Raw genomic sequence first — 144,179 nt, forward strand, 5'->3', positions numbered from 1 at the left:
TTCCTGTCCAGGTTCCCTTTAAAGGACCAAACAAATGCAGGCACTGTCATCACCTGCTCCAACGTGTGAATGAAGTACTTAACCAATGTGCTTGCATTTGCACGTGAATGCACAATCAGCCAAGGACCCCAATAAACCTCAGCACAGCATATGCATGTTCCTACGTGAACTTGCACCCGCCTGGAGCCTGTGCTCTCTTGGACTTCCATTTAAAATTAAAATGCACAGTGCCACAAACCTCTCTCATCACACAATTATAAACTTAATCATTACTTGCTTTGGATTTACCACTACACCTCTTTGTATTTATTATGGACACCACCATTTTGTATGTGATAGATAAGAACATGGTTGCTAGGTGACATCACCTGGAGGTCACAATGAGTGGCATCATTGACTCAACTGCACTTTATTCCATCCCAGGAAAGAGAGAGAGATAGATAGATAGATAGATAGATAGATAGATAGATAGATAGATAGATAGATAGATAGATAGATAGATAGATAGATAGATAGATAGATAGATAGATAGATAGATAGATACTTTATTAATCCCAAGGGGAAATTCACATACAGCAGCAGCATACTGATACAAAAACAATATTAAATTAAAGAGTAATAAAAATGCAGGTATAACAGACAATAACTTTGAATAATGTTAATGAGTAAAACAAGGGAGAACTTGCAGTATGTAGTAAATTAAATAAAAACAAAACTCTTCAGCATTTCTCACTCTTATCGACCCTAGCCTCTTTAACCGCCATTGCCATCCTGGTCTCAACTTGTTTTCCAGCATTAACTTCAGTGAACCCTCTGACTCAAGTCCAATATAAATATGGAGACACTTCTGAAGTAGGGGTCGGGGTCCATCTTTGTAAAACATCAGGCAAGAACTACTTGCATGCTCCTTATTGTCTTTGTTAAAAGGAAAAATGTTTCTTCTCTTTGCATTCAGAGACCTGTTCAATAATATGATTTTTATTAATGTTAAAAATTTGTTTTATAGTTCTCTACCTATCCAGGTTATATGGTGTGATTTTGCCAAATTTATTTACCTTTTTATTTTGCTTCCATTATTGCCATATTAAAAATGGTAAACCTATAGTTTCTTGCCCCCCTTGCTTGCATTTAGTGCAATAAAAAAGTGCAAAGTATCTGCACAGGTAATTATAGATAGATACGCTAGCTGAGTCAGATATACAAAAAGATGTGCCAGCTGCGTCCTAATTCATTTCCTACATACCTGTACAGATCCTTCTCACTTTAATCTACCATTAGAATGATAGAAACGTCTTGTAAATAGTAATAAATCAATGTTATTATTATTTCACAGGGTCACTCTAATGTGTTTTCTCATGGCTAATTGCATATGCATTTGGCCCGTGTCCCTTGATATGGACCAGGTGCATGGTGAATTGGCTGTGGCACTGGCCACTGGAGCTCAAAAACTGGTTTATACTGCTTCTTATTAGCACGTCCTGTTTGAGCTTTGGAGTACTGGCAGATAATATATGAATAGCGGTACCTATGCACCTACACACCCACAGAGCCTACAATGTCAGTATTTCATGGCCCTATTTTGTCCTTTAAGGATTGGCTTTCTTACTACCATTTGCCTTGTCAAACCTGCAGCACAAAGTCTTCTCTTCACAAAAAGAAACTGAGACTTGCTTTTTTGACCACTGTTAATCTGTGCTTGAAGTTGTTGTACTGTGAGGCACCCATCATGCAAGCTGATTATCCTCAGATACTTGTTTTCTGATTGGGGTTTGACTTTGGGTCTGCCAGATCTCTTCCTATCAGAGTTTCTTCCAGTTTCCAATTGCTTTTGGAATGTGTAGGACACCATACTCAGTGACACTGATTTTTTTTCGCAATTTCTCTAAATGAAAGGCCTACACATCTGTGTTATTTAATTTGTTAACTGCCATTTTCTAGCCATTATACAGTGCAATGTTCCCTGATGAAGGCCCATTTATAATCTGAAATTTCCTTTTTTTTTCTCTAACCTAAACTTTAAACTTAAAACTCTGGCAGTTTACTGCTTACCTTTTCACCATTTTAGATAATTCATTGCATTTCAACTGATTAAATCTAAAGATATACTGGAAAATCTGAAATACATATCAAAAACACATGCACAAAAATAATAAGATAAAAAGAAATGCTTACTGGAAGAGGTTACAGTCATGGTGAGACAAACAGTTGTGGCCCCTGGGTAAATGGACTGACAATTCAGATTTTTTCTTTACTTTAAGTGAGAAGAAAATAATGATTTAATGATGGGAGAAAATAACTTAATTAGAAATTTTCCAGAAAGAGTATTTTAGCCAAACAGTGAAATGGCCATAATAGTAAATTAAGACTAGAATGAACGGCGGCACGGTGGTGCAGTGGTAGCGCTGCTGCCTCGCAGTTAGGAGACCCGGGTTCGCTTCCCGGGTCCACCCTGCGTGGCATGTTCTCCCCGTGTCTGCGTGGGTTTCCTCCCACAGTCCAAAGACATGCAGGTTAGGTGTATTGGTGATTCTAAATTGGCCCTAGTGTGTGCTTGGTGTGTTTGTGTGTGTGTGTCCTGCGGTGGGTTGGCACCCTGCCCAGGATTGGTTCCCTGCCTTGTGCCCTGTGTTGGCTGGGATTGGCTCCAGCAGACCCCCGTGACCCTGTGTTCGGATTCAGCGGGTTGGTAAATGGATGGATGGATGGATGGATGGATGGACTAGAATGAAAGAAGACAAGTAGACATTTGCTAAATCAAGCAATGTTCTATGGAGAGAAATGCAGGGCAAATACAAGAACAAACACTCTTTCAAACACAGAGAAAAACATGGTGATGGATGTACAGACTGTTCAACATACATAGTAGAAGTATGGTAGTCTATTAAGGAAGTCAAAGATGTACTCATAGAGTGGAGACTTTCAATCATTTGTCCCCCTGCTGTCATCAGACTTGAGTAAAAGTTTCATGTCTGGATTTTTGACAGTCCACTTAGTTCAGCTGCAGAATTTTCTCTTTGTGATTTTTATATGTGTTGTGTAAACCATACATTGCTCAAGGTGCAACCAAATGATGTTTAAATTTTACAAAACTGATTGTGTTATTTAGATAGTATAAAGGCCATGCCAAGAGTGGTATGAAATACTTAAGTCATCATGCCCAGCACATCTTCTGTAAAAAACCTTTGATCGCCTAAGATATTTTTCAACCTTAATGACCCAAAGTTTACAAAATGTATTTGTTTATGCATGTGTTCCATGGGCGGCACGGTGGCGCAGTGGGTAGCACTGCTGCCTTGCAGTTGGGAGATCTGGGGACCTGGGTTCGCTTCCCGGGTCCTCCCTGCGTGGAGTTTGCGTGTTCTCCCTGTGTCTGTGTGGGTTTCCTCCGGGCGCTCCGGTTTCCTCCCACAGTCCAAAGACATGCAGGTTAGGTGGACTGGCAATTCTAAATTGGCCCTAGTGTGTGCTTGGTGTGTGGGTGTGTTTGTGTGTGTCCTGCAGTGGGTTGGCACCCTGCCCGGGATTGTTTCCTGCCTTGTTCCCTGTGTTGGCTGGGATTGGCTCCAGCAGACCCCCGTGAGCCTGTGTTCGGATTCAGCGGGTTGGAAGATGGATGGATGTGTTCCATTATATTGAATTGTGCTGCATTTATGGTATTCAGAGTAAACAATATATTCCTGTAATCAGTTATTTTTATCACAGCAGTATTTAAATTAAAACAGAAATGCTTACATGGGTTTAGATGCAGAACCAACACTTGCCATAGTACTGTAATGCGTTAATATCCAAACATTTCTGGTCATTTTACATTTTGTGTAGCATTTTAATAATTTAAATAGAATATATCATAAACAGAACTTTGTTCTATGAGTCAAGATAGTTTTTCTTCATTTATTTCTTCAGATGCCAGTACAGGAGCAAAGGGGGTAGTGCTTGGTAACACTGAATTAACACTGGACAGGATGTCTGTTCTTTGAAGTGAAAACTCACACATATACTTACACCATTAAAATGCAGAGTCACCAATTAACCTAATATGCATACCTTTGGGATGTTGGAGGGAATCAGGACAATTGCAGGGAATCCTCTCAGACATGAAAAAAACTGTGAAAATAATACATAGACATTTCCTCGGATTCTGGAGCCATCAGGTAACATAACTGGCCACTGCACTAAGGTACTGATCCTTTGGTGAGAGTTATCCGTCACATTACTCTAGCATGTAATGTTAACACAGTTACTGCTAGCCCCCAAAATCATTTAGTTATGTGTAACTGTCTACATTATTTAACATTACTTAACATTACATAAATGTGTGACACAATTCACCTAACAGATTTCTCATTCCTCTAAAGTTTGGATGCATGAGTCTTGACAAATGCCTATTCCATTTTCACAACATTTATGCTCTAGAATTCTTACTGTAAATCTCAACCGATTTAATGTGCTAATTTAAGATGAATATTAAGCATTCTTTACTGCACAGTACAATTATTTAGGCTTGCAGTTTTGGAGCCTGCTCGCTTCATTACAATGTTACCAGGAGACAAAGCCATTCCTGGCAACTTTGGGAACCATGCAGCAAACAACCCTGAATGTGATGCCCATCCTCGGAAAGGCAATGGCCCTGCAACACCCAGAAGAAGGCAAATAGGACTTGAAAATCAACATAACACGTGTCTTTGAGATATGAAGGGAAACTACCAACAAAGTGTAACTCATTAGGACACAGGAAAAATTATGTAATTTTCACATAGCAAGTGTCCAGACGGTAAACCCAACCCAACCATCAGGGGCCTCATGCAAAACGGCGTGCGTAGAATTCGCACTATAACATGACATGAGCACAAAAGTGTAAATGTGCTTACACACAAAAAAATCCAGATGCATAAATCTGTGCGAACACCAAGTTCCACGTTCTTCTGCTCCATAAATCCCGGTCAGCGTGAAAAGTAACGTATGTGCACGTGCCTGCTGTCCCGCCCCAACTCCTCCCAGAATTACGCCTCTTTGAATATGCAAATCAATATAAATAGCCCTTAAGCTCAGCCTTCTGTGAAAAGACAATGGCAAAAGCAAGAGGGAAAATAGAAGAATTTCAGCGAATACCAAGTGGAGGCAAGGAAAAACATGCTATTTGTTGGTTTAAACAGTGGTATAAACAACAAAAGGAATTTGATCGAGTGACATAGCGTGTTGGAGAAACTCGAAAGATCAAGTTCACAAAGTCACACAGTGCTCGAAATAAAAAAGAAGTTCTCACATATCAAAGTCACCGTTAAAAAGCGAGTCGTAGCCCACTGTCTGAGTGTCATATAAAAGCTTATTAGGGTACAGAGAAAAAAAAGGCACACAGTGGGAAAAAAGCACAAAATGTCAACTTTAATCTCTAAATTTCCACTTTAATCACATAGTTTATTTTGTCATTAAAGTAAAACATCATAAACTTCATCTTAAAATCATTTAATTTACTAGTTTCTCAATCCCATCGTAACTAAAGTAGCACGTTAAATGGTTTGTTTTGTATTTGATCTTCTATGTGCTCTATGTGTGTGAATCACTACATGCTTCCGGGCTTTCTCTTCCTCCGACAGGACACAGAATCCATTACATTCGTGATATTACAGCTCTCTGAATAATTAAAATACTGAGATGTATATGTGATATCATTTTCATGACGATAGGAGTTAAAGCATGTTATTAAACATGGGAACACAGTGGCACAGTGATTGTTCATGTCTCACTCAAGATGCTTGCTGCGCCATGCGTGACCTTCAATGAAATACTTTATTGTAGCAGTACTGTCTCTTTCAAACATACTAACCTCCAATTCCTGTCCTTACTTTTCTTTCTCCAAATACCCAATCGCCACACAATCAGCTCTGTAATAGACATTAAGCCATCTGTAAGCTTAGAATGCTGATTCTTCAAAACTTTTAAGGAACATTGAAATATCTTCGTAGTACGTGTTTAATTATTCTATCCATCTATCCTTCCAGTGTAGCGTCAGCACCAGCAAGAATGCAGCGCGAGGCAGGAACAATCTGTGAACGGAGCGCAAGCAGCTCACTAGCGCTGTGCCACCATGTCTTCACATGTTTAATTATTAACAATATTTAAATTATTTAAATGAAGTTAAAGTTTTAGCTGTATAATAAATGAGTTTCTGATGAGTGAGTGGGCAGGAGGAGGAGTATAGGAACCTCATCAAGGACTTTGTTAAATGGTGTGACGCAAACCACCTACACCTGAACACCAGCAAAAACAAGGAGCTGGTGGTGGATTTTAGGAGACCCAGGCCCCTCATGAACCCTGTGATCATTGGAGGTGACTGTGTGCAGAGGGTGCAGACCTATAAATACCTGGGAGTGCAGCTGGATGATAAATTGGACTGGATTGCCAATACTGATTCTCTGTGCAAGAGAGGACAGAGCCGACTATACTTCCTTAGAAGACTGGCGTCCTTCAACATCTGCAATAAGATACTGCAGATGTTCTATCAGACGGTTGTGGCGAGCGCCCTCTTCTATGCGGTGGTGTGCTGGGGTGGCAGCATTAAGAAGAAAGATGCCTCACGCCTGGACAAACTGGTGAGGAAGGCAGGCTCTATTGTTGGCATGGAGCTGGACAGCTTGACATCTGTGGCAGAGCAACAGGCGCTGAGCAGGCTCCTATCAATTATGGAGAATCCACTGCATCCACTAAACAGTGTCATCTCCAGACAGAGGAGCAGCTTCAGCGACAGACTGCTGTCACTGTCCTCCACTGACAGACTGAGGAGATCGTTACTCCCCCAAACTATGTGACTCTTTAATTCCACCCTGGGGGTTAAACGTTAACATTATTCAAAGTTATTGTCTATTTTTACCTACATTTTTATTACTCTTTAATTTAATATTGTTTTTTTATCAGTATACTGCTCCTGGAGTATGAAAATTTCCCCTTGGGATTAATAAAGTATCTATCTATCTATCTATCTATCTATCTATCTATCTATCTATCTATCTATCTATCTATCTATCTATCTATCTATCTATCTATCTATCTATCTATCTCTCTATCTATCTATCTATCTATCTAATATAATAAACATATTTTGCTGCATTTCATCTTAAAAATGATATCGTCATCATATGTAAATACGCGCTTTATAAAGTGGCTCAGGTTGTGCAATATTATAACTGTATTGCAAGTTTACAGTGAGGTAATTGTACTTATAAGTACAAACAGTTCTACAAGGAGCACTTGATGGACTGATTGAGTGTGTTTAGAGTTCTTGGGATGAAGCTGTTTCTGAATAGCGAGGTCAATACAGGAAAGGCTCTGAAGCGTTTGCCGTATGAGAGTAGTTCAATAGACAGAATGGCTGAGGCAACATGTGCTTGATGCTGTAAACCGATAATTCCCTTTCCGATCAGCTGCTGTACAGCTGTGATTCACACTCAGATACAGTGATATAAATACTTCGAGTGGTGCAGTGAGAGTAATATGGAAAAAGATGATCCGATGTGGCAACACCTAATAGGAGCAGCTGAAAGAAGAAGGAGAAGGCGCAGTGAGAGTAACAACGCTAAAGTATTTATGGTATTTGGAATAGTTTGACCATTCTGTGGACCATTATATTGTTACAGGTTAATTAAAATCAGATGCATTAAATTAATAAACAATATGAGGTTAATTTCAGTATATTTATAAAGCCACGTCAGGGATGTGGATCTAAAAAAGAAAGGGAAACCACACAGGAACAGTAGCACTGCTTTGATGCTGGGTGCCGCCAGTCTGCAAAACCGAACTTGCCTTACGACAGGGTATGAGCTACCGTGGAAATGTGCGTGGGTTTACGCCAACTTTAGGTTTTATACATCGCGATTTGAACGTGGAAACATTCTTACGCAACATTTTTATGCGTACGCACCGTTTATACATGAGGCCCCTAGAGATTTGAGACAGCAGCATTCATTACTGTATCATTAATCTTCCCCTGTGCATTATACAATAACAGAACTGATATAACATATTTACACAGATTGAGCTTGAACATTAATGTATAATGTTGAAGTGACATTCTACATGTGTTTGTGTTTTTGGTAAATACTTTATTAGTGCCATTGTTGTATCAGAAAAAGCAGTTCACACACATGCAATGCTTAACTATCTTTTCTTTATTAACATCCACACCAACAACCAATACGTCCATTTTCCTCCTACAACCCCCCACATCCGCTTCTGCACAGACATCACAGCCATCTCTAAATATTATGTATTTTCAAGATTTGTATACTGAATGCTATAAATGTTTATTGCCCTACAACGGACATGCTTAAAAAAACAGTATATTTTGTAGTTATGTAGTATATAGTGTAAAGGATTGGAATGATGGAGATATGCTAGTGTTAACCAGTAAGAAAGAGCTTTCTTTCTTTTGTAATTCAAACATTCTCTCAATTATAATTAAAACTAGAAGTCCTAAGAAACTTCTGCTTGAAGAAGCCTGTAGTTTTTTAGTCTTTTTTATTGTGTATTATTCAGTAACGGAATTAGAATGTAATGCCGTTATTAACAAAAAAAATGAAGAATTAATTCATGGTTGAAAAGATATTCATGCTGTCAAACTCTCACATTTTCAGAGTGACCTCTGACTTTATAGCAGGGTTATCCAACTCCAGTCCTGGAGGGCCCCATTGGCCGCAGGTTTTCATTCTAACCCTTTTCTTAATTAGTGACCTGTTTTTGCTGCTAATTAACTTCTTTTCAATTAATTTTATCTGACTTGCTCTTGAAGACTCAGATGTCTTAATTGTTTCTTTTTCCTTAATTAGCAGCCAAACAATAATGAGATTCAAAATGAACCAAAACATGACCAACATTGTCGATCATACAATATCTGAAAATAAAGAAAGGTGAAGGTCTCAGGATTGCTGATCTGCTCAGGTCCCCAAAACATTTTAACAATGCACTTAGAAAAGAGAAAATCAAATATTTTGGAAATGTAAGGCTATTGCATAATGACAGCAGCAACAAGCCATGGAATTAAAGAACAGCTTTAATTAACAACAAGAATCTGCTGTTAATTAAGCAACTGGTTGGAGTGAAATTGGTAGGAGTTTGAGGCCCTGACTTAGTTGGTCTTCTGTTGGCTCACTCACTTCACATTTCATTTCTATTTGGGTGCCATTTAAGGAAAGAAAAGAAGCAATTCAGAGGAATAAATCTTAAAAAAGCAAGTCAATTAAAATTAATTCAAAAGAAGTTAATTAGTAGCAAAAACAGTGCACTAATTAAGAAAAAGTTTAGAATGAAAACCTGCAGCTACTGGGGCCCTCCAGGACCGGAGTTGGGGACCCCTGCTTTAAAGTATCACCTACCAGAAATGACAAAGGCAATCTTCACGTCTCCTTCAAATGGTCGAGACATTATACTTCTTTCAATACCATCTAAAGTCTTTACTGTAATTGACACAGCTATTAATACCAAGATGAGGTAAAAACAAGCAGGTTTTGGGAAAGGATATGGAACAGATCTTGGCTCAAAGCAACATCAGTAAACAGTGCCTGGAAAGGAACAGCATGTGCATCAATTTGGTCGACTTCTGGAAAGCATTTGACAGCCTGCATTATAACACTCTATGGAAGATCCTAAGGTCGGATGGAGTTCCTACAAAAATTATTATTTTCATAGAGTTGTGTTCCTGGGTGGGATATGTATATGACAAGGCTGTGTTACTTCTTCTGTCCCCTTCTTAGCTGCCATGGACATGCAAAATGCCACATCAGGCAAATCCAGAAGAGCCCAACGGATCATTTTCTCCCAGCTAGAAGACTTGAACTTTGACAATGACTTTGCAGTACTCTTCTCTAAACATGTCCATCTATAGAAGAACACCAATAAACTGAATGTACACAACAAACAAATTGGCCTTTCCCATGCTTCAGTCTATCTGGAGGTTAAAGCGATACAGCCTACAGACTAAGACAGACTGTATAATAGCAATGTGAAGTTATTTTTTTGCTATATGGCACACAGTGCCGGAGAGTAACTCAAAGCGACATCTCTCAATGTTTTCTGAAATGGATATCTGAGAAGGATCTGTGGGATATTTCAAAGGTTTCAAAGGATCAGTTCTACAGCAAGACAAAATGCTTGAATGTAGGAGGAAACAAGGACATCCAAAAACAAAATGGAGGAGGACAATAACATCTGAACTAAAGTAGATGAACATCACCTGTGAGGCTCAACATGCTGCTAAAGACTAGATCAGATGGAAGCGGGTCATCTCAACCCTATGTTCCGTTTGGGACAAAGAGTACTTGTAGCAGTAGTCATAGCAAATATCACCAGGGGTAGCTGAACTAGCAAGAGTACTCTATCAGCAAAATGCAAATGACTACAGCAATGCAGGAAACCTGACTACCTCCAGCTGTTTTCTTTGATCAAACTTTGACCTTTTGAATCACCTTTGGACATTTTTCTGACATCAAAAAATTGAATATATTAATCCAGCATTGACCCCACTCCATCCAGTTTTGTGGCACAGGGGTGAAAGTCTATTCCAGCAACACCAGGCACAATTCAGAAACCATCCCTGGACTGCGTGCCAATCCATCAGAGGGTACACTCATGCAAAAACTTACAGTCACTCATACAGGATAAATATGAAGTAGCCCAGCGTTTCTCAACTTTTAAGTATTTGTGACCCAAGTTTTCATAACAGTTTTAATCTCGCCCCCCTAACGTTTTTTTGAAAGGAGCCCACTAATACAAAGTAGTTCTTTTTTAATTAATGATATATCACAGATGCATGTTTTATTATACCTACTTAACTTTTATCGGCATTTATCTAACTCTATATTTATTTTTCTAGTATCAGAATGTAGTTTAAGTTAATTTGTTTTGGTTTCAATAGATGTATTTTTCATATTTTCAATTCTTGTTTTCTTTTTTTCACATCTTTGTGCCCCCCTTTTTGTTACTTTGCACCCCCCTAGTGGGGCCCGCCCCATAGTTTGAGAACCACTAAAGTAGCCAAACATGTAACATGGCTTTGAGATGTAGGAAACAAACTAGTGTTGTGAAGAAAAACTTACTCAGTCATAAGGAAAATGTGCAGATTATACACAGACTTGAATCCAGAACTTTGCTGCTGAAACAGCAGTGCCAACTGGTACACTACTGGGCCACCATGTAAAAAAATAACCCTGTGATAATGTAATATATAAAATATCATGTGTCCACATTAATATTTTAAAACAGTTTTATTTAAAAAAATGTTTTTGTAAGGCAAGATACAAGCTAGAAAAGCTTAGAGACAGCAATTGTATGTTATATAAGTGTCTTTGAAATAGTTAAAATTCTGTGCAGCCTACTCCATGACAAAACAATCTACCACAGACTTAAAAAAATTCTTGTTTCAGCTTCTAAATTATTTAGATAGCCAAACTCAGATTTTGAGATAATTTTCCTTAAATTGTTAGTGTTGGCAGAAGTGTGAGAAGTTTAAGTGATTCCCCCCTGGAATTACTATAGCATTTTGTCTGTGTGGGAATTAAATCTTTTTGCTGTTACACATGCTTGGCAGAAGCAGCGTCTCTGCATTCCTCTGTGCTGTAAAGCAGGAAATGCTTGAAGCCGTGTTCATTTTGTGCACTCGCCACTGCAGACATCCGTCTTTAATCTCTCAGGATCTGTCAGTCGACAGTAATCAATAGTATTGCCAGATATCCATACACTCATTTACGCATAAAAAAAAGAAGAAACAATAAAAATATATATATGTGTGTGTGTGTGTGTATATATATAATACATATATATATATATATATATATATATATATATATATATATATATCAAATTCATATTCCCCAAATCAAGCCATGCTCAATACCCCAAAATGATAGTAATAACTGGATTTCAGGATTTTTTTTTAATACAATTTTTTATTAAAAATAAAAAACGGAAATACCTTATTGACACAAGTATTCAGACCCTATGCTATGACATTTGAAATTTGACTCAGTTGCATCCCATTCTATTGATCATCATTGAGACAGGGCTTTATAAAGAGTGGCCAGACAGAAGCCTCTTCTCATTAAAAGACACATAGAAGCCCGCTTGGATTTTGAAAAAATGCAATTAAAGGATTTACATACTGTGAGAAACAAGACACTCTGTTCTGATAAGATCAAGATTAGCGTTATGTCTGGAGGAAACCAGTCGTCACCTGCGTTATACCTTTCCAGTGGTGAAGCATAATAGTGACAACATCATGCTGTGGGGGTTGTTTTGTAGTGGCAGGAACTGTGAGACGAGGCAGGGCTGATGGAAAGCTAAATGGAGCAAAGTGCAGAGATATCCTTAATCAAATCCTGCTCCACCTCAGACTTGGCCAAAGGTACAGTATACCTTCCAATAGGACTATTTGTATAAGGAAACATATTTTTTCATTAAGTATACCAAAATACAAGATTTCAGATCACATTCACCCAGTCAAGTCAAAAAACTCCAATTCATGTCATTAATTTTTTTAAAAGAAGAAAAGAACTCACATAGCACAGCATAATGTAACACAATATAACATAGTCATGCAGAAGTATTATTGAAATTACCAAATGCAATTTAGGGTCATGTGGCAGTCATATCTACTTTGTGTATGTGTATGTGCGTGTGTGTTTTTCATTTTATTCAATTTATTAAAAGCAAGTGACATTCCATACAAGCAAGTCAAACTTGACAAAACTAAATTCAATTCAACCCCCTTCCCCCATGAGAAAGAGAGGAAGGCCAGCAGCCAGAGAAAAACGTTAAGAGTAGAAAAAAGGAGGAGAGAATCCTTTTCCCCAATATGAATGCTTATTGTAAATGTCATTAATTTGATCCTGCCAGGTTTTAAAAATGTTTTGAACAGATCCGCTAAGTGAGAATTTGAGTTTTTCCAATTTCAGATAGTAAATAACATCAGTTACCCACTGACAGAATAGGTTAGTTAGGATTCTTCCATTTGAGCAAGATAAATCTACGTGCTAATATTGAAGTAAAGGCAATTACAGTTTGTTTGTCCTTCTTGACTTCAAGCCTATCTGGGAGTACACCAAACACAGTTTGTTAGTGGATTAGGAGGGATTGTGACACCAAGGCTGTCTGAAAAGCATTTAAAAAGATTTGTCTAGAATTATGTTAATTTTGTGCACACCCAAAACACATGGCCCAATGAGGCTAGAGCTCAATTGTATGTTTTCAGGTTGGATCTTACCCTGGAAACATTTTGGACAAATTTAAGTGAAACATATCTACTTTGGCTTTATTATGTGTGAGCAGAGGCTCAGCTATAGGCAGTGCTGTCAGAGCTATTGCACCAGGGCCCATAGGACAGAGCGGGGGGGGGACGGGGGTACATGGCTGTTGTGGTTTCCCAAGAATGTATTATTAACATGAGTCTATTTCCAGAAGCTCTCTTTCTCTCTCTCTCTCTCTTGTTTAGAATTAGTAATGTTAATATATTTAATTATTGTTATAAATTTGCAAAGTTAAGATTTAGCCTCTGTTACCATACATATTAATAATATTCTTAACTAAACTGAAAGGTGCTGCTGTTAACACAAACCTGTTTATCGGCCAATGTCAACTGCCTTTCAGACAAGTTATGAACTTGAGAATTGTAACATGGTGAGCATAAAAGATTTGATGACTGATTACATCTGTAACATCTGATAATATAAGAGAGTCTGAGGAATGTAATGTGGAATCTATTAAACATTCCCGTATTCAACTTGTACCACAATGATTACTGCTACCTAAACAGCCCTGCTATGCCCTACTGGATGAAAAGGATGAAAGGATGAATATCCGGAGCAAGGATAAAAGTTGTAAGCTTGTCTGGCGATGGAAGAGACAAAGATCTGGAGCAAGGATTAAAGTATGGTGGGATGGATTTAGACCTGGCCTGACTTCATATAATGAGAAATGTTCTATTTCTTCATGTACGTTGTTTGAACTGTTTTATCTCATAGTGAGTTATGGCAAGTTCAGGTACTATGATATTTTGGGTAGAGCATAGAACCTGCTTACACCTTTTATTTCAGATGCTATTTTAATTCTGGATGGGTTTTATCAGACTGAGTGGAGATTTTTGTGATTGTGCAATGGTGAAAAGAATGAGCATAGCACTATAAAACCTTATATATATGACATTGAAATGCAGATTGAATTTGTCTATGTCACTGCCCAGAAAAATAAGTTACAATATCCTGGCTGACTCAGCAACAGAAATGATTTTCTTTGTGCCAATATATTTTTGATGAATCATTCTGAATAATTCTGACTTCAAACAAGGAATCAAATGCCTATTAGACATGTTGCATTCATAGATAATGCAAGCTGGACCTGTTTTATGCAAATATTAATGACTTTAAATATAAACTTGTGGTACGATCAGAGCAAGTTTGACCTACTGTAATCTTGCTGCCATCTACAAGCCTGTTATTTACAGCAAGTATTATCTATCTATCTATCTATCTATCTATCTATCTATCTATCTATCTATCTATCTATCTATCTATCTATCTATCTATCTATCTATCTATCTATCTATCTGTACTTGAAATTGAAAGAAAAGGTTAGTGGAGCTATCATTCCAAAAATTCCATATCTCATTGATGGCAGTTATTATTTTAACTTGATTTACTTTACAGTAATTTCACTTGAGGTTGGACTTATTTTTTTTTTTGCTCTATAGCTCATCACATTCTAGTTACATCATTGGGTGCAAGTCATGTACCAGTCTAGAGAAGGTGCCAGTTCATGGCAGGGCTAATTCTTTCTAAGCATTCATAATCACAATGAGGCTAAATCACTTACCAATTATGCTAACTTGCATGACTTTAGGGGTTTTGGAGAAAAAACTACAATACCTTACGATGCTGCAAACTTGTTACCATTAGAACAAAAATCACAGTCTAGTCTGTTATATTTATACTTTGAACTTGAATCTAAATGTCAGGATTGGGTGTGGATCTCTCCTTTTATTTTCCTTGCCCCTCCCATCATGTGATTACTCATAACTAGAGTTGCCTAGCAACAGACGTAAATAGGAGGGGCCAGGACAAAACACCAGCCCAGATCAATAGAAAAGTAGAATGCCAGTCATTTATGGCACAATCCTAAATTTGAGCATAGGATGAGGCTATGTGCAAATGTAAAGTATCACTTATCATGTCTCTGATATTTGAGTAATAAATAATATTTGATCAAGGGTAACCTGCATGCATGCATTTTTGCTAACTTAACAGAAAGCATGTGATGAAAGGCTTACAAATGGTATGAACGCTCCTTTAAACTGCCCCCTTTTTTAGGAAAAGTTCCTCATGAGACATGATGAAGAGTAAAGTGGAAAAGTAAGCAATTTACAGCAATTTTCATCAGCACTGAGGTGAGCTAGAAGGCAGGCAGATGCAAGTTAAATAGCAGTATGGCAACAAGTGTATGTTGTTTTGCTCACAGTTTCTTATTTAAACTTTGACTCAGCTCATTCAAATCCTATTCCAAGCACCAACTGTGGAGACTACATTTTCTCCACATGTCTGCATTGGTTGGTTAGGCTATACTGGCCCAGCATTAGGGAGTGTCAGTATGTGCACAAGTGAGCTCTGCAGTAGACCTTATAATCTTGGATAAATTGCAGTTTCTGATGATGCATAAATCCATTTTAGAAAAAATTATTTGTATGCAACAGGAACAGTTTGAGAGACATATCACACAATTATTTAACCAAACTAATCTACAGCAACTGACATATAACAATGATTAAGAAAAAAAGAAGAATCAAAATGTGTAGTAACTCTTACAGTATATGATACAGTATTATAGATTTAAAATTGGCCTGAGACATATTAACACTTGAAGCTGGGCAGTGGAGAGCAATGAAGTGCATCAAAGGTCTAAAGGGCACATTTTGATCTGAAGGCTCTTTACTCTCAAGTAGATGAGAGTATGTGGTGACCAAATTCAGGTCTTTAAAATTCTAAGAGGCATAGATAAAGTGGATCCAGCAAAATTCTTTGATCTAAATAATGAATCAGGCACTCAAGGACATCAATAGAAATTAAGAGAAAATAAACTTAAGACTGAAGCCAGGAACTACTTCTGAGCACAAGAAATGTTGGAATTGTGGGAATCTAATATATAAAGCTCAAAATCTGTGTGTGTGTTTATACTGTACACCTCCATCATTTGATTGGGGAGGACTGTAGACTAAGTCCCATTCCAAAATTTTGATGCTTGGGTTTCCTTTTGGGTTTCATTTTTCCTTTGTACTCCTTTTTGAATGACAGTGCTACCTGGTGGCTCATAACAAGTGAAACACCAGAACAGACTGAAGTCAGACCACCAGACAAACAGAGCAGATGTTAAAATTAGTAACCGGTTGCAACACCGCATGCAGCTTCTAGTTTGCAATAAACTACAGAGCCATGTAGTTGAAGCAGAAACCTTGGCCACCTTCATAAAATATCTAGATGACATTTCAGGGAAATTTAGTGAACTAAACGAGCTTAAAGGACTGAAAGGTTTCCTCTTGTTAAACCTCTTATATTCTTATGTCTTTGTTAATTTGATCATTTTCACAATAAACCAACTGAAAAATACCACAGTATAATATGCAATTAAATGTTCAATCATAAAAAACAGAGGTTTCTATTTTGCAAATATTAATATGGAATATCTGAATATAGTTAAAAGCACTTATTACTGGGGTGATTCAAAGTGTACTGACCAAACTGGACAGCTAAATAAACAGATTTGTGTACATATCACAAAATTCCTAATACCTGTCTAAAGATTGACATAAACAGGACATACTCTATATATTTATAATTTAAAACATTTAGCTGTATCTGCATCAGAAGTGGAATAACTTAGTGGCTAAGGAGTTAGGTGAGTCCATATCTATGAAGTTCTATGTAAGCAAATTACTTCTCCGACTTGTTCTGTAGTTATAGTGAATCGTAGTACTTTGGTAAAACTTTAAGGCACCAAGGCATGCTGCTATATAAAATATAAACTGTTACTATAAAGTGCACAATCTATAGTACTTTTTGTAAGTGAACAATTCACATTGCCAAATATTTCTTCTTAGTAACCTTCAGGTGTTTACATTTAATTTCTCTCATACTGTATATCCATAATGAAGATATTTTCAGATTGCTGCAAAACTCAGATGAGTCTGCTTTGGAGACAGTGAGAGTAGAGGTACTGTGTCTCTCTCAAGTGCTCTACTGACTGATATATCATCTGAGCTTTGTTAGACCTACAGTATATGCATAGGCCTTTCTAAAGGTGCTTTTTGCAAATTTTTTTGCTAACGTTAGCATGCGCATGTGTAATTTTGTATTTATGCATTTATTTATTCATTGTTTATTGTTATTAAAACCTTTTTCTGATTTCTGTTTAATATACAGATTTTTTGTTCATTATTCTTTAGTCCATTTCACTGGGGATACACCGTACCTAAAAAGAAAAAAAGCACCCTGACAGCGATCGACTAGCAGTGTTTGGAATATTGTCCAAGCCGTTGTGATCGGCTGGTTGGTGACAAGATGTGCTTATAAAGAATTGGGCCCTCTTGAAAAAATGTTAACTTCAGCAGAGAATTCTGAGTGTTTGTCTTGTAGTATTCATTATAGTATTTTTTTTGACACAGAGCATGGAGTAGACGCCTATATAAAATAAACCTTGCATCCAGGGGTTACTCCTCCTCAACAAAACAAGCTTTTAGTTTATCATATTCTGATATCTTCGTAGTATTGCTGGTAGTTTCATACTATTAGCATTGACATTTTCATCAAAATATATGTGAGAATTATTGTGGAAAAAAATATGCTCAGAGACTTGACACATAATTTAATGTTTTTCATCTGGCATGGAGAATACCAGTCACTGAGAAAGGTAGGTCTGTCTGCTGATGCCAGTTATTTTATACAGTGCATTAAGGTAAGTGTGGGGGGATCAGCTGATGCTGAGGCTTTTCTCTATGATTTCTTCATGAGAGTGAAGATCTGTGAGGATTTACAAAAGCAGAAGGCACCTAGAAGATATTCCTTATATGGCATAAAATTATTATTATTTTTTTTTATATGGCATAAAATTAAAAAAAATACTTTTGCTATACATAAATAAGCTGTAACTTACACTACACTAATATCATTTAGTATGCTACATATCCCATGTGTGCAGAGGCGGCAGTGGCGTGTGTGAAGCTGACCTGCCAATTCCTTCATGAGACTGTCAAAACTTGGCCATCAGGCTAAAACACTAAAGTTCTACACTTGTTAACTTTAAGTTTTTCATGTTCGGTCATTAGGCACAGCCTGTTCCCATCCCATTCTATTTCCATGTTGGGAGCTGTGCTGTGCTATATTGTACACTTAAATGCAGTTGACCACTAAGCCCCAAATTGCTGTGCATATGTGGGGAGTTCATCTGATTTCTATTTGAACATGATGTGAAACCAGAGATTCATTTTAATACCACCTGTAAATGTAGTTCATCTAAACTATATTAATACACAATATATGTATAAAACACTTAATAAAGGGTGTCTTTGAGGAAACTAACAGTCATTGCAGGCCATATGTAGCATGATTTGAACATTGATGAAATGTGCTACCTAATAAAGAACCCAGAGATGGATTGAGACCTGCAGGACTTAAATTTGACACCTCAGCTATACTTTGATTTTTAGTGACTTACGTGTTTTACTACTATTTTATATCTATTTTTTAGTAATTTTGAGGCTCCTCTACAGAATTACTGGGGCCTCCTAGTGCATCAATAAAGAAGAAGACCAGGAACCAGAGACCACTCCTGAGAGGCCATATCAAAAGATGAAGTGTTTAATGTATTTGTGCTCAAGGTTTCCGGGTTTGTCCGAGGCTAAACTGAAAGAGGGCATTTATGATGGACCTGATATTAGGAAACTGATTTCTAATGTAGAATTTGATGGCACAATGACTGACCCTGAGTGAGAGGCTTGGGTATTATTCAAATAAGCAATTTCTAAGCAATTTCTTCTTCAAGTAAGAATGAAGATCCAAGTTATAAAGTAGCTGTGAAAAAATAAACTCACTGGCAGCATGAGCCTCAAAATTTACTTTTTAAATTTGTATTTGGAATATTTCCCTGTAAATCTCAAAGTGAGTGAAGAGCAGAGTGAAATATTCCATCAGAATAAGAAATTTCCAGGATGCCAATATAATGACAGACTACTACTGGATAATGCATAGGGATGCACCAGAAAAAGTATACAAGAATGGGCTACCAAACCAAGTTTCGGATCAAAAAAACTAGAAAGTGACAAAAACTAGAAAAGTTACATGTAAGTCACTGAATATGTAGTTTTCTTTCCATATATGTTTAAAATCTTACATTTTTGACTCAATTAATGTAAGATTTATATAAAATTAATTTATAACAATGGATAGCGCTTTGAGTATTGAGAAAAGCGCTATATAAATGTAATGAATTATTATTATTATTATTATTATTATGCTTGAGTAAATTGAGAAATTTGTCAAATTTTCAGATTTCTTTTAAATTTTGTACACCGATGTTTTGTGATGGAAATATTCTAATTATATGTTTACTGTGTTTACAAAGTGAATAAAATTAAAACAATTTTTATGAGTTTAATTTTGCAGGTCTGTGCAATTGAAATGATCATAATACTGTACATGCCATACTGTAATAGATGAGCTGGCAAATTAAATCAAAGGTTAAGGTGACTGGATGGTTCCTTGTCCTTCAGTCATACCATTTTGCACTGTCCTTCTGAATGGTCTCACATTGCAGCAGCAATAATGGTCTCTGTTACATTCAGAACCTTCAAGGTATGGTCTGCTTTTGCCAATACATAGAATCTATTGGAAAAGCCATGCTATAAATGTGATCATCAATCATCTACTACAGAGACTTGTTTAGGAAATGCATGAGAGGATGGAGCCTCTAATCTGAAGTGCGATGTAGCGGTCTGTTCTCTCCATAGCAAAAATGACAATACATACTGTATATAGTATACAGTACGTAAACAAATACTTGCCAATATATATTACATGCCACTTATACTTTTTGTGTGTGAGTGTGTCATTTATTTCTGTTATATTGTCAACTCCTTCTGAGGAGACAAGCAAATAAGAATTTCATTGTGCTGTGGACACACAACAATAAACATGAACTTTATTATAACTCTTATAATGAAGACTTCCTAACCCTGTGGAAAATTTAATTGTCTTATACAGTATTTAATGTTTATTCAACCACTTGAAAAACAAGCTAGCTTTTAACCTGGTCAGAAGAGAGTATAAAGCCAAGAGAGAAGTGTGAAAGAAGACAGAATAGGAATTTTCATAGAAGACTGGAATGAGTGCTCCACAAAACAAATTGTTCTTTTGGGTTGTACCAAAGCTCTTTGTACAGTAATTGTTTCTAGATTTTCTTTTCTAAAATATTGACTACCCATTTTATCATCACAATCCACAAGCTGAATGAGATTAAAATATTGAAGTAGTGGATATATGGGGACAGGTATATGGCTAACATGCAACTTCTTCATGGCATGGAATATGAAGACTGCCATGAGAATGGAAACTCAGTCTTTATTTTTAAAAAGAGAACAAGGTACAATTACAGTGAAATCACACTCTGCCTCCCTGTGAAAGACTATGCTGGGATTCTGGTTATTGAGTCTCAATCTGACAGATGAACTTCAGATCCAGGAACAGTAACACAGCTATTGCCTTACATACAATATGTAAGAGAACCAATCAGAGGTTGGCAATCATATCTGCACGTTTTAGTAGAGTTGCTTATATGTGTCCCATGGAAGGCACTCTAAGAGTATATGTTTTAAGTATGCTGCGTTGTGTCATTAAAACCCTATATTTGTAGAGAAAGAGTGGTGTTTGCACATATGGTCAAGTCCATTAGATGGACTCCTCGAAGGTTGTGTGTTGTCTTCTGTTGTGTGTGTGTGTGAGTGATCTTCATAGGCTGGGTATCAAGGTATAGCTTAGTCTTAAAGAGAATCAGAAGCACAGGAAAGGTTAGCAGCTGTGTGTGTTGTGGTTGGAATGAGAATTACCACCACTAAAAATTAGGTTACAGTCCTTTCTCAGAAAAGAGTGGTTTTCACAAACCAGGTGAGAAGAGACTTAGCAAAGAACCTGTGCAGAGAGCAGTTTTATGGATTTTGCACCTGAATGTGGTTTTCTAGCAGGAGTTCGATTCTCAGAAGAAACCTTTGCTTTGTGGGTTAATAATATTTTCATGAGCTCTGGGTAGTCACCAAAAGAATGAGATCAAGAGTATAAGCAGCAGGAATTAGGTTCCCTCACAGGGTTCCTGGGCTCTATGATAAGGCAAAGAGCTTGTCAATATTGTAGGAACTTGGAGAAGAACTCCTCTTTCTCTGGATCAAGAAATGCCAATTGTAGTGTTTTGGGCATGTAGTTAGAATGTTCCCTGGGCACCATGTACAAAAAGTATTCTAAAAATGATCCACAGGAAGAATATCCATAGGTGGCCACAGGTCACATTGGAGGAGTTATATGTGGTGGATAGAATAAGAAGACCTGGTGGTCTGATCAGACAATTTGTAGTTTTACTAATCACCAGGGGCCTCATGTATAACGCCGTGCGTAGAACTCACACCATAACATGGCGTAAGCACAAAAGCGGGAATGTGCGTACGCACAGAAAAATCCAGATGCAGGAATCTGTGCGCACGCAAACTTTCACGTTCTTCCACTACATAAATCCCGATCAGCGTGAAAAGTAACGCACGTGCACGCGCTTGCTGCCCCACCCCAACTCCTCCCAGAATTACGCCTCTTTGAATATGCAAATCAATATAAATAGCCCCTTACCTTCAGCGCTTCAGGAAGACAACGGCTAAAGCATGGAAAAAAAAAAAAAAAAACTTAGCGAATGCGAAATGGAGGTCCTGCTAAGTGAAGTAGAGGCCAGGAAAAATGTTTTATTTGGTAGCTTAGGAAGTGGAATTAGTAACAAAAGGAAATTGATGGAGTGGCATAGCGTGGTGGATGCACTCAAAAGTTGCCGTGAAAAGGAGAGTTGCAGCTCATCGTCTGCATGTCAGCACGACTGGAGAAGGTAGTGAACTCCCGGAGCTCACAGCATTTGAGCAGTGAGTTGATGCAATTATTGGCAACACACTCATTGCCGGCATTGTACCAGCTGGGGAGGATGATTCTGACATCACAGCAGGTGATGGTAAGTTACCATTTCTTTTTTGATTACCATTATCCATACTCGTGTAAATAATTTGTATGTGAAATAAGACAATCAGGCTGCAGATGCTGTATTAATTACTGTTTAATTAACTCCAGACAACAGTACAAAAGCTGACACCAATGCTGAGGACGTGGCTCCAGGCGATGATGGTGCTGCGTCTGTGCCGACCACATCTTTGGGCGCTGGCTGCTCACACACCCCTGCCTCGGAAACCACTGTTCGATCATCTGGCCATGTGCTGACTGATGCAGTTCTGGAATCCCAAAATGCATTGGTGGATGCGGTGAGAGATGTAGCCAATGAACTACGAAATATAAAGGCAGTGTTGTGTGATATTAATCAAAAATTAAATGACTTTGTGAATAAATAAATGATGCATCTGCTTACCTGTTTTTACATTCTGTTAATTACATTCATTCGACCTTGTAATGCTGTCCGGTGTGGCTGCTCATTTGGTGGACCAGGGTCCGGTTCATCATACCGCATCTCTTCAGGTATGGGCAAGCTACGAATGAGTGCCATATTATGTAGAATGCTACATGCTTGCACGATGCGACACACTTTCTGTGGACTATAGAGCAGCACTCCACCAGTCTTATCCAGGCAGCGCCAATGGCCCTTAAGCTGCCATATAGTACATACTACCACCGCCCGAGCCCGAGAGTGGAGGTCATTATAACGTCGCTCTTGTTCAGTCAGTGGTTGGCGAGAGGGGTGAGGAGCCACGTCTTCAGCGGGTACCCACTGTCACCTAAGTAATCGTGTTATATGGTTACATCGTACAGATAACGTACGGCTGTGATTAAAAGGTAATAAAAGTCTTATCTTACTGAGAAGCCAGCCATCACGCACCACAACATTTTCAAGTTTGTTCCCCATACTATTTCTCAGGATGAATGAATCATGAATTGAGCCAGGCCATCTCGCAACAACATTAGTGAGGCGCATTTTCACATCACTGATGATTTGGACATTAATTGAGTGAAAATGCTTTCTATTTACATAAACAAATTCATTCTGTGAAGATGCCTTTATAGCAATGTGTGTGCAGTCGATCGCTCCGATGACATTTGGAAAACCGGACATTGCTGCAAATTGCGCTTTGATGTTTGCCTGTTCAACCGGAGTGTACGGAAACCTGATATATCTGCTTGACAAGCGGATAATACCATCACATACAGCTGGCATGGCACGACTCAGTGACGACTGAGAAATACCGGATCGGTCAGCCAATTCACGCTGAAAAGCTCCTGTGGCTAAAAATCCGAGAGTGGACAGAACTTGCAAAGGAGCAGGTAGAGCACAATTCCTGAAAGTCTGCCTTTGTAAAGCAGGTGCCAGTTCAGCACACAGCTCCAAGAGGATCGCTCTTGGAAATCTAAACCGACTTAGTAGCCAGTCATCATCATGTGCCAAGAAATCCGTATGATCTCTGAATACGCGTTCTCTCCTAATCCTTCAATTTGCGATGTCCTCTAACAACGCTAAAGCAGCCATGACAGTGGAATAGTTTGGCCATTCTGTGCACAATTATATTGTTACAAATTGATTACAATCAGGTGCCTTAAATTTATCAATGATATGCAGTTAGTTTCAGTGTATATGATACAGCTGCGTCAGGGATGTCGATCTAAAAATGAAAGGAAACCACACAGGAACAGTAGCACTGCTTTGACGCTGGGTGCCGCCAGTCTGCAAAACCGAGCGGAGAACTTGCGTACGCCAGGGTTTGAGTTACCGTGGAAATGTGCGTGGCTTTACGCCAAGTTTAGGTTTTATACATCACGATTTGCGTGCGTACGCAGCGCTTATACATGAGGCCCCAGGAAACCGGTTTGAAGTCAGAGTTTTGTGAGATTTTTTGTGATCTGGGAAAGAGGCAGTGTCTACTTATAATGTGAGATTTTTGTTGTGATTATTGAGCAACTGTTCATTTAATGCATCTCTCATGAATAAATAGGCATTGTGCAGTAACACAAAAAGAAAGAATCATAAAATTATAACAAAAAGAAGACTAAGTTATAGGATTGCTGTGATCATATATCAGAAGTACCATTTGTATGTTAAGTTATGAATTCAACTTTGCAAATCCTTTACTGAGTGACTGGTCTGATTTTTCCTTGTACTCAAGTAAACATCTAATATTTTGCAATACCACATCCACTTAAAAAAGGACCATGGTCTGTTCATACACATTATTGTACCATACATATATTTTCATTGCTTTCAGCTTTTTGAAGCATGTTAACTAATCATACTTAAGTTGTCATCAAATTCTATGAAAATCGTGTTTTTCTGACATCTTAAATGTTTCTCCAGAGGTAATGAAACATGACCTCTGTAAGTCCATAAACCAACAGCTTTCTTTTCTGCATCTAATGTAATATGTTTTCTTACATCCGCCTGCAGTACTCTGGTAGAGATTAACTGTCTTCTGCTACTGTAAGTGATGCTCAGTGTCATACTGTATATATGTCAGAGGTCCTAAACACTTGATCATATATTGAGAAACCTCAATGAACCATTTTCATGGTTATATAGTCTGCAAAGTTCAGTTTATTTTGAAAACACATTATACAGTTATAATTATACTCATATATTTATACTGTTTGTATGTTGCATTTTTGAATATATAATGTCAATTTATAGTGTATAGTGTATTTATACTGTTTGTATGTTGCATTTTTGAATATATAATGTCAATTTATAGTGTATAGTGTGGCATATAGTGTAATATAAATATAAATAAAAATATATAAATTATATATACAGGGTTTCCCAAAAACACATATATACACATTTAGAATGATTATAAATACAATGTTTATTAAGACAACACTGCAACTGGCGCCTTTTATTTATTTATCTGTGGAGTCCCACAAGGATCAGTCCTTGGGCCGACCCTCTTTAATATCTATATGCTACCCCTGGGTCACATCAACCGCAAGCATGGAGTTTCATTCCATTGCTATGCCGATGATACGCAGCTCTATGTGAGACTGGATTCGACTTCTCTTACACCTCCATCAACTTTTTCCTCTTGTTTGGATGAGATTGAGGCCTGGATGTCCAAGAACTTCCTCAAGCTGAACAGCACCAAAACTGAAGCTCTTTTAATTGGCACCCCCAAATCAACTTCATTCCTCTGTAAATTGTATTTCCTTTTTTGAACGTACCATTACCCTCTACCCTTCTGTTACAAATCTGGGTGTCAAGTTAGACTCCCATCTGTCATTTGATATACATATCCATCACTTTTGTAAAATTGCATTCCTTCATCTCCGAAACACAGCCAAACTCCGTCTCTACCTCTCCCTCTGTGATGCTGAAAAGCTGGTTCATGCCTTCATTGGCTCTCTATCCATCTCCGTATCGAATACAAACTGTTTGTTTACTCACCAGTGTTTCCATGGAAATGCTCCACAATATCTTAAAGAACTCCTTTTTTTACAATCCACTACAAGAAACCTCCATTTTACAAATACCTACTGCCTCCGCCCCCCTGTGACCAAACTTCATACAATGGGAGACCGAGCCTTTGCAGCCGCTGCTCCATGGCTCTGGAATGCCCTACCAGAGAGCCTAAGAACACAGCAGATTGTGGGCTGTTTTAAAAAACAGCTTATTAACAAGAATGCAATAATTATTGCTGTTTTATCTCTGTTTTTATCTTGCCTTGCCTTTGTTTAAACTTTTTATGATGCACTTTAGTACTAGGGTGTTGTACCGTGTTAGCCATTATGTATGTAGAGAAAAGCCAAGCAAAATGACACCTTTTATTGGCTAACTAAAAAGATTACAATATGCAAGCTTTCGAGGCAACTCAGGCCCCTTCATCAGGCAAGATGTAATACAGAAACTGAAGTTTCCTATGTTTATATTCACACTCTAGGACAAGAAACAACATTGGTAAATATTTAAATGAGAAATTTTAAATGTAAAAAATTAATAGATTCATTCAGGCTAGGGTTAATTTAACAAGAGAGAAAAGAACAATGTATTGTCAAGATCTCTGGATAAGATAACTGTCCAACAAAGTCTTTTGAAGTTTGTGATGAGTTTTTTCAAAACAATGTGGGTCTGTAGACAGGTTGTCTGTCATTCTGAGAGATGTAAACAATCCTCATATCTGGCCATAAAACTCTTGTCTTTATTCAATCCATGTTGTAAAGTATTAAATTTTAGCATGAGTTTAACTTCCCATTCTTTTCTCTCTTGCTGTGTTTTGAAGTTGCCCATAAGCACTGTGACTTTAAAGTCCTTCTCACAGTGTCCATGGCTGTTGAAGTGGGCCGCCACAGGAACATCTGTGTGGCCATGTTTAATGTGGAACCTGTGTAAATTCATTCTCTGGCGGAGTGTTTGTCCAGTTTCTCCCACATAGAGTGCAGTGTCAGGACATTTCATGCAGAAAATTAGGTAGACTACATTAGATGATCTGCAGGAAAATGATCCCTTGATGTGATGTTCAAGTCGGCAGTGTGGTATAAGTATACGGTCTGTATCATAGATATGGGCACATGTTTTGCATCCTTTCTGTAGGCATGGAGATGTGCCATTTTCTGTTGGTTCACTTAGGGAGCCTCGGACAATTAATTGTTGAAGGTTTGGTGGTTGTCTGTATGCCAGGAGGGGAGGTTCAGGAAATACATATTTCAGTGTTTGGTCATTGTTTAGTATTGGCTGAAGTTCTTTTATAATTTTTCGAAGTGTTTCAAGATGTGGGTTGTAGGTGACAACAAGGGGGATGCAACAACAAGGGGGACACTGCACTCTATGTGGGAGAAACTGGACAAACACTCCGCCAGAGAATGAATTTACACAGGTTCCACATTAAACATGGACACTGTGAGAAGGACTTTAAACTCACAGTGCTTATGGGCAACTTCAAAACACAGCAAGAGAGAAAAGAATGGGAAGTTAAACTCATGCTAAAATTTAATACTTTACAACATGGATTGAATAAAGACAAGAGTTTTATGGCCAGATTTGAGGATTGTTTACATCTCTCAAAATGACAGACAACCTGTCTACAGACCCACATTATTTTGAAAAAACTCATTACAAACTTCAAAAGACTTTGTTGGACAGTTATCTTATCCAGAGATCTTGACAATACATTGTTCTTTTCTCTCTTGTTAAATTAACCCTAGCCTGAATGAATCTATTAATTTTTTACATTTAAAATTTCTCATTTAAATATTTACCAATGTTGTTTCTTGTCCTAGAGTGTGTATATAAACATAGGAAACTCCAGTTTCTGTATTACATCTTGCCTGAAGAAGGGGCCTGAGTTGCCTCGAAAGCTTGCATATTGTAATCTTTTCAGTTAGCCAATAAAAGGTGTCATTTTGATTATGTTGCACTTTGAGATTTACTGCTAATTTAAAGTGCCCCTATACATAAAATGCATTATTATTATTATTATTTATTTGAACTTGTTGCAAGAATCCATCATACCACACATTCGAGAGGAGTTTGAGTATGAGAACAGTTTTATTTCCAGCAGGATGGAGCACCTCCCCACTACCATCATGATGTGAGGGCCTGTCTTGATGAAAATCTCTCAAACAAATGGATTGGGCATAGAGGTAGCCTTCACAATGGACTTTTTTTTAAATGGGATCATGTTACAGATAAGGCTTATCTCATAAAACCACAACAATCGATAAATTGAAAACAGTTAATGAAAGAGAATGTGCCCAAATACTAAATGAAACCATTTGTGATGTTTGTAAATCTATTATCAGCAGTGCCTGGACCAGAGCTGGCAGTAATTTCAACTCTTGTTATGATTGATTCTACATTTGTCTTATTTAATTTGAATTTTAAAACTTAGATATATCTTAATAAACCTTTTATTTATAATTATTCAAAGCGTGTATGCATTTTCTGGACACCTGGTATATATATATATATTCTTATGTCTGAAACACAATCTAATTAATTAGGTGGTTACCTACCAGGTAACATTTGTGGTTGGTCAGCCAGTCAGCAAACATCCACCACATCCTCTCAGTTGCAAGAAGCAGATCATAGATATGTTATATAGTATCTGCCAAGTAATACAAAGAGTAGATGACATGTCTTTCACCCTTATTGGGGCTCATCAGGTGTACACACTTTTGCATCTCCTTACGGGTATCGAACCTTGGGTGACGGGGTGAAGATCGGAGTATTATATTCTTATGCAAATAGGCAGTGACACTCATGGACTGATGTCCAGTTTTCTTTGTATTATTTGGCAGATACTGTATAATATATATATATATACATACAGTATATATATATACAGTATATATATATATATATATATATATATATATATATATATAGTGCAATATAGTATATATACTATACTATATACTATATATACTATACTATATAGTATAGTATATATACTATAAATATATATACAGTATATATACTGTATATATATTGTTCACGTTAGCATGCTTCGGACCTAGACACAAACAAGGAAGACACAGAATGTCTCAAAACACAAGTGTTTATTTACAACCTCTCTCGCTCTCTCTTCTGCCGCCTCCAACTCCTCCCTCACAATCTCCGTCCTCTTCCACCCGACTCCGGCTTCCGAGTGGAGTGAGGCAGCCTCTTTTATACAGTGCTCCAGGAGCTTCCCAATTAACATCCGGCAGCACTTCCGGGTGTGGCGGAATTGCTGCAAGCGAGTTCAGCTCCTCTTCTGGCGGCACTTCCAGGTGTGGCGGAAGTGCTGCATACCCCAGTTCCAGAGCTGCTCAGGCATCCCCTGGCGGTGGCCACATCGCTACACAGGGTTGAGCTCTCCATGTCCGTGGCCCCCATACATCCCAGGATGGCTGCTTTCTTCCATTCCAGGGAAGACACTGCCCTTCTCCCGGTCCTTCCCTTCTAGCAGTGTCCCAGTGGGGCAAGGTCTCTGGATGTCTGTCACAATATATATATATATATATATATATATATACTGTATATATATATATATATATATATATATATATATATATATATATATATATATATATATATATATATGTATATATATATAGAGGTGCTGGTCATAAAATTAGAATATCATGACAAAGTTGATTTATTTCAGTAATTCCATTCAAAAAGTGAAACTTGTATATTAGATTCATTCATTACACACAGACTGATGTATTTCAAATGTTTATTTCTTTTAATGTATCAGTATCTCGGAAAATTAGAATATCAATTAAGACCAATGCAAAAAAAGGATTTTTAGAAATGTTGGCCAACTGAAAGGTATGAACATGAAAAGTATGAGCATGTACAGCACTCAATATTTAGTTGGGGTTCCTTTGGCCTGGATTACTGCAGCAATGCGGCGTGGCATGGAGTCGATTAGTCTGTGGCACTGCTCAGGTGTTATGAGAGCCCATGTTGCTCTGATAGTGGCCTTCAGCTCTTCTGAATTGTTGGGTCTGGCGTATTGCATCTTCCTCTTCACAATACCCCATAGATTTTCTATGGGGTTAAGGTCAGGCGAGTTTGCTGATCAAGAACAGGGATACCATGGTCCTTAAACCAGGTACTGGTAGCTTTGGCACTGTGTGCAGGTGCCAGGTCCTGTTGGAAAATGAAATCTGCATCTCCATAAAGTTCGTCAGCAGCAGGAAGCATGAAGTGCTCTAAAACTTCCTGGTAGATGGCTGCGTTGACCTTGGACCTCAGAAAACATAATGGACCAACACCAGCAGATGACATGGCATCCCAAACCATCACTGACCATGGAAACTTTACACTGGACCTCAAGCAACGTGGATTCTGTGCCTCTCCTCTCTTCCTCCAGACTCTGGGACCTTGATTTCCAAAGGAAATGCAAAATTTACTTTCATCAGAGAACATAACTTTGGACCACTCAGCAGCAGTTCTGTCCTTTTTGTCTTTAGCCCAGGCGAGACGCTTCGGACGCTGTCTCTTATTCAAGAGTGGCTTGACATAAGGAATGCGACAGCTGAAACCCACGTCTTGCATACGTCTGTGCGTGGTGGTTCTTGAAGCACTGACTCCAGCTGCAGTCCACTCTTTGTGAATCTCCCCCACATTTTTGAATGGGTTTTGTTTCACAATCCTCTCCAGGGTGCGGTTATCCCTATTGCTTGTACAATTTTTTCTACCACATCTTGTCCTTCCCTTCACCTCTCTATTAATGTGCTTGGACACAGAGCTCTGTGAACAGCCAGCCTCTTTAGCAATGACCTTTTGTGTCTTGCCCTCCTTGTGCAAGGTGTCAATGGTCGTCTTTTGGACAACTGTCAAGTCAGCAGTCTTCCCCATGATCGTGTAGCCTATAGAACTAGACTGAGAGACCATTTAAAGGCTTTTGCAGGTGTTTTGAGTTAATTAGCTGATTAGAGTGTGGCACCAGGTGTCTTCAATATTGAACCTTTTCACAATATTCTAATTTTCCGAGATACTGAATTTGGGATTTTCATTAGTTGTCAGTTATAGTCATCAACATTAAAAGAAATAAACATTTGAAATACATCAGTCTGTGTGTAATGAATGAATCTAATATACAAGTTTCACTTTTTGAATGGAATTACTGAAATAAATCAACTTTGTCATGATATTCTAATTTTATGACCAGCACCTGTATATATATATATTAGAAAACCTTTAGGGAAAGGCTGTACTATTGGTCTCTAACAGAGCAGTGAACTAAGCTTTTCATAAGTGAGCTGTCCTAAATAAGGCCAATGTGGGATGTTCACCAGAAGATCACGAAAGTTCTGTTTTTTTGCTAGGAAGAAATGTTTCTGTTGGTGGTTCTGGGGGGATTTCCATATATCTGCTTTTGTAGTCCTATATAGTAGGTGGTTTAAGAAGTACAAATGCAATCTCTGTAGCATTTTGATGACTAAAACCACTGTATGTGCAGAACACATACAGGTAATGAATTAATTGAATTAGTGTAAGAAATGATTCAGGATTTAATAGTCACAAAAAAATTAGTGGACAATCATGACCATATTTTGCTCCAAGGAAAGGTATACTTTACAGTAAGTTACAGTCAAAATTATATTTGTAAATATACATGATAATTTGTCTCATTATCTTAGAGGTAAGATGCTCAGAATTATTCTATGCCAAGCCCTGGATGTTTTTCTTTGTCTCATGTTTTCATCTGTTTTGCTTAGAAGAATCTCATTATTAGGAGTAGATAAGGGGTTTACAGGAATAAGCATGTACTTCCTTACTTAATGAACAACAAAGGTCTTGGTCTTTGCTGCATTTGGACATAGCCCAAATTCCTTAGCTGTAAAATAATATAAGAACAAAAACCACAAATGGAATTTAACCGAGGCTGTTTCCATTACAGAAGCAGTTATTACTTGTAATATACTTTTTTTTTCACTTTAATACCAAAAGAACTGAAAACATATTGGAAAAAAACAGTAAGGTAAAAAAATGATTGACTTTTTCCAGGATAGCAAGTCTTCTGAAGATGAGATCTTACAAAACTCTGTATTGCTGCTTGTTTTGAATTCAGAAGTAAATGAATTGTAACATAAAGACCCGGCAGCTCTTCGAGTTCATCTTGTTTTTAGAATCTCTTGCCTGGGAATATAGAATTAATTTTTGACTTTTATTGTTCATTTAACAGTTTACTTTATTAACTATATACTTTTTTGTCATTTGGACTGTGTTTGTATTTTAATAATCACCAGTTTGTACACCTGTCATCAGGACAGCTTCCCATGTTGACAGAGGCGTGTCCCCAGAGGTCATGACCCACATGTAAACTACATAAAGGATCGAAACGTTGGCTACAAATTGAATTCCTCATTCAAGCTGCGGACTGAAAGCTGCTTTTGCTATTGTCCTTTTGCTTAAAACTTTGATTGTCTGATATTTGTGGTTCTGACCTTTCACAAAAAATACTTTTGACGTTTAATTTTTGTCTAATGTCTCAGCTTGATATATCTTTTAATCTCACAGTTTTTGACCAATTTTTTGTTCCTTGTCCATCTCCTGGTTCTCACAAAAAATTCATTGTCATTTCACCAACAGAATAATGAGTTGATTTGATCATCTGTGTGTCCAAGTATTAAGGTTGGGGTCCTAAGGAATGGTAGGAAAAAACTTACTCAATTGAACACTGTATTATTATGATCCATGAAAGGTTGGAATGGGAGTGCCTATTTTAGAGATATACAATTTACTCTCCAGCCAATCGGTTAGTCTTTTGCATAAATCCACCAGCTAAGTTTCTCAATGAACTTATTTGGTATATCCAACAGTCCTGTTCTATAATGGATTACTCTTAAATTTAGGAAAAATTTGATTGCAAAAAAAACCAAAAAAACAAAAACTTCTCTTTTGACTATTATAAAACATCCTTCTTGCAGGTTCCCCTGCTGTACCAAGAAAGGAGAAAGAGCTAAGACTGACACTATGGAGTATACATCCATCCATTTTCCAACCCGCTGAATCTGAACACAGGGTCACAGGGGTCTGCTGGAGCCAATCCCAGCCAACACAGGGCACAAGGCAGGAACCAATCCCGGGCAGGGTGCCAACCCACCGCAGTGGAGTATACATGCATCCTTAAATAGAGCTTTTAAGAAAAATTCCTTATGTGCCTATGTAGAAACACGGTATATGTAACCCAAGGAAGAGTGAAAGAGTACTGCCCTCATATTTCACTAATACTATATTTAATATGTTATATTCATAGCTATGTATATGTTTCCTTCATCCATAACAAAAAACTCCATTAACCTACAGTTCAACTGAAAGCTGATACATTAAAGATTTTGAATATGCTTTAAAAGTCCAGGTACTTTTACTGAGTAAAGCAGCATGTCAAAACCGTTGTGAAGTGCAAAGATGAAAAAAGAACAAAAGTAATAAAGTGGACAAAAAACAAAAACTATTTTATAAAAAAAATGTCAAGCTATGCAATTCACTACAAAAGAAAACAACCTTTTATAGAAATTCATTTATAGAAACTTATTTTACATCTATCATGCCAACATAAGGCCTTGATTTCCTTTTTAAAAGAACTGATTACCTTACATTATTAAAAAGAGTCTAGTTAATAAAATCGTTAAAAAATATACCATTATTGACTCAATGGTGTTGGTTTGCTTGGCATATTTCATTTATAATACATCACTGAGCATGAAAAGATTTATGTTATACCTTTGGGGAAAATGAGTCATTTGTTTAACTGTTAATACGTTTAAAAAAGAAACACAAAACATTTTCACTGCATATTAATGCTTGCAATGTTTTGTTTTTCTTTGTGCTGATTTTACTTTATCATTACTTACAGGTAAAAATATTTGCAGTTATCTGTGAGATTGGCTCACAATAGACACTGGAATTGCATTTTTTTTTTTGCATATTATATTGTATATTGAATATATGTGGTGCAATCAGTGCATAATCCAGAAGGTACCTGAAGAAAGTCCTCATTGAGAAATTGTAAATGAGCAAACACCACAGATACAGTACAATATTTTGTCATCATTTAACTCAGTTGGAATCACCATAAATTTTACTGCATCAGCCTGCAATCTAGGAGTTATCTTTGACTCTAGCATGTCATTTAAAATGCACATTACAAAGTTGTCCAAATCATGTTTCTTCCATCTTAAAAATGTTGGGAAAGTAAGACATTTTCTAAATAAGAAGGATTCTAAGAAATTAATTCATGCATTTATTTCTAGTAGGATTGACTACTGCAATGCGGTGTTCACTGAATGTTCAATCTGTTCTTTATACAGCCTCCAGTTAATCCATAATGCTGCTGCAGGGATTATTACAAGAACAAGAAAATACGAACACATAACTCCAGTTCTTAAATCCTTACACTGGCTCCCTGTTAAGTTTAGGGCAGATTTCAAAATCCTCCTTTTAACATATTAAATGGCAAGGTCCGGCTTACTTGTTGGAATTTATCATGACTTTACAAACCAGACAGCACATTAAGATCTCAAGATGCCGGTCTGCTAATAATTCCAAGAATTAATAAAATTTAGCATATCCTGACTAGAGCTGCTGATTAACTGTACAGACTGCATCTCTGTTTTTAGTCATTGGCACTAAAACATAAGTAACATGATAGTTATCATTTTTTACTAACCCTCACCTATTCTGTTTCTCTTCTCGGTACTCAAATGTGGCACTTGGTGCCACGGTCCACCTGCCAAGTTGTTTTGCCTGCCTAAGGTAAAGTCATCCCTGATGGAGGATCACATGAATCATGGGGTAGAGTGGTCCTTTCATTGGATTGGCTGGCACAGCACTGTTTCAGCTGGGGGAGTCAGCTTGATGGCTGAGGTCTCCAGGACTCTAAACAAATCCAAATCATATTATGTGATATCATCTACTATTAAATTCTGCTCTGTACTTGTAAATTTTTTATACTGTATTGAGGATTTGTTCTGTTCTGTGTATTGTATTGTATTGACACCCTTCTTTTTGACACCCACTGCACGCCTACCTACCTGGAAAGGAGTCTCTTTTGAGCTGTCTTTCCCAAGGTTTCTTCCATTTTTTCCCTACAAGGGTTTTTTGGGAGTTTTTCCTTAGAGAGTCAAGGCTGGGGGGCTGTTAAGAGGCAGGGCCTGTTAAAGCCCATTGCGGCACTTCCTGTGTGATTTTGGGCTATACAAAAATAAATTGTATTGTATTGTATTGGACAGTGTTTAGACTAGGAAATGAACACAAACATTTATAAAGTTTGATTTATAATCGTACTCTAACATGAGCAGTTCATTATGATCAAAAATGTTCACCAGTCTGTTCTTCCTTAAAAATTTCCCACAGTCATTAAAAGCAAAGGTCCTTTTCCTCACATCCATTATTGAAAGTGCTTTGGCTGTCTCTACTTATCTATATCTCCTATCACCAATCAATCATAGGATGCCATCTCCCTTCTATAAATGCACTCTTCTCTTCATTCCATGTTACATTGCGATCCTCCGTCTTGTGACATCCAGGCTGGGAGCACAGGAAAACCCTAAGGTTTAAGTCGAAGAGCTCCAGATGCCTCAAAGTGTGCTTACTCTTTTTTCATGGTAGGACCAGAAGTTGTTATGAACTGTCTACTACAAGGAGGTTCAATGGGACTTCTGGAGAAAAAAGATGCACAGTGCCATGTACAACAGGACGTTGGGGGTCCACCTCTTATGGCCACATTACCAGATAAAGTCAGTTCACTTCCTACTACAGAAAAAGAAGGAACTCTGCCCTGGAGTAACTAGATTCAGTGGGAGAAGGTGGCATTTGGAGACATACAAAAAGTAATTTGTAAAATTGTTACAGAACTTTATTGTTTCTGAAGTAGAAAAATACCTTCTTTTATGAAAATTTTATGGAAATTTTGTAGTGTGAGATCTCTTTCCCTGGTTTGAGGGACCTTCATAGGCCATAGTCACTGCCACAGTCTGTGACATGCATTAACTTAACATCTTGACAGTAAAGCCTTCTGTTGAATAAGTTTAAGTTTAAGCATGTCATTAAAGATTTCCTGTACTTACTTATTCAGTTCAGGATAACAAGGATAGATTATAGTGTTTTGTTAAATACACTCTGTGTAGAATAATCAGAAATGATTATTATTGTTAACCACTTTTTACTGATGTTTTATTTTTATTAGCTTCACCAAATTAAATTGTTGCCCAGTAAAGTGATATGCCTGTAGCATAGACGACTTACAGTAAATGCATTGTCACACACGTGCGCATGGGAAACAGCTGAAGGGTCTAAACACTAGTAATTCTACGCCAGGCCAGGGGGTGGCGGAGTGTACTGACTATCTCTCTCAGTCCCTTCCAGACCTTTCCCGGGAAATCCCACCTGTTGCCGGCCCCAAGGATGATGTCACTTCCGGGCCCAAGGATGCCACTCCCAGTTCCTGCACCGATGACGTCATTTCCCTTCCAGGCCTTTAAAACTGCCATCTTGCCTCAGTACAGGCAGTTCTGTTCTGGACTCTGACCTAAGCACATTGTGCTACAAAAAAGCAATTTTGCAGCCGAGAATATATTATACGGGTGGCTGCCCCAACTCTTTATGATGTCTCTGACTCATTCTTCTTACAGCATATAACAACTGTCAATAGTAAAAATGCAACCAAAAAATATTAAGGATACATAGAGAACTAAAATACGATAAAAAGAGAATACAATATTGTAAGTTATGATTCAGTAAATGATAAATGCAATGAAGCAAAATATTAACATACAAAGTCAGCCAAAACAATAAATACTTATACATAAAAGTAATCGAAAATAAATCAGTGGTGGAATCTGCAAGGATGTGTACATCAGAAACAAAAATGTATTGATAGGAGGAAATCTAAAAATGAGTATCAACATGAATATTGAACTTAAAATATATTGTATTAGCCATTAACACAGATATTGGATATAAAATAAAAATATGGCATGACGGGGTACTCAAAGCAGATTTTAAAGACACATATAGTAACTATCAAAATATACAGTAAATATATACATAGATATTGAAAATTAAATTCCAGTCAACACAAACTATAAACGATCAAAAGAAGGATCAAGAGAAAAATTGTACCAAAGACCAGTGGAATTACAGAGGGAAAAAAGTATTTAAAAAATCAAAAAGACAAGAAAGGTTTGTCTGCAAGTAACAATTAGATGACATATATATCTCTACTGCCCAAGGAAAAGTCATCTCAGAATCATGGAGCATTGGAATCATATGATGCAAAGATTCTTTCATCAGACTGGGAGACCCAGCACAGACAGTAGAATGTCCAGGATGGGGTAGGCGGCTAGTTGGACGAGGTCTTCATGACTGGCACTATGTCTGACTTTGTCTTTGATTTTCTCTCTTAGAATTGACAGCAATGCTGCTGACAGGAGTTTTTGTTTTCCTCTCCTCTGTTGTGAACTGGCTGACATTTAATTAATGGACAGATATTGTTGGTTTCATTTATGTTAATCAGTTTCTGCTTTGTTTTCTGTGTATTACGTGTACTAATTCTGTATTGTGTAATTTTGTTAATTCTATACTTGCTTTTTAATTGAGAACTTTTCACAGTGCTCTGGCCTGCAATCACTGAAGAGCACAATACAGAAACAAATTGGATTGAATTGAATATGTAAAGCACCATCCAGAGGTGGACTATATCTTGACAGTGATTCATTTCAGGGAGGAAACCTCTTCTTCTGGCCATCATTATCATAAAACTTAACAATACATAAACTTGAAAAAAATCTAGTGATCAACTATGATCAACTGTAGAAACACATGAACTATAAAAATAAGTAAAATAAAAGGTAGAGTAGCTTCTGCAAATTTGTAAGTTCCCTTCTTAGACTGGAAATTATTCACTTTACATATTCATATTCCTATTGACTTCATAAAATCCATAGCATGACATAGTGTTGACACATATTAAAAGGAAAGATAAAACAGTTTGTACTGCACAGGGTGACAGCATTTTTAAGAGAGAGAATGGAATCATGATTCAAGCAGGACACATAACTGGGAGGCTTAAGTTTAAATAAAGAAAGATCAGGACATTCAGCCAGAAGTGTTGTCAAAGGACACATCTAGCCAGAGTCAAAACAAAAAATAAGATGTAATTCGTACTTGTAGGGCAGAAAAAGTGATCATAACCAGTAACTCAGAAACTAAGAATAAGAAAGACACTAAAGGTTTTTCTGTTTATGAATCCAAACCTTTAACAATGGGGAAGTGTAAGATACTGATCTGTTGTAGTAATGACATTGCATGACATATGCTCCTAGTCATCAAACCTAGTAGCCACTGGTACCCAAAGAGGGTGCTCCAGAGCACAAGTGCACATATACAGTCAAGGGTTCAAATCAAGTGAAATTTTATTAAATTAATTACCTTTCAGAGGCTCTCTCATCCAGCACACATGTAACCACAATGCAATAAAGAATCTCCTCCAATCGTCTCCAGGCAAGCCTTGTCCTCTACCTCCCGACTCCAACTCCTTGGCTGAGGTGGAGTGGCCTCCTTTATTCCAGACCCAGGAGTCCTTTCAATGCTACAACACTGCACCTAAAAAACACTTCCCGGCCAGGTGGAAGTCTCAAAAAGTACGGACATCCATTCCCTGCAGCACCCTCAGGTGGCACTCATACATACTGTGGTTGTGGATCTGAGTACACCAGCCCGGGCATTGTTACCATCCAGAGCCCCAGAGGTTCATGAAGTCTTGGTATGCTACCTACCCAAGTCCATCTACTATATTGGCCTCACAGCCGGGCAAAGATCTTCTGTTGTATCTCACCGAAATGCCAGGCTGACCATGCTAGAATGGTGTGTTCAGCTCCTGGCTGATATAGGGCACACCCTGCTTCTGAATATTCACTGCTCTGGCCAAGGGAACAGGGTCCATGCTGGCTGAGACATCAGTCCATCCCAACCACCCACTACAATATAGACAAGGTGTGAGAATTTAATTTTCAGAATGTACCTGTAGAAAAAATGTGTGCGTGTCTGTGCACTAGCAGCTATTGTCACCTTGGAAGTAATTTCCTATCGCAGCCATAAATTTAGTTAGATGATGCTGCCATTGCTGGTAACATACCAGGAAGTGGGGCTTAGTCAGGTGAATATGGTGGATGATCCAATTTGGCAATAGATTTCTTAGCCACACTAAGCGCATCATGGCTTGGGGCACTGTCATGATGGCTGATCCACTTCTGGTGTCATTGTTCACATCTTCTCAGCCTTCTTTGAACCTCTTATACCATTCAAAGATATTTGACTTTTTCACAACATCCTCACCATACACGATTTTTCACATCTCCAACATTTCAGTAGCAATTTGTAGCACAGCCAACACTACACAGTCTTTCCAGAAATTAAATTGTCACATCTTGTAAATAGTTTTCAATATATTATATAAAAGAGGATGTAGGACTTCTTTCTATGTACTACCTTAAAGTACATCTGTGTGATCACAGTTGATAGGTTAATAATTCATAATTAATATAACTTATTATTTTTGTCAATGAAATGTTAAAATATTTCTGCTGTTAAATTTCTGAACCTGCTTCTTGGGAACTACAGCATATTACAACAGCTCTGACTGTAGAGCCGAAACAAATTTTAAATTGAAAGATTTAAATTGTAGAGAAAGGGAGAGAAAGAGAGAGCTCAAGTAACTAAGGGACATAATTAGACCATAAGCTCCCTCCTTACATTCCATTCTTTTACCTTTTGATTGCCTCTTGAATTTCATATTACAGTTGTTGTATAAATAATTTATCATACCTTCCTACCATATGCTGCATAATAGAACACCTACGGCCTGCATGAAAAACACACCTACTATATCTTCAGTCTTGCTAGAAAAAAACCTAATTGATGCTCTTCAGCTGTTGCCTTATTCTGAAGGAAAATCTATTTAGGTTTTGACATGTTAACCACAAATTGATATTTTTTCATCATTGTTATCAGAAACCAATTTTTGATTCAGACTCTCAATCAATCACATACCTTCACCCTGAAATACATGAAACAGAAAATAAATCTGGTAAAATATGAGGGAAGTGAAAGTTTTGAGGTGGCATGTGTAACATGCAAGGGTCAGCAAGTTAAAGAGGTAGCATACCTAAATCAGAACCAGTCAGAATTCCATTCATTGACCAAGTACACTAATGTGTACTAGGAATTTGTCTTGGTAGTATTGAGGCAACATACAAGGAGATAAATACAAAGAGATAAAACAGAATTAAATTTGATAGAATCTGAAGAAAAGAAGTTCAAGGTGTGCAGGTATACATACATCCTGAGTAGGAGCTCAGACCTGACTACCAAGAATAACTGCACATGGAAAAAAAACTGTTTAGGTGACATGTTATTTTAGCTTTCACTGCAGGACAGAATTTGCCAGATGGAACAGGTGATACTTAGTGTGAATCAGATCAGCAATGATCTCTGCAACACGTTTCTTTACCAGGACTCCTAAGGGACTTGAATAAGGTCTTTTCTAAGGCTCTGATTTTGCATTGGCCTTGGCCTGAGCAGTGGCAGCACCAAACCAGACAGATACATATGTGGTCAGATTGGACTCGATGGTGGCTGTATAGAACTAAACTGATATTGTTTGGTAGAGGTTGAATTTCCTCAGCTGACACAAAAACTGTATTTTCTGATAGGCTTTCTTGATCATTTTTGTGATGTTTTAGTCCCAGTTAAAGTTTTGTGACAGCACAGTGCCCAGAAACTTAAATGACTCTTATAGCAAGTTACAGGTGAGCAGGTGGCTGTTCCCTGAAATCTATGATTATCTCTTCAGTTTTTTTTAATTCTAAGTTCCAAACTATTATGGCTGCATCACACTGTCAGGTGTTCCTCCTCTCGTCTGTATATGGGCTCATCATTGTTTGAAATGAGGCCTATTAGTGTGACGTCTTCCGTAAATTTAAGAAGTTTGACAGGAGAATCACCAGAGGTACAGTTATTTTTATAAAGTGAGAAGAGTAGTGGGGAAAGGGCACAGACTTGTGGCACCACATTAGTAAGAATTAAAGGGTCAGACAAGCGTTTGCCCAACCACACATATTGTTTCCTAACTGTAAAAAGTCTGTAATCCAATGGCCGATTGCACAGGGCAGGTTGAACAGGTAAGTTTCTTATGTAGGAGCTTTGAGATGACTGTATTGAAAGCAGAGCTAAAGCCCACAAACAAGATCCTTACATATTAACCTGGCTTATCAAGATGTTGGTAAATAAAGCTGGGACCCAAATTCACTGCATAATCCACAGACTGGTTGACACTAAACGCAAACTGAAATGGGCCCAGTAAGTCTTTTGTAGCATTCTTGAGATAAATTAAAATAAGGTGGTAAAAGGTCTTCATTATCACAAAGGTTAAAGCTTCTGGTCTGTAGTTGCTCAGGACTGAAACCTTTGATTTTTTTGGTAGTGAAGGCAACATTGTGCAAAATTCCTGGTACAAAAATCCTAGGAAAGTTAGAATAACACTCTTCTTATCAAATTTTTTTTTTTATTAAAAAGCTTAGTTAAAATTCTTAAATTAAATCATATGCATAGTAGCTTGCATTTTTCTCTGGGTGGGCTGTTTTTCTTCACAAGTCTCAAGAGGATGTATCTCAGATAATCTGGTTATTCTTCATTGATGTCCTGTCTTGGGTTCATTTCTGCATTGCCCCAGATGCAGTCAGAGCCTGCTGATGATGGCGATGGTGACCCTGTGTATAACTAACACAGAGTCTATACTTCTGGTACAAGGCTGCATAAAACGTCGAACTTAGCACGGTGGGTGAAACTCCTGTTAGTGTGTTAGGAATTGTACAAAATGCAAGGGACAAAGAGAAGTCCTACTGCAGTATATGTGGACTCCCATAAATCACTGGGGAGGATAACCTGTGTGGATTTTTTTTTAACTTTCTAGTATTGAAGTTGCACTCTCTGAACCCCATTTAGGCACCTAAATGGGGTTCAGAGAGTGCTACCCACAGACCCTTGATACACAGTTTGTTGCCCATGAGGTAGTTCACTGGGGCTTCCACTGGGGCTTCCATTGCTCAAACCTGGAGGGTCTGCCTCTGGATCTTTCTTTCTACTAGTTATGATAGTTACAGAAGAAACTGCTTATATACAAGCTCAATTTCCAAAAAAGTTGGGACACTTTCTAAAAATGCAATAAAAACTTAAATCTGTAATTTGGCAATTCACCTGAACCTTTACTTAACAGGCAAAAGGACAAAGAAAAGATTTTCAGTGTTTTCACTGAAAAATGTAATTCTATTTGTTAAACATAAAAAAGTTTAGAATTTGATGCCTGCAACACTGGGTCACATCCCCTTTTCTTTTAATTAAACTTCTTAATCATTTGGGAACTAAAGAAACTAATTGTTGCAGTTTTTCAAGTGGAATTTTTTTCCCATTCCTGTTGTATACAAGACTTGAGCTGCTCAACAGTCTGTGGTCGCCATTGTCTGATTCACCTCTTTATGATGCACCAGACATTAGAAACTAAAGAGGTCCTCATTTATTAACCGGTCTGGAATATCAGTTTGTGCAGTTAATTCTTATCAAGCATATTACCAATTCTGAGCCCAATGTGTTATACAATAATTAAAAAACAGTTCCATCACAAAATGAGATAAATGTAATAACTGAATTTATAGAATGACTGGTATAGAAAGATTTTTGATCCAGTGTCTCATGCTGGAAAATATAACTTATACTAGCAAAATACCCACGTTTCACGGCAGAGAAGTGGTGTGTTAAAGAAGTTATGAAAAAGAAAAGGAAACATTTTAAAAATAATGTAACATGGTTGTCAATGTAATTGTTTTATCCCTGTTTCCAGTGTTGCTGTCATCAAGGATTTGATTATCATTATTTCTTTCAATCAGGTTCGTATTTGGAGGATGGGTTGTGTTCAAGTTACACTCTGCTTTTGTCAACCATTGTAAAGATACAACAGGTTTCATTGATAACTTTGTGTTCACGTTGTCAGAGTTGAAACATTCACAAACATTGAAGTGTCCACTATTCAGATCGCTACCTGTGAATCTAAAATGTTTAAGAGGCATTCCCAGGTGTCCAAAGGTGTAAAATATTTCCCCATTTCTATACACTTGAAAGTGACAACGAAACAATTCCGCGGCAGCTATCAGTTCACATGCAGAACCATAGGTTGAGAGCTTAAGCATTTCACTGCTATAGTGGTCCTGTGTAGTATAATTCTCTTCTGTACCGTCATTAATCCACACCATGAACCTGTCCCAGTCATTCAGTACATAAGAAACAATGTCTCTGCGGATATCAAGGCTGAGACTGATATGGCCATGCAATAAGTAAGAGAGAGAATGGAAGAGGCAGGCATAATCTCGGGGCATGGAAACCACTGGGTACAGGTCGGTGAAATTGTGATCGATGGTGATCACTGGAATAGACATGTTATTCGGGGTAAACTTGCGCCCGTTGAGAAAGAAAGTACAAAGGAAGGCGAGAAGCAGTGGAGCAGGGAATGAAAATCAGAAATCAGCACCAGGAAGACGTACGTGAGCAAGTAAGGAAGCCCAACAATGACAGCCTTAAAGCAGTGGAGTAAAAGAAAAGGCAACAGTCATGAGGAGGGAGACATGAGGAAGTAAGGAAACCCAACAATGTTAGCCTTGAAGTGGTGGAGTAAATGAAAAGGCAGGAGTCACCAGCAGGAAGACGTGAAGGAAGGTGAAAAATAATAGGCTTGAAGCAGTGGAGTAAAGAAGAAGAGAGCAGTGAGTAGGACAAACAACTGAGGAAAGTAAGGAAGCGAGTGAGGAGGCACATGAGCGCAGGATGTCATTAGTGTATATAGGCAGGGAGCCAACCACGTGGTAGGTACATGGACAGCAGCTGTGCGGAAAAAGGAAGGGGGACCAGAGGCGGCTGTTGTGTGTCTCTGCTGTATATTGGAAGTCACAGAAATAGTGAGGAGGGGTTTCCCCTATCTATATATACAGTTTAGGGGTACACCCGTTTCCCCCCCTTGGTTGTTGCAATAGGGCATGAAACATACCTAACTTTTGTAAGTACACTGCAAGGAATGAGCATGTGAAATTTCAGCTTCCCACCTATATGGAAAGTGGGAGAATTAGTAATGAGTCAGTGAGGGCTTTGCCTTTTATATGTATAGATTACTGTCAGGCTGATTAAGGTATACACTTTTCAGTTAAGAATGCCATAAACTCCACTTCGCATTTAGCAGTGGTAGAAAGTACTTTTGTTACTGCACAATTCCTTTTTTTATTGAATTTATTAAAAGTAAGTAGCTTTCTATACAAACAAGTCAAACTTAACAAAACAATTCAAACCCCACCCAAGAGAGAGACAGGAAGGTCAACAGCCAGAGTAAAACTTTAATAATAGAAAATAGGGAGGAGAATCTTTTTCCCCAATATAAAAGCTTATTCTAAAATGTTATTTATTTAGATCCTGACAGGTTTTAAAAAAAGTTTCAAACAGATCCACAAAGTGAGAATTTTATTTTTTCCAATTTCAAATAGTATATAACATCAGTTACCCACTGACTTAAAAGAGGTGGGCTAGGATTCTTCCATTTGAGCAAGATAAGTCTCCATGCTAGTAGTGTAGCAAAGGCAATTATAATTTGTTTGTCCTTCTCCACTTTAAGCCCAACTGGGAGTACACCAAACACAGCTGTTAATGAATTAGGAGAGATTGTGACACGAAGGCTGTCTGATAGGCATTTAAAAATTTTGATACAGAATGAGGGTAATTTGGTGTACACCCAAAACACATGGCCCAATGAGACTGGAGCTTGATTTCAATGTTCGCAATTTGAATATTGCCCTGGAAACATTTTGGACAACTTTAAATGAGATAGATGTGTTCGATAAAAGATTTTAAGTTGAATAATTGTATGCTTAGTGCATATTGAGCTAGAGTGAATTCTGTACATGGCTGCCTTCGACTCCTTTTCTGAAATTTTGAGTAAGAGATCCTTTTCCCACTGTGCTCTAGGATCTTTGAAAGGAAGAGATTTTAAAATATTTTTATATATTACAGAAATACAGACTGAAACACTAGCATGGAGAATTTCTCGTGTAGTAAAATGACTATAGCTGCAGGTGGATTCCCATTTTACTTTATGGTGCCAAGCAGAGTTGCATTGCATTTCAGCAGTTTATTAGCCAGTGAAAGTTGTCTGTTGTTACGGTCCTGCCTTTGTCCAGTCTGATTGCCGGTACAACAAATAGTTCTGAGCACAGCGCTATAGCCTTACAATCCAATCGTTGTATAAAACACTTTTTTTTTTTTTAAATGAGTTTTAAGCACAGGGGGAAAAAACAGGAACATTTGAACAAATCCGAACTTTATTTAAAAGCCAACCAAGACAGTAACATTGCTGGAGTTCACACTAATAGCATTACAGCCCGATCGCTGTAAACACTCTTTTTAAATGAGTTTTAAGCACATGGAAAAAAATAAACATTTGAAAAAAAGAGAAAAGTAACATTGCAACACTTTCTTCTCACCACTCTTCACTTGCTTAGAAGCCATGGTTAACTGCAAAAGCACACGAAATACTGTAGAGCACAAAGAGTTCACAGGTAAAGCACGCACGTCTGACTGAGAACAACGGACAGGGAGAGGCTGAACACATGCTTAAATACAGTAATTGGCGCACACGAACCGGAAGGGAAATGAAATAGAGCATAAAGAGTTCACAGCGAAAGCACGCACGTCTGACCGAGAACAATGCAACAAGTGCGGAAATCATCAGCGCGCACAACCCGAAAGGGAAACTGGCTTGTTCGTATACCGAGTGTGTGGTTGTGAATCGAGGCAAATGTATGGCGAACGTTTTGGTCATAAACTGAGTTGTACGTGTACCGAGACGTTCGTGAACCGAGATTCAACTGTAAAATGAACCAAGGGTTTGATGTTAAACAGTCCCCTTTGAGAAGAAAAAATTATAATATAATTAAAATGTAAAACTAGGCGTGAAGAAAACAGAATGTATAATTATGGCTAAAGTCTCATTATGAAATAACAGGTAAAATCTTCTTTGCCTTGTCAGGACACTATGTGACTCATGATCATATTTCAAAAAGTGTTGAGATCAGTTTTCTTAATTCTTTTTCTGCTTCATCCGGAAAACAAAAAATGTAGAACTTGCCTTGAATATACACTCTCAACTTAGCAGGATACAAAAGGCTGTATCTGATTTCAGCTTAGCATAAGCACTGTTTAATGCTGTAAAATGTGGCACGTTTAGCAGCTGTTGAAGGTGAGAAATCAGGGAAAATATGAATGTAGTTATTTTCAAATAAAATCTCGTTTCATTCTGTGAAGTGACATCATATTTAGATTGTTATTTGTCAAACCCTACAATAAGGCTTCTAGATTTTGAGGCATTCAATCCAAATATGCGTTAAGCTGCTGATATCTCTGTGTCTGATTTAAAGTCTTCTCCAATAATTTTAGAGAATAGTTCAGCTATGAATTTCACTGGAATTGGACTTTCATGGTTTTCAGGGAGACCTTCGATTCTAATATTATTCCTTCTGTATCCATCTTCCAGTGTGGCAAGTTTGTCTATAAGCACTCTGTTTTCGGAATTTGCAGCTGTTGCTTTCTTGTCAGTGGTAGATGCCAATCATTCAATTAGTTCAGTACGAGTCATGAACACTTCCTTGACATCTTCAAAGGTGAGCACCAAGTGCTCAAATTTTATTCTCAAATGTACTCGCAATTTCCTGTATTCTTTCCTTAATTTTTTCTAGCATGCCTTTAAAGGTTGCCTCAAAGCGATTACTTAAACGTTTATCCTGCTCTTTAATATCCTGGAGCAGCTTCTCATTTGCTTTGTTTATGTTTGTTATATCTTTCCTCATATGCTTTATGCCTCACCCAAGAGCAGCAGTTACTGCGGTAATCATTACAGTGATTGTTAACTTGGACTGTTCATTTCGGTTTCCTCTGTGCTCCATGGACAGAGTAGCAAGCCTAATTGGAGTTGGTGCCGCTGACTCACTGGGGGCTAGTTGAGAGATTGTAAGGCCACGCTCTGTTCCAATGAACCTTCTGGAATCGATGAATTTTCTTGGCACGACTCACTTGCAGTTTCACTCCCACTTTCACTCTCAACTGAAGTTACCAAATATGGTTATTCACCCAAAATCTAGTCAGCAGTGACTTTATGTTTCTGCTGCACATGGAGATTCCTGTGCATTGGAAGATGCAGTGGAAAGCTCTCGATGCAGAGGTAGCAGCAACACTCTTCATAAGAAATAAAACGTATAATACTATATATCACTTGCCACACTCAGAAGAGCTGTTCAGTCTCAAGGACATATGATACAACAGCTTCATTATGTGGTGTTTACTGTACCTCAAAAACTATAGAGTTATTTGCATACAAAAAGTCTTCTACAGATTTACAAAAAACCCATGAAGTAAGTTGATTTTTAAACAAGCTGTTAGCATGGTATTTAAAATACAGCATAAATGGTAAAATTCTTAGTTAATTGTTCAGTAAAATACAAAAATAAGCTTTTGGTAACCACTTATTGTTGTGAACAAAACAGTGCTCAGGTGTCCAAAGGGATAAGCTAGGATAACAGGTGGCACCATTTCTAAAACGATATTCCCCTTCAGTGTGTAGTACATGTGTGAGGTGCATTTACCATATACCTCATTTTCTTAACTTCCATAGTATACATTGGTACAGCAAGTTTGTAAGATTTAGCAGTAATTTTCAATATAAGAATACAGGCATCTGTAAAATATTTGGTGCTTTAGAAAAATGCAACCCAAATAAAGATCATTGTGATTATGGGTTCATAACACCTGCCTTTCGAGATGCATGCGACAGCCAAGAAGGAGGAGCTCAGCAAAAAAAAAAAATTAAAAATTAAAAAACATCAACATTATATTGACAATACATATGCTGTATTTGTGTAAGCACATATTTCAAATGAGCAACAACAGACACAATGAGAGTATTTCTGCTTATCTCCCAAAAACTGTCTGCAGCATGTATTTAAGGGTGTGAGGCACAGACACAAGAATTTTATTGTAGCTTGTTCAATCTGTGTTCAATTTTGCTAATGACAGATAACATATTAACTGTGGTTTGAGGTTTTGAAACTTGCTACTATATGCTGTTCCAATGCAGATTGTACTTGCTGAATGTCAACAGGATTCAAAATCGTTTTCTTTTCTTTAGTTGTCATAATTGCTTCAGTAATGTGCACTCTTAGTGTGAAAAACAGAGATGTTGCCAGCAATTTTGTAATAACAATCTAAACAGTATATCAGCCTTATTATTGATTCAAATTATAATTAGTATAGTGCATATTTAGTAATTCAAATATGTTGACTTTATTTTTTAATAAATTTTAATTTCATTTCAGAGCAGTAGAGTTCAAAGCACTTTGTACTTGATGAAGAGCCCACTTTGCCAAAAGTATACTATAATAATTATAGTTTGAAAGTACTGCAGCTGCTGTGCTAGCTATTTGGATTTTGGCTTGAAACAAAAATTTTTATATCTTGAAATTCATTAGAAAGCCACAAACAAAGTGATGTGAGTGGATCCCTTCATCATACTAGTTTTATGTTTGGAATTTTGGCATTTAATCAGACACTTTTTAACATTTAATGGGAAAACTGACAGTTGCAGTTTTGAAAATAAGATTTTCTATTCAGTATATGCAAAAAAAAAATCAAACAAAACCTAAAAAAGAACATAGCAGTCTTATTTTATTAATATTTTAATCATCATAAAAAGATGTGGTCTGCTCCCATAATTTTAAAACACATTCCAATGGAGGGGCGTACAATGTGCTTTGCAATTGATGATGGGCTCCTTTTGTTGAATTGTACGATAATAATTACAACTTGCACTCAATGAGGCTGCTTGTGCTTTGTTTAAATTTTGTTACAAATCTTGTTTTGTATTTCATGAATGTTTGAAATTTGTTTGGAACTGAATTTCCATGTAAAGTACAGTACGCTGTTTGTAAGTCTACATTTATTTATATCATTAATATGTGTTTTGATAAATAAAATCTGTTTTATTGCTATGTATGTTTAGCTGATACTTCCCAATGCACAGCATGGATATTTGAGGTTATTTACCAAGTTTAATTTATTTTTTTTGTTAGTTTTTTTTTTGCATTTTAAAGCAATTAAATTATGCTTAAGTAAATTTTTCACTAGGTAGCAGTTTTTTTAGTACTTTTTTCAACTTCTGTCTTAATTTAGGAAAATGTGAGATTTCTTAGTTTACTGTTTAAAGTTATTTATGTACACAATTTTTTTTTGTGATTAACTTTTTACTAAAAAAAGATGAAATGACAGGACATAAACAATAAACAAACATACAATGCAAAAAACCTAAACCTCCCTATCCCATCCTCTCCTGCCCAGCCTGAGCCAAGGATTAAAATATATATATATATATATATATATATATATATATATATATATATATATACAGTCAGGTCCATAAATATTTGGACAGAGACAACTTTTTTCTAATTTTTGTTCTGTACAATACCACAATGAATTTTAAATGAAACAACTCTGATGCAGTTGAAGTGCAGGCTTTCAGCTTTAATTCAGTGGGATGAACAAAATGATTGCATAAAAATGTGAGGCAACTAAAGCATTTTTTTAACACAATCCCTTCATTTCAGGGGCTCAAAAGTAATTGGACAATTGAACTGCTAGTGACTCCTATTACCAAGAGCGTGATACCGGGGGCTTGAAAACGCCACACTTTCTAGAAAAAGACGGTTGTCTTTTCAGAGTGATTTCAGACCATTTAATGGGGGAATTTATTGAGCAGCTAGTTGTACTTGAGGTGCATAGGGAAATTCTTTTGCAGCTGGCCCACTCTCACATCTTGGGAGGGCACCTGGGGGCTGATAAGACCAGGGAGCGGTTATCAAAACGATTATATTGGCTGAATATGGGAAAAGATGTTGAACGGTTCTGTACTTCATGTCCTGACTGTCAGATCGTCTCCGCTTATAAGCCTCCTCGGGCTCCCCTTTGTCCTATGCCTATTTTGGAAGTCCCCTTTCAGAGGGTGGGATTAGATATTGTAGGCCCTTTGCCTAAGACTAAGAATGGGTACCAATATATGCTGGTGTTGGTTGACTATGCAACACGATATCCAGAGGTAGCTCCTTTGAAAAAAGCCAACTCCTCCGCTGTAGCCAAAGCTCTGTGCGTGATTTTTACTCGTATTGGCATTCCTAGGGAAATTTTGACTGACCAAGGCACACCTTTTACTTCTCGTGTGATGAAACAATTGTGTGATTGATTTGCTATTAAGAAATTGGACACCACTGTTTACCATCCACAGACTAGTGGTTTGACTGAACGGTTTAACAAGACTTTAAAACAAATGATCAGACGAGTTGCTCATAATGATCCTACATCTTGGGACTCTGTCCTGCCTTTTGTTATGTTCGCGGTGCGGGAATCGCCACAAGCGTCCACTGGCTTGAGTCCGTTCGAACTATTATTTGGCAGGCGCCCAAGAGGCGTCCTGGATGAATGGATAGGAGGAATGGATAGGAAACGAGTCAACATCTCTTGGGCTGAGCTTTGCAGAGCGGGTAGTTTCGTTACATGATAGAATTTCTAAACTTTCTTTTATTGCTGTGGAGCATCAACAATGCGAGCAGGAAACACAGAAGCGTCTTTACGATAGGCGCAGTAAGGTTAGCGAATTCAAACCCGGTGATCATGTTTTAGTACTGGTTCCGTCTGACCCGCACAAATTCCTAGCTAAATGGCAGGGCCCGGCAATTATCAAGGAGCGTATGGGACCTGTTAATTACAAAGTTAGAATACCAAGACGGCGAAAACCATTCCAAATTTTACGCATTAATCTCTTGAAGAAATGGCACGACCGACAAGGGGTTTACACTTCCTTGGCTGCTGTTTCTCAGACTGATGTTGTCATTGGTAACGATTTGACTGGCTCACAAAAGACAGAATTATTAACCTTGATTGAACAGAACACTGATGTTTTTTCAGACTTGCCAGGCGTCACTAATTTAGCAAAACATAAAATCACTACTGAACCTGGTGTCCGGGTACAGATGCGGCCGTTTCGAATCCCGGAAGCATGAAGAAATATTTTGCGTGAAGAAGTCAAGAAGATGCTGGAGCTAGGTGTAATTCGAGAAAGTAAAAGTGACTGGTGTAGTCCGGTCGTGTTAGTTCCCAAGCAAGACGGTTCGGTTTGTTTCTGTATCGATTTTAGGCGCTTGAACAAGGTCTCTAAATTTGATGCTTACCCAATGCCCCAAGTAGACGAGCTGTTGGAAAAACTGGGTCAGGCGACCTATATCTCCACGCTAGACCTCACAAAGGGTTATTGGCAGGTGCCTCTAGAGGCTGACAGTTGTGAGAAAACCGCATTTGCGACTCCTGATGGACTTTATGAATTTACAAGACTCCCGTTTGGTCTTCATGGGGCCCCTCTAATGTTCCAGCGTATGATGGATCAGATATTGCGTCCACATTCTGAATATTCTGGGGCGTATCTTGATGATGTGGTGATTTTCAGCAATGATTGGCATTCGCATTTAGAATGTCTTCAGGCTGTCCTTGATAGCCTGAAACAAGCTGGGTTGACTGCTAACCCTAAGAAATGTAAACTAGGTATGTCTGAGACTCATTATCTAGGTTACTCCATGGGCAGGGGTTTACTTTGTCCACAATTAAGAAAAATAGAAGAGGTGCTTGCTTACCCACGTCCTAAAACGCAGAAACAGGTACACGCTTTTCTGGGGCTAGCGGGTTATTACAGAAGATTCATACCTGACTTTGCAAATAGGGCTGCTCCTCTCTCAGAGCTTACTAAGGGAAGAAAAAACCGCCCTATTTTATGGACAAAACCTTGCGAACGTTCCTTTTCAGATTTAAAAACCACTTTGTCTTCTTATCCAGCGTTGCGAAATCCCGATTTCTTGTAAGATTTTGTACTACAGACGGACGCAAGTGCATTCGGAGTAGGCGCAGTCCTGTCCCAGGTTTTCGATGGGGAAGAACACCCTATCACATACTTGAGTAGGAAATTACTCCCCAGAGAACGCAATTATTCAACTATTGAAAAAGAATGTTTGGCGGTAAAATGGGCTGTAGAAGCGCTACGGTATTACTTATGGGGACAAAATTTCACATTAGTAACTGATCATGCTCCACTTCAATGGCTATACCGTCAAAAAGATACAAACTCCCATCTCATGAGATGGTTCTTGGGCTTACAACCTTACAGTTTTATAGTCAGGCATCGACCTGGCTCTGAGCATGTTAATGCTGATGTCCTGTCACGTCTGTTTGAACCTGGCTTGGAGGATCACTTGATTCACGGAAACGTGAATAAAGCTGAGGGAGGGGGTGTGAGCTGCGGAGCTGATCGCACCTCCAGAGAATACAGACGCCCCTGGGAAAACCCCTGAAAAACATTGACAGACTACCTTCACATTCCTCCTTACCTTTCTGGCGTAATATGCCTCTCGTGCGGTGCTCTGCCTCCTTAAAAAGACTGTACGGGCTTCTTTCAGTTTGTTAAATTGATTGTTTGCTTCTCCTGCTCCTGGCGGAACTGTCATCTCTGACTTGTCATGGAGCACGTTTAAACTTTTGAAAAGAGATAAATGTTTGTTTGCAGAGTTTGAATAAAATTCCAGTCTCTTCAACCTCCTCTGTTTTTTGTGCAATTCTGTGACCCAAACGTGACACTAGTTATTATTTCTGCATTTTTAAAATTTTAGTTTTTATTTAGTCTTTTAGTTTTTGAAACATTTCCTTGATTTTATATTACTCCCAAAAAAGTCCACACTGACACACAGTTTTTGCAAGTGTAAATACAGTTTTCTTGATAGTTGTCAAACTGTATATCTTTCATGTTGTCAACTTAATACAGTATATACAATTTTACTGTCTGTACTTAGTTATAATAGTAGTACAGATAACCTTATTAAAACTCAATGTATGTGTAACGTTGTCTTGATTGATCACATTGATTGCATGCTACGTATCTGCTTAATTTGTTACAAGCAATATATATGTAAAATATGGCTGAAACTGCTACCTTCCTTAATCCTTCTTTGATGTATCCAGATAATTTTTTTTTCCAATCTAAATACTGACTTCATTTAAAGCATGAGAGTAGCATTTCAAGCTCGGCAAATCTTCAATGACTGTAATTTTCACATTATTTATCCGTATCTTCCTAAGTAACATATGGCATGTTTAAAGCAGCTTCTCACGTAAGTTTGATGAAAGTTGCCCGCCTTTCACTAGCAGTGTGCCACCTGTGACTGACAGTCAATTATAGCCAATGAAATCTACAGAATAAGTCATTAACAAGTGATGAGGCTTTGGTATTCACTCTCAGTTCTAGAAGTGGAATGCTAACTGAGTAGGATACTTGCATATGCACACAGATCTTCTCTAAATTAATATTACGACTGCACAGTTTTAAATAATTTTTAATAAATATTGCATGCTCGCATGTACATTATGCACAAGACTAGTATGGTGAAAATGAGAATTACAAAAACTAGTTTTGTTTTTGTGTTTACTTTCTCCTTTTTGTTATGTCTTAGACATCAGATATTTTTTTTATTTTAGTTTTAGTTAATGAAATGATTAATTTTTCGGTAAGGACATGTTTCTTCATCAGCACACATAATAATTTGTTCTATACCAGCCAAAGCGTAATCTTAAACACCACAGGTACATATTCTATTTTCATTCAAACTAATCTGGATAATAGTCTCCTTGTTTTGCTGTATAACAGCTTTTGTCTAAAAGAATGTCTATTTAAATCATTGTGGGTTGCGCTCAGTCATGTTGAATTTCCAAAAGAAAGTTTTTTATTGTTTATTTATACCAGTAACATCTGGTACTTTGGCTAGTCTACTCTATATATATAAAAAGATTAGCGAAATCGTGCAAAGTATTCATGTGACATTTTCATGCAACATTTTTCTCCAAAACCGTATGTCATATAGTATACATCATTATATAAATCATTTTTTTGTCTTAATTAGGAGAATACAACAAGATACTCCCATGTCAATACAACTAATTTAATGTGCACACGTCAGACAAAACACCTTATATACACATGCTCTGTTAAGACCAGTAGTAGTTCAGTTGTGTGTTAGCAGTTGACAAATAAAGCCTATGTAATGGCACATGCTTACAAATTATAAAACTGCATAAACATTGAATTGTCGACAAAATTAAGGCTGGTGATAATGCAGGAGAAGTCATACTCCTTCTGTGAATTAAATTAGATACTGATGATACTTCAGCAAGTAGATTACCATTCTGTTTACATAGACAAAAAATTTCCAAAAGTTTTAGCATTTGCTATAACTATAAATAAATCTCAGAGCCAGAGTTTTGACCGTGTTGGAATATATACCTGTGGACTGATTGCAAGCTATCAAGGTGGGTTCGGGCTGCCATAGCCAGCCAAAGGTCAGACCCCACTAGTATTTCAGTACACTTGCAAACTTAATATTCTCAGCATTCTCTATTACATTTGGCCACTACAAATATAAGTCATGTTTGTCAGTTGGGCAAATATGGATATATAGCACTTTGTGGTGAAACTCTTAAAATATACATGTAGAATATAGAAAATAAGAAATGCACAACAAACATAAACATTTATTTATATAGCACATTTGCAAACAAACAATGTAGCTCAAAGTGCTTTACAAGATGTCAAAGAAAAAATTACAAGAAAAGATTAGATTAGGCAAGAATATTAATAAATAAAAAAATATCTCTATGATCTAATACAACAGATATTTAACTAGTAGAAGAGTAGCATCCTTATATATCATATCATGATGTAAGTAGTGATGTAAAAGATAATCCTTAAAAATATAAAAGAAACATCATGCAAAATATCTACATATTATACTGCATATATTTATAAGCTGTGTATTCCAAAAGGAGGGTGGAACGGTGGCGCAGTATTAGCCCTGCTGCCTCGCAGTTAGGAGACCTGGTTTCGCTTCCCAGGTCCTCCCTGCGTGGAGTTTGCATGTTCTCCCCGTGTCTGTATGGGTTTCCTCCGGGTGTTCCGGTTTCCTCCCACAGTCCAAAGACATGCAGGTTAGGTGGATTGACGATCCTAAATTGTCCCTAGTGTGTGCTTGGTGTGTGGGTGTGTGTGTGCCCTGCGGTGGGCTGGCGCCCTGCCCAGGGTTTGTTTCCTGCCTTGTGCCCTGTGTTGGCTGGGATTGGCTCCAGCAGACCCCCGTTAGGATATAGCAGGTTGGATAATGGATGGATGGATACAGTGATCCCTCGCTATATCGTGCTTCGTCTTTCGCGGCTTCACTCCATCGCGGATTTTAAATGTAAGCATATGTGAATATATATCGCAGATTTTTCACTGCTTCGCGGGTGTCTGCGGTCTACAGTACGTGTGCTTCCTCAGTTGATTTTCCCATTTGAATTCAAACAAGGGACGCATTTTGAATTCAAACAAGGGACGCTATTGGCGGATGGCTGAGAAGCTACCCAATCAGAGCATGCGGTTAAGCTCCTGGGTGCTGTGCTAACTCTCGAGCATCTTGCGACCATTCTACGAATGGCAAAAGATCTCCAGACATCAGTTGAAGAATGGGACCCGCAAATGATTCATTCTTTGCAATTTAAAAATGCTCTTGACGGCGCCACGGAAGTGTATAGGAACCTCTTTACACAAATGAAAAAGCAGCACCAGCAACTGCCCATCATGATGTTCCTTACACGCAAAACACTGCCTAGTACGCCTTCAGTGGAAGAAGACGACGGCGGTGCTACACAGTCGCCTGAAGAGGCTCCTTTAGAACAGCTGTGACAGTGCAGTAAATGTCATCATTATCTGACAAGTTGGTGAGTACCCAAAACTATTTTTCTACGTACTTAGTACATGTATGTACGTTTATTGTAACTGTGCACACATTTTATACAATTTTTTCCTTGCATTGTTGGTATTTATTGCCTGTAACAATATGTGATATCGGAGACGCTCTACAGTATCTTTAAAATAACATTTTGGTTTTATGTACAGCATTTACATGTTATAGATTTTTCACGTATTTTTATATTACCTACTCAATTACAATATGTTTAAAACTGTATTACGAATTAAATAAAACTCCTCAATGATATACGATACCTATGTTTGTGAGTAGTATATAAACTGTGTTTACATACATAATTTCAACGAATCTTACCTAATAACTAAGAGAATATAAAGGGTTTATACTGTATAACTCTACGGGGAATGTTTATAAACCATGTGGGAGAATTTATAAAATAACCATATAAACATATGGTTTCTACTTCGCGGATTTTCTTATTTCGCGGGTGGCTCTGGAATGCAAACTTCCGCGATGGAGGAGGGATTACTGTATTCCAAAAGGGGAAAAACAATAGTTTCATTTGGGTAGAAGATATTTAAAAATAAGTTGAATTATGTGTTGACACATCCACTCCTCAGCAGACCAAATGCTACCATGAATGCCAAGAAGAGACAGAAGAAGGGAAAGACTTAGTAATAGCAAATCAAAGCAATTAATACCATTTATGAAAATGTAAGAGAGGAATATTAAATAACCTCAGCAGTACCTCTAACAAGTGCATGCCAAGCTAAAATAAGGAATCTTGCAGCATTGATTTAAATAGTGAGGCAAACTGGTAATAAAGAGACCAAACAAAACATTTCTGTAGCAGGAAAGTCGCATGACTATATATATCACATCTTTCTTTCTTTTTCTTTCTTTCTTTCTTTCTTTCTTTCTTTCTTTCTTTCTTTCTTTCTTTCTTTCTTTCTTTCTTTCTTTCTTTTGTCAAGCAAAGTCTAACCCACCTACCTACTAGGTCATCATACTGCCATTATTCTCTGGAGGAAACTCTTCACAACTGGATTTCTGGGGTGAAGGTGTAGTGAACAAAATCCAAGTCAGTGCAAATCCTGTACATGTGTGTGAAATATATATCTCCTTTCAATCAGTCATTTTCTAAGCCGCATGTTCCTCAACAGGGTTGTAGGGGATGCTGAAGCCTATCCCAGCTAAGACTGAGTACAAGGCAGGAGCAATCCCCTGGAAAGGGTCCCAGTCCATCGCAGTGCAAACACACACATACACACAAACAGACACATCAATCACAATTGTTGCAGCTAAAGCTGCATCTGTAAACTAGTGAATCATGAGACATACCTAGTTTTTCACATTGCTTCTGGATATTGGCTTATTTCGTGCTGAATGAATAAGACATAGTACAGTTCAAGTAAAATCAATATTTTTTGCTTGTCTTTTGAAGTTAGATTTATTTTTTTAAATTAGGAAGTGTTGATTGCAGTCATGATTTTTAGTTTTATCCTGCTAGGTAAGACCACAGAATTGAAAGTGAGTTTACTTTACTTTTCACATCACAATATATCAGTGCCTTGCAAAGACATAAAGACCCTTATAAAGATTTGAAATGTTGCTTACACTACTAATGACACTTAAACATCTTGTTACAATTTTATTTTTAATACTAAATCTCGTGATAAAAATAAAACAATAATAAAGACAAAAGTCAGTAAGCAACTGATGAAATAGGTTTATTTTATTTCTACTTATCTGATGTGGAAACTGTATGTTTTCACGTACGAAGCACATTGCCCTAATGTGTATACCCAGTAATTCTTAAATTCCACACCACCCAGCCCCCAAACACCCCCCCCCCCCAAAATGGTCATCTATCAACACTCAAGAAAAGAATTAGACAAGTGACAGAAGACATTCTAAAACCATTGAAAGGGTTCTTCAGTAAAAGTATTTGAAGAACTTTGCATTAGAGTAGCCTGTATTAGAGGGTGGTAAGACTGAATGCATTGCTTAAAAGGAATAATTTTAGCCCTTATCTCCATTTTGAAAAAAGTTTTAGGGTAAGAAGAGACCAAGACGCTCTTTGTTGGCTAAAATTCAAAGCACATTACAATGCACCCACTCCAAGTGACAACATCTGCATATTGAAGTATGTTTGTTGGTGGTCCGTCATTCTTAAGAGCTGAAATAAACATGAATGGAGATAAGTACTGGAGTATATGACAAGGGGGTTTGCTTTATTCTGCAAAAAAACTGAACCATGGGAAAAGATTTACCTATCAGCAGGAAAACAATTCCAAGCCGAATGGTCAAGAAGTACAGGATTGGATGAAGAGTTATAAGGTGAACATCCTTTAAGTGGTACAGTCAAATCAACATATTCCAGTGTTTGCTTTGCTTTAAGATGAAAAATAACACACTGGAAATTTGTGTTTTAAACGAAAATCAACTACAACCATGATATTTAAAACTTTGTATTTGAAAACTTTTGGAATGTCTGAATACCTTGGCGGTTTCCTGCAATGTATAATTTAATATGCCAAATATTGATAATGAGTACAAATAAGGCTACATCAGCTTGAAACCTGTCCCCATATGTGGCAAGCCATTGTTTGTTCATTTTTATATGGACCCACCCTTTTTGTAGAGATCTGTATGATTCCTGTATTTTGGGCATTTACCATCATAGTGATGCCAGTCCTTGCATTATGTAAGTGTCAAATCTCTTTAAATGTGTTACTTGTATTATGAGGTCACCATAAATCCTCTTAATTGTCAAAGTCATTCATCACATGGTGGAATCAAAGACATGATCTGACACAGAGAGTATTAGTTTTTTGTTTATACTTCTTCTGGAGAGGTAAGCAATTCTTTTGTTTCCATAAAAGAGTAATTGTTAAATTTCATTGCATAAGAATATCCACTGTGCTTTTTATTCTTCCCTGACAGCTTGCAAACCATTCAGGCAGGTGACAGACAAAGATTAGTTACAATCTGCCAGGCTACCATAAACCTGAGAAATGCTTTTTTCCACTGATATCATTCCTTGGGGCAGTCTTGTCACATGCTGGTATGTCTAGTGTGTATTTGTCTAATTCTTTCTATCTCTGCTATGGTTCTGGCTTTAAACATCTGGCCAATCAGCAACCAATCAGTAGCATTTTTACTGTCCTCCTATTGCTTTTTTCATTTTATTTCTTTCATTTTCTTATTCCACCATCTCAAAAATATCACAGTCATTAAGGAATAAGCTGTCAACTATTAATATGATTCTCACACTTCTTGGAAATTTCCTATTTATAATATTGTGTTGGTACCAACTAAACAAGTAGCAACCCAGGCACTGACACTGCTGTAAACATCCCTACACAAATACACTTGTGTCCTTTTTCAGTTTTTAGTCTTTGTAGGACAAAATGGTCATTGCCCATTCTGCCAGGCTTTAGTGGCCCACCAGGCCTGCTAAGAAAGCAAATTTAACAGAGATGATATAGATATATGTATATGTGCATGTTTACATGCATGTTTTTGTTGGTTTTATGATTTTATTATCTGTACAGTGTCCTTAGGTGTTTAGAAAGGAGCCTTGAAATAAAATGTATCTTTATTATTATTATTATTACTACTACACCTTCCTCCACTTGCATTCCAAACTAAGTGACTGAACTCAGGCTTATACCAGGATCTGACTGGACTTCATCTGATAACAAAGGTGTAAATCAGAGGTGACCCGTTATCTCTCCAGAGGCCCCTCTGCAGACCTCTTGATGCAGAAGGCATGAAATGGACTCAAGCAAGAACAAAGCCCTATAATTCAAGGGCTAACAAATAGAAGGGACAGAATAACTCACCAATTAGGAGACACTGATTTTGTAACTAGAAATTTGTTATGCCAGAAATGCTTTTTCCTAAGTTGCAGATGGCGCAGCAAATGGCCTAACAGCAGACATCCAATGAAGAATCCTCCACTTGAATCTGGAGCAGCAACAAATCAACAACTCCACATAAAAACTATTTATCTGTGCCACGGTCAAGTAGATACCAGTAAACAGCCAGCCTGTTATATGTTATATGTCTGTCTCTGCCCAGTCTTATATGCTAAAATATGCACTACTGGTCAAAGGTTTTAGAACGCCTCGGTTTTTCTTCAAAGTTAATCAGTTGAAATGCAAGGAATGGTGGAAAGGTAAACAGTAAAGTACAAGAGGTTTAAAATTATAGTTTATGTTAGTAAAAACTGAAAAAAACAAAATATACAGTAAGTGTTACAATTGGGTGTCCTTCAGAGAACAACTAGTAGGTTACAACCTACAGATACTCTGCAGCAATTAAAGTAAATTAAGCCTTGCAAGCTGAAGAGAACTATTTGCACAGGAGTCCCAACTTTTGTTGATTACTTAAAAACCTTCTGTTTATCTTAAATCAGAGTTGGAACAGACTGTGTTACTACTTCCCTTCCATAATCATTGTGTTTATTAATAAATTATATTATTCTATTCCTTAAAACAACTATGCCTCAGTTAACTTGATATAAGTCTAGAGGCCAGGGACCTCCTCTTACAAAAGAGAAAGGTAAGGTAAATAAAGTAGAAGCTTTGCCGAATTTTTTGAGTAATTACAGGTATTCCTGGAGGCAAAATTGATAATTAATTAAGCAACTTAAAATTCACTCAGTCCTTATATTTTGTTGTCTGTTCCTGGATGGGCAAGTTAACATTTCTGAAGCGAAGTGAGGAACATGAGGAAAAATTAATTACCCTTTGTTTTTCTTCCAGTCTATACTTATATTAATAATATTGTTCTTTATGTAAGAGTTTTATTTGCGGACGTATGTGAAAGATGTGTAATTCTGCAGGCAATAAAGAAATAATTAGATTTTACATGAGTGTCTGACACTGTCCACTACTACTTAACCTACAGCTTTCAGGAGTAATTGGTAAAATGCAGATTTTTCATTTATTTTTACTTATTCTGATGTTAGTGGTATATATTCTGTGGCCTGTACGTTATGCATAGTCACAAAAAGAACCAATTGAACTACTTGATCACATTTGGTTACATAAAATTTACACAAGACGCGCAATGATTAATTTTACTCGCACAGCATCTCAACATGTTCATGACAAAAGAAGTCTAATTTATCTATAGCATCATGAGCACCAAAATACATAAATCACTTGCTGCACTCCCACATCCTTCATCTATTCTGAACAGTAAGTTTTTTTAGTAAAGTAGAAAGAGCTCTCATACTGACCCTTCTGAGCCAGAATGATTCCAACAAGATCAGAGCGACCACTTTCCTCACTTACCTCTTCATTTATGTTAGGCAGAATGCCCAGAGGGGACTGGATGGTCTCTTGGCCTGGAACCCCTGCAGATTTTATTTTTTTCTCCAGCTTTCTGGAGTTTTTTTTTTTTTTGTTTTTTCTGTCCACCCTGCCCATCGGACCTTACTCCTTTTCTATGTTAACTAATGTTGTCTTATTTTAATTTCTTATTTTTCTTTTCTTCATTATGTAAAGCACTTTGAGCTACTTTTTGTATGAAAATGTGCTATATAAATAAATGTTGTTGTTCAGTTTGGACCCACAGTGGTAGATTTATTTTGTTTCTTTCATATAAAAAATCACATCTGTCTGAAAGAGAGGTTGTTCTAGTGTCAGAGACTTTGGAAAGAGATCAATCAAACCTTAATAGGTTTCTTAACACAACAATCTAAACAAAAGAGCAATTCTAACTACTAGGTTTGTCAATTTCTGGAAACCACACATGTACCACACTCCCTTGCACAGGGATAATTTAGAATTGCCAGTCAACCTGCTATGCTGATGTATGAGATATGGGAGTAAAAACCGAGTCTCCAGTGGTGACCTACATAGACTCGGAGAGAACTACTGGCCTATCACCTCTGGGTGAGCATCAGGTTAGCCAGTCAATTTTATTTGCACCCCTACATACTATAAGCATGCTGGCAAAGACTACTGATAATTAATCTCTGATCTAGAATATTTATTACACTGTTTAATGAGTCAAATATTTTAATTAATGTATCCAGTTTTCTGAAACAATTTACACTGTGCTTATTGCTCACACTCTTGGGTTAGGTTTTAGTCTTATTAAGCTTTTATCTTTAGCCACTGATGTGATCTGAACTACAACAGTAATTGGAGAGTACAGATTTTCAGAAAACACAGATCACTAAGGTCTGTTTTTCTAATTGCATATCCTCATATGCAAAGCTATTTTAAATTACACACCCTCTATAAAACCAATCTTTAAAGGGCAACAGTTTTCTTTTACATTATGATGTTACTTCATTTCTAAGGTTTCCATTTTCAATGTTATTTTTTGTTTTTTTTTAACACACTCTCCTTGAGTGACTTTATGAATCAACTGATGGCTCGTTGTACACAAGGTTTCAGCTAATATAGCAATTTTGAATGTGGTGACCTTGACAAAATTATTTTTGGTAAAATTAGCAATTGGCTTAAAAAATTGTCACATCACCAGCCGCTGGACTGTAGCATTAGTGGATGATGGTTAGTGAAGTTACATATGTATTAAATGTATAATGTATGTATTAAAAAAAATTTTTTATCTTGTTTGTAGAATGAAATGGAACAGAGCTGGTAAGTTTTCAGCTGCACAAAAACCAAATTAACTATACACTCCACACTGCTGTGACTTGGATGGGGACTCCAATGGTTAGTTGTCGATGTGGTGTTTACATGTTTTTCCTCATATACCTATGAGATTTTCATCCTTTATCCTCAAGAGTGTGTGTGTTCGGTTAATTAGCAGTTTTAAACTGGTCCAGTGTGAGTTTGACTGGGCCTTACAATGGACTGCTGTTCTGTTCAGGACTGGTTTCTTTATGGATAGACTTCAGCACCTGTGACCACTGAGTTAGACTAATCAGGAAGGGTTCCTTGGCCTCTAAAAATATTTCAAACATTGTTTAGGGAATTTCTGGAGGTGAAGAAATCCAGTGGCTAAGTTTATTATTTGTTTCAACATGTTTTTAACAATATTAAATATAATTTTTTTTTTGTCACTATCTTTTTTTTATTGTCAAAGCAATTTTGAGAAATTTCTATTTACAGTTGCCATACTGTTGCTAGGTAAAGTCAATGAGTGTACAGCAGGTTTACAGTTCAGCGTTGTACACTTCCTGATTGTCCAAGTTTGTAGATAGATTTATAATCAATCAATTTCTGGTTACATATTTATTCTGAATTTTGACTACATCTTTTGGTTTATGTCTTTGCTCTGTTCTCTAAATACTTTACTGATTTTTGACTCTCTTCCTATGCCGCCTAAATACAATTTTTGTTTTACATTCAGACATTTACCCTTTGAGTGTTGATATTCCACTTTTGAACTTGGCTTTTTTTTATTACCATTTCTCATCTCCTGATTCCATTTTTATTTCAGGCTGCTGCTATTTAGTGCATTCAGTGCAGTATGAGAATATTTTATTAAATTGGACTACATTTAGGTAAAATTGATTTTAATTGTCTTGTTGTGGACAACTATTTGGTTATACTTGAGTGTACTGTTATAATATATATAATTTTGGTTTGCTTATGTAGAAGAAATAGTTTCCTTACTAAATTTCTCAGGTATCTTAGTCAACAGCCAAATGTCATATACTGGTAAAATGGCAACTAATCTAGAATCATTACAGGGGGACTTGGACAGATAGCAGGCTTGGACCGATTTGTGGCAGATTAAATTAAGTAAATGTAGGGTATTATACATGGAGAACTATTTTGAACAAAATTAAAAAGGCAAATACAAATAATAAAAAGTGAGAGTGGGAGTGACTGAGTGAGTTAAAGGGAGAAGGCTCGAGAGAGAGAGAAAGGAGGCAGCTGGGAGAAGAGCCCCTGAGGAGGAGTTCCGAGGAGCGGGAGTGACCTGAAAGGTGAACAGCTCGCCGGGAAGGCAGCGGGAGACGAGGAGGCTTAGGAGGTGACTCCCAGTGTGAGTACCCTGGCTACTAGGGACCTAAGTCTCACTCTGGTATAGGAGCCTGTATGTAGCCATATGACGGAAGGCAACCGGACATCAGCTGTGTCTGCTGATAGGGTGACTCCTCTGCTGCGAGGCCCGTGAGGGATAAGCAGAGGAGCTGCCAGATAAAAGAAGAAGGCACCAGTTTTTTTTTAAATGATTGTTCCTGCCAGTTGATTTTAACCTCATTTTAAAGATTTATTTATTGGGATTTTTAACCTCTACTGGACACTGTTTTTATGGAAGGCTCACTGCACTGTTTTGAACAACTGCTTTTGATTTGTTTTAATATAAACACTTAACACTTGTTTTGTCCCCACCTGCCAGCTCATCTGGTTACGTTATCAATGGTGTTGGGTTCAAGAGGCTCCCAAATCTGGAAGCAGGATTATCTGTTTTGTTTACATGAGGCAATCTCGTACAATGGTGAGTGTAGTAAGTAGTGCTGGTGTTAACCTTGTTAATACGACTTTTTACATGTTTACATTTAAATGTACTGTACAATTACTTTATCGCTATATTAAGCAACAGTGGAGTAAGAATGAACTATGGAGGTCGCTGCTACATCAAACACCCTGACAAGACTGGGTCAAACCTCTAGTTGGTGGGACAACTTTGGGTACGATGTGGTTGTTACTGAAGAATGGTGAGATAATTTTCATTCGTCAAGGATATCACTGTTGTCTTTGAGTGAGCTACTTCATCCACACATCAAAGGAACAACAACTGTAATGAGATTGCCTGTGACTGCTGTCAAAAAAGTTACCTGCACACTCTACTACTTAGCAGATGAGGGGAGATTACGCAAGATGGCAAATGCCTTTGGATTGTCAAGACAGGTTGTTTCTAAAATAGTAAGACAAGTGAATGAAGCAATTACTGTTTACTAGGACCCTGTGCATATACAATTACCTGTCACTGAGTCCAAAGCAGAGGAGCTTGCATCAGGGTTTGACTTAGGCCATATCATCCCTCAGTTTATTGGTGATGACGACCCTGGTTATATTGTCCCTGTGTTGAGGAAACTCAGGAGATATCTCAGAAGGGTACAGCTTGAAGAAAAGAGCTAGAATGTCAGCTTACTTAGATTGGCAAGACTCCCAGTCTAGGTTTTCCTGAGTTTTGCTAACTTTATATTCAAGTGTAATACTGAGGAATAACTCCACTTCACTGTCAGTCCACACATACACTTCCCCCTTACCTCAATGTGCCATTGTTGTTAGCCTTCCTGAACTGGTTATAACTTTTTTCAGGCTTCTGATTGGCCAACATGGCATTACGATTAAGGTTATATTTCCACCTGTTGTTTTGCCATGCTCTTAACAGTGGATTTTTGAGTTTCATGTGGATGGAGATTTTAAAAAAAAACAGTGCATATGTGGATGAGATATTTTTTAAGAATGAAGAAGCAAAACTACTGCTTTAAAAAATACTCGGGTACATGTGGACTAGGCCTTTGTCTCCAAGTTACAAAATAGCAATGCTAGAGAAAGTACAGAGAAGAGCATTGTTAAGGGAAGATTTCACACATATTTTTCTTTAAACAGAGATCCATAGATACAGAAAGCCTGCTCTAAGGTTCTGGTGGGTTTTAAGTAGCACTATTTGGGAATCATGATCTTGCATACATGTTGGTCATGATGGGAAGAATCTGCACACTGAGACCCACAACACCAGATTGAATTTAACATTGTGCAATCAACACAGCTGAACATGTAAATAACTGAGTAAGTAATTAAATGAAATGGAAATTCAGAATTACGTCACAACATTTGTTGTACTTATTAGGCACACAGTACGTTCCTTATATAAGCTGACTGTTACAAATTAAACTTGTTTGCACATCAAGGTACGATATGTAACAGCTTTGTAACAACATCCAATAGGTAGTTCTACACATGGATACTGTGTTGCCCTTCAAAAGCATGCCTTTTTAATGTTTGTTTGAGCTACAGCAAATATAGGAGCTACAGAAGTAGAAAACACCCTTGACTGAACCTTAAGGCTTTGCTCAAATAGCTGTATGAGAGGATAGTAGATTTAAGTCAGCTACCACTGAATTTGCCTGTTCTCTGAACTTTCTTAGCTGGAATGTAAAGGGGTTGAACCATGCAGAAACACAAAATAAGATACTTGTATTAATCTTAGCAATAATGTCTTTTTTCATAAGAACACCACATACTTGAATGACTCGATGAAGAATGGGTCAGTACTCTAGTCTTCAGTGCATAACTCACAAGGTTGGAATACTGATAAATATGTCACTTGCCTTTATAGTATTACATGTAATATCAGATTCTTGATGCCACTGTGTAATTAAATTTGGTGTACTATTTCAAACAGAATTGATTTTTAATAACATACTGTATACAGACTGGACTGAGACCAAAATTACTTTGTTTTTTTTTTCATTTCTAATATGTCAACCCATTAGGTATACCTAATGCTAGATTGTTCATATTTAATACCCGCTCCTTTCTCCTTGTTTGCTCTAGACTTCTTAAAAACCCATGAAATGTCAACAGACTGTTTACTCATTTAATCTTTTGCTCTCCTCTGAATGACAGTTTGTTTTGGTAGCCTCACTACTACAGAAAACCATTTGTGCCAAAACGAAATAAATAAAAAGGCGCTTAAGAAATAAATTGTGCCATGAAAAGTATGTACCATACATAAACCTTTAAATTGTGAAAACATAATTAACTAAAAGTTATCTAATTATTACAAAATACAATTTAATTATTTTATTTGTGTTCAGTGATGAAATTACATTAAATTTAATTACTATAAGTTTTATTTCAAAATGACCTTATATTCTAAAGACTATTTTTATGCAACATTGGGAGTTTTCCAAACAAAACATTTCAGAACGTCTTTTACTGACAGTGTTATTTATTTCAGAATGCCTCTTTTCATGATGGGTTCTTCACCTGTCAATCAAGTTAAAATTTCTGGGTTTTATACCTATTGGTTTAAACATTAATCTATTAAGTCATTTTGCTTGAACCTTAGCTAGCAAAAATATTTAGTACTACAGTTCTTTCATTCAAATTGATCAAATATGGAAGCAGTAAAAGTTGAGATTGTTATTTTGACAAATGAAATAGACAGCGATAATACAACCCATTATTCCGTTTTGAAACAATTTGACAATATGTTGGAAAAGATCAGAAGAACTCATGCTGTTAAAAATGTTAACATTAATGAAGAAGTCATCAATACTTTAAGGCTGATTGAGCACCATGTCCGTACTAAAAGCACCTGTGAAAAAATTACTGAGGCATGCATTACTATTCCATGTCTGTAGCTGAAAATTCCAGTTGATGTTGTAAAGAAGTTAAAGTTGTCTGGCATACGAACTGCCAGATTTTTGCCATACCACCACACTCAGTTTGAAGGGAAAGGGCAGAGAAAGGCATAAGGTGTAGAATTATGGAACACAATACTATTCACCCATTTTTTCTAATGAACTTCAAGTTTCAATATTTCTGTACTTCTGTTCTCCATTTTCAAGTTAGAGCTGCCCTGAATTTCAGAAATTCTGATTTCTACAAAAGAACCAGTTAAGATGATATGGATGCTGTGGTAATATACATTTTTAATGCATATCTAAAAGCTGGCTGTAAAATGATGCTGGAACATCTACAGTCCAGGGGCATACAAATGCATCATAATAGGAACTATTGTTTCATTCAAGAGGTAGCATTCAGCCATGGAGTGCACATGTAAATGGGCTCTATTTAGTCATTTTCAAAAGTACTAATCTGAACAGAACTGTAAGCATCTTCATTAAAATGGAGCAACTAAACAATGATATCTGTCCACCTTTAACTTTTGTATAAAATGTATTTCTGGATATCTAAAAATGGAATGTTTGTTAATAAGTTAAATAGGTTTCTGCTTATTTTCCATGACCTTAGATTCTGATCATCAAAGTGTCAAAATCAAGAACATTATAAACAATATTACTGCAACATTGCCTTCGATACTGTCTGCAAAATAATGAATAAAATACTGTATACTTTCTTGATTATAAATAAAACATTGCAAGTTTCTGAAACTTATGTGTGAAAGAAAATGTAACACACTGTCAAAGTCAAATTAATTGTTTGACAATATGTCATAGCCTGGGTTATTAATAGTGTAGCAGACAACAACAAATCATTGGTTCAATACCCTAAGCTTATGAAGCTTCAAGGGGACAGTCCACGCAATTAATAAACATAAGACTGGATAACAGTGTTCAATTAAATAATACATGTTAAATGTAAAATTTAAAACACTGTTCAAAAAAAAATATATTTTCGTGTTTTAATTAAGATATCAATTACAGAAATCCACCCATTGAGTAGAGCCAGAGGGTGTCGTGTTGAACTGCATGGCACTGACAATACAATGTTTCAGCACCAAACAGTCCTTGGCATACAGATGGAAATCAGGCCCATTGCTTTCTTTGTCTTGTGTAGTGTGGCTGTTCCTCACATGAGAATAACATGCATATTTCAAGTTGTGATGTATACTTTTGCTATAAAATAAATGTAAAGGAATATTATTACGTGTAACAGAAACAGGTAAGTATCAAAATGTCAACATAAATACAGTAAGAAAGGTACATCTAGTGTCCAGCGCTGTACTGATGCAGATTTAGTACACACCCTTTGTTGTTAAAATGTTTTGAGATTGTTGCCAACGCACAGCCACTGGGACAGCAGAAGTATGTTTCTTTGCAACTATTGTTAAAATATTTTTTCTGTTAGTTTAGCATGAGAGGGTAGTATGACAGTGACTGCTGTGCATGACCCACATATGCCTTGTGTTATTGCAGGCTACCACAGTGCAAGGCTCAGTGACTTCCACGATTCCCCTAACATGAAAGGCAGTTGTAGCTTAGTGAATGGTGCTTGGCGGGAATAATGTCTTTTTTGTCTTTCTACATGATTGGTTTTGCAACCTGGTGAACCTTCAGGGGACCAAATTCATCAGGCATATTACAGTGGTTCAGTCATATAGTACTGTATGCATCAGTTTCAAATTCTGTGTCAACATCTGGTGACATACTAACCTTGTCCTCACTATTGCTTGATTCAAAAAATTGTTTATTTTCAGTTTGTTCTAAAACTGGATTTACAGCTTCTTGTTTACATGCCATTGTGTTTTGCTTGAAGGCTTCACTCTACTCTAAAATATTGATGAGTGGCAAAATGCATAGAAATACTCATGATTTTTTTGGAACATAATGTTATTTTATCTATTAGATGGTAGCAGAATACTTTTCCGAGAGTTATTCAGACTGAACATTATAAGAGCATATCATTACACATCACCCTGAGTCTGTCTCGAGTTTATTCATAATTAAATAGCATTAACAGGGTTAACAGCAAGGAGTTTAAACAAAATTGTCTAAAACTTGTGGAGGGTTTGACACTACAAATGTAGAATTATTGTCCATTGTGCCAATCTTTTATGAACGGCTTCTTTTATGGTGGCACACATGGATGCAGCAGCTCTCAGCTCTCTGTTTTGGTGCTTGGTTGTGTTAATGTGTGTGTATGTAATATGTGTGAGGTGTGCTAAAATGGAAAAATATAGTCATACAGAATTGCTTAATATTGGAGTATGATACTATATGGATATTACAAAGAGTTACCAGCAGATTCACAACATACCTTAGGATACAGAAAGACTTCTAGGGGCTCCTTGGCTTTTTATCGGGTCAGAGAGGTGGCACAGATGGCTTCAGGAGCGCAAGCAGAAGCAAGGATGCCAAGAAAGACTGCTGGTTAGACTAAGGAAGCATCTGTATAAACCCCCTATACAGTGCATGGCTGTAAAGTTCTATGTTTCTGAATGCTTAATCATTACAGAAACCTGGCTGCACCTTCTTATCTTGGACACCGAAGGGCAGCTGGTGGGCTTTAGGGTTAGGGTTGACAGGAAAGGAGACTCAAGCAAAAAGGTTGGGGGTATTTGCGTGTATGTAAACAATGACTAGTGTACAAACAGTAAGATTTTATACACACACTGCATTTCAGATTTGGAAGCAATAACAGTTTTATGCAGACCTTTCTATCTGCCAAGCTGACAGTAGTGATCATTACTGCTATTTATATCCCTCCTAATGCTAACATTAGCTCAGCTCTCACCTATATGATCGACAAACATCAAGAGGCTCATCCCGACTGAGAACACATTGTAGCTGGTGATTTTAATCAAGCATACCTAAAGACTGTACTCCTCAAATTTGTGCAATATGTACAGTGTTCCCCCAGGGGGAAGAACACACCGGACCGTGTTTATTCCAACCTAAAGCATGCTTACAGAGCCCTACCTCTCCCACATTTGGGCTTGTAATGACCATCTCTCAGTGCTCTTCATCCCAGCACACACTTCCCTCCGGATTAAAATCAAGCCAAGCATAAAAAACTATCAAAACCTGACAGCTGCAGGACTGTCTTGCATACACAGAATGGTCCATATTTGAACAATTAGACTTATAGGAGCTGGCTATACTAAGTTCCGTACTAATATGGTTACAGTGGATAAACACATATGGGTCTACTCAAACCAAAAACCATGGATGACCAGTGAGGTGGCCTGTCAGTCTCTGTTGAGAGCCCGAGACATAGCCTTCAGGTCAGGGGATAGGGCCCAGTACAGTACAGAAAGACCAAATCTGCAGTGAGTCATCAAAACTGCCAAGATGACCTATAATAGCAAGGTAGAGGCCTATCTGACACACAATAACTTATGGCAGGTGTGGCAGTGAATACAGTACAACAAATCATCAACTACAAAAGCAGTACACATGTGCCGATCTGTGGTGATGTCTCATTGGCAGAAGAAATAAATCTTTTCTTTGCTCACTTTGAGGCAAAGTGGTCTTACACAGACAGTCTGCCCCCAATGACTCCCAGCTGTGATATACTCAAGTTTCAGGAACATAAAATGAGATTGGTGCTCAAGATAGTGAATCTGAGGAAAGCTGCTGGACCAGAAGGCATACCTGAAACGGTACTTAGCTTGTGCTGACCAGTTGACAGTCCTTACTAAGATATTTAATCTATCACAAGCACAGGCCACCATTCCCTCCTGTCTTAAGTCGGATATTATCATCCCTGTCCCAAAAAAGTCAGTCATTAATAACCTTAATGACTACAGACCAATTGCAAAGACTTATTGCTCAGCATATTAAAGCTAACTTGCCTCCCACCTTTGACCCTCACCAGTTTGCTTACAGATCAAGTAGATGCACAGAAGACACCATTAATACAACTCAAAATAGTGATGAACCATCTGCAATACTCAGGGACCTACACTGTAAAAAGAGAAAAAGGGCTCTTTTTGACTTAAGGTGATTTTATTGTTTGTAATGAACTATATTAATAAGTTTGTTCATCTAACATAATTTTTTTTGCTTTACTTCAAATTGAAAAACCTTGCTGTCGCTTAATTTAATTTGTTCCATTTGTCTAATGCAAAAAAAATCACTTTGTAAGTTTTCTGACGCCTGCGCAGTACACGATAGAATGTCTGATGCAATAGTCTCATATCATGAGAGTTCAAGAACGACTGTGCAGTTTGCTGCGGTTGTATTGCGCCAATGTATTCGAGTTCTGATTTCGAGACGAGTGTAGAAAGAATTTGTGGAACATTACACGATTATTTCGAGTGATTTAAAGTTCAAAATCAGGTACTTTTTTTGTTTGTTTTTCCCTACAGTTGTGAGTATTTGATATTCAGTGTTCAAAGGAGAGCCGTGATATAAGTTAAGGTGTAACTACAAAAGATTATGTCTGCGACACCATTAATGTGAACACCATTAATGTGAAACATTCTTGTAATGTATGCAAAATAGCTCGCTTGTAAATGATAACGTATTGTGACGTTTTATTTGTTAATTAATCATTGTAATTGCCTCATTTTTTTCTGGACTGACGTGAACAAAATATAAATTACTTTTTTTGTTTGTTGCATACCCTCGTTTCTGAGAATACAATGTTCAAATTAAGAAACATATTCTAATGAGTTTTTATGAAGCTTTAACATAACTAATCATCATCGTTATTGAAGTTAAGTGCCATAACATGCAAAATGCAGTTTATTATTTAGACTGAATCGATAATGCCCTAGCATTTAAAGTGTATAGGACTAGCTGTTAAACAGTGCTATTGTGTCGGCTTCATTTCCACCCTCGCGATTACAAGCAATTTTTTCTTTAAGTGTGGTGGGGTTACTACGGAAGTGTATTAGGGCTACGGTGAAGAAAAAAAAATACAGACACAGTGAAGAAAAAAAAAATATGTTGAGAATAAAGTCAACATGTCGACTTTAATCTCGACATAAGCGTCGAGATTAAAGTGGAAACATATATTTTTTTTTCTTCACTTGTGTCTGTATTTTTTTTTCTTCATCGTGGCCCTAATACGCTTCCGTAGGGGATTGGGGTATCCCCGTTTGAATATCTACCACGCTGGTATGCATATTCTGTATCGACTAGTTGTTTGGGGTTAATGGGGTTGCCCTTTTAATTTGTCAGAGGCTGAAACTGAAAAATGACCGTATGTAGTAACTGCAAACCCAGGTTTTAAGCATTTACCAGATATAGTACCAACATTATTAAATACAATAATATCATAAGTCTTCAGACAAAGAATGGGTATATATTTTATTGCCTTGACCATTCTAGGTTGATTACATTAAAATTTAATCAAAAAATTATTTTTGTTTTGAGAAAATTATTTGTATCATATAAATTGATTATACAAAAAGCATTAAAAGAGATAGTATGTGTCCAATAATAAAAAATAAAATTAGAAGTTCATCATGTCATGATTGGTTGGTTGTTGCAGTCACAGACGTATTGGTGTTGGTATTAGAGTATAGTAACAACAACATTACAGACTCATTTATGTTGAGTAGACAGTAATTGTAAATGTTCAGTAATAGCTGACGTGACTCTGTTGTCTACTTTAGAAAGTGAAAGGAGGAATTCTTTAATACAGTTAACAAGCTTATTCTGCTTTTTTGGTTTTACTGTGGTTATCTGTCAAAGTGTAGATGACTGATTAAGCATACTTTCTTTTTTCTTTTGACTACAGTTTCCAGATTTGCATTTGCCTGTTTGGTGCCTTTGTTTTCAGTTTTCAGTGGCAAGTTTGAAATTCCTTATTATATTTAAAAAGTGTTTAAAACATACTTTCTGTGTAAAACTTTGATACGCTGTTCTAAACCTACCAGTTTGTGTCTAGACCCAGTTTGGCTCCAAGAGTTGTGCCATATTTGGGTTCTGCTGATCTCGAGGGCAAAAGAACACCTCCATTAAAATAATATAAAAGTCTCTAACTTGCTTAATTTATTTCAAGGTCATGAGGAGGCAGAACATGTCAGCAAATAGCTGCTCATTTGGCTTGTTCATGCACACCCCCACACTCACACAGTAGATAGTTTACTTTCCCTGCATGTATTTGGTAATATTAGTGATACTAGGGTGTTGTACCATGTTAGCCATTATGAATGTAGAGAAAAGCCAAGCAAAATGACACCTTTTATTGGCTAACTAAAAAGATATTAGTGAAAAACCCAATCTGGTGTGGGGGAGAGAACATGCAAATGCTGCAGTGACCATGCTGAGATTAGAACCCAGGACTTTCAAACAGTGAAGCTGCATAACATAAAAACTGAACAAAATTAAACAAATTCATTACTATTTTAAATAATGATATGAAATGTGAGAAGTGTGGAATATGGAAGTGTGGAAATGTAAGGACTGTGGCATTGCTGTGGATAGAAGATTTGCACTTTTAAGACATTACAAACTGAAACATATGGAAGAGGCCATTTATACCCCTGTACATATCTGAATTGTCCATGTAGTTTTAAAACATGCAATGCATTGCACAGCCATTTATCTAGATGTCACGTAACTCGGGAAGCCACATATGCAATTATAATCATCTCTGCACAGAGAGAGAGAGACTACTTTCAGCACATAGGACAACACCTGAAAAATCACGAGACTGTTAGTTGTATGTTTAAGGACTGCACTTACGTAACAAATATTTATGACAACTTCAACAGCCATAAATATAGGAAGCATAGCCCTGTGTCAGTAAATGATTTTAGACCTGGAATCATTGACAGAAACACCTTGTCTGTTGACAACTCTTTTGAGGCACCGACTGTGGTTGATGATACTGTAATGTGTAGTGATCATTCAAATAGAAGTTGTGAGCAAATGGCTTCAGATGACTCTTTGGCAGATATTGAGCTAATAATAGCTTCAGTACTTTTAAGGTTAGAGAATATCTTTCTTGTACCCAATTGTGCTGTTACTGAACTTCTTGATGTGAATGTGTCTGTACCAGTTACACAGAACCTTACATTCAATGTTTTAAAGCAACACAACTGCCATTTAGATCAATCTGCATACAGGAGTTAGCCACTGTACTGTGCAAATGAAATCCCTTTTGGGTGGCAGTAGGAGATGGTGGCTTGCTTTCAACTTCTTGGAAACGCAAGAAATATTATAAAAGACACTTTAGTGTAGTTGAGCCAATAGAATATGCATTGGAACCAAATCATACAATACACACATATTTCTATACTGAAATCCTTGCAGGAAATACTAGCTGCCCAGCCTATACTTGATTTACATGAAGGCCAGCCACAAACTGGTACTGGAAACCCTCAATATAAATCATTCTTTGATGGAAGCTGCTATAAAAAAATCTTGTTTGCATGAGGACACAGTTATCTCACTAATTCTTTATGTGGATGATTTTGAAATTTGCAATCCTCTTGGAACTTCAAAGAAAAAACACAAAATAACTGGGGAATACTGGGTTTTAGGCAATCTTCCCCTGGGCTGTCTCTCCTCCTTGTCATCAGTTTATTTTGCAGCCTTGATAAAAAGTGAGGATGTAAAACATTATGGCTATGAAAAAGTGTTGGAACCCTTGGTAAATGACCTTGTGAATTTAGAACAACATGGTATCTTCATTTCAAAGTTAGGCAATACTGTTAAAGGCATATTGCACTTTGTTATTGCTGATAATTTGGCTACCCATGGAATTGCTGGTTTTGTGGAAAATTTCTCAGGGAAATATGTTTGCAGATTTTGTTTAGGGGAAAGAACTCAATTTCAGACAAAAGAAGTGAAAACTGGTGCATTTTGCCCGAGAAGTGATGAGATGCACAAAGGACACCTAAGAGCAATCAAAGAAAATGCTTTGACTAGCTACTATGGAGTAAAAAATGATTGTATACTCTCAGAAAAGCTTTTTTCTTTCAGTGTGGTCACTGGTTTCCCACCAGATACTGTCCATGACATTTTCAAAGGAATTGTGCCAGTAAAACCTGCACTCTGCCTTGCCACATTTATCTAAAATAAATATTTCACACTTGATATTCTAAATCAGTCAATACAAAAGTTTCCCTTCATGGGGACAGATAGAACAAATCATCCTCATACTGTGCCACTTACGCATGCAGCCAGAAGAACTGTTGGAGGTAAGGAGGTAATGCCCATGAGAACTGGTGTTTGTTGAGATTTTTACCTCTGTTGGTTGTAGACAGGGTTCCTTCTGATTAACCAGTTTGGGAAAAAATAACCGATTTAAAGGACTTTGTAGACCTTGTTGCTACCCCCATTCATACAGAAGAGGCCATTGCCTATCTTGATTCAAAAATCTCAGAGCACAGGGTCAGATTTAGAGAGGTATTTCCAGACTTGTGTCTTTTACCAAAGCACCATTTCTTGGAGCATTATCCCTATCTTATCCATCAATTTGGTCCTCTTATGGCATTATGGACTATGCGTTTTGAATCAAAACATAGCTTCTTCAAGAGAGTTATCAGACACACACGATGCTATAAAAATGTACTTCTGTCATCATCAGAGCGACATCAGTTTCAAATGGCTTCTCACTTGTACATGAATCATTTTCCCAAGCCACATTTAGAGGTTTCAAGTGTTTCACAAATTCCCAATAATGTTCTGAAAGAGGATATTTCACAAGTTCTGATAAGGACATATCCATATATTGAGATTGCATACTTAACCAAAAATGCAACATATGATGGAATTAACTATAACACTGGAATGATTCTTGCACATGGTTCCCTAGGAGGACTTCCAGAGTTTTGTGAAACTGTTCACTTGCTTGTTATTAAAGAGCAGTTATCATTTATTGTCAGAAAACTAAGTGCATGGTACAAGGAGCACTACAAAGCCTTCAATGTAATGGCTTCAGCCACCGAAGACTTGGAACTTGTTGATATCCAAGAACTCACAGATGTATACCCATTGTATGATTATATAGTGCAAGGCATGCGGCTAGTCACTGTAAAAAGATACATTCATGTGTAGATAGAATACATTTTTAATGTGCATTAATATGAGGAAATATACATGGTAAATGTTAAATACTTAAAAGTTCAGAACATTAAAGTAACCTTAATGAGACATTTAGCTAAAAGGAAGCCATTTCCTGAATACCGTCATTTTGAGTTTACAGTAATGTGTTATATAAATACCCCATAATACATTTTTTGGTTCACACCATAGACATGCTGAATGAGCATAAACAACTTTTGTCTTGACTGCTGTAAACACAGGTTTGTCAGTTTAATTTTTTGTATAATTGCATTTTATGTATTTTTATGTAGAGTTTAAGCTTAATATTTTTAAATCAGTTTTGATATTATTGTTTTAATACATTTTATTTATTTGAAAATGTAATGTTTTATGTCAGCTTTTATATAAGCCTTAATATTCTTTACATATGCCTTTGTAATCTTGCTTAGTAACTTCTGAAGGGTAAATTACCACCATAGGTCAGTCAGTGAACATCTTGTAAGATAAGATAATGTAAATTATATATATCAATAGCATGTAAAATGCATACAACATTGTTAATAGCCAATATAACATTTTTACTATTAATTATTAAAACAATGTAGTTTACATGTGTAGTTATTTAAAGCAGGATAATAATAGTTAGTTATATATGTGTTAGTTATATGTTAGTAAGTAGTTAGTATGTGATTATTTAACTTTGTTTGTGTTGTGATTTTATTTTTGTTCATTTATAACTGTCTAAAATAAATGTTTTGCTCTTTCCTTGTGTTTTCAGATACCGTTACCATGTCTGGAAAGAGATGTGCACATCTTCGAGTGATATTTGGTATGGATGATGCCAGGAAAATGATCCTGCCAAATGGAATATCTGACTCAGTACATGCTCTCATCAATGAAGTACAGTTTGTTTTTCAATTGAATGAAGATATTAGATTACAATACAAGGACAATGATTTCTTAATTTAACTTTAACCTCAGAACTAAAAGTGGTCTACATTGAGAAATCGGAGCAAACTGCTGAGCTTTCTCAATTGCCTTTGCCAGTACCTGATGACTGCAGCTCTGTAATGTCAGGTGACACAGATGATACAGTTATCTCTTCACTTTCAACCAGAACACAGGCATGGCCAAAACTTTTCCAAATTCCACAATTTTCATACGAAACTGAACTTCAACTTGAAAAGGGTAATGCAGAATATAGAAGAAAGAAAATGATACTGACAGTAAGCTCAAAGACGAAAAGTGACATACTGCAGAAGCTTGCAGAAGAGATATTTCGATTTAAAGCATACCCACAAGACGCCAACTTCTGTGAGGTGTCCGAAGCCCTGATAAAGAAACACCCCTGCCTACAAGAGCCTGGATCGTATAAAGGGTGCTATGGGTGGAAACAAAAGCTAAAATATAAAATGGGAAACTATCGGACACAAATGAAGCTTTATGGTTGTCCAGAGCTTGCTGTAAATTCTGTAAAAAACAAGGCAAGGGAAGGTGACAGTGTCTACCCAGCAAAAAACGTGAAAAAGGCAAAGAGGGCAGAGGCAAATTACTTACCTGATTTACCTCAAGGTGATACACCAGAAAGCCTTGAAGTGGACAGAGAAATGCTTATGAGAGAGGCAAAGAAAAGAAATAATGAAAGAGTCATTCGAGAACTCATGGTAAAAACATTTACCTATAGAAGACACGAAGTAATAAAGGAGCAGCCAAGGGTGGAGGATTTTATGAAGTGATGGCTTCACTTTTCTAAGTGAACGAGGTATGTAATTTTTTCCCTGAAAGTGTTTTATCTTAACAATATTTGAATTTTTGAAGTTAGTTAATTTCTTTATCTTTAATCTTTTTCCTCTAAGATTAATGCTGAGTTCTTGTGGATTACTACAATCCCTTTCCAGTCCAAATTTCTTGCACAGCTGGACAAATATACCAATAAACTGACAAGCATCATAAGACATAAAGGAGGAGCTACCCACTATAAGACTGCCAGTTTCATTCAAGCTGTAGATCAGGTACATTTGTTAATTGCATTGAGACAGCAACCTTGAATTCTTAGGCAAATTGGGGTTTTTTTTGCCCACATGAATTTAGTGGGGTTTTTTTTGTTTAAGAAATGTCTGGGTCAGTGAATATTAATAAATGTGTACTTTTACATCCAGAATAATGATGTAAACATCAGAAAAGCGTTTGTGCTGAGGTCACTTATTATTTACCTTGGTGAGGATGACAAGGATCTTATCAAAGAATATCTGGTAAGGCTTAGTGTGCAATTTAACATTATATTTATGCTCCTTGTTTATTAACAGAGATTTGTGTTTTTTTCCTTTACTATTAAATTTCACAGTATGTTCAGTCACGATTCTGATGTAATATTCTGTATAGTCACTTGTGCAAGATATACTGCTTTATAGTTTGGTATTTTGAACATATTTGTTATATGACACTGATAAGACATTAGCATTCAATGCTTTAATGGTTCCTAGGGTTTATTTATCTATGTCAAAATTCACTATATCATAATGGATGAGTATTTGTGCATCTTTATCTTTTAATTGTAGGATACATTAGAAGATGATGCTGAAAGAGAAATGAAGACACTCAAAATGGCCATATTTGTCATTCATAAAGAGGGTGAAGGACCCTTTCACATACCTAAAGAAGTTGGCATTGTTATTGAAGGTGTAGAGGTGCTAAATGGACTACTGTCTGTCGCAGCAGCTTGTCCACTATTGTTTGGTCTAATGTATGCAATACATCTTAGATACCCAAAAGAGTTAAAACTCACTTTTGACATTTTCCAAAAAGTGTTTATGGAACTGCAGGGAAATAAGAAATCTCCCAGAGTGAAGAACCTAAGCAGTAAGCTTCTTAGCTCAGATTAATTGGTGATGAATAGATTTATGTCCAAGTTTTAAGACTATATCACAAAGCAGTTTGTTATTTATAGAATATCATTTGTTGCTTTTTGAATTTGTCTTAAAACTCCTCTGATATTTTGTATTGATCTCCCTAACCAAGGTTGTAGTTGTGTTTTAGTTCTTCTAATTAGAGTTTTGAAAGAGGGCATTTATTGCACTATGTCTAATAAAGCTATTTGAAAGTTTATAGCTCAAAAAAAATTACAGAATTAACAAAATGTAATTTTCATTGCATTACTTGAATCTTTGGTAAATTGTTCAATTGGTTGTATGTATGTGTGTGTGTGTGTGTGTGTATGTATATGTATGTATATATATATATATATATATATATATATATATATATATATATATATATATATATATATATATATATATGTTCAAAATGTGAAATTGTGTATTTAATTATTGTTACTTAGTCTGTGTTACTTATTTTTATATAATAATACAATATAACATTTATATAAAGTATAACACATGCACACACATTTTATGTAACTATATAATGTTATATAATGTATAAAATATAAGGTGTATTTAATATATGTATATATAATTATTTTCATATAGATATTTTATATGTAATTTATAAAAACATTTTTGTGAAAAGCTTGCATATATGTAGTATACTATGTAACATATAAAATATATTATGTATTTATTTAATATATGTATATAGAATTTTTCATATAGATGTTTTAAATATAATTAGTAAAAACATATATATATATATATATATATATATATATTTTTGTGTGTAATGTTTGTTCTGTAAATTTTTAATACAGAACATGTTATTGAAATGACCAAAAAATTATGATGATTTTTGTGTTGCAAATATTCAGTAATAAATCTAAAAGTGTTTTGCTATTATGTCTTCTATATTTCACTTATGCTTGTGAAACAACACAACTAATTAGGAAGAAACTAATTCAATTGCTGGTTAGTTCTTGAGGCATTCTAATGAAATGTGCTCAATAAAAAAAACATGTTGAATGAAAACATGTTGAAACTTAATTAAATGTTTTTTTAAGTTAATTTATAATTTAACATAAAATTAAAACTTTCAGTTTTGTATTCAAAGGAAATACCACTTTTTGAGTGGGAGAAATTAAATTTCCTCAAATTAAATTCTTTCTTTGGTTAAACATTGATATAAGTTGAACTGAAAAATATTCGTTGAGAAAAATTGATTCAATTGATTGTTACCACTTAACATAATTTTTTTAAGTTACACCAACAAATAATTTTTTACAGTGTATGTAAGGAGCTTGTCTGTCGATTATCGCTTGGTGTTTAATTCAATCATCCCTAGCATATTAATCGATAAGCTGCATAACCTGAACTTTTCCTCCTCCTTCAGTTCTTTGATAAAGGATTTCCTCACTGACCACCTACAAACTGTTAGAACCGGCCCCCACAGTTCCTCCACCCTTATACTAAGCACTGGCTCCCCTCAGGGCTGTGTACTGAGCCCACTTCACTATGCCCTGTACACTTATGACCAATGGCTCCACAATAGTAGGTCTCATAACTGGTGACGATGAGTCACCATACAGGGATGATGTGCAGAAATCACTGGCTGGTCTCTGCCCTACCTGAAAGATATCTCCAGTTCCCAATGCCTCTGCAGAGACAGGAAAATCATTAAAAGCCCTACCAATCCTGGGCCCTCCAGCAGGTGGTACAAGAGCATTAAAAACAGCAAAAAAAAGAATTGCAGACAGTTTTTATCCTTGGGCCATCAGAATTTAAAATTTTATAAATACGTACAACTGTTATAATTTTTTTCCAGCATGTATGATGATTATCTTAGTGGATAATCATTTCTGCCCCATATTTATTTATGTATAGTATTTATTTGTTATAGGATGTGTGCTTCCTATATTATTTGTTTGTCGTTATTTGTTGTACTTGTACCGTTTACAGGTGTAACTTTTACAATTTAATTGCACTGGTACCATGACAATAGAGGCTTTCTAATTCTAATTCAAATTGATGGATTTTCAAGGCTTATTGTTTATCTAAATGCTGTCAATAATAACAGGGCCACAACAGTTTTTGATAGCTTAATGTTATAATATTATAGGATTATATTGATTTCTTTTCTATTACACTGTACAACAAAGTTTTTGCTTCTTGAACACTGTTGGGTGTTTCTTATAGATTTTTTATCATGAATATCCCATCAAAATTAACCCATCACATACCGTTTCAGAGAAATCTTCAGTTTTGTCAAGTTTTTTCTTATATTTGTATCCAGACATTTTCACTCCCGTAAGTGACTTATCAACAACAGTTTGTGCAGCATGGAATCAGGCCAGGTTGGAAGCTGTTCTGTGGAAATTGACATCCTGGGCATGCCAGGGCAGGTCTGAACGAGCTTGACGCTGTCTCAGCATGCTATAAAGGAGGCTTGCATACACAGATCCTGCTTATTTGGTTAATATAGATAGTCAGTGTACATGTATAGTAAAGTATAGTATCTGTAGCAATATAACAGTAAATAAGCTTGATGCTATAGACGTTTTGGTGTCGGGTGATATGTCTCATCAATGTCGTAACAGCCGTGATACATTCTGCTATATCTGTGGCAAATATACACTTGCGCCTCAGAGACACTGGATGACTGCACTTGTGAAGAAAGCTTATCATCTTTATTTCAGCTGCAAAATTGGAGATCAAGAAAAGGAAAGGGCGCCTCACATTTGCTGTGCGACATGTGCTGTCAGTCTGAGAGCCTGGCTCAGAGGCACTCGAAAGACGATGACGTTTGCTGTTTCGATGATATGAAGAGAACAGAAAGACCATGTGATGGACTGTTACTTCTGTTTGACTAATGTGTGTGGTTTCTCTGTACCTGTTGGCTATGCAGTACACATGAAAGAAACGTATGAGAATATGAAACTGTTGCTGAAGCAAGTCCACTATAGCAGGTACAACTGCAATATCTGTGGAGACCTTAAAGTCATTGCTCTGTTACTAGGACTGCAGCTCGGCTATACAAAGTACTGCTGTTTCATCTGTGAATGGGACAGCCGTGCCAAAGAGTCGCACTATTCTCAACAAAACTGGCCACTCCGTAAAAAGTTAGTTCCAGGACAGAAAAATGTGGCACATGAATCACTTGTAGACCCGGCAAAGATATTTTTGCCTCCTCTTCACATAAAACTGGGACTCATGAAGAATTTTGTTAAAGCACTGAATAAGGAAGGCGAAGGTTTTCATTTTTTTAAGACAGATGTTCCCAAGAATAACTGACGCCAAGATCAAAGGGCATTTTTGTTGGCCCCCAGATCAGCCATGTTATGAGTGACATGTGGTTTTAAGATCTGTTAAAATTGCCTGGAAAGCCTTCAAAGACGTTGACAATTTTCTGGACAATTACAGAGCCCCAAACTACATTCAGCTGGTAGACGTACTTCTCAAAGCATACAAGACAATGAAGTGCAACATGTCACTCAAGATTAATTTCCTCCACTCACACTTGGACTTCTTCCCTGCAAATCTCGGTGCTGTCGGTGACGAACACAGTGAAAGGTTTCACCAGGACATTGCTACGATGGAGAAACGATATCAGGGCAACTGGAATCCGTCAATGCTTGCTGACTACTGCTGGGCACTGAAACTTGATGCACCAGACATTGAATACAAAAGAAAATTAGGAGCAAAACACTTTTAATTCTGTTGAATTTAATAGCTTATGCGAAACATAAACGTGACTAAATATGTTATTGTCAGTAAACATATAAATGTCTATTTCTCAGAGTTCCTACGTGATGCAGTAAAGGTCCAGTAGGTACCTGTCACAATCAGCAAAAACTTTTCAGGTAGCAAAACTTTTCAAAAAAATTGTTGTGCAGTGTTATTATTAAATCAAAAAGAAATCTAAATGTAAAAGTTTTTAAGATTAGGATATGTTGAGGGAGACTGTCTATAAGAATTAAAGAATTTTAAACTATTCAACACAATCAAAATAAACGTGAAAGTAATCTTCATTTAAAACCTACTGGTAGTGGCCAAAATTGTACTATTTCTGTTGCCAACTGTCGAGACAATGGTGTTTCTGTTTCATTTATTGAATCTGAATATACAGTACGTACGTATGTCCAAACACTCCTTCATTAACACTAGAATTACCAGAGCCTACGAAAAAACTCGTAGATCCGGTCCACCTTAAATCGCTTCTTAAAACCGTTCTCACCTCTCCGCCAGCGTCTTTTGTCATCTAAATGTACTGATAAAGACATGCTGCCAGCAGCCGGCTATTCCATCCCCCCAACGACTTAGAACGTAAACGAGCTTTTCCCAGCTTATGCCTTGATTGATTATCTGGGAGTGAAGTGGAGTTTTAGAGTAGAAACAATAGATTGTTATTTGGAACACACGCATTTCATATGTGTTGCATTTCTACAGCAATCTGTGCAAACACATTGTTAAAACAGAAACGTTTTATATATTCTAGTAGCAAATGACAAAATGTAGGCATAAACTATATAATGTATGAAGCCTGAAGTCCAAATATCAAAGAAACACTTTCACAAAAGGTACAAAAAAAAAGCCACCTCCAAAAAAAGCCACCTTAGTGTGTGACATTGACACGCATTAGCTATCACTGCTTCCGTGGCGCAACAGTATCAGTTGCTGACTAGGAATTGGAAGGTCATGAGTTCGATCCTGCACAACTCCCTTTTGAGAAGTGTTCTTATTTTCACTATTTTAGAATAAAAAGATACATTTGATTTCAGTCTGTAACAGCCGGTGTAATTTATGATATTTGTAAAGGTTAGCTTTATTTTTTTTTTAAATTCACTTTTCATTGTCTCAGTCGCGTTCAGGATCCTTTCCTACCCCATCTGACACTGCTGTTTTCACATAAAGACGCGCTATAGTTCTGCAGTGTATCACGATACATACGACCGCGTGTTTTTTTCCCCCAATATTGCCAGTCCCCACATGTTGCTGTATGCTGTTTCTTTTGTACTCCAGGACATGCAGAGGAAAGCATAGTAAAGAGCAGTAACTTCAGTGCTATATGCAATCATCAGACACTCCCCATCTGATACTGCTGTTTTCACATAAAGACGCGCTAAAGCTCTGCAGTGTACTTGTGGCTGCATTGTCGTACCAATGCTTGCGAACTGAAGTGTCTGCATGCACTTTCGTGGCATTACACGTGTATTTTTTGAGTATGCCCATGTAGCTCAAACACAGGAACATATGTTGATGTAAAAGTATAACAAAACAAGTGCACATTTATTCAAGACTATAACCGAAGAAAACAGAAAGCAAGTTACAGTAGGCGGTTGATATGACAGCTTGCGTGGTGGAATGCTAAGAACTGCTGATTTCCATTCCGTGCTATATAACTGTTAACATTTGAATCTGATGATTGCATATAGCGCTGTCTTATTCAGTGTGCACAAGAACATGCAGGTGGCCAGTTGCTGAGTGCTACAATGCACATTTTAAAAAAAGAAAGAGACAAATATATGTGACGTTTTGAAGAAATCATTTTATGACGCGAATAGTACCAATCAGAAAACATCGTCGAAGTAATGCAATATTATTTGAAAACGAACAACGTCAGATCGGATGTGAACTTATACTGGCGCTGTTTGAGTCAGATCAGAAGCTGAATAAGCTGAAAAAGCTCCTGTTCTGACTCTAAGTAAAAAAGCATGAATTAATCAACAGAAATAACTGCGATTGACATTTTAAAGTTAACGATTTACAGTACATACCAATTTATAAATTTAATGTCCGTTTGAGGAAAAAAAAAAACACTTTCTTCAAAGCTGAGAATCGAACTCACGTTTCTGTAGCACGGTAGGGCAGCTGTGCTCCAAGTCAGCAAACCGTAGCGTTAAGCCACGGAAGCTGTTGTATCATCCTTGAACCTTTTGTGAAAGTGTTTATTTGATGTTTGGACTTCAGGCTTCACATATTCTATAGTTTATGCCTACATTTTGTAACATTTATTATTAAAATATGAAAATGTTTCTGTTTTAGCAATGTGTTTACACAGATTACTGTAGAAACGGAACACATATGAAATGCGTGTATTCCAAATAACGATCTATTATTTCCATTCTAAAACTCCAGCAGTTTACTCACTCCCAGATAATTATAATCAAACAAGGCATGAGCTGGGAAAACTTAGTGAATGTTCTGCGACGGTGGGGGATGGAACAGCCGGCTACTTGCTGCTCGTCTTAATCAGCACATTTAGAAGACAAAAGAGAGGTGAGAACGGTTTTAAGGTGGGCCGGATCTACGAGTTTTTTTTGTAGACTCTGGTAATTCTAGTGTTAAATGGTTTCACCTGTTCGTACACACCTTTAGAAGGGCTATTTGTAGAATAGTAATTATGTGCCTTTGGAAAAGTCTTATCTACTGTTCTCTGTAGAGCTTCAAGATTATGTTTAAAAGTCACCATCCTAGTTAATTAGTGTTACCAGATACCTGCAAACCCAAAGGAGGACACCGAAGGTCATAAAGGAGGACAAAGGAGAACACATTCCATTCTATTCACGTAACACAGTGTGGACTGTGTGTTACAATGATAACTTTAAAAACAACTTATTTGACAAGGCCACAAAACGAGACGACTTTTCGCAGCAGTTCATCATTCCCAGCAAAAGAGGCGTGGAACTCCAGACAAGAAACATTCTTAAAATTGGACTTTGTAAGAACAATTCATCTAACAGAATCAACAGACTCTTTTGTCCACTGTGCGTTGATCATGGACAATGCTCTTTCTACATTGGCATTGTGCCCAGGAATACAAAAGAAAATTTGCAGATTTTCAGCAGCTCTGAGTAACTGGCTTCATTTGCACAACTTTGAAAGTATGCCATGTTTCTGTGTTTTTCGATGGTAACATGTCGTTCTAAATCAGTGGTACCCTTGTTTGAAACGGTTATGTAAGAATCACAAGCCAAAACACTTTCCTTCATTTTCGGTGTGTCCTTCACCAATCCCTGATACTGTGTTTTCACGTGGTCCGAGAATTTGCATTTCCTCTTGGTAGTGTTACTGCTGGATGACATTTTTCGATAAAAGACCACTGCATATTTGTATAACAAGTACAGACAACACAAAATGGCAAATCGTGTGTAGGCGCGTAACTGTGTTTTGTTTTCCATAAAACAGAGAGATAACAGCGTGTGATTTCAGCCAATAACTTGGTCAAGTCAATGATTGATGAAAGCCGCACATTTTCACCTTTTTAGGCAATGCCTTCCAGACAGGGGACACAACGCTGAAGAGGAGGACATGTCGTCCTATTGCTGGATATCTGGGTCTTTATGCATAACGCCGTGCGTAGAATTCACACTAAAACATGGCATATGGACAAAAGCGGAAATGTGCATATGCACAAAGAAATCCAGATGCATAAATCTGTGTGTATGCCACCTTCCACGTTCTTCCGCTCCATAAATCCCAATCAGTGTGAAAAGTAACATTTGTGCACGTGCCTGTCACTCCATCCCGACTCCTCACAGAATTATGTCTCTTTGAATATGCAAATTAATATAAATAGCCCCTTATGTTTTGCGTTCAGTGAAAAGACAATGGCAAGAGCATGGGAAAAATGTATTTCAGTGAATACCAAGTAGAGGCAAGGAAAAATATACTATTTGTTGGTTTAAGCAATGATATAAACAATAAAAGGAAGTTGACTGAATAACAGAAATAAATAAGAAGTGGTAAGATATCAAAGTTGCCGTGAAAAGGCGAGTCATAGCCCACCATCTAAGTGTCATATGGAGGGTATTATGGTACAGAGAAAAGAAAAAAAAACGAGACACAGTGTGAATATAAAGTAGAAATTTCCACTTTAATCACGTAGTTTATTTTGTCATTAAAGTAGAACGTCATAAACTTCATCTTAAAAACGTTTAATTTAATAGTTTCTCAAATCCCATCGTAACTAAAGTAGCATGTTAAATGCTTCGTATTCTATGTACTCTTATGTGGGTGAATCAGTACGTGCTTCTTAAACAGGCTTTTTCTTATGCCAACAGGACACAGAATACATTACATTCATGATGTTACAGCTCTCTGAACAATTTAGATACTAAGATGTATACTTGATATCATTTTCATGATGATAGAAGTTAAAGCATGTATAAAACATTGAGGCATGTTGGTGCAATGGTAGCGACGAGCTGGAGCCCCTTCCAGAGATTGCCACGTGCATGATGCTCAATAAAATAATTTACTGCAGAAGTACTGTCTCTTTCAAACGTACTAACCCCCGATTCCTGTCCTTTCTTTTCTTTCTAAAAATAAGCAATCACCAAACAATCAGCTCTTTAATAAATGTCAAGCCATCTGTAAGGTTAGAACACCGATTCTTCAAAACTTTTAAGGAACATTGAAATATCTTTGCAGTACATGTTTAATTATTCCATCCATCTATCCACCCAGGGTCGCGCCAGCCCCAGCAAGCATACAGCTCGTGGCAGGAAAAATCCCTGAACGGGGTGCCAGCTCATCGCTGATGCTGTACCATCGAGTCCTTGCATATTTAATCATTAACAGTATACATCATTTAAATGAAGTTTATCTGTATAATGTAATAGGCCTATATATACTTTCATGCATTTCATCTTTAAAATGATATCAAGAGCTCCATGAAGATAGTGCCTAGAAATCTAAATCAACTTAGAAGCCAGTCATTATCATCATCTGTAAATACGCACTCTCAATTGAAATTAATTCCTTTATTGTTATTGTATGGTACAATGAGATTCAATTTGCAAATCCTCCATAAACTTATTTTCCTATAAAATGGTAAAATAACAACAATAATAATAATAGGATAAAAACAGTGAAAAATATACAATATGAAAGCATAAGTGGCTTAGGTTGTGCAATATTATAACTGTAATGCAAGTTTACAATGAGGCAATTGTACTTGTAAGTACAAACAATTCTACTGGGAGCACTTGATGGACTGATTGTGTGAGTTTATATCTCTTGGGATGGGATAGAACTGTTTCTGAACTGCGAGATCCGTACAGGAAAGCCTCTGAAGCATTTGCCGAATGGAAGAATTTCAAATCGACTGTGCACATGGCTGAGGCAGCGTGTGCTAGAAGCTCTATCCCAATATTTCTCCCCGCTGCGGTAGAGCTTTCCGATCAGCTGCTGTAGAGCTGTGATTCCACACTCAGATACAGTGTGTTAAATACTCTGAGTGGTGCACTGTCAGTGACAACGCTAAAGCAGCTATAGTATTTGGAATAGTTTGGCCATTCCGTGGACCATTATATGGTTACAGGTTGATTACAATCAGATGCCTTAAACTAATAAACAATATGCGGTTAATTTCAGTGTATTTGATAAATCTAAAAAATAAAAGGAAACTACACAGAAACAGTAGCACTGCTTTGACGCTGGGTGCTGCCAGTTTGCAAAACCAAGCGGAGAACTTGCGTACGCAAGGGATTGACCTGGCGTGAAAATGTGCAAGGCTTTACACCAAGTTTAGTTTTTATACATCGCGATGTGAGCATGGAAACGGGCATTACATCTTCTTGCCTCCTCCAATCTTGCATCAGTTTCTCAGACGCATCGAATTTTGTTGCAGCAGCACAGTTACCAATTTCTTTTGTTACTTCAATGTTTAATTTAAAACCAGCTTCATATTTTCTTCTGATTGAACGCTCCATTGTAGATAAGGGATACTCTTACGATAAAAGTGTATGAGGGTATGAAATACAAAAAACACAAATCAATGCAAATATTGCTTTGGAATAGTTTGGGTATTACCGTGTGGTCACGTAGGCACAATAGAGAGAGAGAGAGAGATTAGGAGCATGCGCTAATATGGCTCATTGCCGCACCCACATAGAAAAAAAAGGCAGTGTGCTCCATGGTTAGTCTTGGACCAATAACGTGAGTTTTCCGTATTTGACTTATACGACCGACATTATAAAATGCTAGAAATTTTATGGTAAAATCATGTCCCGACTTATCCGCAGGATAACTTATCCACAAGTATATACTGTATTTGTAATTTAGGAAATGGGATAATATCGAGTGCAGATAGTGAGTAGTCAACAATAATCAAAACTGGTTGAGAAAATGATGGCAGGATTTGTGGTAGACAGAATATACAAGTAAGAAGGAGATACAAGGAATGGTGTAAAAAATGGCATAAATTGATGTCCTGTTGGTTGTGGAGTGTCCGTGACTGATTGTTTCAAATTTCTTTAAAATAATATTTTAGGGTTAGGGATGCAATGGAGAGTTAAGATCTAAAGTTTTAAGGTAAATTGTTGGCTGTTTTAGACCATGTTCGGATGTTGGTCTGTTATTTATCTACACATCATAATAATTAGGTAAAATTCAGCCATAAGGTTGTTGTTGGAGTAATATTCTATAAATACTAAGAACATATTTGTTCAGCTTGCATAGTGACATTTAAATAATTCTTTTCCTCTTACATTCACATTTAGATAATTGACATTTTTCTTTTTTTTAATATATATTTTTACAGTTATCTTGGGCAGCAAGAGGAGTAAACTGGTACATAAGCAGCTTGTGCATGCATGCCACTCTGGGCATTTGACAAACTCCATTTTGCCATCATGACTAGCTATTAGATGAGTAAAAGAAGAAAATATATAAAATGTACAAGTTGAAATAGCCATTTTCAAAGTACGTTCGAAACAAGAAACTAATCCATAATTGTTGTCACACAGAATGTGTTTTTGACTTAATACGTATAAGATTTTGAAATTACAAAAATGTGTACAGTGTGCTCCAGTCAAGATATTTAAATGTTAAAGTGAACTTTCCCTATAAATTTCCTTTAAGAACAAATTATGAAGTTCAACAAAATCAGTCCACTGGAAGTAAATGACAACCACAGTAGGTGCTTTTTGTATTATATTCAAATACACCTAAAAACTATCAGACCTTTGGTTTTTTTGGTGTTTTTTCTGGGGGGGATGGTACCTATATTTAACAGTGGTTTAGTTAGGCCTGATGTGTTGTACATTTTTAACAATTTTTTATTTGGTGCAAATATTGAAAAACTTTTGTGTTACTCTTCAGGAAACTTTTTTTCCTTATGTTTACATGTGTACACAATAGTTGTGTCCCTCCTACACCAAACCAAAACCTATCTCATGTTCATGATAATGTGTAGAAAGAGTGTTTCAAAACAGGTGACAGGTGGCAGACTTTGGAGGATCCCTGAGGACCATTTCCAATATTAGTATTTTATGCACTACTTCTCCTCCTGCCCAGGATTTGAGGGATGCTCAGAGCTGTGTTCTGCATGCTAGAATAATGAACATGAAAAGTGGTAAATTATTGGTACATTGTAATTTTATATGTTGTGATTTATGTGAGAAAAGGTATTATCAATCATTCATTATCATTTTCAATGAAAAGCCAAAGATATACTATCACTCTGCACTTGTCTACTAGACTTTATTCTTTCTCGTCTTCATGTTTTTGTTTGTTCTCCATGACAGACCATATTATCCTTTGTAGTACTGACTAGGGAAAGGACAAAAGAAAAACAAACAACATTCACAAAGAAAGAATAAAAACATCATATCTTAAGAGCAATGTTACAAAAGTTTGCATTGTTGAAAAGAAGAAACTGTGAATGTTACTTTGGACTGAACGTCTCTTGAAAATAACAGAGGAATGATATCTGCTTTGCTGATGAGAAGACAAATCTTTAAGTACTATTTTTGGCTATTTTACTTGATGGCTTGCTCATGTAATCTCCTATGTGCATGTAATAGAAAATTGAGTATAGAATGGCATACATGCAAGTAAATATACATAAAAGAATGGGGAAAAAAATGAAAATGAGCATTCTTCTGATCACTGAGCAAATGCTTTTCTGTACACTATGACAACAAATAGCACATTATAACCTTTTTTCATGCATTTCAGTAATATCTAAAAATTTACAAAAGCAATATAAAATTATCACCTACAACATGAAAAAGAAGGCACTCTCAAAGCCACTTTCAATTTCCTCAAACTGGACCAGGAAGATCCTAAGAAAAAGCAACCTAAAGAACATAGCCCACAAACCACAGAGGACAAAATTGCCCTCAAGCTACGTGACAACATAAACTGAATAATATAAAAATAAGGTGCATAAAATCACAAATGACTCTTAAAATATGTTGTGTCACCCACTTCACCGAAAGGATCAGGGGAGCAAGCCTGGTCATGGCATTACATCCTGCAGGACGGTAGATGGCAGCCCCCATGGGTTGCAGCAGTGCCTCGTTCTTCCACAGGGCTTCGTTAGGAGATAGAGTTGGATACAGCCCTGTTGGGATCTGGGGGTGCTGTTGATTAGACTTGGAAAGCAGCTCTTCCGCCACACCCAGAGGTGCAGTCAGAATTAGGTAAACGAACACCTGGAGCAGAGAAGGAGCAGAAGAGAAGGAATTTATTGGGCAGTGGTTTGTGCTTTGGACTGTGTTGTTGTGCTTGTGGGAGACAGGGAAGACGTTTCCCACAAGGGAAGAAAAGAAAAGAAAATCAGGTTTGCTTTTGAAAGTGTGCCTCCTGTGTCTGTCTGTGTCGGGTTAAGCACTGGTATAGCGCCATCTACTGTCACAGCTGTTAGATGAAAATTATCTACTGGGAACTGATGCACGCATAAAATCTTCTCATGCAGCATTAAAAAATGATAACATCTCCACATGTTTTAGTAGATAAAAAAAGTTCAGAGCAACTAAAGATGTTGTGTATTTAATTATCAGGGCAGTGCTCAATCTGAGCAATGATCATCTCTCTGGTGATCCTCTAAGCAGGAAATGGATGAAATCAGAACTTATGCCATTATGCCATATACACAATGTCCAGGTATGAACAAATGACCTGTCATCCTTTCTAAATTTTGTAAAAGAGTTTAAAAAATTAAAGCAGTATTAGTAGTAGTAGGCATTTAATCCCTTTGAGTGGTTTGTTCAGGTAGGTGCGGCTACAATAATCAACTCAAGTATGTACCAAACAATTACGTCCTGAGAGAAGTTGAGAGAAGTTTACAAATGTACCAAGGACTGGAGTATTGTAAGTGAGAAAACAATTTGAAGAAGTAGTGTGAAGTAATTCATGTAAATAATACATGTAACACTATTAGACATGCAGTATATAAACGAAAGAGATGTGTATGTGTGTGTGTGTGTTTGTATGGAGAAGTCTGCTCTGCTCACGCTCAACCACAGCCACTAGATGGAGTATGCATGCAGTTTTACATTTTTTTCAACGCTTGCATGCACCTCAATTCTTATTCAACCCAAGCAGACAAACTCAGCTTTGTGGTATGTGCACGTTGTGCATTCACACAATGAGCTATCATACGTTTGCATGTCCCGCACAATTTATGCCACAGGTGCACTCAACTACACATCCGTCTCTGACAAGATACGACCTGCCCCGGTCCAATTAGCTGACACCTCTGCAAGGTCACCAATATAGTAAAACTGTAGTGTTCGGGTTGTTTTTTGTCCCAAAGACCCCACACAGCTTATAAGCTATATTTCAAGTTGAAGCCGCTTAAACCTGAATACTTTATAATAACTTAAAATATGTGCTGAAAGATAATATAATTAGGTGTCACACACATTCCAAAGGGTCCAAATGGAATGAAAGCACAAGAGATAGGGGGTTGGAAACAAGCACTAATGCCTTTTTCCCTCTTTCGAAAGAAAAACAGAAGAATAACATTTTTTTTCCACTTCCATCCCAACCAGACAACATTACTTCATTCTCCACTCCGATGACTTCACGTCTAGCTCTAAATGATGACATTACTTCTGCCTCCCCTCAGATGACATCACTTCCAACTCCAACTGATGATGTCACTTCCATCTCCTCCAATAGATGATGTCATTTCACCTTCCTCAAATTCCCCTTCCTGCCGTTTCAATATAAAAGTTCCACCCTATCTGTATTGGACTGTCTACTTTAACTTTTACAAAGAGGCCATTAAAAGTCATTTTTCAATTCAAAGCCCCAAACATTATACAGGGAGGCTTCCCCAAATCTTTATATTTGTTTTTGTCTATTTATTTTTTGACATAGGTTAAAACACTTAATATTATTATATATAAATTGTATTTATGTGTAGGGGACAGCTGCAGAATTGCATTTTGGGATGAAGTTGTACTGTCACTAACCTTTTTTTTCCCTTTTTACCTTCAGCTCTGAAGGGTGTGGAAGAATAATTTTAGGGTAACATAGCATTCATCTTAAAGAAATAGCATAAAGAGTTAATAAATGTGGGAAACCAAATAAGGGTCAAGTGAACAACAAAATGTACACTGAAATATAAGAGTTGGTTTAGGACTGAAATACTTAATACTGAGATGGTCAAGTAAGTAATGTACCAGAAGAAAGGTTGATGTAATATACAAAATATACTGAAAGATGACTAAGAGATGACTAAGAAATCAGCAGATGTCCTATAAATTAGAATGGACAATTGTTATATGCACAGAAATTTCAAGGGTGGTGGCGCAACGAACTCATGTGCCAGCCTTGGGGCGTACTTTACCTCTGCTTAGCTAGCGAACAAGAGAAATATTTAAAGGATTTAGATCGGATTTTTTCCATAATTTGCCTGAATATTCCGGTTGATTTTGTGACTTCTCTCATCACACTAAGAATCATAGTTCACTTGCAGGAGCGATACAGTATATTCACACTAATCCAAAACAGAGGCTGCGGGCCAAGGTGAGGGTGAGGCGTAACGTTAGGAGTGGGGAGCCGGGAAGGGCCCTCTTCACTGTCTTGTTTCACTACAATGCGGGCAGAGTATATCATAAAACACTTAGGTCTGTGCACCCAGTCCTTCAGTGCAATCTGATTGGCACATATTAAAAGAGTCATGTTCAAAGACAAAAAAGATAAAAACTTGACAGGAGGTGAGGAAGGCTCCTTGAAAATAATGACAAAATCCTCAGAAGCAGGCTTTACAGGAATATGCTCAAGAGAGAGAGAGCGCTGTTGAAGAAATGTTCAGACATAGAATGCAAATATGGAGGAAAAGTTGCTGAACGTACATGTTGGGCAAGAGATAGTAGATATTTTTAAGTATATATATTGTGAAGTATCAGAGTGCTTTCGCATTCTAGAGGCAGTTCAGTTACAGAGAATAAACAGTAGTCAGAATAATGCTAGATCACCTGCTATCAGGCAAAGTCTCATATCTCACTGTAACAAAAACTTTTATAAGTAATTGATTACCTGAGGCAAGTAGATATATCTATCTATCTATCTATCTATCTATCTATCTATCTATCTATCTATCTATCTATCTATCTATCTATCTATCTATCTATCTATCTATCTATCTATAACCCAGGATGGCATTCTTGTGTCTTGCAGATCAATCATGGAGCTTGTTGTCCTACCTCTATGCAGCATTGGGGGAAGGAAGCGGGTGAAACACTGTCATTATCACGACGTCACTTCTGAGAAAAATGCTCTTCTTGTCCTTTTTGCAATATATATTTACATACATACATACAGTATAAATTTGTATTAACTAGAATAGCTGTTTTGCACAACACATGTTATCACCTGAAGTCTCACACTTATTTCATATTTGTATTTTCCTTGGATGAGAACAACTAAATGAGGGCAGTTCTCATAAATACAGAGAAAAGTGGGAGATATACTGTATTATGTCATCTGGATATTTTCAGAAGTGAGAGGTTTTTTTTTTTAGCACATCAAATTCCTTACCTATGCATCAAAGGCATTTAATTGCTCCTGATGATTAAATCTCTAATGCTGGCCTGGAATTTAAACAATATGAAACCAATCTGTGTCTATTGAAAGCGGAAACAATGTAACAATATCTCACTTTGGTAAGAAAACACTGCTAATTGAATGTAACACCACTGCAACACCGCAGGGAAAACATAAGATATGAGGAAGTTCCTAAAAGTTCTAGTTTTATACTTAAAGTGCAGCGATCACATTCAAATATTTACGTACCTCCCACTAAGAACATGTCAGTCTCCAGCCGTGCATGAGAGGCAATGCTAAAGTTATAAAAAGAGTGATTCTCTCATTGAGAATTCCAAAATGTAACCTTCTTAAGTGGCGCAACACAACAAAATTCAGATGAAACTCAAATTGCAGTAGGTTAATAGTCTGTGAGAAGAAGGACCTGTTAACTCCTTCCCAAACTGCATCAACCCCTGTAAAGAAAAGGATATCTTCTGAGTGAATTAACACTCAATTTATGTTCAAATTTTTATTACAATGATTCTAAAGAGGATCTGGTGAACTGTAATGGTCCGGGTGGTCCACATAGTAATAGACGGAGATGAGGACACAGACAACTTTTATTAAAGCCAATAAAAAAACAGTGTTCAAAATAGTGCTTAGAATTAAATTAATGTTCTAGAAATATCCATAAAAATCTGTGAAATGTGGGAGGTTAAGTCCTTTAAAGCAGTCCTTTAAAACTAATGAGCCCTGATGCATCCCTCTAAAATCCATCGTCTCTCTGGCTTACCCTCTTTGGATCTCGCAGCATGAGGAGATGTCCTGCAACAGGCGCAGACAATCCTTAATCCTGGCCCGTGTCCCAACTGCCAATCCCATAACATTCCTTGGGGCACCACGAGACCAGCTCCCTCCGACTCCTGCTGCCATTCCTTTGCCTTACAGGGGAGTCCTCCGGGAGTATTATTGGTAACTCAGCAGGAGCAGCCCTCAGCCCCCTCACATTCTATCCCCGTTACTCACATTTCCGTCTGCCTGCTTCATCCCTGTTGCACCGGCTCTTACTTGCTCCTTCCCTTCTCACCGTACTTTAACCTCTGTCTCTCTTTTCGTTTTCTCTTCTGTTCTTTCCTGCCTCCCGCTCCACTGTGCAGGCTCCTTATATTGCCTAGCTAGTATATGTAGATATGAGCTTCCAAATTTTTGTCAGATCTGCCCAAAGGTAGAAAAGCAATAGAGTTTATATACCTCTTTAACATTGGAATATAACAAGTCTAGGGTTCTGTTTACCCATGTTGTACAGTCCACAAATTGGTAAAAATTGGTGAGGGTGGAGGAAAGTAAAACAAAGCTAAAGTTTTTGAAATTGTGATGAAAGCACCGGGATGGTCTGCCAAGGGGAGGACATAAACTGCCAGAACAATGGCAGGTGAAAACTCCTTTGACTTGTAATAAAGCTGTAAGCCAAGAGCTATCAGCACAAAATTCAGGTTGCATACATGTGCTTTAACACTAGAATTACCAGAGCCTATGAAAAAACTCGTATATCCGGCCCACCTTAAATCGCTTCTTAAATCCATTCACACCTTTCCGCCAGCATCCTTTGTCCTCTAAATGTGCTGATAAAAGACAAGCTGCCAGCAGCCGGCTATTCCATCCCCCCACCGACTTAGAACGTGAGCGAAGTTTTCCCAGCTCACGCCTTGATTGATTATGTGGGAGTGAAGTGGAGTTTTACAGTGGAAATAAGAGATCATTATTCTAAAGTAATCTGTGTAAACACATTGTTAAAACAGAAACTTTGTCATATTTTAGTAATAAATGTTACAAAATGTAGTAGGCATAAACTATAGAATGTGTAAAGCCCGAGTTCCAAAGATCAAATAAACACTTTCACAAAAGCTTCAAGGACAATACAACAGCCTCCGTGGCGTAGTGCGTTAAAATTTGCCTCTTACAGCACAACAGCTCTACCGCCTTTCAGACCTGAGTTCGATTCCCCGCTAGGGATAAAATGTTGCTTTTTTTTTTTTCTTTTTAACCTCAAACTGTCAGTTAATGAGATCGTTATATTTTCATGTGGGATGCTCCTTTTAAAATATTTTTTTAACAATTGAGACTGCAATTAACAGGATTGGTAATTCTAGTGTTAATTGTGATGTTTTTGGGTTGCACCATTTTTCACATTTAAAAGCGGCATATCCACCTCCTTTCTTCCTACCTCTTTTGCTCCTGCTTCTGTCATCCACATGATTTTAAAACCATCCAGTGCAACCACATGAGACTGAAAAGTTTGTATTCTGTTTGGCTCCTGATCAGTGTTGAGAGCTCATGCATTTAATTTAACTTCAATCTTACCTTGAACATGATGATAGAAGGCAGGAAAGGTGTCTACCTTCTCTTTAATTACGGTGTGGGCTCCTGCTCTCTTTCTCCAGCTTCTATGCAATAGCTCTGCAGGCAGCCCAGTGATTAGCTCTGGCACTCTGGGAGAAAAAGGATGCAGGTCTAGCAGAGTTCAAAAGTAAATGAGTGTGAATCATTCCTCACCACTTCTGTTATCCATACTGTATTATCTAAAAATGTAGGAAACAGCAATGAAGACGAGCAAACAAATGCTGGAGCTGCTGGAGCAGACAGATGCTCATGGCAGCACTGAAATCTTTCAATTATTAGGGCACACATTGTGGTGCATATCTATTTATAAGGTGTGCCACCCCCACAATTCCTGGATCAGGGAGCGAGAAATTATTGATTTGTAGAATTTGCTCAACATTGTGCTGTTTCCACATTGCAAGAAGGCGGACAGTGAAAAGAAACATGGTGGCAAACATTCTAGTTGCTATAGAAATAACAATATTATAACTTCAAAAGGTTAAGAATATGAGGACTGCTTGAAGTTGGGTAGTATAGGAATGTGACTAGGCTTTGGAAGAACACACACATTCACGCAGAGGGTGAAGGTACACAGTGCACCCCAATTTTTGCTATGATCCATCCTAGTCAAGGTTTACTTGCTCTGTTCTGTGATGCCAGAATGCCTACAACTGGCATCTTCTTGTACCTGGGACATAGATAGTCATGACCAGGATGAACTAGTGCAATGAGGACATTAACAAGCAAGATTGGTGCAAAATGTGCTAGTGCAGTTTATTTCGGGCAATGTTCAGTGTAGTGCAATATCATTCAAAAAATAAAAATTCAATACTATTCTTGAAAACAGTGTGTGAAGATAAAACCAATAAATAAACTCAAATAAATATTTTGGTAAAAAAAACAGAAATAAAAACACAGTCTGGATCATTTCCTCGCTTGGCTTTTCCTTGGTGCACTCTCGTCCTTGTCTCCCCTGCTTACGCTGCAACGATCATGCAATCACGCAGCAGGCCTGAGACACTGGAGAACGAGGTAAACTTTCTGGCATTGTCTTGTTCGAGCCACCTTGGTTGGTACCAGCTGGGACCTTCCTGCTGCCATTCTTCAGGGTGTCAATTGCTCATGCTCCTCAACTGAGCAGGAGCAATCCACCCCTGGAGTGTGGTACTGCAAATTCAGGCACAGGGTGTCCCGAACTTTTCATTTCCAGTCCTTCGTGATGGTTCTAGCCCAATCCTGCACTCTCTTCTTTTTTCCTTGGTTTTATCTTCTTTCTCCTTTCTGTTTCTTTCTCCTTTTCCAAATTACTCAGACTCAGTTCCTGAGCTCATTGGCCTAAGAAATTGCTTGGTGCACAAGTCACTCATCCACACATGTGTAGCTAATTACTCCATTAGCATTTTGCTGCTACAACTTTTTCAGGAAATACCTAAACCCAAATGTCTGAGCTGCACTATTTTAAAACAAAAATCCCAGCAATGAACCCCTAATGTGCTTCACCACATGGCCAAGATGAATTATTCTGGACTGGTGTGTTGATAATAATAGAAAGGCCTGCAGTAGTGGAGGTTGACCTGTAAATTCAGGTTTACAGATGTGTAAATACGTAATGTCAACATGTTTTGCCACATTCCACGATAAAAAACAAGACTGTACTTTGGACTAGATTATGACAATTCTCAAAATGTGAAATAAATGCCTTAATAACATAACAGGGATGAAACAGAGAGAGGTGTTTCTCGTCTAATTCATTATTCATTCATTCTTGAACTGATCAATAATCTTGATGTATAAATAAATCAACACACTACATGGACAAAAGCAGCACAATGTTACCTTGAAGTGAGATCTCTTTTTCTATAAGTCCAGCTGGTGCCAATTTAGATTTAACATGTCTTGCACATAATTTGTCCCCTATATGACTACTGAACCAAAATAATGTGTGTGCGTGTGTGTAGATGGTGCAGCATTCAGTCTTTGCTGGAGGAGGTCAAAAAGTGGAAGATGTTGCTGGTGAAAGCCTGTATGGAGTCTTGTCACTTCAGCTTTACAGGTAAAAAAAAAAAAAAATTGACATAATACATGTGTTGATTAAATGTATGAATTACACTTTCTAAGCTTTGTCAGTAAAAGCATGGCAATTACAGCCCTCTGACATGAACAATATCACTAAAAGCACACGACAGGCAGTATTAGTCTGTAATATAAACTAACCTTTCATTAGCCCTGATCAGGTTTCATGCTGTTGTTGCCAGATCTGTATTATTTATTGCAAAGATTCCAGATGTAAACTTAAAATGCATACATTAAAATGTCATTTGACAAACTGCAATGAAATGTCAAATGAAAACGCTGATTAGGAGCCAAGTAGAAGCTAGCTAAATTGTTAACATTGCACCAACACGATGGATAAACAGAAACAGTTAAAAGCAGTCAATTTCTATACTATGCAAGAGGTTTTGTATCATATGGACAATACTAAAACACACTTCTAAAACAAGTTGGGTGCTGGTGCTAGATAGCACCTAAGAATTACTTTTTTTGTGAAATAGCTCACCGTGAACAGGGGGATCCTTGGGCTTGCCCCAAACCTAACAAGCATTTCTATTTTCCCTGGAGCAGCTTAGGTAGCAGGCTGCCTCTCTGAAAAACTGAGAAATTGACTTTTCTTCTCCTCCTCCTCCTCCCATGCCAAACACTGCTTTGTTGCACATAACTTCAACTTTATTCAGTGGCGGTTAAAAACACTTCTGTTGTTTACTAGAAATGGATGTGCTGTTTTTTGTGATCAAGCAAAGGTCTTGTCTGACCCATACATTAGTGTTCATTGACTGATGATGAAACCATCATGAAAATAGGCATTGAGAAATAACTAGTGGAGGCATTAGAAGAGAAAAGTCTCACTGTTACATAAAATTAGTCACTAAAAAGTAGGCCATTTTCAAATAAAACTAAATTAACCACCTTTAACGTAAATACATTATTTTAAATAATGCATTATGGCCTATATAGGGCGTAGCAGATATCTCCCGTGACACATGTGTACCAGACACAAGTCCCATGTTCAAAATGAGTTTTTATTAGACACAAAACCTACTTGAAAAGCAGCAAGTATAGTATTTTCCCTTTATTTTTTCTTTTTATTCTTCCTTCTCTTTCCTTATCTTTTCTTTCCTTTTCCTCCACTACCTCCACCACAGGTAAGACTCGTTCTACACTCCCTGACTTACCCAGGTATGGTGGAGGACTCACTTTTAAGCAAGACCTGGGAGTACTTCTGGCACATCAGCACTATACCCAGGAAGCACTTCTGGGTGAGGCAGAACCTCCTGCTTCCTCTCAGCAGCACCCTAAAGCGCTTACCTCCAGAACTACAAACCCCATGCCGTACACTGACATCCAAATGGGAGTCATGCCAAAGTGTGACCAGCACCCAGTATACTGAGGAACCCTCTGTCCTTCCCTCATGTTGGAATCTCTCCTGGGAAAGGGAAGAGTAATGAACCTGGTCGGGAAACTCATCCACCAATATTGTCCATCCATTATTGGAGGCCGATTCTACATTGTCCCTAGTGTGTGCTTGGTGTTTGTGTGTGTGTGTGACCTGCGGTGGGCTGGTGTCCCGCCCAGGGTTTGTTTCCTGCCTTGCGCCCTGTGTTGGCTGGGATTGGCTCCAGCAGACCCCCGTGACTCTGTAGTTAGGATATAGCGGGTTGGATAATGGATGGATGGATTATTGGAGCCTTCCAGCCAGGTAACGAAACATTATTCATTCCTGCCATGATACCAGACAATCCATGTCCTCCTTTACAGCATTTAATTAGAATTGGAAGTATTTTCTTTAGTTATGCTTTTATTTCACAATTTAATGGCTTATTTACATATCTCATTGTACAATTTCATGTAATGATTTTTTATAACTGCCTTTTTATTTATTTTACTTTGGCACAAATGGCATTCAATTCTGTTCATAAAACTGATTGCATAATTCCAAATGTTTACTTTTGGTTAAGACAGGAAAGGAAGCCTGTTTGAATGGAACAGACAAAGAATAGTTGAAGAACAGAGGAGGTTAAAAAACAAAAAATAAAGCAAAGCATTAGAAATATAAAAACCACAAAACAATAATAAAAAGTTCAAGTAAAAATTCTTCTTCATGAATCCCAATACAAAAAATACTTGCATCTTTTTTTCCAATACACAGATGCCATAAACTGCGTACCACCATCTTTTATGGGTAGGACATCATGACACAAGCTGTCACATGACCAGCAAAGGGCATTGAAATTGTAAACAATATGGCCAACGCCATGCAGAAATAGACACAAAATGGAGGCAACAGAACAAGGATCAAATAGAGTAAATAATTACCAAAACAAAATAAAAAGTAAGGTAGACAAGGTTCAAAAAGGGTCCCCAAACCACTATCATAATAACCCTGCTTTAAAGAGTAAATATTGTTTTCTTTAATGCAATGCATATTAAAAAATAAACCAAATGAAATGTACTAACAGCACAAAAACTGCTGCTGGAATATGTGAATTTCCCCTTGGGATTAATAAAGTATCTATCTATCTATCTATCTATCTATCTATCTATCTATCTATCTATCTATCTATCTATCTATCTATCTATCTATCTATCTATCTATCTATCTATCTGTGTATCTGTCTATTATGATAGTAATGTTAAATTAGATGAATCTCAGGAGAAAAGCAGGAGAAAAATAAAGATTCAACCTATTCAGAAGGATACAGGGTTGAGTTTTATGAAGAAGAAACAACGACATCGTATTACAGTGTTAGCTGATATTTGCCTTTTCTTTGTAAAAGCTTAGATATGTTTAAGGTTTGGGCCTGAGCTCAGCTCATGGTTTCTCCTTTTAGGTTCCTAACTCTAATCTCGCCCATCTCATTGGCATACAAAATTTTTAAAGGTAGCACACCTTTGTGAAGGATGGTTCTAGCGTTATGGCCAGTTGTTTCTGGGGATTATGTACTTTGGATTTAGGAAATTTGCCCATTTTTAGGATTACTGTCTTTCTCAGTTTTTTGAGCAATTGTATCTATTATTTATCTACATGTGTGTGGTCTGATTATTTTCCTGATTCTGAAATTTGGATTTGTCATGTGGACTAATGAAATTTCTTCTATAATCCCACTTCACCATTTTATTTTGGCTTCTTTTCCTGGGTTTGTCTCTTCAGATTCTCTAAACTGGGCACATTTAACTTTTTGCTATAAACACTTAGTGTTTGTAACTTTGTTGTGTTCACTGTGACATACTGTATTCTAAAGGTTCATTGTTTTTTAGAGTCAATATTTTTGCATCTACACACTACAGTGGAATTCTTTCTTGCATGTTCTTATCAACATACAACATGTTGCCAACTTTCTGGCAACACGACCAGTGAGTATTACTATTGTTTGGCTGAATGCATTTATCCAAGGTGACTTACAACATTCCTTTAGATTATTAATACATTACCTTGAAACTCTGTCTTCCTTGTAATATCTATGGTATTCCTTCCTTATATATACAGAGGTTGTTGTACTGATACTACAACAACATTTATTTATATAGCACATTTTCATACAAAAAGTAGCTCAAAGTGCTTTACATAATGAAGAAAAGAAGAATAAAAGACAAATAAGAAATTAAAATAAGACAACCTTAGTTAACATAAAAAGGAGTAAGGTCCGATGGCCAGGGTGGACAGAAAAAACAAAAAAAAACTCCAGAAGGCTGGAGAAAAAAATAAAATCTGTAGGGGTTCCAGGCCACGAGACCGCCCAGTCCCCTTTGGGCATTCTACCTAACATAAATGAAATAGTCCTCTTTGTAGTTAGGGTTCTCACGGAGTCACTTTATGCTGATGGTTATACAGACTTCTGGCTTTTAATCCATCCATCATTGTTGGAACATCATGGTGCTTTGGGTAGATGGTGGTGGCACAAGCCACCACCAATAGGACACCGGAAAAGGAAACAGAAGAGAGAGTAGGGGTTAGTACAAATTTTGAATGAATAGTTATTATAATGAATTGGATATACAGAGTGTCAGGATTAAATTACAGTGAAGTTATGAGAAGGCCATGTTAAAGTAATGTGTTTTCAGTAGTTTTTTTAAAGTGCTCCACTGTATTAGCCTGGCGAATTTCCTACTGGCAGGCTATTCCAGATTTTAGGTGCATAACAGCAGAAGGCCGCCTCACCACTTCTTTTAAGTTTTGATCTTGGAATTCTAAGGAGACACTCAGTTGAGGATCTGAGGTTGCGATTTGGAATATAAGGTGTCAGACATTCCGATATATAAGACGGGGCGAGATTATTTAAAGCTTTATAAACCATAAGCAGAATTTTAAAGTCAATTCTGAATGACACAGGTAACCAGTGTAGTGACATCAAAACTGGAGAAATGTGTTCGGATTTTCTTTTCCTGGTAAGGATTCTAGCAGCTGCATTCTGCACTAACTGCAAACGATTGATGTCTTTTTTGGGTAGTCCTGAGAGGAGTGCATTACAGTAATCTAGCCGACTAAAGACAAACGCATGAACTAATTTCTCTGCATCTTTCGATGATATAAGAGGTCTAACTTTTGCTATGTTCCTTAGGTGAAAAAATGCTGTCCTAGTGATTTTATTAATATGCGATTTAAAATTCAGATTACAATCAACGGTTACCCCTAAGCTTTTTACCTCCGATTTGACTTTTAATCCTAATGCATCCAGTTTATTTCTAATAGCCTCATTGTATCCATTATTGCCAATCACTAAGATTTCGGTTTTTTCTTTATTTAATTTGAGAAAGTTACTATTCATCCATTCTGAGATACAGGTTAGACATTGTGTTAGCGAATCAAGAGATTTGGGGTCATCAGGTGCTATTGATACATACAGCTGTGTGTCATCAGCATAGCTGTGGTAGCTCACGTTATGTCCCGAGATAATCTGACCTAATGGAAGCATGTAGATTGAGAAGAGCAGCGGACCCAGGATAGAGCCTTGTGGAACACCATATAGAATATCATGTGTCTTTGAGTTATAATTACCACAACTAACAAAGAATTTTCTCCCTGCCAGGTAGGATTCAAACCAGTTTAAGACACTGCCAGAGAGGCCCACCCATTGACTAAGGCGATTCTTAAGAATATTATGATCAATAGTGTCAAATGCGGCACTCAAATCTAAGAGGATGAGAACAGATAAATGGCCTCTGTCTGCATTTACCCGCAAGTCATTTACTACTTTAACGAGTGCAGTTTCTGTGCTGTGATTTGTTCTAAAACCTGACTGAAATTTATCAAGAATAGCATGTTTATTGAGGTGCTCATTTAACTGCATAATGACTGCCTTCTCTAGAATTTTACTTAAGAAAAGCAGGTTAGAGATGGGTCTATAATTTTCAAGAGCAGAGGGGTCGAGATTATTTTTCTTAAGTAGGGGTTTAATTACCGCAGTCTTAAGACAGTCTGGGAAGACCCCCGTATCTAATGACGAATTTACTATGTCAAGAACATTATCAATAAGCACACCCGATACTTCTTTGAAAAAATTTGTTGGTATTGGGTCAAGGGCACAGGTGGATGGTTTCATTTGAGAAATTATTTTATGTAAATCAGGTAAGTCTATCCTAGTGAAAGACTCTAATTTATTTATTATGGAGTACTGGGGTTTCGGGGGATCCTTAGTGTTGGGGAGATATACTATGTTATTTCTAATATCATTAATTTTTTGATTGAAAAATACAGCGATAGCCTCACAGGTTTTACTGGAAGTACTTAGGAGGCATTCCTTTGAGTTACCTGGGTTTAACAGATGATCAATTGTCGAAAATAAGACTCTGGGATTACTAGCATTGTTATTTATAATCTTAGAGAAATAGCAGCGCCTCTCAAGACGGACTGTGTTATTGTATTCTGTTATTTTAACTTTTAATATCTCATAGTCAATAGTTAGTTTAGTCTTCCTCCATTTACGCTCAGCTCTACGGCATGTTCTCTTTAAATCAGACACTCTTTGGGTCTTCCAAGGTATAACAATGCTAGAAGATTTTTTAACTGTCTTTTCAGGTGCAACTATGTCAACAGCAGCCCTCACTTTAGTATTAAATCTTTCCACCTTACTATTTACATTCTCCTCGCTATTATAGTTGGCACTATAAACGGAGTGATTGGTTAGAATGTTTGTAAGTTTTAAAGTTGCTGATGAGTCAAAGAAGCGTTTTTTAACAATATGCTTCTCATGAGTGTTTTCTATCATTATTTCTATATTAAAAAAGTAGAAGAAAATGGTCTGAAAGACCCGTATCAATGACCTGCTTTATATCAACTTTTAGTCCTTTAGTAATTACTAAGTCTAACGTATGACCTGCTTTATGTGTTGGCTGATTAACGAGCTGTCTCAAATCAAAAGAGTCCAGGAGGTTCATAAATTCTTTTACTTTTTGGTCACATTGATTATCTACATGAAAATTAAAGTCGCCGACTATTAAGAGTGCGTCATAGTTCGTAATTAAGATTGACATCAAGTCAGAGAATTCCTCAAGGAAAGACGCGTTGAATTTAGGAGGTCTGTACACGGATAATACTAGAACGTGAGAATCTCCCGTTATTTAAGATGTTTGGTGATATCAGTGATGATGAAAAAAGAATAGTGCAGACATCAATGTATAACCAAATGAATACAATGTTAAAGTTTTCTTCCTCTTTGTGTACATTTTGTTCCAACATACATTTAGTAACTTTCAAGAGCACACGACCACACTAAATCCATTATCAGGATTCAGGAATTAGTGAGCCTGAATCTCAAGCTTTCTAATCGTGTTTCAGCACAATCTTCACAAAGCTACATGCATTTCAAACTAATAGCTACAAACAAGAAAATACAATGGAAATCTGTGTAGATATGCACAGAATTGATTCAAATATGAAAGAAAATCATATATCGTATTGGTGTACTCAGAAGACATGTTCAATACGAACTTTAAGTGCATTGCAGAAAAAAATAATAATTCCAATGCTTTCCATGTTCTTGAAGTTTTTTTCCCCTCCATTTGTGCTCTTTAGGTTGCTGTCTTTATCTAGTAGTTAGGTTACTCTACAGCTGCTTGTATCTACTTTAACATTTCTTTTGATCAAACCTTTTAGACATCTTAGCAGAAGTGCAATTTCAAAAGTCCACTAATAGTTCTCTAAATGGAGTCTTAAATGGACTTTTATGCTTTACCAATTCAGCTCAAACACAGCAGTGCCATCCCTTGTACTTGCGAGTGTTTGGTTAACATACAGCAGTTCTTTTCGGTTGTCAAGTGATATTGTTGGACTTCAGACTTCAAAACTATCGGAAGTGTCTTGAAGAATGTAAAACATCAATATGCAATGTGAAAAATTACTTCACTGTCCATCTATTCCCTACAAAGGACATCAGGTCACACTATCTTGTATGGAAAGTTTAGTTAATATATAATCTTTACAAATTATTTCAATACATATTTAAATCATAACAATGATTAATTAAAACATAAGAAAAAGGACTGAAGGGAACTAAAAGGTTAACTAAACACAACTTAAAGCTTGAGCATATGAGGTCTGCCCAGTCTTACAGGAGCCAAGAAAGTAGTTACTAAGGTTAAAATGAAATAAATTAGTAATAAACACCCCCAAGAGTTTTATTGCCAGACATGAGGATTGTTTTCATTTCTCAGATTGACACAGACAGCCTGTCTATAGACCCACATAGTACTGAAAAACTCATCAGAAACGTCAAAAGACTTTGCTGGACAGTTATCTTATCCAAAGTTCTCGACCATACATTGTTCTCCTCTCTTGCTAAATGAATCTTAGCCTGAGGAGGTCTATTCATTTTTTATATTCAAGATGTCTCACTTTAAGGTTTTCCAATGTTGTTATTTGTCCTAGCGTGTATATAAACACAGGAAACTCCAGTTTCTGTATTACATCTTGCCTGAAGAAGGGGCCTGAGTTGCCACATCATCCTTAAAAAGAGACGAGGGAAATAAACAGAACAACGGAGCACAGTCCCAAACCATCACCACCACAGCATGACCCATGCTCTTGCTGTCCACAAAGCCTCCTGCCTAATATCCCTGCACTCACTCTTGCCGGCACTGTGCCTAAAATGGAATACACACTGGGTAGTCTCCATGCTCATCGTACAGCATTCCACAATCATGCTCCTCTTCTTCTTCTTCCACACAAATCTTACAGTCCAACTCCGAGCTCATACCTTGTTGGTCCAGGGTCCACACCATTCTAGCTTCATTGCCAAGTCAATAGTTTGTCACTCAATAGTTTGTGTGTAGATATCCAAGTGTAGAATATTGAGAAAAAAAAAATTACGGCACCCAAACAAAACGTAGAAAAACAAATCCAGTAATTGAAATATATATAAAAATAGTGCTTCACTCCACAAATGCCATTTCTACACTGTAACACTAACCTAGATATTTTTATCTGAGAAGTTACAGCCTCCAGATGAAATAGTACATATCAAACCCAGATGAAAAATAATCTGACATTTTGAAGTTTATATTCTATTCACTATGACTTTTTGAATTAGCCTGCCTCTTGGTGGGAAAACCCAGTTGATTAATTTCCTTTCGGTTTGATGTACTGTTCAGTACAAATATTGTAGTTCTTATTTTAATGTCAGTAATTTCATATTACAACAACAACAACAACAACATTTATTTATATAGCACATTTTCATACAAAAAGTAGCTCAAAGTGCTTTACATAATGAAGAAAAGAAGAATAAAAGACAAATAAGAAATTAAAATAAGACAACCTTAGTTAACATAAAAAGGAGTAAGGTCCGATGGCCAGGGTGGACAGAAAAAACAAAAAAAAACTCCAGAAGGCTGGAGAAAAAAATAAAATCTGTAGGGGTTCCAGGCCACGAGACCGCCCAGTCCCCTTTGGGCATTCTACCTAACATAAATGAAATAGTCCTCTTTGTAGTTAGGGTTCTCACAGAGTCACTTTATGCTGATGGTTATACAGACTTCTGGCTTTTAATCCATCCATCATTGTTGGAACATCATGGTGCTTTGGGTAGATGGTGGTGGCACAAGCCACCACCAATAGGATACCGGAAAAGGAAACAGAAGAGAGAGTAGGGGTTAGTACAAATTTTGAATGAATAGTTATTATAATGAATTGGATATACAGAGTGTCAGGATTAAATTACAGTGAAGTTATGAGAAGGCCATGTTAAAATAATGTGTTTTCAGTAGTTTTTTAAAGTGCTCCACTGTATTAGCCTGGCGAATTCCTACTGGCAGGCTATTCCAGATTTTAGGTGCATAACAGCAGAAGGCCGCCTCACCACTTCTTTTAAGTTTTGCTCTTGGAATTCTAAGGAGACACTCAGTTGAGGATCTGAGGTTGCGATTTGGAATATAAGGTGTCAGACATTCCGATATATAAGACGGGGCGAGATTATTTAAAGCTTTATAAACCATAAGCAGAATTTTAAAGTCAATTCTGAATGACACAGGTAACCAGTGTAGTGACATCAAAACTGGAGAAATGTGTTCGGATTTTCTTTTCCTGGTAAGGATTCTAGCAGCTGCATTCTGCACTAACTGCAAACGATTGATGTCTTTTTTGGGTAGTCCTGAGAGGAGTGCATTACAGTAATCTAGCCGACTAAAGACAAACGCATGAACTAATTTCTCTGCATCTTTCGATGATATAAGAGGTCTAACTTTTGCTATGTTCCTTAGGTGAAAAAATGCTGTCCTAGTGATTTTATTAAAGTGATATTAGGCATCAGTGATAAAACAAAAACATTTGGATATCAATTTAATGTGAACTACTTTCATATTGTGGTATTGCACAAAAAGCAAGGTGCCATCATGTGTATGGCTGTGTCTGTGTAAAGATGCACCTCCATTGCAGCCAGATTGCAATTTAGATATAATCAGATACTTTCTTTCTGTGCAGCATGTCTGGCTTTGCAAGAAGGGTTGCAGACCTTCTGCTCAGTACGACCTCTTGGATCACTCAGGTAGGGGATTGAAGATGTCAGAACACAGTGGGGACAGGAACAGAATAGGCATACAGGCATAACATTAGTGATAATGAGCTACTTCAAGCTATTTCCTTTAGGCAGTACGGACGATTTCTGTGGTTTTATTCTCTTCACACAGACACATAGGGTGAGTAAGGCCTAGCACACAAGGGGGGCAGCTGATTGGAGACCATGGCTATGCTCACATAGGGTGAGGAAATGTACTCTTTTTTTCCTCATGCTACACAGTATGATTCTTTGGGGTTGAAAGTCATTATTTGTTCATTGGTTCTAAACTTCATTGTTTTCAGAGGAAAACTCTAAACCAAGATTACAATAAATGTTGGCACACCTAAGAAAGCCATTCCATTGACATTTAAATCAGTTCACAGTATCACTGACTCTTTATAATAAATACACAGTATCACTGTCTCTTTATATCAAATAAAGACTCTTCTTGAAATAAAAAATATGTTAACAAAGAAATACTGAATAGAGCAGAAGAAGGCCAATCTACATTATCTCATGAGTCAACACACATCCTGAGGCTAGCGACACTGTGGAAATTTAATGTTGTCCCCCATGTCCCTGAGGATCTGATGCTGAGGCTTTCTTTGCCACTCAGAGTATGAAAACATGTATTCAGGTCAGTTGCCAAGTGAAAACGAAGCCAGGGTGTGACAACTGTTTGTGAATTGTGTAATTGACTGACATTCTATCTTCAAATGACTTCCAGCTTTGTTCTGGGAAATGTTTCCCCACCAAGGAATAACTGGTGAAGAAAACGGGTGAATAAATTTTACTTGTTATTATGCAAGATTGCTAAAGACTTCTCCTCGCTGTAAAGTATAAATTTGCTGTAAGTACTACAGTTGTAAGGGTAGAGCCAAATCACAATGACCTTGTCAGAGCAGCCCAGGATGCTTTTTTTTGTGTGGGCATTGATGGCAGTTGAAGCCACCTCATCAGAAATATGATTAGGGTATTCCTGGAAGCGATACGTTAGTACAAGATGGTGATAGTGAATTATGCTTTATATTATTGTCAAAGCAATACATATTGGAGACACTCTAGCCGGGGATTTTTAACAGTGGCTTTATCTTTTCGACTCTCTCCAATCTCATCCACTGCAGCTTGTAACTTCTTTAGAGTTTTCATAGGTCTCTTAATGGCCTCCCTCAGTAGTCCTCTTCTTGTATGATCACTTCATAGAGTTGCTCGAAGTGTTCATTTCTTTTTTTGTCTTCATTGTGTAGGTTATTCCACCATACTGATTCACAACAAAGTGTACTTTCCAGATAAGGTGCATTTATACACATGAAACATCTTAACTCCAGAAAAGTGATCTCCATTTAACTAATTCTGTGACTTCTATTACCAACTACCCGCTCCAGTGATGATTTCAGTGTGTCATATTAAGGGGAATACATATGTAATGAACTATTTTGTGTTTTCTATCTCTAATTAATTTAGCCCACTTTGCAGAGATCTATTTTCACTTTGACATTATGTTTTCTGTTTATCAGTATAAAAAAATTCACATAAAATCCACTATGATTCAAACTTGTATAAAAATAAAATCAACATTTTTTATAGGACTTGATATAGAGAGAGGCAGATATACTTGGGTTACAAATTAATTAATAATATAATAAATATTCATACTTTTTATTATTTTTTAATACATTTATATTTATATATATGTACACATGCACCTTATGACTAATGCAGTGTCCTTGAAGTCTCTGAGACAGATTAAGCTTTACAAAAATAAAAAAAGGAAAGAAAACAGCTGAACAAATAAGAAGACCATTTAAATCACCTGCTGTGGGTGTGGATAAAAAAAAAATTACATCCCCTGATGTGACTGCCAGATTCCATGCTGTTTGATAAATATGTGCTATTTAAACTAAAACCTTTCCATCTTTGTTGTGGAGGTTGCATCACCCCCGTGTGTGATAAATTAAATAAGAAAAGCACGTTTATAAAGTGGATAAAAAATAGATTTTCCCAGATTAAAAGATGGTGTTATTTAAATTTTCACGTGAGGTTTTAAAAAATGTTAGATTGACATGAGGTCCTTAATTGTCCCTGGGTTCTGCTATGTAAATACATGCATGTTCTGTGGTCACCTGACCAGTAAGTCACAGACTTTGAAGGCTTTAAGCTGGCCAATGGCTGGTCGTAGTTTTCTGTATATTCAGAATATAACTGGTTCATTTAATTCCCCAGTTGAGGTTGGAATAAATATGAAGACACTAACATACTTAAAATAGGTCATGGTAAACCTAGAAAACATTATATTTTGTTTTTTACCTATAGACAGAATGCTTTTTTGTAAGGCTTAAGACAATAAATATGAATGGTTAAGGAAATATGACTATTTAGTGAAACATTTGTAATACATTTTAACTGACTGTGCCACATAAGTGATATGCAAAATTAAGAAGTGTATTCATTTCAAATAAACAAACAAAATAACTGTGAGCATAGGTAATATTACTGAAATCAATGAGAAAAATAGCAGGTATGAAGGAGTCCACACACAATATGAAAAACTTATAGAACATTATGATAGAACAATAATGTGATTGAGTGTTTCAGTTCCTGGTTTTAATACTGAACATAAGCTACAGATGCTGCTCTTTGATCAGTTACACTGCTTTCCAGGGCCTCAAGTGTTTAGAGACTTTGAATTTGTCTGCCTGTTCATTCCTGTTTTTGGTTGATGTTATAAAGATATTCATAGACGTTTAGTGTTACCAGCTGCTTCTAATTTGAACACTAGAATATCTTCTTTAACCGATATCCCCTGCAGAGAAAAGTGAAATATTTATATAACTAATGTTGTACATAGCATTGTCCTTGCTATGTAAATGAAATGTGAATGGGTTTCATTATTGGAAAAACAGTATTTACTGTATCCATAAACCAGATTGTTTTAATATCTTATCAATTCCATCCATCCATCCATTTTCCAACCCGCTGAATCCGAACACAGGGTCACGGGGGTCTGCTGGAGCCAATCCCAGCCAACACAGGGCACAAGGCAGGAACCAATCCCGGGCAGGGTGCCAACCCACCGCAGATCTTATCAATTCGATTTTTTAAAATTTTTTGCACAGCAATATACACTTTGTCCTGGTTATGACGTTAAACTGCATCTGGCCCTGGAAGTGGTCCTCTAACTTGCAGGGAAATCATGGGGGTTGGTGGCAGGATTGGCACTCCAGCCACCGTAAAAAAAAACTTCACACAGCTCCGAGACGACAGAAAGAACAACTTTTAGCTCTGTTGCTCACGTTATGAAGGGGATGGGGGAAAGCCCTCAGGAGCCCCAACCCCAGAAGAGTCGAAACCATTGGAGAGCCAATGGGGTCAGGTCTGTTTGGATCGGAACTGGTGTGGTGGTGTGGTGCTGAGGCGTCACCCGCTGCATGGCAGCACTCGGGTCCCAATTTGAGGTGGCCCATATGGGTAGACGCATGGAACGTCTTGTCTGTCCGGCAAGATGATCATCTTTCTCTGCTATTGGAGGATACACTTTTTATTGGTCTGGTCAAGTAGCTGTTGCTGTAGTGGATTAGCTTCTTCTGATGGTGTCCGATGCCACTCCTTTCAACAAGCGTATTATGAGACTCAGATTACGGCACTCCCTGGGTGCCTTATCTGTTGTCTCAGTGTATGCTCCGACAGCGGTGAGTGATGTGTTGGTGAGGGAGACATTTTACTCACAGCTTCGCTTGGTGGTTGATGGATGCCCATGAGATGACACTCCTCTGGTCATGGGTGACTTCAATGCAGCCACTGGCACTGACAGGGCTGGCTATGAGGATTATTTCGGTCCCCATGGGTCTGGTGACCATGGTGAAAGTGGCTCCATGTTCCTTGACATTGCAAAAAGTCAGGGGCTGCGAATCTCTGGATCCTGGTTCCAGTGACAAGAACCACATTGTTGGACTTGATACTCCAATACTGGTGGTGCGATGAAGGAGATCGATCACATCCTCGTTGGCAGACGCTGGAGGCTCTTTCAAAACTGCAGGGTCTACAGAAGTACCCAGTTTGTGAATTCGGACTACAGACTTGTTGTTACTACTCTTAGGATCCAGCTTAGGTCCAGTAGGTTACCACCTACTAGGAAAATGAGCCTGGAGTTGGCCAGACTTCAAGACCAGGCTTTTTCTAATGAGCTTGTACACAGTTTGTGTGAGGAACTTGCAGATTTGGGTGCAACTGACAATCCTAATGTGATGTGGGAGACCTTCTGTGACAAGACCCTGGAGGTTGCTGAGGGTTGTGTTGGTGTTATCGGTGTTCCCAGAAGGAGGTGTTTCATTTCGCAGGGAACCCTAGATATCATCGAGAGGAGTCACAGCACACGGCTCAATGGCAATTCTGGTCTGTACCGGGAACATAGAAGGACAGCTGCGAGGGCTGTGAGGGCAGATAAAGAGCCATTTGTTAGAGGAATCTGTGAGCAAGTGACACACCATCTGTGGTTTAGTGACCCACGTCCTGTTTACAGAGGAATCAAAGCATTACACACATCCGAATCTGTTCCTCGGAGAGTCGTAGTCAGGGTGACTGATGGAATGGTCCTTACGGATGACACTGCAGTTGTGACCCACTGGGCTGGCTACTTTGAGCAGTTGTTCAAAGCTGATTCTCCGGCTAGGAGGTTGGATATCTCTGGGTCCACAGTTCTTGAGGCTGATCCTTCAATTAGCTGTGAACCACCCAATCTCACTGAGATTGCACAGGTGGTGAAAAAGCAGAGGGGAGGAAAGGCTGCAGGGATCTGTGGTATCCGGGGTGAACTTCTCCAGGCTGGTGGTAAGGCTGTCCTCCTGGCATTGCAAGCAATCTTTGCTTCTATTTGGGGGACTGGCATTATCCCAACTGACTGGAAAACGGGACTTGTCATCCCTATCTGGAAAGGGAAGGGTGATCATCTGTATTGCAGCAACTACAGGGGGATAACACTGCTGTCAGTGCCAGGTAAGGTCCTTGCTAGGGTCGTTCTCAATAGGATCCGTGATCAGTTGCTCACCTACCAGCGACTGGAACAGTCTGATTTTACACCTAAGAAGTCTACCATTGACCGCATCCTGGCACTTAGGGTTCTCATGGAGCGCAAACACGAATATCGGCAGAGTTTCTTTGCAGCCTTTCTCGATTTTCATTAAGCGTTCGACTCAGTTGATCGAGCTGCTGTGTGGGACATCCTGAGGGTTCGCGGATATCATGGCCAGCCTGTACACTGGTACTGTGAGTGCTGTGCAGAGTGGAGGCAGGACCTCTGTGTTTTTATCAGTTGATTCTGGGGTTCGTCAGGGGTGTGTTCTTGCACCTACTCTGTTCAATGCTTGTATGGACTGGGTGTTGGGCAAAATTGTGGGGTCCAGCAGCTGTGGGGCATCTGTTGGTGAAGAAAGATTCACGGATCTTGACTTTGCTGACAACGCGAGAAACTGAGTGAGGAGTCTGAGTGTCTGGGCTTGTGGGTGTCCTGGATAAAAACCAAAATCCAGGCCTTTAATGACCTCTTGGGCACAGTCATCAGCAGTGTGTCTGTTTGCGGAGAGAGTGTCGACCTTGTTGAGAGGTTTACTTACCTTGGCAGTGACATTCATGTCTCTGGTGACTCTTCATATGAAGTCAGTAGATAGATTGGGAGAGCATTGGGGGTCAAGAGGTCGCTGGAAAGGGGTGTGTGTTGCTCCCGATATCTATGCAAAAGGACGAAGGTCCAAGTCTTTAGAGTCCTGGGGCCTCATGTATAAACAGTGCGTACGCACAGAAATGTTGTGTAAGAAAGTTTCCACGTTCAAATCGCGATGTATAAAACCTACACTTGGTGTAAAGCCACACACTTTTCCACAGTACCTCATACCCTGTCGTACGCAAGTTCTTCGTTAGGTGTTGCAGACTGGCGGCACCCAGCGTCAAAGCAGTGCTACTGTTCCTGTGTGGTTACCCTTTCTTAGATCCACATCCACGACGGCGGCGCAAGTGCTCCTTGTAGAACTGTTTGTACTTGCAAGTTACTGTGAGGTAATTGTACTTATGATACACTTATAAAATTGCACATCCTGAGCCACTTTATAAAGCGCGTATTTACGTATGATGATGATATCATTTTTAAGTTGAAATGCAGCAAAATATGTTGATTATATTATACAGATAAAACTTTAACTTCAACTACACGGTGCCGCAGCGCTAGCGAGCTTGAGCTTCATTCACGGTTTGTTCCTGCCTCACGCTGTTTTCATGCTGTGGCTGGCGTGACACTGGAAGGATAGATGGATAGAATAATTAAACATTACAAAGATATTTCGATGTTCCTTAAACGTTTTGAAGAATTGGCGTTCTAAGCTTACAGATGGCTTAACGTCTATTACAGAGCTGATTGTGTGGCGATTGGGTATTTGGAGAAAGAAAAGTAAGGACAGGAATTGGGGGTTAGTATGTTTGAAAAAGACAGTACTTCTGTAATAAAGTATTTCATTGAAGGTCGCTCATGGCGCAGCAAGCGTCTTGCTGTAAGACATGAACAATCACTGCGCCACCATGTTCCCATGTTTAATAACATGCTTTAACTCATATCATCATGAAAATGATATCACGTATACTTCTCAGTATTTTAATTATTCAGAGAGCTGTAATATTACGAACGTAATGGATTCTGTGTCCTATCAGAGGAAGAACACGTAGTGATTCAGGCACACAGAGCACATATAAGATCAAATACACAACAAATCATTTAACGTGCTACTTTAGTTACGATGGGATTTGAGAAACTAGTAAATTAAACGATTTTAAGATGAAGTTTATGATGTTCTACTTTAATGACAAAGTAAACTACGTGATTAAAGTGGAAATTTCGAGATTAAAGTTGACATTTCGTGCTTTTTCACACTGTGTGCCTTTTTTTTCACTGTACCCTAATAAGCTTTCATATGACACTCAGATGGTGGGCTATGACTCGCCTTTTCACGCCGACTTTGATATGTGACAACTTTTTTATTTTGGGCACTGTGCGACTTTGTGAACTTGAGCTTTTGAGTTTCTCCGACAGACTATGTCACTTGATCAACTTCCTTTTGTCGCTTATATAACTGTTTAAACCAACAAATAGTAGGTTTTTCTTTGCCTCCATTTGGTATTTGCTGAAATTCCTCTATTTTTCCTCGTACTTTTGCCATTGCCTTTTCACAGAACGCTGGGCTTAAGGGCTATTTATATTGATTTGCATATTCAAAGAGGCGTAATTCTGGGAGGAGTTGGGGCGGGACAGCAAGAGTGTGTACGTGCATTTATTTCCACTCTGAGCGGGATTTATGTAGCTGAAGAACGCGGAAGTTGGCGAATGCACAGATTCCTGCATCTGGATTTTTCTGTGCGTAAGCACATTTCGGCTTTTGTGCTTACGTCATGTTATAGTGCGAATTCTACGCACGGCGTTATGCATGAGGCCCCTATGGTTGCAAGACATGGACGGTATCCAGTGACCTGAGACGAAGACTGAACACCTTTGGTACTGTGTCTCTCCAGATAATCTTTGGGTTCCGTTGGATTGACTTTATGTCAAATGAGCGGTTGCTCATGAAGTCCCGAATGAGGCACATTACCTGCATTGTGAGGGAGCGTCAGTTACAGCACTACGGCCATGATCCAGCTCATAAGATCCTCATTGTTGGGGACCTGAGTGGCTGGAATAGGCCAAGGGGTCGCCCACGTAACACCTGGCTGTGGCTGATAGAGGGTCATTTCCGGAGGGTGGGACTGGACCGCGTGTCTGCCTGGGGGGTTGCCAACCGGGATCCCGAGTTGTTTTGTCGTGTAGTGGGTGCGGCAACGCACTGTACCAGTGCATGCTCCCCAACTTTACTTGACTTGAATATACATTGAATATAGGCTCAGAGTGCCTGCACACATTTACAATAGGATAATAGCGATAGTAAGGTAGAGAGAGGTAGTGATAGTTGGGGATTCAGTCATTAAGGGAATTGAAGCTCAGGTTTGCTCCAGAGACAAAGAGTCTCTCACGGTGTATTGCCTTCTGAATGTGCAGATGGGAGACCTCTCTGGAAGGGTGGATAGGCTCTTGGTCAGAGTGGGGGTGTATCTAGTTGTCATTGTCCATGTTGGAACAAATGACAGACATAAGGGCAGTCTGTCAGTTCTGCGATCCATATTCAAAGAGTTAAGTGCCAGGCTGAGAAGCAGAACTGACAAGATTGTGTTCTCTGAAGTTTTGCCGGTGGTACGTGTCAATCCAGGCAAGATTGAGGAGATTAGAAGGGTTAACGGGTGGCTCAAATCTTGGCTTAGGTTAGAAGGGACCTGTTCTGCTGTGACAGGTTACATCTGAAACGGACCGGCACCAATGTACTGGGAAGACATATGAGTAGGTTAGTCGAGGATTGTTTAAACTAGGGAATGGGGGGGCAGGGAGTTTAGGACAGGCCAGGTTTAGAACTATACATGGAGCAACAAGCAATAGTGTAAAAATAAACATGCATAGTAATGTAAATTGTAACCCAACATTTAAATATAAAAGGAGTAACTCATTAAAAATATCTTGCCTTAATGCTAGAAGTATCAAACATAAGGCAAGTGAGTTGGGGTTGTATGTAACAGAGCAAAATTATGATATTATAGCAATAACAGAAACCTGGCTAAATAACAAAGATGGGGATGAGTATTACATAGAGGGATACACATTTTTTAGGAAGGATAGACAGAACCAAAAAGGAGGCGGTGTTGCTGCTTTATGTCAAACAAAATTTAGTCTTCTTAGTGAGGATATGTGGCTTATTTTAGGAGTGCGTTATAGACCACCCAATGCAGACAGTAATTTTAACACACATCTTTTTAGTAATATTAAAAGACAAGTTTGCGGGGGATATTATTGTCATGAGGTACTTTAATTATCTGAATATTAACTGGGATAACCTTGCAAATGGTGGAGCACAACAGCAGCAGTTTTTAGAAGTGGTCAGTGACTGTTTTTTAACATAGTATGTTAAAGCACCAATACGGTGTGAAGCCTGTCTGGATTTAGTTTTTTGTAATAATCAAGATAGAATTGTGGGTGTAGAGGTGATCGAACCATTAGTGTCAAGTGACCATAATATAATACAATTCTCAATGTTTTGTAAGAGTGTAAATGCAAAGACTAAAACTGTTAACTTTAACTTTGGTAGAGCAAATTTTGAGCAGACGCGACAAGGTCTAAGGGGGATAGAATAGGATAAGCTTTTAAGTGTGGAGACAGTCAAGGAACAGTGGAACATGTTTAAAAATGTTTTGCATGTATTGCAGGATAGGTATATACCTAAACTAGCTATCCCCTGTAGCTTCGCCTGCGTATTAGTGAAACACGACAGTGAGGAGGGCCTCACCCAACTCTCTACTCCTGAGGTCACTCTTCACCCTCCCTTTGGCCTGCAGCCTCTGTCTTGGATTACCGCGAATATATCGCTCCTGCAAGAGAACTATGATTCTTAGCGCAATGAGAGAGATCGCAAAATCAACTGAAATGTTCAAGCAAGTTATAGAAAAAAAAGATCTAAATCCGATAAGTAGTTCTCTCGTTCGCTAACTAAGCGGAGTTAAGGTTATGCCCTGAGGTAGACGCATGAGTGAGGAGGGCATATGAAAAATAAAAAGTCATGTATTAGCATAAATAGACATAAAACTAATTAAGAGCTTCTATAAGCATTTAACTTAGTGTGAATTAAATACATCAAGCAAACAGTTAAATAAAGGCATTTGACATATTTCTTTTTGAGTTAAGCTCAGAGCGAAACCACCAATATTGAAGACAATGATGTACAGAAACTGCCCGAGAACAGAGAAGGGGGAACAGGGGCAACACCTGTTGTTTGGAGGCCAGTTAGAAAATAATGGAAGCAAGGAATGATACTGAATAACAAGATACAGAAAATATTGGTGGCCATGAAAGGGCCCATGAGAAGCCAGCTGGATTAGTGAGTCAGAATTTCTAAGGTGGCTTAGGTGCTTTAACACATTTCTGAATAGATTCCTTCAGTCTATGGTTACAAGTTTGAGGGAGCAGTGGCATTAGGGCAGGAGATACAAACACACTGCACAAAGAAGGCTGGTTCTGTTTTTTTGCCACTAGCCTGGACTATCTGGAGGCACCAGAAGAGAGACATGGATGTTATTAAAGCTACTGGTTGTCATAAGCATGTCTTAAACTGCTTCCATGACACTGCGAACAACCCACAAAACATCTTCAGAACAAGTTCAAGTCTTGTCAAGTCAATTCAAGAGGCTTTAACATCCATACATAGTATTGCAGCATGTGCAAGTAGTAAGAAATAACGCTCCTCATTAGCACAATGCAACATATACATAAACACAAAGGACAAGTGCAAGACAAATAAAGAAAAAAATTGCACTATACTATAATAGATAACAGAAAAAAATAATAATGAATAGATAGTAAATTTAAAATAGATGGTAACAAATAAATTAATAATAATAACAACTGGTAATAAAAACAATAGTAGTATCAAATGTAACAAATGTCCTGCACATAAATTAACTACAAGGAACAGATATGAGAGGAAGGAGGAAGCACAAAGTTCTATGTCCCTACAGCCAAGGGGTAGAAGCTGTTACAGAGTCTGTGCTATGAAAGGCAGACACTTTAAAAATATAATTTAAAGAATTGTTTAAATAGAGAAAAAATCATTTAAACATATCTAATTTAGTGTGCCACCATGGTTAGAGATAATATAAAAACTCTGCAAATACAGACGCCAGACTGAGAACTGAACCCAGTTCCCTGATGCTGTAAACATTCTTGTATTAGCCAGATTCAGATGTTTACAACAACAAGAACTTATTTTTTGTATAGTGCTCTAAACTGAGTGCAGGCACAGAGCGCTGTGAACAATCCTTAGTTAAAATGTAAGTATAAATTACATTACTAAATACAGAACTAGTACACATTAAATTGCAGATTTGTTAAAACACACAGAGAACAATGTAGAAACTGATTGAACATAAATAGAAATCAACAGTATCAGTCGACTAATTAATTAATGAATTATAGCCAATTGGCAACAGAGGAGATTAAAATTGTAAAAGAGAAAGTCAAGAAGAAAGTCATGGTCCTGGAGACCTTGTCAAACTGACTGCCTACTCACTCCTGGGGTTTCAATAGTGGAGTCTGTGCTGGCCATCCTGTCTAATGAAAGAATATTTCCATCTGATGATTTCAATACTCCTTTACTTGAGTTAATTTTTCCATATGATGGAGATGCATGTGAGATCCTGGAGTAATAATAATAATAATAATACATTTTTTTATACAAGGCGCCTTTCAGAGAACTCAAGGACACCGAACAAACAATTAACAAATAAATAAATAAAAGACACAATTATAAACAACTTAAAACATCAGAAAATCTAAAAATTAAAACCAAACAAAACCACTATAATCAGAAGGAAAAAGAAAAAGCCATTTTAAACAGATGCATTTTAAGTTTGCATTTGAAAAATGAATACGATTTGATGTATCGGAGCTCCACAGGTAATGAATTCCAGAGCTTGGGAGCAGAACGGCTGAAAGCTCTGCTCCCCATGGTGGTTAGATGGGCGGGAGGTACGGTCAGGTGGGTGAAGGAAGAGGATCTAAGGTTACGGGATGGAATGGCAACATGAAGAAGGTCAGACAGATATGGAGGGGCGAGGTTATGGATGACCTTAAATGTTAATAGCAGTACGAAACTTGATCGGGAGCCAATGAAGCTGCTGCAAGACCGGAGTAATATGGTGAATAGATGGGGTTCAAGTGATGATATGTGCTGCAGAATTCTGGACTAACTGAAGCTTATGAAGAGATTTATTAGGGAGACCAAAGAGGAGTGAATTGCAGTAGTCCAGCCGAGAAGTGACAAGACTATGAACAAGAATGGCAGTGGTATGAGGAGTGAGGGAGGGGCAAATGTGATTAATATTACATAGGTGGAAGTAAGCAGACCGGGTGATGTTATTAATGTGACATTGGAAAGACAGAGTACTGTCGAGGATGACACCCAGATTCTTGACCTGAGATGATGGGGAAACAACAGAATTATCAATAATAAGAGAAAGATTATTGGTTTTGGATAATGATGATTTTGAACCAATGAGGAGAACCTCAGTTTTGTCACTGTTTAATTTAAGAAAATTCAAAGAAAACCAGGATTTAATTTCAGCAATGCAGTCAATAAGCGAGGGTGGTGGAAAAGAGGAGGTGGGATTACCAGCAAGGTAGAGCTGGGTGTCATCAGCATAACAGTGAAAATTAATGTTATATTTGTGAAAAATATTGGCAATTGGAGTAGCCTGCCATATCCAGATACTGAGAAGAGACACAAAATAGAGGAGGGTTAGTAACGGTTTATAAATGTTGCATTATATTTCTAAACAAATGACTAACAAACAGATATAAAATGTACAACTAATCAGCAGCTGTAGTCAGGGTATGCTAGACTAAAGTACTAAGTATTCGTCCTGTATTTGTAAGCTGAGAATGAAGTGGTATTTCTTATATTAGCAGACAGCTCGCTCTACAGCTACGGGGGCCCTGTAACCAAAAGCTCAACCTTCACTGTTATTTTATTAATTCTTGGAATTTTAAGTAGGCCGGCACCTTGAGATCTTAATGTGTGCTCTGGTTTCTAAGTAGTAATAAGTTCAGGTAAGTAAGCAGGGCCTTGGCCATTTAATTCTTTATATGTTAAAATGAGTTTGAAAAGGATTTTGAAAATCAGCCCTACATTTACCTGGGAGCCAATATAAGGACTTGAGAACTGGAGTTATTTGTTCACAATTTCTAGTTTGTGCAATTGTTTTGGCAGCACCATTTTGAATTAACTGTAAGCTGTATAAAGAATGATTAGAACAGATAGTGAATAACACATTGCAATAGTCAATCCTACTAGAAATAAATTCATGAAGTAATTTCTCAGTGTTCTGAGAACATCTTAAAATGTCAAATGTTTTTAACGTTTTTAACATGGAAAAAACATGTTTTGGATGGTCTTTTAATATGTGTTTTAAATGACATACTAGTGTCAAAGATATTACCTAAATTGCATGCTGATTTAGTAAAAATAATTGTGATTCCAACTGAGTTAAAAAGACAGAATATTGTTACCGTCAGCATCATTCCCTACAATAACATTTCTGATTTTTCTGTATTCAGAGACAAAAAGTTCACATCTATCCACTCCTCTAACTCACTGACACATTTTTTTAATGACATCAACTGAAACACATTATTTGGTTTAAAAGAAAGGTTTCATTGGGTGTTATCTGCATATGAATGAAAATGAATGCTTTGTTTTCTAATGATAGTCTCCAAAGGAAGCATGTCAAGTGAAAACAGTAATGGTCCAAATATTGAGCCCTGTGAGACACCATAATTATCTCCTGAGAATAATGATGGAGTTCTGTATGTACTGGTTTCGATTTAACAAATAACTAAACCAGTTAAGGACAGTGCCGGGGAGCCCAATGTAATTTTCCAACCTGTGTAGTAAAATAGACTGGGTTTCTAGAGCTTTTTTTTTTATTTATATTTGTTGTTTTATTCAGTATCATACCGGCCATATCACAGTTTAACGTGTTAATTTTTGTACTAGTGGAGCTAGTGATAAGCCAATATTCAGTAAAGACATGGCTGATTGATTTGGTATGCTAAAGGTAATACAAAGAATGTGTTCACACAATGTTACTTTATTTAACCATCTCTTCATCTATTTTCCAATCTGTTTATCCAGTTCAGGGAAGCAGGGAAACGTTGCTTATGTCACATTTAGCTAATTGAAAGTTTCCAATTAATGTAAAAAACATGTTTGGGATGTGAAGGAAAACTACAGTACCTGAAAAATAAAAGCAAATAAAAAATGCAAACTCCGCACAGGTAGAGTCTTACTTGTAATTTTAAACCATGACACTGCCACTATGACGAGGCAGTGTTACCCTGTCACCCCATGCTGCTTTATTTTTGATTAATTTTTTTCATAAAGTTTCAGAAACCTGCTTTATTAATAATATCATGGATATACACCACCAGCTATCATGTATGTGAATAATTTTCTGGAGTACACAGAGGCAAAAGCCCACAAAGAGCCTCACACTTTAAACCAGGCCTTAGATCTATCCAGAACTCCTAGTTTAAAATATTTTGCTGAGAAAGCAGTGTGGTGACCCAAAAAGAAGTTAGTAGAGATTTCTAGAAAAAAACAAACCAAGGAAAGACTGATTGATCAACTGAGATATTTTGCTTTACTGCACATTTTCTACACAGTAAATCGTGACTCAGTTGTTTCCCCATTTCTTATCCAACAGGTCAGTCTTCACAATATATATTCTTTTTTCATATTTAGTTACAATATGAACATGCTAATGCTGTTTGTAAAAATTATATATGTTAACATTATAAATAAAGCATATTCCATTTCAGTTTTATGATTTTATATATCAGGTGTCACACGTGTGCCTTGGGAGCACATTTTCAAGGGCCTCATGAATAAACGGTGCGTATGCGCAACAGTGTTGAGTATGCCCATTTTAACGCTTACTTCGAGATGTAGAAAAACTAAACTTGGCGTAAAACCATGCACATTTTTACAGCATCCTCACACCTTGCCTACGCACTTTTCTTCTCAGTTTTGCAAACTAGCTGCACTCAGAGTCAAAGCAGTACTTCAGTTTCTGTGTCACTTAACTTTCTTTTTCATATTCATCCATTCACATCCATTATCAAATACACTGAAATTAATTGCATATCGTTTACAAATTTAATTCACTTGATAGTAATCATTCCGTAACAATATAATGGTGTACAGAATGGGCAAACTATTCCAACTACCACAGCTGTTCCTTTGTAAGTTCTGTCCACTCTCAGGGTTTTAGCCACAGGAGCTTTTCAACATGAACTTGCTGACCAATTGGGTATCTCTCAAACATCACTGAATTGCGCCATACCAGCTGTACAGGATCCAGATATATACGATTTCCTTACACTGAGGATGAACAGGCAAACATCAAAACATACTTTCTAGCAATGTCCGGTTTTCCAAATTTTATCGGAGTGGTCCGCTGCATGCACATTGTCAGGGATGAATCACCAAAAGAATAAGCTGGCATTACATAATCCATATATAGGAAATCTTATAACAATGGCAACACTGCATAGTTGCAGGTTCTTTTTCAACTAGTGTGGCAAAAGGCAAGCAGTCCTTTTAAGGATAGTGAGTCACCTCAACAATTTAAAGAGCAGGGAATCAATCCATTGTGCCACCTGGAGCTGACTATGGAATTTTAATCAATATTTTTAATCAATACATGACATAATTTTACAATTTAATACAATTATTTACTTATATGAAGTTGTAACAATGTATTACTAAACATAAGAATAAGAATTGAATGTAACTAATGGGTTAAGTAAATATTGTTTTAAGCCTAAGCATGTGAGGCTTTTGCCACAACTTAGAGGAGCCACCAAGATATTTGCTAAGGATAAAATGAAGTAGGTGAGTAACAAACACCCCTCTAGAAAGCAGGAATAAACTAATGGGAAAGCTCAAACCCCCCTCCTACGAAGGGTTGCTAAAATCAACAGAAGAGACCGCAGATCACCCGTATTACAAGGCATTATTCAGGTTAATGGGAGAGTCAGAAGGAGTCAGAAAACACTGGTGGCACTCATTGATCAGATGAAGCTATGCATATTATGTAGATTAAGAGTCAGATGATGTGATGTATTGAATGAGGTAATGTAACAGATAAGAATAAAGAAAGATGAATTGCCTCATTGAGTGGTAATTCCACAATTGTGCATACCTGTGTACAAATAAATAATTGTTCTGCATTTTCATCTTGTCTCCATGAATGACTTTTTTTAAAACACAGGAAAGTTTTTCCACTACAGACACTATACTGTAAAGGAGCCTTCAGATAATGAATTTGCTTATGTAAAAAGAAAGCATTTCCACTCTATTAATGTGCTGCTCTATAGTGCACAGAAAGTGTGTCGCATTGTGCAAGCATGTCACATGCTGCATAATGTGGTACACAATCGTGGCTTGTCCCTACCTGAAGAGATGTGGTATAATGAACCTGACACCGACCACCAAATGATCAGCCAAATCGGAGAATGTTACAACTTCATTTGAGTGTAATTAGCAGAATGTAAAAACAGATAATCAGATGCAGCCTTTATTTTTAATTTAATTTGTGGTCAATATCACACTCTTATCTTCCTTAGTTTATTAACCACATCTCTTACAGCATCCACTACTGCAAAACAACATCCGTCAGTACACAGCCAAATGGTCACCTAGCAGTTTACAAGGCAGAGGTGTGTGTGCAGCCAGCACCCGAAGATGTGCTGGACAAGCAGTATCATCACTGCTTGGAGTTGTGTCATCAGCACACAACTTTTGTAATATTATCTAAAACAGAATAAGTACTGTAGACAGTGGGTTGCGACTCACCTTTTCATGTCAACTTTGATATCTGACCACTTCTTTTTTATTTCAGGCACTGTGCAACTTTCTAAACTTGAACTTTCAGAGTATCTCTGCCACGCTGTATCACTCCATCAGCTTCCTTTTGTTGCTTATACCACTACTTAAGCCAACAAATAGTACATTTTTCCCTGCCTCCACTTCACAATTGGTGACATGTTTCATTTTTCCACTTGCTTTTGCCATTGCCTTTTTAGAAAACACTGAATGAAAGAGGATATTTATATTGATTTGCATATTCAAATATGCAAAATTCTGGGAGCAGTTGGGGTGGAGATGTAGGCATGTGCACATGCATTAAATTTCACGTTAATTGGGATTTATAAAGGGGAAGTGTGTGAAAATTGGCGTATGCACAGTTTTATGCATCTGGATTTTTTTGTGTGTACGCCCATTTCCAGTTTTGTCTGTATCCCATGTTTTAGTGTGAATTCTACGCGTGGCGTTATTCATGAGGCCCCAGCTCTATGAAGGTAAGCACTACCACTATGGGACGATTGGGGGTGGCTTCATTAATGATGTCTTCTCTTCTAACCTAGACACCATAAAAGTGGGTACCAACAGTAGGATGGATTTCATTAGGACCCATGCTCATTACGGGGTAAAGGCCCGAACACCCAAGAGAGACTTGAAATGTTATAAAAATATTAAAAGGATTGTCCCAACTGGTACCTCAACAATCAATTTTTATCACCCTCAGTTTGTTTATCAGCCACACAGCACATAATAATCATCTGTTCCCAAAATTAAATGTCTATATTCATGTGACTGGCAATAGAAGTTTTACTTTATCATTATTTACTTACATGCATGAAAAATTGTACATACCCTTTCTGCTTCTACATCAGAGCTAGGTGCTGCTGGTCTGATCACTTGGCTAGCTGATGATCAGAAAGTGGCTTCCACCTTGGGATAAAGGCAGAACCTTTGCCAATTTGATCTGAAGCACTTGAATGTTTGAGAACACCATGTCAAGGATAAATGAAATCACAGAATTGAGAGAATGTGACTGAATGTTTGAAAGGAGATGAGTGTACCTTAGTGCACAACTTCACTGCTATTTTATTGCTACATTTATTATATTTCAAAAAATTTGGATATAAATGGTTTATGTCTTTGCTCCAATTATAAGGACAATGTGAGAACTACTCACGGTATGTACAATACAGCATTGTTTCAAAGTACTTTAAATGTTATTTCAAAAGAAGCATAAACTGCTTGCTGAAGTTCACAGTAATTTTGATTTCAACAAGCAGCTTAAACGTGTAATTCATATTGTGGCCTAGCACACATTGAGACATACAGTATTAGAAGTTTAATGTGCTGTTTGTGCGTCAATGAGCTCACAAATTTGTGGATTAAGTTGAAACCTGAGTTAATGAGATTGAAATGAAGGAGAATGAGAATGAATATGTAAAGTCTTAGGAAAAACTGAGTCATATGAATGAATATGTTTATGTAAAAGTATGAGTTAAATGAGCTATGTACTGGAGTTAATAATTTAAGGAAAATAAACTGCAATTGATTATACAATGTAACACATGTGGTGTGTTTATATAGAAAGATATGCTTACTGATATATGAGTGGTAGACATTAAAGAAGGAGAAAATATAATGATTGGATAAGAATATTCAAAATAAGAATGATTGAGACAAAACTGGTCTCAAATAATATGAAAGTATAAATACAGAAAAACACTGGAAATAAAAATGTAAATAATATATAAATAGAGTTGACAAGGAAAGTTAGATGGGACACATAAACAGTAACCTATCTATATACATATTGTTCTCTAAAAGAAGTTGGGTATTACAATAAATAAAACTCAGTCCAGTCAGTATAACATTCCAAACAATAATGTTTGAAATTAAGATGCATTTTATTAACATCCCACCCTAACCGATTCAAAAAGCTATATGAATAAAATGTTTATTATAAGTTAGTTCCTCATGTATATTAAAACATCATAAGTAAAAAAACAAAGTAGAGATAGTAGCCTGGCAGGTTTATGTTAGAACAGCACTAATGAATTCTGAAGAAACTTTGTGCTGTTGCTCATAAATATATTTTTGTTTTGATCAAATATTGCTTTTCCTTTGATCTCATTGAAGGTGGATTAGGATTCTCAGAGCAGATCAAAATATATCAGCATTTGAGCATAAAAACAATCCCATCTGGTGCTACTTCAAATAATACCAGTAAGGCGGTGGAGGTAGAAAAAGGGTGCAGTGCCCTCTGCATATTGCATATTGGGGATGAGGTACTGCCAACTTGTTGGGAGTGAGAGAAGAGAGAAGCTGCAGGTCAACAGATGGATCGGAAAGGCATCAGCAGTTATCCCAAGCCAATGACTGATTTAAGTTAGAAGTTAAACTCAGGTTCCTGGGGCAATTAGTTGGCAGAACTAACCATTGTAGCAAAAAGTAATGGATAGCATAAAGCCAATAATTATATACACTTAACTTATTTTTTCTCTTTTGACACAGGAATTAAAATGAGTGATTGACACCTGCAATCATACATTTTTACACAAAAAGCTTTTCAAATGCTGTATCCTGAGTTTGCAAGTTACAGAGTAAATATTCGGTCTACCACATTGTCAATACAAATAGCATACACATTTAAACATCAGACATAAAAACAGCTTCTTCTGCCCTTTTAAGTATAACACATTGTGAAGGTGTTGACAGCACAGTTCATGTTTTCTTCTTCTTCTATTTCATATTTAAAAGAAATATCTAGGTCAACAACCTATTTATGAAATAATATAAGTTTCTTATCAGCTTAGAGATTTTGGTAAGCTGGTATGCACTCATAAGCTTCCATCAAACCTGATTCATCCAATTAGTTATAAGGCCTTAGAAAGCATCTGTTCCTTACCACCATATAATTTATGTGTGTATAAAAGTGTTAGCATTTTTATTCAGGAAGCAAGCCGTCTCTGGCTGTTAAGTACAAGTAAATGTACGCTTCCTGAATTGCAGTCATTTAACCTGAATGCAGAATTATTTCCTGCTGGGGTGAAATATTTCATCTCTCTTGAATATTTCTCTTGCATTTTGGGACCTCCTTGCCATGTTAAGAGAATCATATTTTTATTATGTACTTCTGTTGTAGTCAGAAAAACAATATTTTATAATTTAATTTTTGCAAACTGAATATAACTGCCTTTAGAGTGTTATTTTGAATATGAAAATTATTTTAAAAATGTATTATTTAAATACAAAGTAGATAGGACTATAAATATATATATAAAACTATATAATAGTGCACGTATTCCCTTCAGGGGAAAACATCCATTAATTTGCTGAACATACATATCTAATTATGGGGAGCATGTAGAGTAGCATAGTTGTTTAGTGTTGTTCACTCACAGCTCCAGAGACCTGGGATTAAATTCTTGTGTGGGCCCCACCTGTATGGAATTTGCAAGTTCCTTCTGTACTTGCCTACCTAGGGTTTCTCCAGGTGCTCCAGTTTTTCTCCTACATCCTAAAAGTATATTTTGTTAATAGATTTTAAATTGGCTCTGTGTTAGTGATTAGTGTGTGGATGACTGTGCCCTTTAATGAACGGACACTTCTTCTTGGGTCAAAATCTGCTGGTACAGGTGTTGGCTACCTGTGCCCTTGAACTAAAAAATCAAATTAGAAAATGGAGGTATGAAGGGGTGGCAAGGACCACAGTTATAACCAGTCAGAACCAAACCTTGGGTAACGTTCACATTCAAACTAACTCCATTCTGACCACATTAGTATCAAAAATTAACCTAGATAGATAGATAACCTAATACATATGTATGTATTTAAGACCTAGGACAAAAGGCAGAATACCTGTAGAAGAGAAGAAGAACAATGAAACCTGATACAGACAGGCAAAAGGCTAAAATTCAAACAGTTTCCTAGAGCGGAGAGACAGCAGTGCTATTCATTGTCCAAGCACACCATTTTATAATGCAATAGTTTTTGGAGACGGGGTAGAATCGATATAATATAGTATTAAAATATATTTTTTTGATTTTTTTATTTTATCAATACAATGTGACAGAGTTATAGATTTTTATTTTATTTACTTGGAAACAAAACATAAAATACAAATCACAGTTGTATAGGTAAGAGTGGGATTATGCTAAATTAACAATCCAAAAAGAATACAACATTTAGACCCCTAGTTTATTTATATTTTAACTATATTGACAATGGCTCAACAAACATACAACACACTTAACCTTTTCTCATTCTTAGCAGAAGCAGAAGTAGCCTGTGAGCAGTTTTTTCCCTTACTAGTGTAAATAGTAACTCTATCATTACCTAAGAGGTTCTGATTTAAAGTTTAAGTTGAACAAAATGCTAAAGGGAAGAATGACCTTGATATGTTACACATAGCTAGCAAGTCTTGTCTTCTAAAAATCATCTACTACAACACAACATACACATGGGCTGAGCTCATGAGGCATCATCTAAACATGAGATTAAACAGTGCATGGGACTACATTTAGATACCTGAAATGCATTTTAAAAAATTTAAATAATTAAACTGTTATGAACTTACTCAATAGACTTTCTTATTATGCATAACAGATTAACACATTATTACCTGCAGAGATATGATATGGCTTTTTAAAAAGAGAATAATTTAATTTCTGAATTAGCGTAAGCAGCCTTAGTTCGGTGTGTTCATAAGAAATGTAATGAGGGAGAAGTACTGTACATAATAAAAAACAAAAATCGTTGCATAAAATATTTGAAATATCAAAATGTATATTGCGACTGAAATATTTAAAGTCAAAATATTCTCAATTGTATTAGAAAAAAATTAAAAAGAACATTATATTCATTATTAAATTCTAAAACAATGCCCTCTATGTTTGAAAATTGCCACTTTTAACCTTCTGAAAGTGACTTTTAGAGGGCTAGAATCACCAGTATAGATTCAAATATCAAAAATAATATAGTCACAATCAGAAACCTTGCAATGCCACTGCCTATATTACTGACCACTGTTTTTTTGAAGTTTTCTGAAAAGGAACAACTTTGATCCTTTGTATCCCATGAGGGTAAACCCATGGAGCTGGTTGATGCGGCATGCACAATTTCAAGTCCTTCTGTTCATTTTTGCTGAAGACACCTACTGGTTTACTCTTTATCATAAAGGTGTAATTTCTTGTACAAAATATTGTCCAAAAATGTTCAAAAATGAAGGTTTATTGGGTCTAGAGGGCCAAAATAGAAGGAATCCATTACATAATCTTGAAATCTTGCATAATTACACACCACAGCAAGTTGAACGGTATATCATATGTGGGGGTTTTGTTGTACCGGTGAGTCAGGAGGTGCAAAGTAATTTCAAGTGTTCAGAAATAATTCTTATGAACACAAGAAATTGCAGTATATTCCAGAATCAAATCATAGTACTTTAAATATTGCAAAACATAACAAATCTTATGTCAAGTTTAGCATTCATCTGATTGTTTAGTTACATTGTTTTTTCATTCCCAGTGCTCATGGAATTATATCAGTTATGCAGCCAATGTTGTGCATGAACTGGTTTGGTTTGAACAAGCTAATTTTTCTAAGAACGGTGAAGTTAACGTAATGTATTTGCAAGTGAAGAACTTGAACGTGAGCTAGCTTAGTTTTATTTTACATTCTGGATCTGGTTTAGGTCCAGATTAAACGTTTTGCATTACCCTGTAATGTAGGGGTGGAGCGGAATACAAATATGGTATTTGGATAATCACAAATAGTGGAATTTTACGAATATTTATTTTGTACAAATTTTTTGCCATTTATTTGTATTCGGAACAATTAACGTAAAATAAAATAGGCACTATCTGTGTGTGCCTGCTTGTGCTTAAGCTGCACCCCTGCTGACACAAGCATGCGGTGAAGCTCTGCTTTCACTTTTAGTAAAACGTTGTACTTCACAAGGCCACATTATATTTTTCCCAGTTGGACATTCACATATGTGACGTGAACTTTGACCAGCAGCATAATTTGACCGGAAGCATAATAGGTTAGTTCACCTACACGCTGGTTTCACAGTCACCATTTGTGTCACACAGTTGGAAATAGAGCCGTAATTTATATGTATACTTGCATCTGTTTAATTTCTTTTTTGACCGAGAGGATATTAGCATATATTGTTATGCGTGTTTGTTGCTGGGTATAACTCAGTAAAGTGTATTTAAATAAAAAAGTCTTCATAATTATTGTATTATATTCAAGAACACAGTAATAGCCTAATATAAGGCATGCAAAATTGAAAAAAGTAAACTCATGGGTCATTTAGCCTCACTTCTTAAAAAATACAAAATGAACTGAACATGAACCATTTCAAAATTGAAATGGTGAAATATAAACGTGAATTTATTCATTTTAATTTGTGTGAACTAAACTTTGAGCTAGTTCTTGTGAGGTGTGAACTTGCAGAACACGGTATGCAGCCATTTCACAGGTTGAATTATCAGAACTGGTGGCCATTTCCTAAGGGCCTGTGGGCACCTTCAAGGGGCCTTCTGGAACACACAGGCATTGGCACGTTTGGCACCAAGCAGTGGTTGATCTAAAGATGAGTCTTTCACAATGTAAGCTACAAAGACTTACACATTTTGTGCAAAAAAGACTGCATTGTGGCTTGGGGTTGTGCTTGCTCTTATTATCTATTCTGTTCATGATGACATTATTTTACTTTCCTTGCAAGAGCCAGTAATAATAGGCAAGTGCATAACTGCAGTTTCTATAGAGCTCGTTATTTAAAGCAAACTCATGCAAATTCATCTATAGGCTGCAGACAAGGTTACTTCATTTGATACAAGCATATAGGATGGAACATCACTGTTATTAGAACCTCCTAAAATACTGATTTACCACACTGGCCCTAAAATAACTCCACCACCCCTTTGTACATTTTAATCTTTGCTAGGGTGTCAATGCATGATAATGTTCATAGTTTGGCACAAAATTAAAGAAATGGCACAAATCATTGCTACTGCAAAGCAGCATTTTCCCTGTGGCCAAAAAACATAATGTTATCAACACTTTCATTTCGGCTGACTGTGCACAGCTTCTCCATGTAGATGAAGCAATCATGTGACATACAAGATTTGTTACAAATATTATTTCATCTCTCCATCCATCCATTTTCTACAACTTATCCAAAGCTGATTCATAGGAGCTACAGTCTTAGCAAATGGATACTTGCCATCTCATACTGTGTGATCCCAAGACATTCCCAGGCCACCTGGAAGATATAATCCTCCCAGCAATCCCTGAGTCTTCCCCGGGGGTACCTCCCAGTTGGTCATACCTATAAAACGTCCACAGGGCGGCATCCAGGAGGCATCCTTATCAGGTGCCTGAACCACCTCAAGTGGTTCCTCCCGATGTGGTGGGTCAGCGGCTCTACTCTAAGCACTTTCCGGATATTAGCACTTCTCATCGTAGCACTAAAGAAGAGCCTGGCCACTCTGCAGAGAAAGCTAATTTCAGCCGCTTGTACCCATGATCTCATTCATTCTGTCATTACATAAAGCTCATGACCATAAGTGAAGGTAGGGATATAGATCAACTGGTAAATTGAGAGCTTTGTCTTCTGATTCAGCTCCTTCTTGCCCACTATAGACTGCATACCTGCACTCACTGTCCCTATCCATCTGTCAATATCACTATCCCTTTTCCCCTCACTCGTGAACAAGACCCTGAGATATTTAAACTCATCCACTTGATGCAGTACATCACCTCCCACTTGGAGAGGACAGTCCAACTTTTTCCTACTGAGGACCATGACCTCAAATTTGGAGGTGGTGATCCTCATACCTGCTGCTTGACACTCAGTCTCAAACCGCCCCAATTCACGCTGAGTTTGCTGCCCGATGAAGCCAACAGGACTGTGTCATCTGGAAGAAGCAGTGATGCAATTCTAACGTCACCAAACTGGACACCCTCCTCTCCCTGAATGCACCTAGATATCCTGTCCATGACAACTACAAACAGGATTGGAGACAAAGCACTACCCTGGTGGTGTCCCACATCCACTGGAAACAGCGCTAATGTTTTTCTGAGTATGCACGCTCATTGTGCTCTCTTCCAACACCCCCCACAGGATCCCTCAAGGAACACTGAAATACACCTTCTCTAAGTTCACAAAACACATGCTGCCCACTCCAAAATCCTCATGAGGATAAACAGCTATCAACCGTTCCACAGCCTGGACAAAATCCAGATTGCTCCTCCTGTATATGAGGTTCCATGACTGGGCAGAGTCTCCTTTCTAGTACCCTGGCATAAGCGTTCCCAGGGAGGCTGAGGAGTGAGATCCCCCGATATTTGAAACACATCCTCCTGTCCCCCTTTTTAAAAATGGGGACCACCACCCCAGTCTGCCACTCCAGAGGCACAGTTCCCGATGACCGCGTAACATTGAACAGGCATGTCAGCCATGACAGTCCAACAATGTCCAGAGGCTTCAGCATTTTTGGGCGGATCTCAAACACCCCCAGGGTCTTGCCACTGCAAAGTTGCTTAACTACCTCAGTGAGCTCATCAGGTAAGTGGGCATTGATTCCCCATTAGCTTCTGCCTCTGCCTCCTCTACAGGGGGCATGTCCATTGGGTTCAGGAGCTGTCTCAAAGTGTTACTCCCACTGCCGGACAACATCCTCCATCTGGGTCAGCACTTCTCCATCCTTGCTGGGAATAGCCTGGATTAATCCCTGCCTTCCCCTTCTGTGTTGTCATATAGTTAGTCAGAACATCTTTGAACCTGATCAATAGTCACTTTCTATGGTCCATCGAAACTTCTAACACACCCATGTTTTTGCTTCCCTGACCACCAAGGCTGTAGCCCTTTTGATCTGTCAGTACCATACAGCTGCTGCAGAAGTTTCCCGTTCTGACTATGCACGGAAGGCCTCCTTTTTTAGCCTGATGGCATCCCCCACATATGGTGTCCACCATTGGGTCCTTGGGTTGCAAACATGAGAGGCACCTATGGCCTTCAGGCCATAGCTCTTTGCAACCATTTCCATATGGAGGCTTTGAACAAGGCCCATTTGGACTCTATGTCCCCAGCTTCTCCCGGGATGAGGGAAAAGCTCTTTCAGAGGTTGGAGTTGAAAGTCTTCTGAACAGGAGCCGCTCCCAAATGTTTCCAGGCCACCCTCATTACTTGCTTGGGCTTTCCAGGTTTCTCCAGGTGCCTTCCCCACCATCTAGCCCAACTCACCACTAGGTGGTGATCAGTTAACAGGTCTGCCCCTCTCTATCCAGGAGAAGGCCCCGGTAACTCCATAAAAGGGAAAGTTACTCTTTTTATCTTTAAGGAGCTGCATTATTAGGGACTGTGAATCGCTCTCTGTCTGAACTCTCACCTGGGACCAATTTGCCTTACCAAGTGCTTCTGCTCCAGACAACATAGCTCCTAGGGTCAGAGGGGCATTCAAACCTCTCCACCACAATTAGGTAATGAGGTATTCCATCTCAGTTAAATCAGTGTCTTTTTACAGTTCAAGGTCAATGTTGTCCGGTGTTTCCAATGCATTTCACCCTTCCCGGGATGTGCGTGTCGATCCCTGTCTGAACATCATCATCTGGCAGCTCCTAGAGAGTTAGAACCACTCAGACACCAATCCTGGTGAAGTTAGGAGTAGTTTCCTAAATACATTAATTGATAAAATGCTTTTACTCTTACTCCTATGAGTGGGACCAAATTTACATCAATCTGAGATCTTTAAAACATGTTAGGACTGATAGGACTGTTTTCCTACTCTGAGATGCTTGATGAATATGGGCACATGAGTCTTCTAAACAGAAGCAAAGAAAGGTTTAGCAGCTACTGTGTCCAGGGATAATAATTTAAGTAAGTGTAGAGAGAGAGCAAGCCCTAAAAATTCTAGTTGTAGAAAAATATGTGGCATGAGAGGAATAGGAACTGGTAGCATAAAAGAGGGTGAGTCCCAACATAATCCACCCCCATTTCCTTCTAGTGTCTTTAATCAGACTAGCTCTAAGCAATGTTTAGTTTAATCGCAAACAATTTCCTAATTGCCATAATGTTTTAAATACATTCAGTTACGCATGCAAGTACCACAGTAGGCAGATTAATGTGCAGTATATCAGCTAACATGACCCTAAAAACCTGCATTTGCAAAGATGTTTTTTTTTTACCTTTTATTGCTTCAGACATAAGATTATGTTTGGAAATATGAAATCCTCTCTTGCTGGCTTCAGTTTCACATTAATTTTGGAGAGCTTATCAGAATCCTCAGCTTACAAGATTTTGGTTTACATCTGCAATACACACCTTGAAAATACTCTTATAGAATTTTCTTTCTAATAAATAAAGCAGCTATTTCTATTTGTGTCTGTAATCTTTTCAAACCATCTATTTCTAACAGTTCTGTACAAAATAAATGGTTCTCTTGTTATAACTAAATGTCATTTGCTAGATATAATGTATTCTGCTTATCATTAAAACAACTGCTATAATAAAAAGCACTTTGCTTAGCAATAAATATGCATAAGTAGGGTGAAAACATTCATATTATTTGTCTGTTTAGCCAAATTCTGTGGCATTCAAAACAACCTTTTTGCTACCTACATTACCTTTTTAGCTATGTCATTAAAACTCGACAATCCTGTTGTGTTATGTATGGTCTGTTAGTGTTGAAAGAATATTAGTCACTGAAAAGTTGAACTTGACATGTTGGCATTGTACATAATATATTATGGTTTTCTGTTGGCACATATTGATGCAATGCCAAATGCAGGTCATACCGTTTGCTTTGCTAGATTCTCGTTGCCTCTGCAGCTCTACCATTATTGCTGCTTTTGTTCTTTGTGTTTATAGATTACACTGTAAATAAAGACACAGGAAACAAATTTAGATTCACATCAAACGTCTATCAAAAATATGTGTCATATAGATCTTCCAGATCTAATTTGCCTTTCGTTTTGTTTGACACCATTAATTCCTCCTTTGTCCCAACTCTGTTGGCCATTATAATTCCCTGCTTACAGGATAATATATTTACAGTAGTGTTAGTAAAGTAATCATAATTCAATGAGCAATTATTGCCTTTTGGTTACTTCTATCTATCAGATTTTTCAGTTGTAGAAACAAATATTATGTTGTCCAATGCTTTGTTTATAATTAAGATCTGTAACACATGTATACTGCATTATTGAAATATTTAGCTTTCTATCACTTGGCAGTAAGCTCACATCACCAGCCTGTGTTGAGCATTGCCCTTCTTGGTTAAAGTGTTCATCCTTTCCCACAATTAAAAATTTTGAGGGTAAAGAGGCTTTTACCAATGAGATGAGAGAAGTACTGTGTTAAAAGTGGGACTGCTAGAGTAGAGGAAGTATTAAGAAATTGAGCACTTGCTGAATCATTGTGAAATACTACAGAAGTACCTGGTAATGATGGGGGTAAAATGAAAAACGGAAATATGCTAACAAATAGAAAAAGTGCAAGAACAATAATCAAAATCTAGAGCCTTATGTATAGGAGTCAAGTGAGAAACTAAAATTGCAGAAACATCTCCAGTTTAAACCATCAACTAACTGCTAAGTTTCTTTAGTCAGCCAAAACATTAGCTTGATTTAGGAATGGCAAGTTGGTGGCATAAAGATCAGCAGACTCCATATGGGAGTATGATGGGGTTTCGGACAAAGAGGAAGCATGGATTTCTTTGTTTTAAATCAAGGTTACCAGTTTAAATGACAAATGATGTGTACAGTGCCATAAATAGAAAGGGTACAAATAAATCTCAAAACAATCAAGAACACACAATGCTTGCCTATGTATCACTCAAATACCACAATGTTAACCGCAAAAAGTGCAAGAAAAATAATATCTGTTGACAACAGGTAAATCATTTTTATAGCAGTTGTTTTCAGATTTTAAATTCCTCTAAACTAATTATTTATGAAATTATGGCTATGTTCCTTATGATTAGACTGTCACCAGCAGAATAAGGACATGTGGTCAAATTGAACAAAGGTGAATAGTTTGGTAGAAAAGTAAATAAGCAGGAAAGCTTTAGATAAAATTACAGGCTGCAATTCTAAGTTAGATGCTGAAAATGAGGGGATTCAAGAACAGGAAACATTTGTTAAACCAGGGAAAAGATGAACTGAATGACAGTAAATTAAGGCAAGATAAAATCAAAACGGATTCAGTTGACTGCCGTTTCATTACAGTGAAGCATGGCTGGAGAGCACTTGGAAGGTGTGACCAGAGGTATGGTGTTAAGCTTAACTAGCCTGTTGAAATACGTAACACTACTTTCTCATCAGCTTTGTCATTGAGCTTTTCTGTTGTTATTAATACCACACTGTAGAAGACAGAGGGAAGGCAGAGACAGAAGATGTCTTGGTTGTCCTGCTTATAGGTTACTCTACCCTGTCCTTCTTCTTGTAGCTCCCATTCTTTTCAGTTTCCTCTGTCTCTACTACAAATTAATATTTGTTGTCATAAACAGACAGATATCATTAGTTTTTAAGTAAAACATCTTGTCAAACAAAATATATTGAAAGTTAATATATGTATGTTTGTACAGTATGTATTGTGTATAGTGACTCACCAAAATGGGAGCTGCAGCAGCTGCAGTTCTGACACTCTGTCTGTAACTTCTAGAATACTTTGCCACCATCCCTGTTGCTTCTACTGTTTTGCAGGGGCAAAGCTATGGGGGTTCCCCAAAAGCCAGGTCCCCCAAACACTTTTATTTGATTTATGTTAATTGTTAATTGTCAATCATCTGAGCCACTAACCTACAAGGGGATCTTCCAGAGCTTAAAACAATGGTGATTTGGTGGACCCCCTTGAACCTTAGATTGATTATGAATGAACTGAGATATTTCCAGGCTCTATCACTTTACAATTTCTGCTTCTGCCCCACAGCAACGGCTTTTAGGAATCCTACAAAAAAAAAAAAAAAACAGTCTGAATTAACATAAGCCACCCTGATCATAAGAAAGGTAATAATTTACTTCATGAAATAGAAGTACATAGAAAACAAAAACAGTTACATCAGATATTTAATATCCTAAAATGTGTGCTTCAATTAAAATGTTTAAAGTTTAAATATTTTTAAATGCAATAGAAAGTTGTTTTCACACTATTTTGTGACAGAGGTCCATAGAGGGCTAGTTCCATAGTAAAGGATTATATTTGTAATCAGTGACCTTGAAATAGTTTGCAATGATACCTCAAATGCTTGTGGTTGAAAGTTGTAATTTTTAACTTTCTTGGCGAGGCTCTTAGAGGGTTAGGATTACCGGAAAAAAATCAAATATCAAAAATATTATTATTCATTACCAGCCTGTGCTACTGATCACGATTCTTTCAATGTTTTGTGAAAAAGAGTAACATTGACCCTTCATATATCATTAGAGGGAAAAAACCCTAGGGTCAGTTGCTGTGACACGCTCAACTTCAGGTGGTTTTGGTCGTTTTTACTGAAGACATCTATTGGTTTACTCTTCATCACAAATTTCCTATAGAAAATATGGTACAAATGTTACCCAAGGAGGGATTATTGGGTATAGAGGGTCAAAAATAGGAAGGAACCTTAAAAAGCTTGACATCTCACAAACACTAGACATCAAGATGAGTTGAACAGTATATCATGCATGGAGTTTTTCTTGTATAGGTGAGTCAGGTTGCACTGGCCAAAAAAAAAATGAAGTGATTTCAAATTGTTTGTTAGTAATTCTTATGAAAGCAGTATGGCCTCTCCTTACCCTACTTTCATTTTTTGTCCTTGTGCTCTACTGCCTCTTTCTCTCTTTATGGCTCTAGCTTGCTCTTAATGACATCACCTATATCACCCTCACACCAAAAATCTTCTACCAACTTTACACAAATCCTCTACCTACTAGGTATGGTTTTCATACTCCTTTTTTCATCCTTCAATTGGCACCATCGAAAGAGCATGGCATTCAAACATCACCTTCTGCAATAAAGAAAGGAAGACTGTCCATTCAGGTGTAAATCTGACTTCCTACATGCTTGCTCATGCCACCTTTGAACTGCTCAGCATCACAATATATATACTGTACCAGTAACGGTGCACTGCATGATAAAATGCAGTGAATACACTTGACTTGAGCATTCCTAGTTTTCATCCTCTTTATCTGTACGTTTAGCATTTGTTTGCTCAGAGGTTGATGTGCTTGCTGCTTCCTGAGCAGCTCTTTTTTTCCCCACCCTAGTGGGGAAGTCAGTTTGTGTTGCAATTACATAGTACATTTTCCTTAATTATTCACTTAAGCTGGCACTTAAGTCTTCAATCTGCCTCAAAAATTATTTAAGATATGAAGAGGTAGGGGAAGTGACGGCGAAGGTGGTAGGGAATGAGAACAGCCCCCGCATGTATGCATCGTATGGCCACCCTGCTGGCTGCTGTTGAGAGTTGATTCTACAAACAAATAAAATAAAAATAAAAAGAGGAATAACCTTAGAGGTCAATTATCACCCCGAAAGCGGATAGTAGACATCACATAGTATATGTGTGCCAAATTTCAGGTCAATAGGTGAAACGGTTTGCGAACTACAGGTGATTTAAAATCCCGGACAAACAAAAGGACAGCCACGGTAACGTATTATATATAAAGATTCACTGCAGAATTAACTTTAAGTCTGTTCTGAAGGATGATATGGGGATGGACTTTTAAAGGTTGTGTGGTGTATTGTTTTACATTTTATATTATATATACAGGGTGATTCATAAAGATTCATCCGATTTCAAAGTGGCATATTTTTACAACCATGAGGTGCCTAGGAACCAATCCCATACACATTGAAAGAGGGGGGGGGTCAAAGAGTTTCTGCCTGTCACCAAAGAGTGGCACGCCACCTCACTGGCCCCGGGAAGTTCAAGCATTTCTCAACAACGAGCTCTTTCATCGCTGGATTGGCCGCAAAGAAGCCCACGATTTTGCACTCCACTTTTGGGCCCCCAAGATCACCAGATCTCATGCCATGTGACATTTTCTTTTTTTTGTGGAAGTGCGTTAAGGATTCTGTTTATATGCCACCACTCCCAACAACACTGGATGATCTCCAAAATCTCATTGAAAGAGCCTTGAGTACAGTGACACCCGACGTGCTCAATAGAGCATGGGATGAATTTGTCTTTCGCATTGATGTTGTTTATACAGCTGGAGGAGGTCATATTGAGCACTTGTAAAATTACATAATAAACTTTATCCTCACCTAAACCATTTACAATTTACTGCATTGTTCTGTAATGATTTACAAGTGAAATAAATAATTTTGAAATCCGATGAATCTTTTTGAATCGCCCTGTATTTATATTACAATACAATACAATACAATTTGTTTTTGTATAGCCCAAAATCACAGAAGATGTGCCGCAATGGGTTTTAACAGGCCCTGTCTCTTGACAGCCCCCCAGCCTTGATTCTCTAAAAAGACAAGGAAAAACTCCCAAAAAACCATTGTAGGGAAAAAAATGGAAGAAATCTTGAGAAAGGCAATTCAAAAAGAGACCCCATTCCAGGTGGGTTTGGCGTGCAGTGGGTGTCAAAAAGAAGGGGGTCAATACAATACAATACACAGAACAGAACAAATCTTCAATACAGTTTAAAAATAAAAATTTTACAAGTACGGAGCAGAATTTAACAGTACATGATATCACATGATATGATTTGGATTTGTTTAGAGTCCTGGAGACCTCAGCCATCAAGCTGCCTCCCACCATTTGGCCATTCCACAGCTGACACAGCACTGGGCCAGCCAATCTGATGAAAGGACCCCACTACCCTACGATTCCTGTGATCCTCCATCAGCGATGACTTTACCTTAGGCAGGCAAAACAACTTGGCAGGTGGGCCGTGGCACCAAGTGCCACATTTGAGTACCAAGAAGAGAAACAGAATAGGTGAGAGTTAGTAACAAATTATAACTTATCGTGTTACTTACAGTATGTGTTAGTGCTAATGACTAACAATAGAGATGCAGTCTGTACAGTTAATCAGCAGCTCTAGTCAGGATATGCTAAACTGAAGTAGTGTGTCTTCGGCCGGGATTTAAAAGCTGAAACCGAAGGGGCATCTCTTATAGTAGCAGGCAGACCATTCCACAGTTTAGGGGCCCTGTACCTAAAAGCTTGACCTCCCACTGTTATTTTATTGATCCTTGGAATCATAAGCATCTTGAGATCTTAATGTGCGCTCTGGTTTGTAAGTCATGATAAGTTCAGACAAGTAAGCCGGACCTTTGCCATTTAATGTTTTATATGTTAAAAGGAGGATTATTAATGTTAGGGATATTTTTCTACAGTGATAAAGAATATATTAGAAATAATTATTCACAAATAGTGTTATTTGCTGTGCTTGCTCTGCTGATCACAGAACCTGAGGCCTCGCAAATAGCAACACTTGCACATGCTGCACACACTTAAATATGCAACAGAGAGGTTTTGCCTTAGCCCAGAACCACAGCTTACTAGAAAGTGCAAGAACATAGGTTGTTCCTAGTGGGGACCGGAAGGAACTTAGCTTCTAAATGACATCAGCCCATTGGTCAAAGGGATACAATAGGCTTAGATAAGGAGGTACACAAGCAGTCACTTGTTTCTGCCCTTGTATCAGCATCCATCCAGAGACTATGCTTCATCAAAGACCTATCAGCTCAGAAGGCCAATGCAAGAATGAAAAAGCCAACTGATATACAGACACGCTGAGTGTCCAGACTCCTAATGACAGAACTGCTCTGCATCTGGGTTGTATATATTTGCTTTGCTTCTGCTTTTGGCTCATTACGAATATTATCTAGAGAATGTTATTCTATATTGAGTGAAGTACTAGGGTGTTGTGCCGTGTTAGCCATTATGAATGTAGTGAGAAGTCAAGCAAAATGACACCTTTTATTGATCTTTTTAGTTAGCCAATAAAAGGTGTCATTTTGCTTTACTTCTCACTATATTGCGTGATTAAAAATTTGAACCTGTTTCATCTTGAATTGTTTCTAATAAACTGCCTGGGGTCTAGAGATAAGAGAAGGGAGGAGGTATTTTAACCATAGACACTGTCAACCATAGTTGATCTTACGATGGCCATTAGTTTAGCTGAAATTTGCAGCTGAGTCTCCATGACAGGCTGGTAAGTGTGACATAATTGAGCAGTAGTCAGAGGGCTTTTCCATTAAGTTTAGCTTGTTTTTTGAAAGTTCTAAAATGTGATTTAAAAGCTTCTACGAGGAACGCTTAAAAAGTTTCCTCACTTTTTTTAACTCTATTTGTTAAGAATTTGAAAAACAAATTACATCTTATACTAAACTGCAAGGGCAACTGGCTTGCCAGACAGAACTAGTCACATGACACTCTCGGACATGACCAATTACTACTCCTCCCACCTTCACCATTTCCAACGAAACTATAAAGGTGTGGAAACTTTTTGAACATCCCTCCTATGTTTAAGCTCCACATTATCCCCACAGAAAAGATAATGAAGCAAAATGTTTCAGTTTTCTTCTTTACTTTTTAAAAAAATGTTTCAGTTTTCCTCCTTACTTCTCTGCTGATGTATGTTGGGAAGGGGATCAAATTAATTTGCAAGCTTTCTTTAAAGTTCCTAGGCCATCTGTCTTGACCCCTCATGAAAATTTTATTATTGTTTAAATTAACACTTTCCACACAGTATGGCAAAAAATTACTTTAGGATATTCTGGATGTTTGTGTAATTTTTTGAAACTTGTATTTCTATAACTCTCAACTGTTACATTTTCCATATTGTTGACTTTTTATGTTATTTGTCAAGTTCAACATTACACCTTATGAGGCTTCTTACTTATTTTGTACACAAACTCTTGCCTGTGTCACTTTAATAAACTTAAATGTCTGGTGTCATCTGATCCATCTAATTCAGTGCCTTGAATGAATGCCTAGAGGGGGCTGGGTGGTCTCGTGGCCTTGGAACCCCTGCAGATTTTATTTTTTTCACCAGCCATCTTGAGTTTGTTTTGTTTTTTCTGTCCTCCCTGGCCAACGGACCTTACTTTTATTCTATGTTAATTAGTGTTCCCTTATTTTAATTCTTATTTATTTTGTCTTTTTTCTCTTTCTTCATCATGTAAAGCACTTTGAGCTGCATTATTTGTATAAAAATAGTGCTATATAAATAAATGTTGTTGTTGTAGAGCAGCTGTCATTTTGTGCAGCTAAGTCAGCTAAGTCATTGAAACAAAGCATAGGTGTTCCCAAAAGTGCAGATTACTATTATACGAAGATAACACACATAGAGGAGGACTGTAGTTTTTTGCGCTTTGGCATTACCCATAAAACAGAATTTAAAAAATATTGACGTGACACATAAAGTATAAAAGTAGTGGTGTTTTTTCTCCGGTAGTTTTATGTGGAATTGTAATGAAATTTCATTCATTATAGAAAATAAATTGTTTTACTCATACTATTATATTTCTGCAAGGGTGGATGAAG

This window comes from Erpetoichthys calabaricus, chromosome 2 (assembly GCF_900747795.2).
Source record: "Erpetoichthys calabaricus chromosome 2, fErpCal1.3, whole genome shotgun sequence".
In the NCBI taxonomy this organism is placed as follows: Eukaryota; Metazoa; Chordata; class Cladistia; order Polypteriformes; family Polypteridae; genus Erpetoichthys; species Erpetoichthys calabaricus.